This window comes from Rhododendron vialii, chromosome 1a (genome assembly GCF_030253575.1).
Source record: "Rhododendron vialii isolate Sample 1 chromosome 1a, ASM3025357v1".
Classification (NCBI taxonomy): domain Eukaryota; kingdom Viridiplantae; phylum Streptophyta; class Magnoliopsida; order Ericales; family Ericaceae; genus Rhododendron; species Rhododendron vialii.
The window spans coordinates 33711595-33855773 of NC_080557.1; the positions used below are offsets into that span (position 1 = coordinate 33711595).

Genomic DNA, 144179 nt, shown 5'->3' on the forward strand with positions numbered 1-144179 from the left:
GGACCCTCCCAGTTGGCCCCCAGCTTGCCTTTGTTGGCCACCTTGGTGTTGCCGAGCACTTTTCGTAGCACGAGGTCCCCAACACCAAATTCTCGAGGATGAACATGCTTGTTGTAGCTTTTCATCAGCTGTTCTTGGTAAGAAGCAAGATGAACCAAGGCTTTTTCTCTCCTCTCCTCGGCGAGGTCAAGCTCGATTTCAAGAGCCCTGTCATTGCCTCCACTTTCAACCAAAACTATCCTGTTGGTCGGCAGGCCGACCTCCAGAGGTATGACAGCCTCTGTTCCATAGGCCAATGAATAGGGGGTCTCTCCCGTAGACCTCCTAGGCGTTGTTCGATGAGCCCACAGGACCAATGACAACTCGTCTGGCCATTTTCCCTTAGCTTTGTCAAGTCTTTTCTTGATTCCATCAAGGATAGTTTTATTAGACGCCTCTGCTTGCCCATTACTCTGAGGGTAGGCTGGGGTGGAATAAAAATTTCTTATTCCATATTGGGCACAAAAAGCCTTGAATTTCTTCTAGAGTTGGGATCCATTGTCTGTGATCAATGAATAAGGGACCCCAAAACGAGTGATGATGCTTTTCCACACGAACCTTTCTATCATAGGCTCAGTGATTTTGGCCAGTGGTTCTGCCTCAATCCACTTTGTAAAATAGTCAGTTGCAATAAGCAGGAATTTTCGATTCCTAGTTGCTTTGTGCAATGGACCCACGATATCCATCCCCCATTGAGCAAAAGGCCAGGGACTTGTCAAAGGCACCAGATCTTCGGCGGGTGTTCGAATCATTGGTGAGAATTTTTGACACTTCTCACAAATCTTTACATACACTTTTGCATCTTCTTGCATGTGTGGCCACCAGTAGCCTTGAGTAATTGCTCGGTGGGCAATGGATCTCCCTCCAGCATGGCTCCCACATGTTCCCTCGTGGATCTCATGAAGGAACTTCTGTACCATCTCAGGATGTACACATAGCAAATAGGGACCTGTAAAGGATTTCCTATACAACTTTCCCTCTGGGGACAGCCAAAACCTAGCAGATTTGACCCTTATCTTGTGGGCCTCCTTTTTGTCGGAAGGGAGTATCTCGTCTCGTAAGTACTCCATGATTGAGTCCATCCAACTTGGTCCTTGGTTCACGTCCAAGACCAAGTCTATACTCCTCCCAATGCTCGGCTCATTTAGATATTCTACTGCCACCCTTCTTTTGAACTCAGTTGGTACAGCTGCAGCCAACCAAGCTAAGGAATCCGCATGAGCATTCTGTCCTGAACTTATTTGCTCAATATATACCCTCTCAAAGGTATCAAGCAAGTCCTTGGCTGCCTGCACGTAGGCCACCATCTTTTCATTTCGAGTCTCGTACTCGCCGGACAGCTGATTCACAACAAGCTGGGAATCACAATACACCCTGACCCGTTCTGCTTTAAGGGTCTTTGCACTTCTTAATCCAGCCAAGAGTGCTTCATATTCAGCCACATTATTCGACACACTGAATCCAAGCCGAACAGAGAGTTCAATTAGAACTCCTTGAGGAGGAAAGAGGACAATTCCAATTCCAGAACCAGTATTACACGCTGATCCATCAACGAATAACTTCCATTCTTTGGGATCCTGTTCGGCTACGAGTTGATCCTTCAAGGATGATGCCTTAGCTGCCTGTTCCTTTCTCGTAGGAGGCAAGGGAGCAACAGTGGGGGAAAATTCTGCCACAAAATCAGCCAACACCTGGCCTTTAATTGCTGTGCGTGGCTGATACTCGAGATCATACTGACTTAACTCCACGGACCACGTCGAGATCCTTCCCGAAAAATCTGCCTTTCGAAGCAGTGATTTTAATGGATACTCAGTATAAACCACAACCTTATGGCTTTGGAGGTAGTGTGGCATGTAGGGAGGTATTCCCGAGCAGATACATTTAGTTACCAAACACGTGATGTTTGGGAACACGTGGTAAATACGACTGGACTTATCGCCGAGCAGTTCGGTGAACAGCGATATGGACCAGTGATATGAGAAGTCATGGCTATAAATAGACTGTTCGGTTATGATACAGCCGAACAGATGATGTAAAGAACCTAGCACGTGATACGAGTGATCACGGGTTGAAAGCAATGCAATCGATATCCGAATAAATGGTACGTGGGACCATAGTTTGAATATAGACAGGACAGTCATCATGCTAAACAAGTGTTCGGCAATATGGACCAGTGACATGAGAAGTCAATGGTCCAGGAAGGTTGTACGGGCTCAAGGACCAGTTACATGTGAGGTAACTGGTCCAAGCCGTCTGTTCGGCTATGAGATGGCCGAACAAAGATGGAACTCCAATCGAGAGTAGGAGCAGAGAGAATACTCTGGAAGATTCCAGAATAGTCATGTCTCATATAGGGATAAAGATCCCAAGAATATAGGATCTGAGAAAGATACCCAACGAGTATGGGATGTTCGGCTCTTAAAGGAAAAGAATCCTAAAAGGACTCTTTTCCATAAACTGATAAAGGAAACGAGACTCCTTGATATCCTGGGTTTCCTATACGAGTTAGGAATCCTATGGCAATAAGGATGCTTGGACAGCAAGCATCCATAAATCTATAAATATGAGGAAAACCTAGAGGTGAGAGGTACGCAATACGTTGCATTATTATTGCTTTCCTACTGATAATTAGGGCTGAGTTTTCTAGTACGTGATACTAACAAAGGCATCGGAGGGCCTTTGCCACGAGAGGCAAAGGTGCACTCACCCCCTGTCTATTTTGCAGATTAGGGTTCAGACGTCGAGCTAGGGTTCCGGTGAAGAGGCACGAATAAGCCGTTGCAATCCAGTTGATCCGAAGCGTCAATTGTTTTCATCCCCCTACAATTGGCGCCGTCTGTGGGAAACGAAAGAATTCCCTTTTGAAATACGACCATGGTGGAAGTAACTCCAGCAACGCCGCATGAACCAAAAGATGTGTTAGATGAGGGAAGGGACAAATCACCACCTGGGACTCCGAGAAAGCCCCAGGGTGGGCACAGAAGGAACACGAGTAAGGACCGCCCCCTTACCGTGCATCATAACTCCAAAAATAGAAGAGATGGAGAGACGGCTTCGAGATCCACGAGAAGGAGTAAATCCCATCAAAGGGATGAATCGATCGCGCACTCCAGGAATGTGCACCATAGTGACGACGTTCTTGATAGGAAGAGGCAAGAAGTCGAGGAGTATGCTCGTCTGATTAAAAAATGAAAGCATGAGATCAGAGAATTGGAAAGAATTAGGGAGCATCCGGAGGATTCTGGCCTGTCTCGAGGAAATTCTAGAGGCAGTAGGTATGCTATGGTACAATACAGAAAAGATCCTTTACGAGGAAGAAGGAGCAGAAGTCCTGTCATAGGGCGTCATGAAGCTTCTCCACGAAAAAGGGGAAGAAAAAGTAGAAGCCGAACACCAGAGAGAAGGACTTCTTCACGAAAAAGGAGGAGCAGAGACCGGAGTTCTACCCCCGAGGAAGAGGACACGAGAAAGCATCATCGAGACAGGTACGAGAGACCTGATGCTGATTGGGTCAAGACTTCGGCCCACAAGTCAAAGGAGCAAGAGGATGGGACAGCGACTGCACGAGAAGCAGCACGCAAGGCCCTGAGTAATATTGCAGCCTCTCCCTTTACGAAGAGGCTACAAGAAGCAAGGTTGCCGAGCAGAGTGAAGCACGGTGCATTCGTACTTTACGAGACAAATACGGATCCCGTAGCTCACATACAGCATTACCAACAGGCCATGTTTATGCATGAGGGGGATGATTCCATCTTGTGCAAGATGTTTCCCTCCAGTCTTGGCAAGGTGGCTTTATCCTGGTTTCATAAGTTGGCCCCACGATCCATACGAGGATGGAGGCAGTTGGCAGAGGAATTCACTGCTCGGTTCTTAACGAGCAGAAAGGCCCCAAAGACTTTTGAGAGTCTTTCCACCATGAAGCAGGAGGAGAACGAGCAGATCAGGGATTATGCAAAGAAGTACTGGGAAACTTTCAACGAGATTGAAAGTTGCAGTGAAGAGTATGCAATTGCTACGTTCAAAACTGGTTTGCCTGTTCGGGGGGAGCTGCGCCGTTCATTGAATAAACATCCAGTAGCCACCTTGGCTAAATTGATGGAACGGATAGAGCAACACGCCAGAATGGAGGATGACATACTCCGTGAGGATGGCAGGACGGTTGCCGAACAGCAAAAGGCACCTGCCAAAAAGGTGGATAAGCCAGAACCCAAGTCTTACAAAGACAGAAGGGAGTACGGGCAGGCTAAGAAGGAGGCATACAAGGACAAGCAAGCTCCTGACCCCAAGTCCTTCTTTTCTATCACTACGGTTTGGAAAGAGCCAATATACAGGATTCTTTATCGAATAAAGAATCAGCCATATTTTAAATGGCCCCCAAGTCTAGGTGGAGACAAAGATGCAAAACGTGCTACGAATCAGCACTGCAGTTATCACAAAGATTGGGGCCATATGACCGAGGATTGTGAGGTATACAAGAGGCACCTTGATGATTTGGTCTCTCGGGGCTATCTTAAAGAGTTTATCCAGAAGGACCCTAAAGAGAAAGGGAAGGCCATGGAACTGGGTTACGAGCAACACCCTAAAGGCGTGATCCATATGATACATGGGTTGGTTGCACCTTATACAAGGAGTGAGGTGAGGCTGTTGCAAAGACAGGTCAAGCATGATCAGCACGTGATGCGGTTGGGAAACAAGAGAGGGCGAGAGACTAATGCATGCAACGAGAGCATGGCATTCAGTGACGATGATTTGGCGGAGGTCCAAATACCCCACAATGATGCATTGGTCGTAACCCTACGAGTTGGGGAATACGACATCGAAAGAATTCTAGTGGACTCGGGGAGCTGTACAGAGGTGTTGTACTATGATGCATTCAAGAAGCTGGGCCTGGCCCAATCAGACTTAGAAAAATCAACAACACCTCTAATTGGGTTCGGTGCAGGAGCAGTCTGGCCCCTAGGAAAGGTAACTTTACCTGTTCGGGCTGGATCTGTGGTGTTAAGAACAGACTTTTTGGTAGTCGATGTCCCATCTTCCTATAACGCGATTATAGGGAGGACATGGTTGCACAAAATGAGGGCAGTCTCCTCGACATATCACCAGATGGTGAAATTTCCAGGATCAAATGGGATTGAAGTCCTTAAAGGAAACCAGAAGGTGGCACAGCAATGCTTGATTTCCATCATCAAAACAGCCCCGAAGGTCCACCATGTTCACACATTAGAAGTACCAGACCAACCAACCATCGAGGATGTTGGAAGAAGCCCGGCTGAAAAAGTTGTTGAGGGCCTGGAGAAGATTCAGATCAACGAGATTGATCCTGAAAGATATTTTTTGATTGGGGAATCATTACCAGCAAACGAAAAGGCTGAGTCGATAAGATTTCTGAAAGAATATATTGATGTTTTTGCATGGGTACCTGAGGAAATGCCTGGGGTGGATGCAGATGTGATCTGTCACCATTTAAACATTGATCCTCTGTATAAGCCGATCATTCAGAAGAAAAGAAGGGCAGCCGTACAGCATGTAGATGCTGTGATCGAAGAGGTCGATCGTTTATTGGAGGCCAAGGCAATACGTGAAGTCTATTACCCAGAGTGGTTATCCAACACTGTTGTGGTAAAGAAGAAGAATGGGAAGTGGCGTGTCTGTGTGGACTTCACAGACCTGAACAAAGCATGTCCTAAGGACAGTTTTCCTTTGCCTAGGATCGACCAATTGGTTGATGCAACCTCTGGTTACGAGCGAATGAGTTTTCTTGATGCATATCGAGGATATCATCAGATTGCTATGTTTGAACCTGATCAAGAGAAGACTTCGTTCATCACACCACGAGGGTTATACTGTTACAGTGTCATGCCATTTGGGCTGAGGAATGCTGGGGCTACATACCAAAGACTTGCAACCATTATGTTCAAGAAGCTCATCGGGAAGACATTGGAAGTTTACATAGATGAATGATATGGTGGTAAAGAGTCGAGAAAAGGGAGGGCATATTTCTGATCTAAAGGAAGTGTTCGAAATCCTGAGGAAGTATAAACTAAAACTCAACGCCTCGAAGTGTGCGTTTGGAGTTGGTTCAGGAAAATTCCTGGGCCATTTGGTAACTTTGAGAGGGATAGAGGCAAATCACGATCAGATTGATGCCTTACAGAGACTACAGAGTCCCAAAACCACCAAGGAAGTCCAGAGGCTGACTGGAATGGCAGCAGCACTTAACAGATTCATCAGCAGGTCAAGCGACAAATGCAGATCCTTTTTTCAGCTATTGAAAAAGAGGGAGGGATTTGAATGGGGAGCAGAATGTGAGCAAGCTTTCCAGGACCTGAAGAAATACTTGGCCGAGCCCCCACTGTTGTCAACTCCACAGCCTGGTGAGTCTTTAATCCTGTACTTAGCTGTTTCCGAGCATACAGTAAGTGCAGTCTTGTTGAGGGATTTGAGGATCGAGCAAATCCCCATTTATTATGTTAGTAAGACATTATTGGATGCAGAAACGAGATATCTACCTTTAGAAAAACTTGTCCTGGCACTTAGGATAGCAACCAGGAAATTGCCACACTACTTCCAAAGCCATAAGGTTGTGGTTTATACTGAGTATCCATTAAAATCACTGCTTCGAAAGGCAGATTTCTCGGGACGGATCTCGACATGGTCCGTAGAGTTAAGTCAGTATGATCTCGAGTATCAGCCACGTACAGCAATTAAAGGCCAGGTATTGGCTGATTTTGTGGCAGAGTTTTCCCCCACTGTTGCTCCCTTGCCTCCTACGAGAAAGGAACAGGCAGCTAAGACATCATCCTTGAAGGATCAACCCGTAGCCGAACAGGATCCCAAAGAATGGAAGTTATTCGTTGATGGATCAGCGTGCAATACTGGTTCTGGAATTGGAGTTGTCCTCTTTCCTCCTCAAGGAGTTCTCATTGAACTCTCTGTTCGGCTTGGATTCAGTGCATCGAATAATGTGGCTGAATATGAAGCACTCTTGGCTGGGTTAAGAAGTGCGAAGACCCTTAAAGCAGAAAGGGTCAGGGTGTATTGTGATTCCCAGCTTGTTGTGAATCAACTGTCCGGCGAGTACGAGACTCGGAATGAAAAGATGGTAGCCTACGTGCAGGCAGCAAAAGACTTGCTTGATACCTTCGAGAGGGTATATATTGAGCAAATAAGTTCTGGACAGAATGCTCATGCAGATTCTTTAGCTTGGTTGGCTGCAGCAGTACCAACAGAGTTCAAAAGAAGGGTGGCAGTAGAATACCTAAATGAGCCTAGCATTGGGAAGAGTGTAGATTTGGTCTTGGACGTGAACCAAGGACCAAGTTGGATGGACCCAATCATGGAGTTCTTACGAGACGAGATACTCCCTTCTGATAAAAAGGAGGCCCACAAGATAAGGGTCAAATCTGCTAGGTTTTGGCTGTCCCCAGAGGGTAAGTTGTATAGGAAATCCTTTACGGGTCCCTATTTGCTATGCGTACATCCTGAGATGGTACAGAAGTTCCTTCATGAAATCCACGAGGGAACGTGTGGGAGTCATGCTGGAGGCAGATCTATTGCCCACCGAGCAATTACGCAAGGCTATTGGTGGCCACACATGCAAGAAGATGCAAAGGTGTATGTAAAGATTTGTGAGAAGTGTCAAAAGTTCTCACCAATGATTCGAACGCCCACCGAAGATCTGGTGCCATTGACAAGTCCCTGGCCTTTTGCTCAATGGGGAATGGATATCGTGGGTCCATTGCACAAAGCAACTGGGAATCGAAAGTTCCTGCTTGTTTAGAAGCCTATCGATTGGCAGATTTGGATGGTGATCCAATTCCAAGGCCTTGGAATGTTCATAATTTACGAAAGTTCTTTGTTTAGAAGTATTAAATCCTGTTTTGGATTTACACTACGTGATTGTGTGGGAATTACGAATATAATTCCTTTGTTCTAGTTTTGATTATTTTCTAAAGGGTACGAGTAATGCCATCTTGCGTTTTACAGATTATGAACAAAATCACTTCTTTCAACTAACTGTTGTGGTATTTAAATACGAACTACGAGTTTGGTTCTCCTTATTCGTATTGGGGAGCAGGGTATACCTTTTGAGTATGTGAAACTTAAAAGTTTTTATACATTTTTAAGTACGTGGCACTTAACGAATACAAGTACGAGACACTTGTATAGAATCCCAAGTATGTGAAACCTGGGTATACATTTGAATGCAAGTATGAACACACTTGTATGTATTTTCTTAAAATACGTGATACTTAGCAAGTATGAAAATACTTGTGTGTTTTTAACAAATACAAGTACGAAATACTTGTATGGACGTTCAAAGTACGAGATACTTATATGGTGTTATAAGTACGTGATACTTAGGAATCCAATACACTAGTAGTTCTAAGTACGTGATACTTAGAAGTTGTGGTGTGAGTACGTGAAACTCAACGAATGCAAGTACATGACTCTTGTAAACGTTTATTGGTAAGTACGAGAAACTTAAACAAACATTAAGTACGTGAAACTTAAAATTCAGAACAGGCGTGAAAGATTTGCTAAAAGTACGAAATACTTATGCAAACAAATGATACATAAACGGTACGAAATACTTAGATTGAAAATTGCATACGAACAGCTGCATCAAACATGGAAGCCGAGCAAAATATAAAAGTAGTGCCACGAAGGGCCGAATACCTGTATTATCCAGAGCATTACCAAACGAAAGTACTGGTACCACGCAGGGTTTAAAAACTACGGTCACGCAGGACCAGCTCAAACTGTTTTAAAAACAAAAAAGTCTTTTTTCAAAAACTTACCAAAGGTTCAGTCCAGGTTTTGGACATCTGAGTTTGCCCTGACAGGTTCTTCAGTCGTGACATCTCCTACAGTCACATTCTCCTCCAAGTTGATAGGTTCAGGATTTGAATCTCGAACAGGAGACTGGACAGTCTGAGATCCAGAGGGAATATCTTCTTCTATTCCAGTAAAATCTTCAATTTGTTGTTCAACATCATCTTCCAGAGGAACTTCTTGCTCTTGGGAAGCTGCAGCACGGCTGCTCGGTAGTTCATTGTCAATCCAGAGAGGAGAGTCCTCAGCAACGCCAACTTTCGTTAAACACGTTTCCCAGCAAGCAATCCAAATCTGATCTTGGATAGAGGGAATCTGTTCAACATAGTTAGCAGTTGTGGTGTCGAAACCCTTCTGGTACCCTTCTTCATATGCAGCTTTCTTGGCATTGTCGATCTCTGATAGAGCCTGGTTGAGACTCTCTTCGGCAACTTCAAGTTTTTCTTTGGTTTGGTTGAAATCCGCCTTGGATTTGTCTCTTTCTCTTTCAAGACGAGCAACTGTCTGAAGGAGTCGAGTGTTGTCATTCAGCAATCTGATTTGTTCGGCCTCAGCTTCTTGGTACTTTTGCCCTATGGTTACCATTTTTTGAATGAACTGGCAAAAACAGCGAGTGGTAAGTGACAAGTGTAGCAATATATGATATGTGGTATACGAAATATACATAAAGACTTATATGAAAAGGTTGAGTCACATTACCTTAATTCCATTAACGAGCCCAGTAGACACCAGCCGATCAGGTGACGACAGGGACTCCTTTTGCAAATCAACAGGGAGCATTAACCCTTGAGCCAAGGCTAGAGCAGTCTCAGATGAACTAGCACTATCCCCAACATGAACAAGACGGTCTCCTCTAGTAAAAAGAGGAGTCCATGTCTGGGGGAGTACTTGAGCAGTTGGTGACACGGGGAGATGGGTTTCTGTATCAGCCTGTGGAACAGAACCAGCTGGGTCATCAGACCTAGGCCATTTGTCCCGATGTGCGTTAGCAGCATCAATGGAACCCTCCTCTCCCCGAGGAGAAGATGACGATCTTGCTAATCCCCCCCTGTTGCGACGTGATTGTGGGGGCGGGGCGCCAGTTGATGCTACCCTGTTGGTAGCACCACGTCCTCGTGCGGACACAGTAAGTAAAGAGCTCAGATTAAGAGGTTGACGGGTCATTGTACCTGGGTTACAAGGGGATCGAGAATAACCAGAAGAAGAAGACTGGCTGGTATCACGATTTGCAATTAACTGCTCGGGTTGTTGTTGATTAGAGACTGATCCACGAGTAGATCTTCTGAGTCTCAAACGAGGAAGTGGCACGCCTTCTGAAATGGGAACTTCACCAGGTTGGCCAGCAACAGTAACCCCAGTTTGAAGTCTTGAAATACGTTCTTGAGGAGCAGTTGAGGTGGATGCAGCACTGGTACTGGGATGGGCAAGTCTTCTATCAATGACCCCTCTATACGAAGGCTCGTATCCCAGCAGTATATCAGCGTCTCGACCCCGACCAGCTGTTCGGGTACCTGGTTCTCCTGTATATTTTAGTATCCTGTTAATGTCCCCTGCTCGGACGTAGCTCGGCTCACGTCTAGGACGTTTGTTAACGTTTTCAGCTGCAAGTTTCAAATTGAAAAACCAAATTTAGTTCATAAGAAAGCTACGAGAAAGCAGTAAATGAAGAAATTGCAAAAGATAAAAAGCAAGAGCATACGTGGATAACCCCATATGTGGGGGCAATGGAGCCCTATCACTTGGCCATCTTCCCCTAAGGGCTCGAATGCTCCAGTCACATAGAGGAAGTCGATCTCGTGGTCACGAGCAGAATCTGGCAGATTGAGCACGAAGCGCTTTTCTGCCCTTCTAACTTTGAAATAGTAGGTATTATAGTCAGGGTTTAGTACAATACTGTACCACCACTGAATATCCCAAATTCCTAACTGGGTCCCTAGAATCCTATTCAAAGCTATTACACCCATTATCAGCCTAAAGACATTTGTTGATACTTGCATGGGGGTGAGTCGATACCAGTTTAGGATCTGACGGAGTAGTGGGTGAAGAGGAAATCGGACCCCACCTTCGACGATGGCCACGATAGGGATGCACATTCTATCCCAGGAGCCACCATCCTTATCTGCTCCTAAAGGGGCGAGTTCGAGCCCCACATTATCAGGGATATTATACTCAGACCTAAATGCCGCCATGGCAGTTGGGGTTTCACAGAGTTTCCTAAACTTACTGGGTCTAGGAGGGGTATCACGTTCGTCCGCCATGGATATACTCGAAGAAAACGTAAATGAAAGAATGGGCGTGATTGAAACCCTAGAAGTGACCACAATCTGAGAATGAAATCTCAGATGAAAACCTAAGCAGAAGAAATGGAGTTGGAACGAGAGTCTTACAAACGATACCGTGATGAATTCTTGGAGTGCAGTCGAATTTGCAGATGGCGGCAATGGCAGATAGCGGGATGCTTTCGCCTGGTTTTTAGAGAGACTGAAAGTTCGAGTTCTGGGTAAAAGACCAGACGAAGCCCTTTCAGGGGTTTAAGGGTGAGAGACAGAGACGAAACGTCTCCTCTCACACCGTTACAGGAAAAAGTAACGGAAAGCCGAAACCGTTCTGACGCCGTTTCATAGAACGTCAGTTCGAAGTTAATGCTAGGCATACGAAAACGTGCCACGTGGAGTCGTTTACCCCGAAATGGTATAATGACATAGGCGCCAAAAGGCATCAATGAAGTATTGAAATTATGACTGCACGGGATCAAAAGAGTTTGGTCTAGATAGAATTCTGTTTCTAAGCGTCATATATTACACCCGAACAGTGGTAAATACATGAAGCTGGGGAGCAATTGTAGGGAGGTATTCCCGAGCAGATACATTTAGTTACCAAACACGTGATGTTTGGGAACACGTGGTAAATACGACTGGACTTATCGCCGAGCAGTTCGGTGAACAGCGATATGGACCAGTGATATGAGAAGTCATGGCTATAAATAGACTGTTCGGTTATGATACAGCCGAACAGATGATGTAAAGAACCTAGCACGTGATACGAGTGATCACGGGTTGAAAGCAATGCAATCGATATCCGAATAAATGGTACGTGGGACCATAGTTTGAATATAGACAGGACAGTCATCATGCTAAACAAGTGTTCGGCAATATGGACCAGTGACATGAGAAGTCAATGGTCCAGGAAGGTTGTACGGGCTCAAGGACCAGTTACATGTGAGGTAACTGGTCCAAGCCGTCTGTTCGGCTATGAGATGGCCGAACAAAGATGGAACTCCAATCGAGAGTAGGAGTAGAGAGAATACTCTGGAAGATTCCAGAATAGTCATGTCTCATATAGGGATAAAGATCCCAAGAATATAGGATCTGAGAAAGATACCCAACGAGTATGGGATGTTCGGCTCTTAAAGGAAAAGAATCCTAAAAGGACTCTTTTCCATAAACTGATAAAGGAAACGAGACTCCTTGATATCCTGGGTTTCCTATACGAGTTAGGAATCCTATGGCAATAAGGATGCTTGGACAGCAAGCATCCATAAATCTATAAATATGAGGAAAACCTAGAGGTGAGAGGTACGCAATACGTTGCATTATTATTGCTTTCCTACTGATAATTAGGGCTGAGTTTTCTAGTACGTGATACTAACAAAGGCATCGGAGGGCCTTTGCCACGAGAGGCAAAGGTGCACTCACCCCCTGTCTATTTTGCAGATTAGGGTTCAGACGTCGAGCTAGGGTTCCGGTGAAGAGGCACGAATAAGCCGTTGCAATCCAGTTGATCCGAAGCGTCAATTGTTTTCATCCCCCTACATGGCAATTTCCTGGTTGCTGTCCTAAGTGCCAGGACAAGTTTTTCTAAAGGCAGATATCTCGTCTCTGCATCCAACAATGTCTTGCTAACATAATAAATGGGGATTTGCTCGATCCCCAAATCCCTCAACAAGACTGCACTTACTGCATGCTCGGAAACAGCTAAGTACAGAATTAAAGACTCACCAGGCTGTGGAGTTGACAACAGTGGGGGCTCGGCCAGGTATTTCTTCAGGTCCTGAAAAGCGTGCTTACATTCTGCTCCCCATACAAATCCCTCCCTCTTTTTCAATAGCTGAAAAAAGGGTCTGCATTTGTCGCTTAACCTACTGATGAATCTGTTAAGTGCTGCTGCCATTCCAGTCAGCCTCTGGACTTCCTTGGTGGTTTTGGGACTCTGTAGTCTTTGTAAGGCATCAATCTGATCAGGATTTGCCTCTATCCCTCTCAAAGTTACCAAATGGCCCAAGAATTTTCCTGAACCAACTCCAAACGCACACTTCGAGGCGTTGAGTTTTAGTTTATGCTTCCTCAGGATCTCGAACACTTCCTTTAGATCAGAAATATGCCCTCCCTTTTCTTGACTCTTTACCACCATATCATCTATGTAAACTTCCAAAGTCTTCCCGATGAGCTTCTTGAACATAATGTTTGCAAGTCTTTGGTATGTAGCCCCAGCATTCCTCAGCCCAAACGGCATGACACTGTAACAATATAACCCTCGTGGTGTGATGAACGAAGTCTTCTCTTGATCAGGTTCAAACATAGCAATCTGATGATATCCTCGATATGCATCGAGAAAACTCATTCGCTCGTAACCAGAGGTTGCATCAACCAGTTGGTCAATCCTGGGTAAAGGAAAACTGTCCTTAGGACACGCTTTGTTCAGGTCTGTGAAGTCCACGCAGACACGCCACTTACCATTCTTCTTCTTTACCACAACAGTGTTGGATAACCACTCTGGGTAATAGACCTCACGTATTGCCTTGGCTTCCAACAAACGATCGACCTCTTCAATCACAGCATCTACATGCTGCACGGCTGCCCTTCGTTTCTTCTGAATGATCGGCTTATGCAGAGGATCAATGTTTAAATGGTGACAGATCACATCTGCATCCACCCCAGGCATTTCCTCAGGCACCCATGCAAAAACATCCATATAGTCTTTTAGGAACTTTACCGATTCGGCCTTTTCATCTGCTGGCAGTGATTCTCCAATTAAAAAATATCTTTCAGGATCAATCTCGTTGATCTGAATCTTTTCCAAGCCCTCAACCACTTTTTCAGCCGAGCTTCTTCCAACATCCTCGATGGTTGGTTGATCTGGTACTTCTAATGTGTGAACATGGTGGACCTTCGGGGCTGTTTTGATGATGGAAATCAAGCATTGCTGTGCCACCTTCTGGTTTCCTTTAAGGACTTCAATCCCATTTGACCCTGGGAATTTCACCATCTGGTGATAAGTCGAGGAGACTACTCTCATTTTGTGTAACCACGTCCTCCCTATAATCGCGTTATAGGAAGATGGGACATCGACCACCAAAAAGTCTGTTCTCAACACCACTGATCCGGCCCGAACAGGTAACGTTACCTTTCCAAGGGGCCAGACTGCTCCTGCACCGAACCCAATTAGAGGTGTTGTTGATTGTTCTAAGTCTGATTGGGCCAGGCCCAGCTTTTTGAATGCATCATAGTACAATACCTCTGTACAACTCCCCGAGTCCACTAGAATTCTTTCGATGTCGTATTCCCCAACTCGAAAGGTTACGACCAATGCATCATTGTGGGGTATTTGGACCTCCGCCAAATCATCATCACTGAATGCCATGCTCTCATTGCATACATTAGTCTCTCGCCCTCTCTTGTTTCCCAATTGCATCACGTGCTGATCGTGTTTGACCTGTCTTTGCAACAGCCTCACCTCACTTCTCGTATAAGGTGCAGCCAACCCATGTATCATATGGATCACGCCTTTAGGGTGTTGCTCGTAACCTAACTCCATAGCCTTCCCTTTCTCTTTAGGGTCCTCCTGGATAAACTCCTTGAGATAGCCCCGAGAGACCAAATCATCAAGATGCCTCTTGTATACCTCACAATCCTCGGTCATATGGCCCCAATCTTTGTGATAACTGCAGTGCTGATTCGTAGCACGTTTTGCATCTTTGTCTCCGCCTAGACTTGGGGGCCATTTAAAATATGGCTGATTCTTTATTCGATAAAGAATCCTGTATATTGGCTCCTTCCAAACCGTAGTGATAGAAAAGAAGGACTTGGGGTCAGGAGCTTGCTTGTCCTTGTATGGCTCTTTCTTAGCCTGCCCGTACTCCTTTCTGTCTTTGTAAGACTTGGGTTCTGGCTTATCCACTTTTTTGGCAGGTGCCTTCGGCTGTTCGGCAACCGCCCTTCCATCCTCACGGAGTATGTCATCCTCCATTCTGGCGTGTTGCTCTATCCGTTCCATCAATTTAGCCAAGGTGGCTACTGGATGTTTATTCAATGAATGGCGCAGCTCTCCCCGAACAGGCAAACCAGTTTTGAACGTAGCAATTGCATACTCTTCACTGCAACTTTCAATCTCGTTGAAAGTTTCCCAGTATTTCTTTGCATAATCTTTAATTTGTTCGTTCTCCTCCTGTTTCATGGTGGAAAGACTCTCAAATGTCTTTGGGGCCTTTCTGCTTGTCAAGAACCGAGCAGTGAATTCCTCGGCCAACTGTCTCCATCCTTGTATGGATCGTGGGGCCAATTTATGAAACCAGGATAAAGCCACCTTGCCAAGACTGGAGGGAAACATCTTACACAAGATGGAATCATCCCCCTCATGCATAAACATGGCCTGTTGATAATGATGTATGTGAGCTACGGGATCCGTATTTGTCTCGTAAAGTACGAATGCACCGTGCTTCATTCTGCTCGGCAACCTTGCTTCTTGTAGCCTCTTTGTAAAGGGGGAGGCTGCAATATTACTCAGGGCCTTGCATGCTGCTTCTCGTGCAGTCACTGTCCCATCCTCTTGCTCCTTTGACTTGTGGGCCGAAGCCTTGGCCCAGTCAGCATCAGGCCTCTCGTACCTGTCTCGATGATGCTTTCTCATATCCTCTTCATCGGGGGTAGAACTTCGGTCTCTACTCTTCCTTTTTCGTGAAGAAGTCCTTCTCTCTGGTGTTCGGCTTCTACTTTTTCTTCCCCTTTTTCGTGGAGAAGCCTCATGATGCCCTATAACAGGACTTCTGCTCTTGCTTCTGCTCATTCTTCCTCGTGAAGGAGCTTTTCTGTATTGTACCACAGCATACCTACTGCCTCTAGAATTTCTTCGAGACAGTCCAGAATCCTCCGGATGCTCCCTAATTCTTTCCAATTCTCTGATCTCATGCTCTCGTTTTTTAATCAGACGAGCATACTCCTCGACTTCTTGCCTCTTCCTATCAAGAACGTCGTCGCTATGGTGCACACTCCTGGAGTGCGCGATCGATTCATCCCTTTGATGGGATTTACTCATTCTCGTGGATCTCGAAGCCGTCTCTCCATCTCCTCTATTTTTGGAGTTATGATGCACGGTAAGGGGGCGGTCCTTACTCGTGTCCCTCTTGTGCCCACCCTGGGGCTTTCTCGGAGCCCCAGGTGGTGATTTGTCCCTTCCTCCATCTAACACATCTTTTGGTTCATGCGGTGTTGCTGGAGTTACTTCCACCATGGTCGTATTTCAAAAGGGAATTCTTTCGTTTCCCACAGACGGCGCCAATTGTAGGGGGATGAAAACAATTGATGCTTCGGATCAACAGGATTGCAACGGCTTATTCGTGCCTCTTCACCGGAACCCTAGCTCGTCGTCTGAACCCTAATCTGCAAAATAGACAGGGGGTGAATGCACCTTTGCCTCTCGTGGCAAAGGCCCTCCGATGCCTTTGTTAGTATCACGTACTAGAAAACTCAACCCTAATTATCAGTAGGAAAGCAATAATAATGCAATGTATTGCGTACCTTTCACCTCTAGGTTTACCTCATATTTATAGATTTATGGATGCTTGCTGTCCAAGCATCCTTGTTGCCATAGGATTCCTAACTCGTATAGGAGACCCAGGATATCAAGGAGTCTCGTTTCCTTTATCAGTTTATGGAAAAGAGTCCTTTTAGGATTCTTTTCCATTAAGAGCCGATCATCCCATACTTGTTGGGTATCTTTCTCAGATCCTATATTCTTGGAATCTTATTCCTTTATGGAACATGACTATTCTGGAATCTTCCAGAGTATTCCCTCTGCTCCTACTCTCGATTGGAGCTCCATCTTTGTTCGGCCGTCTCATGGCCGAACAGACGGCTTGGACCAGTTACTTCACATGTAACTGGTCCTTGAGCCCATACAACCTTCCTGGACCGTTGACTTCTCATGTCATTGGTCCATATTGCCGAACACTTGTTTAGCACGATGACCGTCCTGTCTATATTCAAACTATGGTCCCACGTACCATTTATTCGGATATCGATTGCATTGCTTTAAACCTGTGATCACTCGTATCACGTGCTAGGTTCTTTACATCATCTGTTCGGCTGTATCATAACCGAACAGCCTGCTTGGACCAATTACTTCACATGTAACTTGGGCCAATGTAATCGGAATGTCTCTAACTGCCGAACAGTCAGTTTATAGCCATAACTTCTCATATCATTGGCCCTTAATTTTGCCGAATAGATTGCATGGATTAATGACTTCCCATATCACTGGTCCATATCGCTGTTCATCGAACTGTCCGGCGGTAAGTCCTGTCATACTTACCACGTGCTCCCGAATATCACGTGTTCGGCAACTAAATGTATCTTCTCGGGAATACCTCCCTACACCTTTGATGTGCTCAATCCCATTAGACCCGGGGAACTTTACCATCTGATGGAAAGTTGAAGAGACTGCCCTCATCTTGTGCAACCATGTTCTCCCTATAATCACGTTATAGGAAGATGGTACATCCACCACTAAGAAGTCGGTTCGTAGCACCACTGTCCCAGCCCGAACAGGCAGAGTTACCTTGCCTAACGGCCAAACTGCTCCTGCTCCAAATCCGACCAATGGAGTTACTGATTGTACCAAATCTTCTTGTGTGAGCCCCAGTTTCTTGAACGCATCATAGTATAGCACTTCGGTGCAACTCCCTGAATCCACCAGGATTCTTTCCATATCATATTCCCCAACTCGTAGGGTTATGACCAAAGTATCATTGTGAGGTACCTGGACTCCTCCCAGATCTTCATCCGTAAAAACTATGCCCTCGTTGCTTGCCCTTTCGTTGCGCCCTCTTTTCTTCCCAACTGCATTACATGTTGGTCATGTTTCACTTGTCTCTGAAGCAATCTCTCCTCATTTCTCGTATAAGGTTCGGCTAATCCATGTATCATATGGATTACCCCTTTTGGATTCTGTTCGTAATCCAATTCCATTGCCTTGTCTTTATCCTTGGAATCTTCTTGGATAAATTCTTTGAGGTAACCTCGTGAGACCAAATCATCAAGATGCCGTTTAAACATCTCACAGTCCTCAGTCATGTGACCCCAATCCTTATGGTAACTGCAGTGCTGATTCGTAGCACGTTTTGCATCTTTATTCCCACCAAGAGTTGGGGGCCATTTGAAATAAGGTTGATTCTTTATTCGATAAAGAATCCTGTAAATGGGCTCTTTCCAAACCGTGTTTATGGAAAAGAATGACTTGGGATCCGGGGCTTGTTTATCTTTGTACTGCTCTTTCTTTGCCTGCCCATAATCTTTTCTTTCACGATAAGTTTTGGGCTCTGGCTTGTCAGCTTTCTTTATAGGTCCCTTTACTTGCTCGGCGGCCAACTTACCATCCTCTCGAAGGATGTCATCCTCGTTCCTGGCGTGCTGCTCAATTCTCTCCATCAATTTTGCCAATGTCTGCACGGGACTCATGTTTAGAGACTTACGCAGTTCCCCCCGAACAGGTAAGCCTGTTTTGAACGTGGCTATTGCGTATTCCTCACTACATCCTTCAATCTTGTTGAAGGTTTCCCAGTACTTCTTTGCATAAGTCCTGATCGGCTCGTCCTCTCCTTGTTTCATAAAAGAAAGACTCTCAAAGGTTTTGGGAGCTTTCCTGCTTGTCAAAAACCGTGCAGTGAATTCCTCGGCCAATTGCACCCATGTTCGGATGGAGCGTGAGCCCAATCTGTGGAACCAGGACAAAGCAACCTTCCCTAAACTCGACGGGAACATTTTGCACATGATTGCATCATCTCCTTCATGCATAAACATCGCTTGCTGGTAATGTTGTATATGGGCCACGGGATCAGCATCTGTCTCGTAGAGGATGAATGTTCTGTGTTTTACCCTGGTCGGCAATCTTGCCTCCTGTAACTTTTTGGCAAAAGGGGAGGATGCTATATTCTGAAGTGCTTTCCGTGCTGCTTCCCGTGCAGTCATGGCTTCATCCTCTGGTCCTTTCTTGGATCTAATTCTTTCCCAATCGGAATCAGGTCTCTCATACCTGTCCCTATGATGTTTCCTACTCCCTTCCTCCTCGGGGGTAGAGCTTCGACCTCTGCTTCTCTTTTTTCTCGGAGATACCCTCCTTCGCTCGGGTGTTCGGATTTTGCTCCTTCCTTTTCGTGGAGAAGCTTTATGTCGCCTTGGGGTCAGACTTCTGCTTCTGCTTCTCCTTCCTCGTGAAGGAGCCTTTTGGTACTGTACCAAAGCATATTCACTGCCTCTAGAATTTCTTCGAGATAGTCCAGAGTCCTCCGGATGTTCCTTGATTCTCTCTAGTTCTCTGATTTCATGTTCTCGTTTTTTGATCAAACGAGCATACTCCTCAATTTCTTGTCTCTTCTTATCAAGAACGTCTTCGCTACGGTATACACTTCTGGAGTGTGCAATCGATTCATCCCCTCGATGGGATTTAGTCCTTCTCGTGGACTTCGATGCCGTCTCTCCATCTCTATTTCTGGAGTTGCCGTGGATAGTAAGGGGGTGGCCCTTACTCGTGGTCCTCTTGTGTCCTCCTTCGGGCTTTCTCGGAGCCCTGGGTGGAGACTTATCCCCTCCTCCAATTAACACATCCTTTGGGTCGTGTGGCGTTGCTGGATCTACTTCCACCATGGTCGTATTTCAAAGGGAACTTTTTCGCTCCCACAGACGGCGCCAATTGTAGGTGGACAAATTCAAGTAGTGCTCTGAACAGCACTGGAATGCAACGGCTTCACGTGCCGCTTGAACGTAACCCTAATTTGTCAATGAAACCCCTGTCTTGCAAAACAGACAAGGAGTGAGTGCACCTTTGCCTCTCGTGGCAAAGGCCCTCCGATGCCTTTGTTAGTATCACGTACTAGCAATCAAACCCTAATTATCAGTAGGAAAGCAAATAGAATGCAGCGTATTGCGTACCTTTTACCTTTAGGTTTACCTCTTATTTATAGATTTGCGTATGCTTGCTGGCCAAGCATCCGTGTTGCCCTAGGATTCCTAACTCGTATAGGAATCCCAGGATATCAAGGATTCTCGTTTCCTTTATCAGTTCATTACCTTAATCCTTGAAGGACTCTTTTCCATAACAAGCCGAACATCCCATACTCGTTGGGTATCTTTCTCAGATCCTATATTCTCGGGATCTTATCCTTTAATGGAATACCAGTGATTCTGGACCCTTCTAGAATGTTCCCTCCAATAGGACTTCTCTCTTTGTTCGGCAATCTCATGGCCGAACAGACGGTCTGGACCAGTTACTTCACGTGTAACTGGTCCTAAGGAAACAATTTGGACCATATCCTTTCTAAGAAGCTCTCCTCCTGTTCGGCTTTCTCTTGCCGAACAAGTTTCTTGAACAATGGCATCTCTTGTAATTTTCCTTGTATTCGGTCCAATAACGCCTCGTGTTACTGCACTGAGAATCGTACAACCTTTCTGGACCATTGACTTCTCATATCACTGGTCCATAATGCGTTGACCTTTTCTTTGACCGTGCTCGGGCTCGTTTTGTACCTGTTCGGGAATACCTCCCTACAAACACACTACTGTTAGAATTTACCAAGAGAGATTTGAGGAATTGGCAAATAGGACCACTAGTTTGACCAAGGAGTTCTTTGTTAGTTGCTTTGTTAGTGGCCTGAGGGATGATATTAAGGTCGGAGTACAGATGTTCCAACCAAAAACCATAACCCAAGCTATGGGGCTGGCTAGGTTGCAGGAGGAGTGCTTTGAGGCTAGTGCTAAACGAACCAGACCCCCCCTCAAGCCTGTTGTCAGTAGTTGGACCCTTATCACCTCCTCAAACCTTATTATCCCTAAACCTGTTTCACCTCTTGGAGTAAGACCTGAACTTAAAGCTTTAACCACTGCTACACCATTGGAATCCAAAGCCTTAAGTAGTTCTTCTCTTGGTAATGCCAGCTTAGAAGGGAAAAGGGCCTTTGCTTCAACTATGATGAGAAGTATGTGAGAGGTCATAAATGTCAAAGAAGGCAGTTGTACTTGATGGTGGGAACAGAAGAGGAAGATCTCTTGGAAGAAGGATCACTAAAACAGGTGGTGGAGGAGCCTACTTTGGAAGAGGAGATGCAAATCTCAATGCATGCTCTGTCAGGAAGTACTTCCTTCAGAACTATGAGGGTGAAAGGAAAACTCAAGGGTCGGTCCATAATAATTCTGATTGATTCAGGGAGCACTCATAACTTTGTGGAACCAGGGGTAGCCAAATGCTCTGGATACATAGTGGAGCCAACCTTAGAATTGCCAGTTATGGTGGCTGATGGCACACAACTCAGTAGTAAAGGGGTGTGCAAGGCTTTCTCATGGGAAATGCAGGGACATGTTTTTGAAACAGAAGTAAGAGTGCTGGCTATTGGTGGTTGTGACATGGTTCTTGGAATCCAGTGGTTGTCAACCATTGGACCAATTCTTTGGGATTTCAAGAATCTCCAGATGCAGTTCCAGTGGCAAGGATAGCTTTTCTTGCTCAAAGGAGACACCCATTTCATAGTGGACCAAGTCACACAGAAGCAAGTGGGCAAAACACTACACCAAACCAACCAAGGGCTACTGGTCCAACTCTACAGCCTTTCAACTGAAACATTTAAAGACCCTCAGGTACACACTAACAATGATGCCACTCTAGATGACTTTATTGATGTATTTGCTGAACCAACAACCCTACCACCCCAAAGGGCCATAGACCATAAAATTCCCCTCAACCCAGGCAGTGAACCTGTACATGTTAAGCCTTACCGATACCAATACATCCAAAAGAACGAAATTGAAAAGATAGTAAAAGAAATGTTGAATTCTGGTGTAATTAGACCAAGTGTGAGCCCTTTCTCATCACCTGTGTTGCTAGTCAAAAAGGACAACTCTTGGAGGTTACGTGTTGATTACAGAGAGTTGAACAAACTAACCATCAAGGACAAGTTCCCAATACCTATCATAGATGAACTGCTAGATGAGTTACATGGAGCCCTAGTTTTTTCAAAGTTGGACTTGAGGGCTGGATATCACCAAATTAGAGTTCACCATGAGAACATTGAAAAGACTGCTTTTAGGACTCATGAAGGCCACTATGAATTTTTGGTAATGCCATTTGGACTCACCAATGCACCCTCCACCTTCCAAAGCCTTATGAACACTATCTTTGAACCTTTCCTAAGAAAATTTGTCATTGTATTCTTTGATGACATACTTGTTTATAGCAAGACTTGGGTAGAGCATGTGGCACACTTGCATATTGTTCTAACAACACTGAGGGATAACCAATTATTTGTTAAGAAATCCAAGTGTGCTTTTGGGCAACATTCTTTGGAGTACTTGGGGCATATCATCTCTGGACAGGGAGTCTCAGCTGATCTAGTGAAGCTAGATGCTATGAGGAAGTGGCCAAGACCTACATCCATCAAGCCATTGAGAGGATTTTTGGGGCTAACTGGTTACTATAGGAGATTTGTGAAAGATTATTGATGAGCACCCAATATTATAGATATCTGGTGCGACTAGTCCCGTTTTATATTGTTTTAACTTACGTTTATTTAGCTTTTATAGTGATATTGCACGTAAGGTGTATTTTTAGTGTTTTCAGGTAAACAGTGCAAATAAGGCGTGTTTTGACACCATGGATGGTCCAAGTGCTTTCAAGTACCCAAAGACCTTGTCGTCTCCTTAAAATTTGTCTCAGTATGGAAAAAATGACTTTCAGAAAAAGTATCGATTCTCGAGATTAAAAATGACGGTAATTGATCCTTGAATTTTTCTAAGAGTAACCACAAAGTTGCAAGATTTTATTTGAGGAGCAAGATCATGTTTTGAGCCATTTTCTCTTGCGAAAAATGTGCAGTTTTCCATTTTACACTAAAAGTGGAGGGTTGACATTTTGATTTAATTGGAATTTTGAAATTCTGGTAATGCCATTGTTTCCAAATAGGGGGTACTTTCTTATTTTCATTAAATAAATTAAAGTAAAGAAAAAGTAAAAGAAATGTTTAAAATGTAGTCTTTACTTAAGTTTAGAGAATGAAAATAAGGCGTTGTGGAGCTGTGGAAGCTACTGGGAGCTGTCTGCTGAGGCTGGCCTGAAGATCTGGAGATAACCTCCCTGTATCAATATAGCCTTATTCTGTATCGATACGAATTAGCTTCGTGGGAAGGCAAGTTATATTGTATCATTATGGCCTTAACCCATATCGATACGGGATCACTACGGGAAAATGACCCTTTTCAACTTAGCAGCATGGTATCAATACTTTGCTTAATCCGTATTGATACCACGAGCCTTCGGCCAGATATTTGCTGCTTTTTAGACCTTCCATTTATGGAATAGTTGCTACTTATAGTATGTTTATAGGATATTTGTTGGGAGAGAATTTGAGTTGTATAAATACCCTTCTCTCTCACTTTAGTTCATAATCTACTTTATGCTCAGGTTAGTTTTCTTTCTAGTCTTTTTGCCATTGTTGTTCTTAGTTTCAAGCTTCAATACTTGTAAGTTTAATTCCTAGTTTGATGTTTTCTCGTTTATTAATGTTGTAGCTACAGACTAGATTCTCCTTAATACCAAGTTTATTTTCGTTTCTATCGGTTAAACATGTTTTCCAATTTTAGCATGCTTTCTAGTCTTTTAGCTATGTGTGAGTAGTTGATAGGGCTTGGCCATGGGGGAATAACACTTTGTGATTTAGGTTAATTTTGCTCTTCTCAACTTAAGACTTGAGGTTTGGTTTGTGAATGAGCGTGGTTCGCCTTTTATGTAACAAAACTTGTCGATGTTAACCTTCGGTGATTATATGCTTGCTTATATGGTTCTGTGAGCTATGTCTCGCCTTGTGTTTGGCAAAAGAACCAAAGAATTTGCTCGCTTTCCAAACCATGCTTCTAGTTCTTGACCTTGATATTTAGTTTGAATGCAAGTTTTGGCGTTGTTAATCTTCGGTGATCATATGCACGCTCACATGGTTCCGGGAGCGATGTCACACCTTGTGTTAAGCTTGTTGTTTAAACTCTATATCAAGTCTAACCATTTTCATAGCTAAATCTTCCGGTTGATAGCCTATGCCGTGCGATTCAACTGTGTTTTTGTTGAGAATTGTTAGATGACTTAAGTTATGGGCGTTAGTAACTCAATTGCCTTGCCGCCTTTAATTCTTAGTTAAAACTCATTTCTAGTCTTTTCCATAAGAGTGTTTCTTCACCTTTCAAAGGAAAACCAAAAATTGGCCGTCTAAATGCCACAAACCCTTACACCTACAATCCGAACAAGCTATATTCAGCTCCTTGTGGATTGACTCGGACTTCCTCGCTATACTATGCAAATCTTTAGTTGTAGTCCGGTTAATAAATAATTGAATTTGACGGCTGTTTGGTAAATTTCAACAACTACTGAATGGGCTCATCAAATTTTGGCGCCGTTGCCAGGGAATTCTTAATATAGCTTATTTGGAGGTTCGACAAACCACTATAAGTACTCCGTTTATTTTTCCTTTGTGTAATTTGAACTCGACTTAGCGGATACCTCTAACCGAGCCACCAATTCAACTTGAGATGTAACGAAGCTAGATTGAGCATCAATTGCTTTTTCTTTTGTTGTGTATATATCGTGGCGGTGGCATAACCCCACGGAACTGTTTTGAGAAAAGAGGTGGCGGCATAGCCTCTTTAGCCTGTTTATTTTATGTCTTATCTATCTAATAGAATGGCGGCGGCAAATTGGGAAACATCCCACAAGACTTTGCGGGATTACCTTTGTCCCAATCAAATTTTCACACCCCCTTGCATAGCCACTCATGACTTCAATGTTTTTAAAAGTCATATGACCATCACTAATTGGTTTAATCTCAAGAACCAAATTCAAACCTTTGTTGAAAGAGAGAATGAGCCATTTTATGCATGTTGGGGAAGATACAAGGACTTGCTCATTGCGGTCCCGCATCATGGCTATGATAATTTTCAAATTGCTAACTATTTTTATAACGGACTTTCTCAAAAGAGTCAACGATTCTTAGACATGATATGCGATGGCAAATTTTTTGAAAAAGAACCCGCTGAAGCCTTAGATTTCTTTGATTGGTTGGCTCAAATTTTACACTCTCGGGTTTATGCTTAACATTGTCAATTGTCTAACTCAAATGTCATAAAAGAGAAAATTGAGTCACATATCTTTGTTGAAAATGTTAGTTTAGATTGTGACAGCTTCTCAGAGTCTGCTTGGAGTGATGAGCCTATTGATGAAACTGAGGTCCAGAGTTCTCCTCTTATGGATCCCTTTCTTTGTGATGATCTGGGGGAGAAATGTCTCACTACTAAGGTTGTCTCTTTTGATCTCTCGTATCTTGATCCTTCCCCTGAAGACTTACTCCTTATTCACGAGATGAACATGCTTGACACATCGGGCGTCTATTATGAAGATCCGTTAGCAAAACCTCTCACCGCTAAGGAAATGGATGCTGAAGTGGATTACTTATATTCTTTGTTGGCTAAACAGGATGCTTATGAACCCTTCTTTGAAGAGTTGGAGCCCATGGAAGCTACAATTGTCCCTTCGAATTCTCCGTGCCTTGATCTTCTCACCGCTAAGGAAATGGATGGCGAGGTAGATTTCTTACACTCTTTGTTAGAAAAACAAGATGCATGTGGGCCTAATCTTGAGAAGTTACCAATCGTAGAACTAATTGATTTTCTTGGTGTTGAGGATATTGACTTGATTTACAATCCTCTTATAGTAGAATTTCTCAGCAATTTGAAAATTGATTTTGTTTGGGCTATAAACTTGGTGGAACTTAAATATTTGACACGAATTTGGCAGTTGCTTTACTCAAAGTATCTATTTTTGTGGCATGGTCGGATTCAATTTTTTAAGCAGAGTGTGGAGTGCAGTGCTATGTTCATTTTATTAGCTCTAGTTGGCATGATAAATGTTCGGAGCCTGCGTTTGGCTGAACGTACATAAACATTTTCTTTTTCTCCCTCTCTTTTCTTTTTTCTTTTTCTCTTTTGATGGTCCGGTATAGCCACCCGTCTCTAGCTCTAAGTTGTTGCATGACTTGCTCTACGGCACTATGAGTTGGATATGGGGAGAAAAGTAGTACCCGTATAATCACGTGACGATTTGGTGGATTTAATTTTACTTGTCAGTTGTTGGGGCCGGATAACACGAGTCGGGCGTTACTAATGTCATTTGCTTCTTAGTAGGTAGTTGGTTCTTAAGTCTTTTGTAGGGTAAGCATGCTACCGCACTAGCCTTGGTGGTTTAGGTCTAAAAGCTAGGGTGAGTGAGGCATTCAGGAGTCCTAAGCATGGGTGCGATTACGTGTCACAGTTGTAAGACCAAGAAAGCCCCGGCGATGACCTTGTGGGACTAGTTATGGTTCCGATGGAGGAGCCGAAAGAGTGAGCCTTGGAAGCAGTTCCAATGACGAAGGGAAGTAATGACAAGAAAGCCTCCAACTTGGTCGAGGTATATGGGGGTTGACATTCCCCCGAAGGTACAATCTTTTGTTCTCTTCTCTCAATACTGTTGTTCTTCATGCTATGAGGGCATAGCATCGTTTAAGTTGGGGGGAGGGATATATATATATGCTATATATATGTTCATGAGACTTGTCTCATTTTTCAGCTTTTGGTAAAATTTTCAAATTTTTTGTGTATGTATGCTATATATATGTTCATGAGACTTGTCTCATTTTTCAGCTTTTGGTAAAATTTTCAAATTTTTTGTGCAATCTTCCCTTGTTAGTAGTAATTTCGCTTGTTAGATACTTTAATTATGCTTAATTGTGTCAGTGGCAAGAGTCGTGTATCCCGTCGAATTTGGTTATAAGTTTGAATCCATGTCACATGCATATACTTGAACATTGATGAACAAGTTTAGCCTAAAAGTCAAGTCAAGTGTTGTGCATCGCTAGAGTAAAGATTCATTTCTTAAGCATCCCATGCTTTTTGTTCTCATTTCTCGCATTTGCGTAAATAATATCTTTTGTTCATACTTGAGTAGTGTATATCTCTCTCTTGTGCATCTTGTTGGAGTTGTTAGCGTACTTAGGAAATGATTCAAGGCATTTTTGTTTGATTAAACCACATAAGAGTCACCTCGTCCTTATTTTGAACCATAGCCCGAGTCTCTTCCATTGTTCAAACCTAGGAAACCGGATGTTCGGAGGGTTGTGTGTCTATAGTTTTCAATGTTTCAAGAAAATTTGGGGGTGGTGTGAATGTGATAGAAGTGGTTAGGATGTAAAAAAGAGAAAAATTGGTACATGATTCTTTATCTCTCCTTTCTCACTACAAAAGCTAAGGCATCAAATTTTTATCTCTCTCTCCAAAGCTCTCAAATTAGCCCCTCAATCTCTTTCACTACAAATCTCAATTCAAATAACCCTATTCCTCAAAGAAAAAAAAAGTGCTATGAAATAGCAAAAATCATATTCGAAAGAGTGTTGAATACTATGAGTAGAGACTTGGTTAGACATATGGGCTAGCATACATTCCAGATGAGGAAGAGTCCGATGGAAAGGGGGAGCTCGAGGCTCAATACTGTGAGGGGCCGGATGAGGATGACGAGTATGTGTGGTGGAGTCGGTGGTAGTAGTTTTTGTAAAACTTATATAGTAGTTGTTCTTTATTTCTTCTTCATGATTTTGTTTGGTGTTTGGCCATTATGTGGTCATGTCTTAGGTAGTTTAGAGCGGTAGTTGCCAAGGGTAGATGAACCATGCTAGTATATGGCCACTACATTTTTGTAGTCCCTTTTTTTTTGTATCCAATGTCGTTATAAGCTAATAAAGTCCTCCGTTGACCTTTTGTACACTAATTAACTCCGTTTGATGCATGATTGATATCTATTACTTTTTAGTATGATTTGTCCCTTGTCGTACATAGTTGTGAATAATTAGCTTTTCTTTCATTCTAAGCACCCTTTTGATAGCATGCCTAGCTTTTTGTCTCTGGCTATTGCATTTACTCGCTAGCGCTTGTTATGGGATGTATCTTATATCTCACGGTGTGAAAAGTCGAATAAGAGTGTATTCTTGTGAGTTTTGGAGTTGAAACTCATTATGGTGCATGCATGCTTGACTACACTAATATGGCATAGTTTGTTCGTCCTAGTTCATGGCATGTTCGTGCGAGGATTGCATATGATCTGATTTGAAGGGGTATTTTGGACTCTTGCCTACTTGTAGTTGTTGAGCATAATTTTTGTATCTTGAATCTTAGGAAGATTGCATAGTTTAGTTACATGCGTTTTGTTTTAGTTTGCTAGGGACTAGCAAAGTTCAAGTTGGGGGGTGTGATGAGCACCCAATATTATAGATATCTGGTGCGATTAGTCCCATTTTATGTTGTTTTAACTTGCGCTTATTTAGCTTTTATAGCGATATTGCACGTAATGTGTATTTTTAGTGTTTTCAGATAAAACCGTGCAAATAAGACGTGTTTTGACGCCATGGATGGTCCAAGTGCTTCCAAGTACCCGAAGACCCTGTCGGCCCCTTAAAATCTGTCTAAGTATGAAAAAAATGACTTTCAGAAAAAGTATCGATTCTCGAGATTAAAAATGGCGGCAATTGATCCTTGAATTTTTCTAAGAGTAACCACAAAGTTGCAAGATTTTATTTGAGGAGCAAGATCATGTTTTGAGCCATTTTCTCTTGCGAAAAATGTGCAGTTTTCCATTTTACACTAAAAGTGGGGGGTTGACATTTTGATTTAATTGAAGTCTTGAAATTTTGGTAATGCCATTGTTTCCAAATGGGGAGTACTTTTTTATTTTCATTAAATAAATTAAAGTAAAGAAAAGGTAAAAGAAAGGTTTAAAATGTAATCTTTACTTAAGTTTAGAGAATGAAAATAAGGCGTTGTGGAGCTGTGGAAGTTGCTGGGAGCTGTCTGCTGAGGCTGGCCTGAAGATCTGGAGATAACCTCCCTGTATCAATACAACCTTATTCTGTATTGATACGAATTAGCTTCATGGGAAGGCAGGTTATATTGTATCGATACGATACGGGATCACTACGGGAAAATGACCCTTTTCAACTTAGCAGCGTGGTATCGATACTTTGCTTAATCCGTATTGATACCACGAGCCTTCGGCCAGATATTTGCTGCTTTTTGGACCTTCCATTTTTGGAATAGTTGCTACTTATAGTATGTTTATAGGATATTTGTTGGGAGAGAAGTTGAGTTGTATAAATACCCTTCTCTCTCACTTTAGTTCATAATCTACTTTATACTCTAGGTTAGTTTTCTTTCTAGTCTTTTTGCCATTGTTGTTCTTAGTTTCAAGCTTCAATACTTGTAAGTTTAATTCCTAGTTTGATGTTTTCTCGTTTATTAATATTGTAGCTACGGACTAGATTCTCCTTAATACCAAGTTTATTTTCGTTTCTATCGGTTAAACATGTTTTCCAATTTTAGCATGCTTTCTAGTCTTTTAGTTATGTGTGAGTAGTTGATAAGGCTTGGCCATGGGGGAATAACACCTTGTGATTTAGGTTAATTTTGCTCTTCTTAACTTAAGACTTGAGGTTTGGTTTGTAAATGTGCGTGGTTCGCCTTTTATGTAACAAAACTTGTCGATATTAATCTCCGATGATCATATGCTTGCTCATATGGTTTTGTGAGCTATGTCTCGCCTCGTGTTTGGCAAAAGAACCAAAGAACTTGCTCTCTTTCCAAACCATGCTTCTAGTTCTTGACCTTGATATTTAATTTGAATGCAAGTCTTGGCGTTGTTAATCTCCGGTGATCATGTGCACGCTCACATGGTTCCGGGAGCGATGCCACGCCTTGTGTTAAGCTTGTTGTTTAAACTCTATATCAAGTCTAACCATTTTCATAGCTAAATTTTCCTGTTGATAGCCTATGCCGTGCGATTCAACCATGTTTTTGTTGAGAATTGTTAGATGACTTCAGTTATGGGCGTTAGTAACTCCATTGCCTTGCCACCTTTAATTCTTAGTTAAAACTCATTTCAAGTCTTTTCCATAAGAGTGTTTCTCCACCTTTCAAAGGAAAACCAAAAGTTGGCCGTCTAAATGCCACAAACCCTTACACCTACAATCCGAACAAGCTATATTCGAGCTCCCTGTGGATCGACTCGGACTTCATCGCTATACTATGCAAATCTTTAGTTGTAATCCGGTTAATAAATAATTGAATTTAACGGCTGTTTGGTAAATTTCAACGACTACTGAATGGGCTCATCAATTATGGGAAAATTTGTGCTCCTCTGGCCAAATTATTGAAAAAAGATGCCTCTGGTTGGAGTGAGGCAATTGAAGAAGCCTTCCAGGCCTTGAAGGAAGCCATGACTAGCACCCCAGTCCTAGCTCTTCCAAACTATAGCAAGACTTTTGTATTGGAGTGTGATGCCTCTGGAGTGGGTATTGGGGCAGTCTTAATGCAGGAGGGGCATCCCATTGCATTTATCAGTAAAGCCTTGGCCCCTAAACACTTGGGGTTATGTACCTATGAGAAATAGTTGTTGGCAGTAGTTTATTCAATGCATAAGTGGAGTCACTACCTGTTGGGTAGGCATTTTGTCATCAAAACAGGCCATTTCAGCCTTAAATACCTACTGGACCAAAAAATCTCCACTCTTATGCAGCAAAAATGGTTAACTAAACTGATGGGATTTGATTATGAAATTATATTCAAGGCGGGGCAGGAGAACAAGGTGGCTGATGCACTTTCAAGACAAGGGGTGGGGCTAGCAGGAGAACTTTCAGCTCTATCAGTGGTACAGAATGATTGGTTGACCGCATTAAAAAGGGGGTGGTAGCAAGATCTTCCTGTTCAAGCTATCATCAGGGATTTAGAAGCTGATCAGAGGTCCCACAAAAGGTATTCCTGGTCACATGAGGTCCTCACTTACAAAGGTAGACTGGTGGTTGGTGAAGATCCACAGCTCAGGTCCCTTATCTTGCAAGAGTTGCACTTTAGTCCAGTGGGGGGGGGGGGGGGGGGGGATTCTGGCCCAGAGAGGACCTATAGGAGGGTCAAAAGATCTTTTTACTGGAAAAATTTAAAAAAAGATGTGCACAAATATGTGGCTGAATGTGACGTCTGCCAACAAAACGAGACTAAGACCTTAGCAACTCCTGGGTTGCTACAGCCCTTACCAATTCCTGAGAGGCTTTGGACGGATATTTCTATGGATTTCATTAAGGGCCTACCTATTTCACAAGGCAAATATGGTATTTTTGTAGTCGTGGATCGTTTGTCCAAATATGCTCACTTTATGGCCCTCTCACACCCCTACACTGCCATGGAAGTGGCTCAAGTCTTCTTAGATTCAGTTTACAAATTACATGGCATGCCAACTTCAATTGTTTTAGATTGAGATGTCATCTTCACAAGTGCTTTTTGGCAAGAGCTGTTTCGATTGCAAGGCACTAGGTTTAACATGAGTACATCTTACCACCCTCAAACAGATGGACAAACAGAGGTGGTGAACATATGTTTAGAGACTTATCTTCGGTGCATGACAGGGGATAGACCCAAGGCTTGGGTACATTGGTTGCCACTGGCTGAATGGTGGTTTAACACCACTTACCACTCGGCCACTCAAATGACTCCTTACCAAGTGGTCTATGGACAAGTGCTCCCTTCTCATATCCACTATATCCCAGGTTCATCCAAGATAGCAGCAGTGGATCAGTGGGGGTATGACAGAGAGGCCACCATCAGAATTCTCAAAGAACATCTCACTCAAGCCCAAAATTGTATGAAGCAACAGGCAGACAAACACAGGACAGAAAGGGTATTCGAGGTGAGGGATTGGGTGTACTTAAGGCTACAACCCTACAAACAAGCTTCCATCCAAACCAAATCCAACCAGAAGTTGTCTCCAAGGTTTTATGGCCCTTACTAAGTCCTTCAAAGGATTGGCAAGGTGGCTTATCGACTGAGTCTCCCAGCTCACTCTAAACTTCACCCTGTTTTCCACATATCCCTCCTCAAGAAAAAGTTAGGTGCTACCAGTGTAGCTTCACCTACCTTGCCACCAATTGGAAAAGATGGCATTGTGGAGCCTCAGCCTGTAGCTCTGCTCGATAGGAGATTAGTTAAGTATAAAAGAGGACCAGCTGCTTAAGTTCTGGAGCAATGGTCAAATTCATTCCCGAAGGATGCCACTTGGGAGTATTATCAAGACTTGCCGGCCAAATTTCCCAATTTCAAGCCTTGTGGACAAGGCTCGAGCCAAGGGGGAGGGAATGATAGCCCACCTACTATGCATGGGCTGGATTTGGGCTAGGAGTTGGCAGGCTGTGGGCCTTGATGGTCCAAATGGGCTGAAGATGATCCAAGTCAGCGGAGGAAGGAGTCCAATTCAAGTGTCCAAGTAATTTTGCTTAAGTTAATTAATTATGTGGTTAATTAGTAAATGAGTCGGTTAAGTAGCTAAGTTGTTGAGTTGGTTTATTTTGGAAGTTTGTTGGAGCATGTGAGAAGTATATGAAGAGAGAGGTGAGATGAGAGAGGTATCAAATTTAGTTGTAATGCAAAGGTAGGGACGGGAGCTCTCTTATTTGTAACCTCTTTTCTTCTTCTTCAATAAAACTCTCTTACCTTCGTCTCCATTTTCTCTGTCAAATTCCATCTTATTAGTCCATATCTATCACCCCTCCCTAGATCTGGACGAGAGCTCCCTTATTTGTAACCTCTTTTCTTCTCCTTCAATAAAACTCTCCTACCTTCGTCTCCATTTTCTCCGTCAAATTCCATCTTATTAGTCCATATCTATCACCCCTCCCTAGATCTGGTTCTGGTTCTGGTTCTGTATGTGGGTTTCTAGAGACTATAGAGAGAGAAAGTAGAGCGGAGGGTAGAATTCCAAATTTCTACATAAAGGGCTCTTCAGAGACAAGAAAATTCAATTTGGGCCCAACTTTCGGGAGGGCACGTAATTTCCGGAAGAGGTAGACATGAAAATAGTACAAACCTCAGGGATTGCCTTGTGATTTTGACGTGTCAACACATAGGATTATCGTCCACGTCACACACCTTCGAAGTTCAACGCGTATATAAAGAGGGCGGCTGCTACGGGGTCCTCTTCTTCGTCAACCTCCCGATTTCTCTCTTAGCTCGCTCGCTCTCTCTCTCTCTCTCTCTCTCTCCAGAAGCCACTCCTCGGTGCACAACAACAGACGACAACGCCTCTGCGTCCACTAACTCAGCCGGCGATTCGAGTTGGAAACCCCCCCTTCAATTCGTCGCCGACTGATCGCCTTCATCCCCGTACACATCTGCTCCATATCCACGAAATCTATTTAGTTCTCTCTATCCGGTAAGAATCCCCCCTCCCCTCTCTCTCCTCTTCGATTCACTCAATTTCGCACACTTAGATGACTAGACGCCAACGATCATATGTACGGTTCTCTACAAAATTGGTTCGCTAGGGTTTTCCAAAATTGGGGATTTGTTGAAGTTCTTTGTGTATATGTACAGTTTAGTTAGGTCATTTCTGTACAGAATGTCAGAGTCCTGACAAGAAAGTTTCAGCCTTTTGGTTGGTGTATTGAAGTGTTAGGTGTAGAGGTTCAATAAATCAGTTATTAGGCTTGGATTTGTTTTGAGTAGTAAGGATGTCGTCGGCCGGTGTTGCGATCTGCCCGTTTCCGATTGAGAATAATGCGCTTTCCCCTGGTAACATACACGACCAGCACATCGTGATATATGTGGCCGTGTCTGGCTCCGGCTCGTTGACTCCTATGCGGGTTTTGGAGTCTGATTCGATTGAGTCCTTGAAGCTTCGGATTCAGAATCATAAAGGGTTTGTTGTTAAGAACCAGAAGCTGGTTTGTGGAGGCAGAGAGCTGGCGCGGAGCGATAGTCTCGTTCGGGAGTATGGGGTGACCGATGGGAATGTTATGCATTTGGTTCTTAAGCTTTCGGACCTGCAAGTCATCAGTGTTAGGACTTGTTGTGGGAAAGAATTCACGGTCCATGTTGAGAGGAGTCGAGACGTAGGGTATGTCAAACGTCAGATTGCTAACAAGAAGAGAGGTTTGGTCGATCTTGACGATCAAGAGGTGGTGTGCAACGGTGAGTGTCTCGAGGATCAGAGGCTCATAACAGATATCTGTAAAAATAAAGATGCGGTGATTCACTTGTTTGTCCGGAAATCCTCGAAAATTAGGGCTAAACCTGTGGAGAGAAATTATGAACTATCCATTGTGGCTCCGCAATCAAATGATAGGAGGGATGATGATGTGCAAACAGAAAGTGGGCGTGGGACCGGTACCGAGAATGGTGTTGTTTTACCTATAAAGCCTCCCGATAGAGGTATATGGTTGGAACCCATGGTTGTCAATCCGAAGATTGAAGTATCTTTGGTCCTCGAGGATTTAGTTAAATCAACAATTGCAGGGTTAGACAGAGGGAATTATCCAGTCAGGTCTTCAGAAGGTATGGGAGGAGCATATTTTATGCTGGACGCTTTGGGAGAAAGGTATGTATCTGTTTTTAAGCCTTTAGATGAGGAGCCTATGGCTGTGAACAACCCTCAGGGGCTGCCCTTTACAGTGGACGGCGAAGGGTTAAAGAAAGGAACCAGAGTTGGGCAAGGTGGATTAAGGGAAGTTGCTGCCTACATTTTGGACCATCCAAAGACCGGTCGCCGCTTTATTTCCGGGAATGACAAGGGATTTTCTGGGGTCCCACCTACAACTATGGTCAAGTGCTTGCATGATGGATTTAATCATCCAGAGGGTTTAAGTGTCAAGATTGGGTCTTTGCAGATGTTCATGGAGAACTATGGAAGTTGTGAGGATATGGGTCCTAATGCTTTCCCAGTTGAGGAAGTACATAAAATCTCTGTGTTGGATATAAGGATGGCTAATGCAGATCGGCATGCTGGGAACATTTTACTGAGCAAAGGTGAAGATGGCCGGACTGTGCTAATTCCAATTGACCATGGGTATTGCTTACCTGAGACTGTAAGTTTTCTTATTCCGCATTTTTATGGTTCTTATATATTGCACTAATAATAGCTTTTTCATTATCATTATGACGTTATTTTTTTAACTTATTTGATTGATTAGTGAATACTTTTGTCAACTATTGCTTTCTTACCTTTTTGCTTTTTATTTCTGAAATCTTGTGATTATAATAAATTTTTACTTCTTTGTTAAAATTGAATTGCACTTAAACTATTCATGGAAACTCAAATCTCATGAATTCTCTTGGAGAATGTGTTTTGAATGGTGACATGGTATGAACTATTTGGTTATTTTGTATGTTTAATGGCTTCAAAATTTATCTACACTAGTTTGAGGAATGAAAGAGAAAGCATTGAATGACAGATATACTGTAATCAAATATTAGACCTACAAGTCGAAGAATTCAGGGCAATACGAATATTAAGGTAAATGCAATTCCCTGAACTAGGAAGAATGAATATGGACCCATGAAGACATGACATGACGCGATGACTCTGAAAGAGTTAAGGGGCAATCTGACCCTCGACAATTAATCTACGTCAGATGGAATCGAGTACGGATACTAGATACACAATGGAGGCTGGGGTCAATGTTGTAGCCGCTTTGCAGACATATCGGCCTTGTATTTGGAAGGCCAGCCCACCCCATTCCAGTGCCATGGAAAAATGGCACTCCAACTTAGTTTGAGCTAGAGCGCAGCAATGACACTTATTTCTATTGAGCTTACAGACTTCAGTCCAACTTCCCAGTGCTTGTGTTAGAGAAAGATGACGTAGGTCTTTCTCGCTTCTTCTAAATGGGGTTTTTGTCGAGCTTTGCCCTTCAAACAAGGTTACTCTCAGTGGTCAACAGACCTGTGGAGTCGGACAGCTGTTACGGTCGCAACCTATCAAACCAACACGCCATCTGTTAAGCCCTAAAAGCAAGATGGTAAGAGTCCAGGAACTAGTGAGGTCAAGCCCTGTCCTTTACCAGTATAGAATACCCCAGTAGGAGGGTAGGGATGATTCTGAGTGGGACCCATGGAACAGAAGTACAGGAGAGGAAAAGACTGAATCTCCAGCACACTTAAAGTCATCAAAGGGGCAGGGGAGTGATGTTCTCTGTCCTTCACGCCATACAAACTCTGATTTCGGCTCCATACGGAATAAATCTTGGGTATGGAGCTGAAAGCAAAGCAAAAGCGTTACAAATCGATAGTCTTTTTTCTTTGTTTTGCTGTTTTTTGTAAGGTGAAATAGCACTCGGAGGTGACAAAGATCATTTCAACTTTTATACTGGAGTGTTATGCGTAGTTATTTGGAAGACTGAGTTGTGATCTTGTGACATAAGCTCCAAGTTTTTAGTTTCTAGTTATTATTTCCTGGCAGAAGCTTCAAATATGGCAGGAAGGAAATTGATTTGATTTTGAGAACATGTAGTTTTATACCTCTTGATAATTTTATGGCTCTATGTCCTCATCTCTGCAGTTTGAAGATTGCACATTCGACTGGCTGTATTGGCCACAAGCTCGCAAGCCTTATGATGCAGAAACTATAGAGTACATAAAATCACTGGATGCGGAGGAAGACATTGCCCTCCTGAAGTTCTATGGGTGGGATCTGCCGCTTGAATGTGCACGTACACTCCGTATCTCCACCATGCTTCTGAAGAAAGGGGCCGAGAGAGGGCTTACTCCATTTGCAATTGGAAGCATCATGTGCCGCGAAACCTTGAAGAAGGAATCTGTGATCGAGGAGATTGTCCAAGAAGCACTGGATTCTGTGCTCCCGGGCACAAGTGAATCTGTTCTCTTGGAATCAGTCTCGGATATCATGGATCGCCGCCTTGATGAGATCACCAAATAAACGTCTATGGAGAAAATTAGGTAAGTGTATGTGTATAGGTACATATGTTTACGTACATATGTATATCTTCTATGTACTTTGCTAGTTGATTGTGGTGTGTTTTTCATTTCTTTTAGCTGTTGCGCAAATGACTTGACATTGAACAGTTATTTTATACCTTTGATTCGTTTGTTAGTCCTTTTTTCTTGGAAAAAATTTGATATGGGACAGAGCAATTAGGAAATGTAATGTGTTTTGTGTATATCTTACAGCTAGTTTTTTTTTTTTTTTTTTTGATCCGCTTACAGCTAGTTCGTGTTCTGTTTTTCTTTTTTCTTTTTTCCTTTGTCTAGATCAAGTGCAGAAAGTTTTTTACTCCAGGTGGTATACTAGGTACGTGCTGGTCCTTAGCAAATGTTGTGTTGTGTTGTGTTCTCTTTTTTTTTTTTTAATGGGAAATATTGTTGTTTTTTGGTACGTTCCTTTAAGACATGGATGAAATGATGTGATTATTGCCACTTCTTTGTTAGATTATTCTGGAAATTGCTTGTGAAATCCCTAGTCTCGGCGTGAGCATTTGATCGAACTGGGTGAGGGGATTAGTTGAGGTGCACGTAAGCTGGTCTAGACAATCCTTGAACGTCGGATATAATAAAAAATAGATTTTTACCTCTAAGTACAGAAAAGTGAAACTTATTTTCCATTAAGGTAGACGGCTAGATCTACATTGTTTGTGTATAAGAAAATCTCTCTCCTGGGTTTTTTTCGTAGTCGTAGCAATACATTCGAATAAACATGGGCTTTTAACAAATAGAGCTGAACTGGGAGATATTCACATGCTTACCAGTAGGGCTGTAAACGAACCGAATCGAGCCGAACCCTATTAAGTTCGGCTTAGGTTCGTTAAGGTATGAGTTCGGTTCGGGTTCGGCTCGAGTTCGATTCGAGCCTGAATAACTCGGCTCGAGTTCGGCTCGTTAAAATTTTTCAAGACTCGGGTTCGGCTCGTTTGGGTTCATTAAGATACTAGTCTGGCTCGAGTTCGGCTCGGGTTCGGCTCGAACTTGATCATCTTGGCTCGAGTTTGGCTCGTTAAACTCAAATGAATCGAGCCGAGCCGAATCTAAGCTCGAATTGAGCTCGTTAAGACTCAGGTTTGATTTGGCTCAACTCATTAAACTCAAGCGAATCTAAACTCTCTCATTGATCGTATAGAATTTGGGAGAAAAATAAGTATTGAATTATATATACAACCTTAAAATTTTTTACATTTACAAATAGACCCCTATTGAATTATTAATTAAATTTAAGTATAGGTTCGCGAACCTAACCGAGCCGAATACCGTTAGGCTCAGGTTCGGTTCATTTACGAAACGAGCCTAGAATTGAGGTTCAGGTTCAGTTCGTTTAGCAGACGAATCGAACTCAAACGAGCTCTTACCGAACCGAGCTTCGAACAGTTCGCGAATGGCTCAGTTCATTTACAGCCCTACTTACCAGGTGTGGAAAAAAGGACCTCATCTGGTGGGTAGTATTGGGCTCTATCTAGTTCCCGTAATCCTTACTTAACCAGAAATTATAGCATAATCCAAGTTATGCCAAACTTATCTTTTACCCTAAATCCTAACCATATGTTAAGTGAACTTATATATTCATATTAATCCCATTTTCTTTTCTATTTTTTTGTCAATTTCCAACCCACGAATGGAGAGCAAATACTTTCTGGAGGTTTTTTTTTTTTCCCCTTATACGAGACATTTGGCAACACAAGTTTCCAAAACCAAAAGCATAAACATTTGCCCAAACGTTTTTCTAAGCCACAGGATTATTTAGGTCTATACGAAAACTTTTTTTTTTTTTTTGAATAAATTTTCTTTTTGAATAAATGGAGATGCCGTCTAAAAAAGTGGTAAACTATTTTTAGAGGTGACAACTGACGAGCTCTAGCACCTCTTTTAGAGGTTAAGAAAAAGACACATAACAAAAGAAAAGGTATAATCAATTTTGTGATTGATGATATCCAAGTAAAAATCAATTCACAACGAATGGATACGAAGCTAGGTGAGACATAATTTAGGATAGACAATAATTGTTGGCTTACGTGGTAGGAGTAGTAATTAAGAAAAATCTAATACCAACAAATTAATACAAATTTTTAGTAGTAAAACAATTGTTCCAAACGTCATACCGAAGTCCAAATTTGACATTAAGGAGGACAAAATTCTATTAATCTTTTTTGCTAAATTTAATATCAAATTTTGTGGTGTTGGTGCCAAATACATAAAATTTATAATTACAAAATTTGATCACCTTCAAAATTTGAATAAAGTTAATTACAAAAGGGAAAGAAAAAGTGATTAGGACAAATTACACTTGGTACGTGGAACAATCCAGTCATATTTCGACAAAATAACTTTGTCTTCAAATCAAAACATGATTTTAGCAATGCAATTTTAGGATCGAAGGCATCGAAGCAAACCATTCTTTGCATAAGGCATCTCTAATCCATCCTTCATTTCTTCAAATATAGAGAAAAAGCAGTTCCAACATATCCTCCATTCCACATATTTCCCTCTATTTCAAGAGATTAATATTAACATGAAGTGTCCCATCACCTCTCCAAAATGGAGGATTGGACTCTTCCATCCTCTATATTTGAAGGGCATAGAGGAAAAAAAGGTGTCTAACTCTTCATTTTGGAGAGTTCATTGATTGAATACTTTGTGACACTATTCATCCTCGTAACGGTGAAATAGAGTTTAAAAGGTGAAATAGAGAATTGAAAAGTAATTTTGAAGGGAAAAAAGTAGACAAAATGGAGGGTGGGTCGAAGATGCTCTAAGTAACCTAACCACTATATATTTACGAGTATTATTCAGTGTTTTTGGAGCACTATTACGTGGTGCTTCAGTATGTGACTCATACACCAATGTGTGGTGAAGACGACTCCTCAAGCACTACATGTATGTCACCCTCTCACCAATATCACACCAATGTGTAGTGGAGAAAACTTCTGGACCACCAAGCAACGATGCTCCGTAACAATAGTACTAATAAATTTCCAATATTTACACATGTAGAAAATCTACCCCACCGCAGAGTCCAATCTCACCGTCCTTTCTCTCTCTAAACTATACTCTCTCTCTTCTAAACTCAAGCGCTGCCACTAAGGTTTGGGAGGGAGACCTCTGCTTCCGCTACCTCCTTCCCCTCCGCCCCCCACTCTTCTTCTCTATCTCTATCTCTCCCTCCCCTCTCTCGCTCTTCTCCTCCAGTCCTCTGTTTTCTGTTTCGCCCCTCAAGTTAGAGGTTCCTCTGTGTGTGTGTGGGGGGGGGGGGGGGGGGGGGGGGGGGGAGGGGGCGAGGTGGACCATGGCCGGAGACTATCGTTTCTCTCTCGACCTCAGGGGTCCCTCTGGGCCTTCCAGATCTGATGGTTTGCGTTCGGCGGTGGAGCTTGGTTTTAGGAGGTGGTGTGGCATGGGGATTGGCTCAATAATGGTGGTGAAGGTGTAGGGGTTGTAGGTTTTTTTTTTTGCTTTTTCTATTCTTCCTCCTCCAGCGGGGTCCGGATGTGTTACCGGTGTGGGTTTCCCCCAAGATCTGGTGGGTTTACAGTTTAGGTCTCTCCCAGATTCGGCGGGTGGTGGATAATAATGGTAGGGTTTGTTTGGTTTTTCCGGACTGATTTTCCAATTTTTTCGGTGGTCGGTTTGGTCTCTGTCCGAACTGGTTTTACTAGATCCCGGCTTGTGTTGCTTGCAAGGAGGTCTGGCTTGTTGTGAGTTGTTTGGTCAACTACCGCACGCCCGGAGTTTCGAAGTGCCAGCAGAAACTCGCACTGGAGCATTGCTTTGCGGCTGTGAGGGATTTGTCATTTACGTTGTGAATGCCAACATTAGCCATTTAAGGGATCGATCTAATGGTTTGAGCTTTGGGTTGCTCATCTATTGATTCTCGGATGGACCCTACGCCGCATCGCGCCGATCTGCTTTGGTAGTAATGTGTCTTTGAACTTGTATGCTCATTTGTAGTTTTGCTCGTTTCCTAGTTTTCAGTAGATTTAAAGGACCGATCTAATGGTTTGAGCTCTGGGTTGCTCATTTATTGATTCTCGGATGGACTCTACGCCGCATCGCGCTTATCTGCTTTGGCAGTAATGCGTCTTTGAGCTTTTATGCCCATTTGTGGTTTTGCTCATTTTCTAATTTTCAGTAGATTTAGCTCTTGCTGATTGTTATGATTATTTCATTTCATGTAAGTTAGGTTTCTTGGAATGAAATTTGAAGTTGATCAAAAATAAAAAATAAAATCTTTCCGTCTTTTTTGGTAATCACTTTTGGACAGTGAAATTAAGAACGATGGGTGGAGCAGTAAATGAGAGCGGCAAGAATAAATTTTTTTGTTACACATGTGGACCAAAAAACTACTGCATGTTAATGGAACCTTTCAGTACCGACGGTACCCATAGGGAAAATGCACCGACGGCCACCGGACGGCCGTCTCCGGTCACCGGACGGCCGATCCGAGCCGTCCAAAAATTTTAAAAAATAAAACCGAGTGGCCTTACGCGAGAATCAATGGCATCCGAGGTGTGTAGGGTACTTGATCCGAGCACCCATTTTTCGTGTATATTTGTATATACGTGTATATACACGAAAAAGGGGTACTCGGATCAAGTACCCTACACACCTCGGATGCCATTGATTCTCGCGTAAGGCCACTCGGTTTTATTTTTTAAAATTTTTGGACGGCTCGGATCGGCCGTCCGGTGACCGGAGACGGCCGTCCGGTGGCCGTCGGTGCATTTTCCCTATGGGTACCGTCGGTACCAATAGGATTTCTGAACCTTTCTTACCTCTCTTGGCTCTGTTTGAAACTCATGGAAAGAAAATGAAAAGAAAAAAAAATTAAATTTTTTTTCCTTCCATTGTTTGGTTAAAAGAAAAAAAGTGAAGAAAATAAAAATTTTAAATGTAATAAATAGTAAAATTTTCCTTTAATTTTTCTCTCATTTTCCTTTCTTTTCATTTTCTTTTCATGGGCCCAAACAGAGAATTCTATCTCTCTTTCCTTTTCCTTACTTTACTCTCTCGGACGATAGTTCACTGTTAGCTCCCTTTCTCTCTCTCTCTCTAGAAATGTACGAGCCTCATTATCGGGTACACAACCACAACAGATCCCGACGAGGCCGAGCCAACGCGGCCTCATGCATACTCGCCACGCTCTTCCTCCTCTTCCTCGCAGCCGCGGCCGCGGCCGTGTCCTTCGTCCTCTTCAAGCCCAAGGATCCCAAGATCGCCGTCACCGCCGTCCAGTTCCCCAAGTTCTCCGTCTCCAGCGGCACCTTCAACCTCACCTTCTTCCAGTTCGTCTCCGTCACCAACCCCAACCGCGACTCCTTCACCCACTACGACAGCTCCCTCCAGCTCGTCTACTCCGGCAGCCAGGTCGGCGTCGTCGCCATCCCCGCCGGGGAGATCGGCGGCGGCCGGACCCAGCGCATGTCGGCCAAGTTCGACGTGGAGGAGTATCCGGTGGCGGCGGAGGGGGGTGGAGGGGGGGTTGAGGCGGTGAGCGAGGGAGGAGGAGGAGGGGGGGCGGCGGGGGGGACGATGGAGATAGAGACTCGGATGAAGTTGGTGGGGAGGGTTAGGGTTATGAAGGTGTTTATGCATAAGGTGGAGAGCAGAGTGAGGTGCAGTGTTGGTATCAGAGTGAGTGATGGTTCTGTTTTAGGATTGCATTGCTAGTGGGTGCTAGTGCTAGTGCTAGTAGCAGTAAATTAATGTAACTACTCCATTATTGCTAGCTAGCAGTAAAAATGGTGGTTTTATTAATTGGTTCAATTACTACAGTACTATTCTGGTTCTGGTGGGGAATTTTGTTGTAGTATCTTCTGGTAAATTAAGTTTTAAGTGTGGTGATTTTGATTAATTGGTCTTGATATTACAGTATTTAGGAAAAACTATTGAAGACCAGCCATTTTCCAATTTCTGTACATTGGTAAATCCGACTATCTCTTCTCATTGTTGTTTTGCTTACATTTATAGAATTTAAATAAATAAATGTCCACTTTGTTTACGAGTTGGAAACGGCAGAAATAATTATTACTCCAAAAGAGATCACGCACGACGCACAAACAACCATAGAGACTTCAAACTCGGAACACACGTTACACATCACTACTTCAAACTTGCAACACATCAGGTAAGGGACCAACACATCAGCCAGTAATTGAGTTGCAAAATACTACTACTATACTATACTATACGAGGGGGCATCTGCACGCCTCGAGCAAGCAACTGCTGGGGACCGAGCCATTCACCACGAGGATGCACCAGCGCGGTGGTATTGTTTGCTTTCTTTACCGCTTGAAACAAACCTTAAACAAAGCAGCAAGACCAAAAAAACCACAACCCCGCAGAAGAAAGTTAGAAAGTAAACATTTCTCCATTTTTAATGTTTTTTCTTGCTCCTTGCCACGGCTTTCAACTTTCAAGCAAGCCAAGTCCGGAGTCCCTAGCCTCCTCTAATGCAGATGAGATTTTCTATATTTACATTCTTCTACGTTTCACTCGACAAATTCTAGATACAAATGCAGCATTTCATTGATCTCTTCATGGGAATTCTTATGCCTATCTCTATCTGAGAGTAGACTTTGTTTTGTTTGTTTTTTTGAACAACAAAACAAACAAAGTGACCTGCTGTGTTCGCTTTCGCTCTAGACCATATCTTTTTTCTCTGCACACCGTCTCCAATAAATTCTCTCCAATTTTACTCCTGTTTCTCTAGCTATCCCCCTGTCCCCACTTATTATTACCAAAACCTCTCCTCAAAACTCAAACCAAACATAGATGAACTCAAAAAATCTTACATAGTAGGTGTTGAATAGTTTAGAAAACGGTAATGGGACGAACTTAGAGCATCCACAGTGGAATAAGCAAAACCAAAAGGTTGCTAAAGTTAGCAATGTTTGCTCAAAAAAGAGCTCACATTGGAATAACCAAACTTAGCAATCTCTTAGCAAATTTTAACCTTTGAATAATCAAAACTAGCAATCTATTGCCAATAACCAAATTTAGTGATCTCCACATTTTTTCAATCAAGTATATCCATCATTTCACAAAAACCTTCTCTCTCTCTCTCTCTCTCTCTCTCTCTCTCTCTCTCTCTCTCTCTCAACAATGTTTTCAAAAAAATATTTTAAAAAACAATTTCAGAAACTATTTTTTTATTTATAAAAACTGGTTTTTCAAATTTTTTTAAAAACTGTTTAAAAAAAACTGTATTTACACAAAACTATTTTTTAACACAATATTTTTTCATAAACTATTTTTAACATCATTTGTTTTTTTTCCTTCCAAAAACAGTTTAATAAACAGTTTTTATTTTCCAAAAACAGATTTTTTTTTAATAAAAACTGTTTTTAACATAAATTATTTTTTCAAAAACTAGTTTTTCAAAAAATATATGGGGAAAAGTTAGGAGGAAACTTAGGGAAGGAAGCAATGGGCCCATTAGTTTTGATTAAGAGCAAAAAATAACCAATGTGAGACATAACATTGCTAACTTTAGCAACTTCGAAATGGATAATCAAAATCTGATGTGACATATTTTGATCACTTTTGCTTATTCCACTATGGATGCTCTTGTACAATTTTAAATGTAACACATATGTGAGAGAGGATTGGTCGGAAGGAGTGTACCTCCTCCTTTTTTTTTTTGGTAAATAGTGTATCTAAACTTATTGAAAAAATACCTGCTCCGATGAAGCCCTTCCCGGTCATTTTTTTTTCTGATTTCTCGCGGGGACCTTTAAAATCACGTTTTGATCACTTTGAGCGGCTCGGATCATCGAAATTCAATCGGGAAGGGGAGTCCCGCACTGTAAGAAAGTGCGGGATCCCTCACCGGAACCGGACTGTGTGTGTATATATATATATATATATATTCTAAGAAAGAAGCATATTTTTATACAGTTAAGCTATGGTACACATGGTATATCGTATGTCTAAATTATGACAATTTGTGATTTTCATTATGACGATTTTTGGTTTTTTAATGCACATTTTTTATGCTAGTTACAACTTCTACTTTGAAATTTACCTGTTGAGTAGGTCATTAGCAGGTTACCCATAGTTAAAAAATATTGTTATTATGTAACCATAATTATTCGTACTAGAAACCATAATACTTGTACCCTAACCAAACATATGTATACAATATCACAAATTAAATAATGCTACCCACAAATGTTATGACAGCACCATAAATTGGCATTATCTTACCACAATGAGTCGTACCAAAAATTCTTTGACACGTATCATATTTCGTTACAAAATCAAAATATGTCGTACCAGAATCAACAATTGTTATATCCAAACAAAATACATGTGTAAAATACCACAAATTTAGTAAAATAACCAAATTTGGTATGACAACACCTAAAATTGTCATTTTCTTACTACAACGTGTCATATCAAAAGAAAACATATTTAAATACTATAAATTATATAACAAACCATAATTGTTATGACAATACCATAATTTGGCATTTTCATGCCCACAACTGTCATAGCAAAGGAAATTGATTAAAATATTCTGCAACAAGACCAAAATACCACAAATTAAGTAATATAACCAAATTTGTTATGACAACACCATAAATTAACGTATTCATACCCACAACGTGTCATATAAAAAAAATTCAATCGGATTGTTCAGTTAACGATAGTTATAATTAGCAAAATACCAAACCACAAATTTAGTAATATAACCAAATTTGTTATGACAACACCATAAATTGACGTTTTCATACCCACAACGTGTCATATGAAAAAAATTCAATCAGAATGTTCAGTTAACGATAGTTATAATCAACAAAATACCAAACCATAAATTCAATAATATAACCAAATTTGTTATGACAAAATCATAAATTAATGTTTTCATACCCACAACGTATCGTATAAAAAAATTCAATCAGAATATTCTAGTTAACGATAGTTATAATCGGCAAAATACCATACCATAACTAAACGTAGTTAGTGAGTATATTTTTAGAATAATCGATCATAACTGTTAGAATATCATGTCATACGATATTCAGCACTGTCACCAAATTAGATATTGACAACTGCGTAATCGAAAAAATTTAATGTAACCAAATACAAGAATGAAGTTGATCGCTTATCATTAGATCCTTAATCAGACAAAAAAATCCTTTTACTATTGAATTCGGGTGCCGATGAAAGGGCTTTCTAAACCCTATCAAGCCAAAAAATTACGTGGATTATTTAATCAACAAATATAACAAAATCAATGGTTTTGATCGTCATTATTGTGTCGCGGTTGCAAGTCAACCGTACATTCAGTTACAACCGTACATTCAGTTACAACAGAGAAATTGGTTTTATATCAAGTATATTGAATGCACAATTCTAAATGTTCTTTTGGTACGACACATTGTGGTAAGAAAATGCCAATTTTTTGTGTTGTCATAACAATTATCGTTATGTTATATAATTTGCAGTATTTTACAAACAAGGGAGATGGAGAGAGAGTCAAGGAAGAGAGAATAACCTATTACCTGCTAAGCCATTTTTTCATTTTATTAATTGATTTAATAAATGGGTGGTCCGGATTATTCACTTTTAAATCCAATGGTTTAAAATTATGGTGTGTATGGTACACCCCCTAATAAGGGATGTGTACCATAGGACTACCCATGAATTGAAAGCTGCAACTTCTAGCCAGTATTTATAATCGAATAGAAATTCTCAACATCTCTAGCAACAAACAACATTAGCAGAAAGTTTAAACTTAAGGGACCAGAGAGAAAGGGATATCTAACGGGTCATTTAACTATAGAGGTTGGGGATGCACACCCCACCATCTGGGTTTTGTTGTTCCTTCCATATTCGCCTTGTAACTCGAAGCTTCAGCTCTTTTCTATCGCCGCCGGAGAAAAATAGAGCCATATTCTGTTGTATAACAAGCCCATTGAGGCTGTCCCTCACCTTCCGGTGACTATCCCTTATGCTTCGCGGGGTTCCCTCCCATACGAGTTTCCGGCCAATTTCCCCAACTTCCAAGCTATAACTATAGTTTTGGGCCTGTTTCATCACCCATGAATCATAGAAATGCCATGTAAACAGGAGCCATCCTGAGCTGAAAAGCTTCAAAATGGAGGCAGAAGTAGTGACCGAAGCAATTGAAGACCTAAAATAGGACCAAATAGCAAACATTGTAGTGGATAGAATAGTTAGTTATTCATGGGTTCGAGCTCTATAACAGTAATTATGCAGCAAACAACAAGAATGCTGGATTTGTGAGCTTGTGTATGGTGACTGAATTAAAGGTCTGGATTTTTTCCTAATATTAAAGGTCTAGTTACCATTGCAGTGTTATGTTCTTTTAGATGGGAGTGCCAAACTATAAAAAAGTTCAAGCAAAAAAACTAAACCAGAAAAAGAAAAACTACAATTCCACGCACAAAAATATAAATAATTATGGTGTGGATGATGTGAATTTAGTTGTATGTTAAAATGTTAAATGGGGTTTGATCCTTGTGGGGGTGCCGATATCACACAAACTTAATGCGTTAGCATATACATATACTATCTATGTAGTTAAACACTTAAAAAGTTAAAATTATTACAACTTTAACAACCAAATCCATTATTTTTGTATTACCATTTATCATTGGAGAAGCAGTGAAGAGTTGAAAAGGATCTATTTCATGCATAGCATAATTTTCAGGATTTATTCAGGTAAACCGCACGGATGGCTATGAAGAGCAAAGTTGACCAATTGCAAAATAAAGCCCATCTCTATTACAAGCCTAATTAAAAATGGATACTTCCTTTAATGGACCATCAATCCATCATAATTACAAAAACATCAATTCTAAACCGAACATTTTGCATATACATACATCGCTGCATATATCAGTTCACTTAAGATGAATGAAATATACTTACAGTTAACATCCATGTGGCGTTCTCTACCTCACGTGGATTAGACTTGACATAACGATGGTTGAAAGTGCAACAGTAGTGCATGCCTACTTGGTGATCATCCCGAAGATGATTAACCAGGTAGGGGATGTCCCCAACAACTGAGCATTCTGATCCAGCATATGGGCAATTGTGTGGTCTAAAGTTACACAAGGCCTCATGATTGAGCTTGCTGTAGTAAGGAAAGATCTTCGGGCATCCAAGAGAGAAATATTTGCAAGGCAGTTCCAAGGGACTCTGCAACTTTTTCTAATGCTAGACACCTTATATCTCCGAGCTCCTGTCTACAAGTGGGGCAGCAGTTGTGTACCCTTACTTTGCAAGTGGAGCAGAGTGCGTGCCCTTTATGACACTGTTCAAATCACAAGTTGTTAGAACGCACCTTAATTCACTTGTTAAGGAAGCAATATGGAAATCTTAATATATACATATAGGTATGTCATGTTACTAGGCAGATAGGGATGCAGGTATAAATCTATCTTATAAGCAGGGAATAAAATTTAACGAAATAGCCAAAACGTTTCTGTTTCCCACGCAACCGACGAAACATCACTGAAATTTCAAATTCCAAAGTTTCCACCACATTGCACCAAACCATGCAATGCTACCAAACATACAAAAAAAAAAAAAAAAGATTCAAAACCTATGGAAAAAAAACAACACTGTCTATTGCATGCATCAGACAGTGTCATAACGGGCACGCACCCAAAAAAAAAACAACACTGTCAAGGGTTATATTGGCTGCACCCCAATATAACCTTAGTTCTATCGCCAAAGTTGTAGACATATCCAAAGCCATAGATGTAGGAGGATGAAAACAATAGATGCTTCGGATCAATTGGATTGCAACGGCTTATTCGTGCATTTTCACCGGAACCCTAATTCGTCGCCGGAATCCTAATCTGCAAAATAGACAGGGGGTGAGTGCACCTTTGCCTCTTGTGGCAAAGGCCCTCCAATGCCAAAGTTAGTATATCGTACTAGCAATCAAACCCTAATTATCAGTAGGAAAGTAATCAGAAAGCAATGTATTGCGTACCTTTTTTCTCTAGGTTTACCTCGTATTTATAGATTTGTGTATGCTTATTGCCCAAGCATCCCCGTTTCCATAGGATTCCCAACTCGTATAGGAAACCCAGGACATCAAGGATTCTCGTTTCCTTTATCACTTTATTAGAAAAGAGTCTTTTTAGGATTCTTTTCCATTACTGGCCAAACATCTCATTCTCGTTGGGTATCTTTCCTAGATCCTATGTTCTCAGGATCTTATTCCCTTACTGAATATCACTATTTCTGTAAACCTTCTAGACGATTTCAGGGCAACCTTTTTCCCTGTTCGGCTATCTTATTGCCGAACAGTCCACATGGACCAATGACCTTACATGCATCTGGTCCTCATTGTTTATATTTAGACAAATGACTTCACATATCTTTTGTCTTTATCAGCCGAACAGACTGCATGGATCAATGACTTCCCATATTATTGGTCCATATCGCCGTTCACCACACTGCCCGGTGATAACTCCAGTCATACTTACCACGTGCTCCCAAACATCACGTGTTCGGCTATGAAATGAATCTGTTCGGGAATACCTCCCTACAATTGCTCCCCAGCTTCATTTATTTACCACTACTCGGGGGTAATATATGAAGCTTAGAAACAAAAATTAGCTAGACCAGACCCTTCTGATCCCGTGCAGTCATAATTTTAATATTCATTTGATGTTTTGGCGCCTTTGCCTTCGTACCATCTCGAGGCAATGACTCCACGTGGCGCATCTCGTACGTTTTACATTTAATGTGAACTGACGCTTTGTCTAAACGACGTCAATACGTCGTTAGTTGAATCCATTTATTCCATTACTTTTTAAGTAACGGTGTGAGACGAGACGTTTCGTCTCCGTCTCTGGCACTTAAACCCCTCAAAAGGGTTTTTTCTTGTTTTTCCATCCAAAGTTTCAAATCCTTCGTTTCTCTCTCTAAAATCAGACGAAAATCATCTATCTCTGATCTGCCATTGCTGTCATCTGCATTTCGATTGCATCTCAGGTAACAACTGCAATAGTCTCGTAAGACTTCTAATTCTCGCCCCTTCTTGCATCTTGTTCTGAGATTTCATCTCTTAGGGTTTTGATTGCACCCAGTTTTCCGATTTGTCCTGCTCACTTCTTTCGTTTCCATGGCGGATGATAGTGAAAACCTTCCAAAACCCAGTAAGTTTAGAAAACTCTGTGAAACCCCAACTGCCATGGCGGCGTTTAGGACTGAGTATAACGTCCCTAAGAACGTGGGGCTCGAACTCGCCCCTTTAGGTGCAGACAGGGATGGCGGTTCATGGGATAGGATGTGTATCCCAATTGTAGCCATTGTCGAAGGCAGAGTTCGTTTTCCCCTACACCCATTACTTGGTCAAATCCTAAACTGGTATCGAATCACGCCAATGCAGGTTTCGACTAATTTCTTTAGGTTAGTGATGGAAGTAGTAGCCCTGAATAGGATTTTGGGGACCCAACTAGGAATTTGGGACATCCAGTGGTGATATAGCATTGTGCTAAACCCCGAATACAACACATATTATTTCAAAGTTAGGAAAGCAGACAAGCGTCTCGTGCTCAATTTGCCAGACTCTGCACGTGACCACGAGGTTGATTTCCTTTATGTAACGGGAGCGTTCGAGCCAATAGGGGAGGACGGCCAGGTGGTGGGTTTGCATTGCCCCCACATATGGGGTTACCCACGTACGCTCCTAATTTCGCTTTGTAATTCTCGTTTACTTTCTTCTCATAGCTTTTCTATATGTCTAATTGTAACTTTGAATTTTGCTCTTGCAGCTGAAAACGCTAACAGGCGTCCTAGACGAGAGCCGAGCTACGTCCGAACAGAGGACATCAATAAAATCTTAAAATACACAGGCGTACCTGGTACCCGAACAGCAGGTCGGGGTCGTGACGCTGATATACTGCTGGGATACGACCCTTCGTACAGAGGGGTTATAGACAGGAGACTCGCCAACCCAAGTACTAGTGTTGCCTCAACTTCGACTGCTCCCCAACCATGGAGTTCGAGATCCCGTGCTGGAGTTACTGTTGCTGGTCTACCTGGTGAAGTTCCCATTTCAGAAGGCGTGCCGCTTCCTTGTTTAAGACTTAGAAGATCTACGCGTGGACCAGTTTCTGAACAACAACAGCCGGAACAGCTGGTTTTAAATCGTGATACCAGCCAATCTTCTTCTTTTGGTTATTCTCCATCCCCTCGTGATCCAGGTACAATGACCCGTCAACCCCTTAACCTGAGCTCTTTACTTACTGTGTCCGCACGAGGTCGAGGTCGGGGGAGGTCAACCGGGCATGCTCCCCCCCCACCTTGCCGAACTAGGGGGTCTTTGACACGATCCTCCACCTCTCCTCGGGAACACGATAGTTCCCAGGAGGCTATAGATGCCAATCGGAACAAACGTCCTAGGAATGAGGAACAGAGTACTTCAGCTGGACATGCTGACATAACTGGCAACCAGCCCCATCTCCAAACTCCCAAACGCTTCCTCAAATATGGGCCCCTCAACTTATAAGGGGAGATCGACCCGTCCATATTGGGGACAGTGCTAGTTCCTCTGAGACTGCACTAGCGCTTGCACAAGGCTTGCTACTACCTGTAGACGTCCAGAAAGAGGCTGCATCCTCTCCAGATCGATTGGTGTCCACTGGTCTCGTCAGTGGAATCAAGGTAATAGGTCTTTCTGTACAAGTTGCACTCGTAGTTGTGTTTCTGGTAGGCTCTTGATTTCTAATAACTACTAGTTTCTTGCCAGTTTGTTCAAAAAATGATGATGCTGGGTCAAAAACTACAAGAGATTGAATCAGAACGCAATAGGCTCTTAAGAGACAACACCAGGCAACTGCAGACAATTTCCAGGCTTGAGAGAGAGAGGGATAAAGCTAAAGCTGAATTTGAAGGGACAAAAAGCAAGCTCGAAACTGCCGAGGGCAACCTCAGCCAGGCTTTATCTGAAATCGATGGTACAAAGAAGATAGCTTTTGAAGAAGGCTACCAAAAAGGTTTTGACACAGCAATAGCAAGTTACGTGGAATAGATGCCGGGAATTCAGGATCAAATTTGGGCATCCTGCTGGGAGGCATGTCTTACTAAATTAGGGGTTGCCGAGGACTCTCCCTTCTGGGTTAACAATGATCTGCCGAGCACTCGTGCTCAAAGCATTCAGGATCAAGCGGAGCATCCTGAAGATAACATTGAGCAACAAATCGAAGAATTTGCCAACGCTGGAGGAAAGACCCCAACACATACCCGTGATGCTACGACGGAATGTTCACCTGTCCAGGACCCAGCTAATGAACCCATAAACTTGGAGGAGAATCCAGTCGAAGATGGTACCGATACTGAGATCAACACTGACGTTCCAGAGGTCCAGAATGTGGACTGATTTGGTAAGTATATGAACTGTTTGAGTTTGGTTACTGGTCCTGCGTGACTGTAAGCATATTTTGGCCCTGTGAGGCACCAGAACTATCAATACTTTGTTAACACAGGTAATCGGCCCTTCGTGGCATAATTATACATTTTGCTCGGCTCCCCTTGTTATTGCATTTGTTCGGATGCAAATTAGTTTAATCTAAGTATTTCGTACTTTGATCATTTTAATCATATGTTTTGCTTGTTTGCATAAGTTTTTCGTACTTTAGCAAATCCTACAAACATGATTTCTTGTACTGAATTTAAGTTTCACGTACTTAAAAACTTTCTCAGTTTCTCGTTTTCTGAATGAACCTGTGCAATCTTGAAATACTCGTATTTGTACTTTCTGCAAGTGTTTAAGCATGCTATCATACTTGAATACCTCTAAGTTTCTCGGATCAATTGGATGAAAACAATAGATGCTTCGGATCAATTAGATTGCAACGGCTTATTCGTGCCTTTTCACCGGAACCCTAATTCGTCGTCGGAACCTTAATCTGCAAAATAGACAGGGGGTGAGTGCACCTTTGCCTCTCGTGGCAAAGGCCCTCCGATGCCAAAGTTAGTATATCGTACTAGCAATCAAACCCTAATTATCAGTAGGAAAGTAATCAAAAAGCAATGTATTGCATACCTTTTTCCTCTAGGTTTACCTCGTATTTATAGATTTGTGTATACTTGTTGCCCAAGCATCCCTATTTCCATAGGATTCCCAACTCATATAGGAAACCCAGGACATCAAGGATTTTCGTTTCCTTTATCACTTTATTAGAAAAGAGTCCTTTTAGGATTCTTTTCCATTACTGGCCGAACATCCCATTCTCGTTGGGTATCTTTCCCAGATCCTATGTTCTCGGGATCTTATGCCCTTACTGAATATCACTATTTTTGGAACCTTCTAGACGATTTCAGGGCAACCTTTTTCCCTGTTCGGCTATCTCATTGCCGAACAGTCCACATGGACCAATGACCTTACATGCATCTGGTCCTCATTGTTTATATTTAGACAAATGACTTCACATATCTTTTGTCTTTATCAGCCGAACAGACTGCATGGATCAATGACTTCCCATATTATTGGTCCATATCGTCGTTCACCACACTGCCCGGTGATAACTCCAGTCATACTTACCACGTGCTCCCAAACACCATGTGTTCGGCTATGAAATGTATCTGTTTGGGAATACCTCCCTACAATAGATATTTGTCCAGTTTAACTCATATATCATTTTTCGATAGGCCCTAGATTTTGTTTCCCAAGAAGATAAGCCCCATGACTATAAATAGTAGGGTTTATTCTCATAATAATGGGTAATAATCACAGTTCGTGCTTGTAGGGGTCCACTTACATAAGAAGGAAGTTTGACCTCTCATCTGATTTTAAGGAAGATGGGTGATGCCCTAGAGGTAGCACAAGAATGACCTTATCACAGGTCCAAAATCAACATTTATTTACATTAATGATCTAAAATCATGAGGAAACCAAGAAAAACAATTTTCTAAACATTTTGTTCTAAAAAAATATTAAAACTAAGGAAGCCAAGTCTGTCCTCCACATGCTAATATGCTGCCAAGTGCCAACTAGTCTCATTTTCAAATAATTTCTCCTAGGAACTTCCTTCCAGCTCCTCATAAACCACTTTCCGTTATGGAAAGCCTTAACAAGTATTTACTGACTCCAAGATCTTAATCCCTAAACAAACTTACCAAAGCTGTATACATTCAAATTTTATCTAGATTTGTTTGACCTGCACTTTGTTTTTAGGTCATACAATCAAAGAGGTCAATTCTGCTATGGATTGGAGAAATTGCTGCACCCCAGGGTCTCAGTACAATCTTTTCCCTAAAATCCTCTTACAAAAGGTATAACCACTTCATTGCCTTTAACATTCAAACAAAGCATGAAAGCACTTATTTGTATTTCCCCTAAGTATGCCAATCCCTCATATAAAATGAAATAAAATCTTGAAATTTGATTCAGTTGGTTGATAAGCACCCAATAATGTATATTTTTGGTGCTTAAGTCCTCTAGTATGTTGTGTTTGTACATATATGTTATCGTTTTTATGCGATATTGCACATAAGGTTTGTTTGAGGATGTTTCAGGTAAAACGTGCTAATAAGGCATGTTTGAGCGCCAAGGGATGTATCGGGGTGCAGCCAAGTGCCCAAGTGCCCGCCGGTACTCATTTCTTTGCTAGCGGAACCTAACGGTACCTCAAGAAGCCCTAGAGGCCACTCGGTGGTCAAGTTGGCGACGATCATGCCAAAGTGTATCAAGCGAGGCAAATGCATCAAGGATGGCCCTTGAGGGTATCCAAGAGACGAAGGCCACATGGCACACCTCCGTCAAGTCCCGTTGATCGAGTATTGAAGTATCGGATGGCCGTCGGGACATCACAAGAGCTCAAAGGCCAAGCTGCCATGTTTTACAGTTTTGCAGACAATGGTATCGGTACCTCAAAAGCATGGTACAAGTACCTTTGTGCTGAAATGGAAGACAGTTGCATTGGTACCAATACCTTATTTTTGTGGTACCGGTACCAATGCCCTTTGACCAGCACTTTTATGCTGAATTTTTCAACCTTCCATATATGAAAAGTTTCTACTTTAGGCATGTTTTTGGGATATTTTGAGGGCCTTTTTGTCCATTGTTAGGCTGATTTTATAAGCCCTGTAAATGGGCTTGTATGCCATTTATGGAAAAGGGGGAGGCCATTTGTTAGTTTCAGGCCAAAAGTTTCTTTCTTACTTTCCTAGGAGCTCCATTGTTGTTCTTAAGCTTTTCAAGTTATTTCCTACCAGAACTCAAGTAAGTTTAAGTGTTTTGATGTTTTCTCATGTGTTAATGTTGTAGCTATGGTATGGATCTTCTCATAAATCAAGTTTATTTCTGTTTTGATCAGTTAATCATGTTTACCTTTCCAAGCATATTTTCTAGTCTTTTGCTACGTGTGAGTAGTTGATTAGGCTTGGCACCGGGGTGATTAATGCTTCATGACTTAAAGTTAATCTTGCTTTTCTCAATCTTAGAACTTGAGGTTTGGTTTGTAAATGTGCGTAGTTCGCCTTTTATGTAACAAAACTTGTCGATGTTAATCTCCGGTGATCATGTGCTTGCACACATGGTTTCGAGAGCTATGTCTCGGCTCGTGTTTGTCAAAAGAACCAAAGAACTTGCTCACTTTCCATACTATGCTTCTAGTTCATGACCTTGATATTTAGTTTGAATTCAAGTCTTGACGTTGTTAATCTCCGGTGATCATGTGCTTGCACACGTGGTTCCGGGAGCGATGTCACACCTTGTGTTTAGCTTGTTAGTCAAACTCTATATCAAGTCTAACCATTTTCACCGCTAAATCTTCTGGTTGATAACCTATGCTGTGTGAATCAATCGAGTTTTCATCGGGAAAAGTTAATTGGCTTAAGTTACAGGTGTTAAGAACTTCTAGGCCTTGCCACTTTAATTCTTAGTCCAAACTCATTTTCTAGTCTTTTTCATAAGGGCATTTCTCACCTTTCAAAGGAAAATTAAAAGTTGGCCGCCTAAACGCCACAATACCTTACTTCGACAATCCGAACAAGCTATATTCGAACTCCTTGTGGATCGACTTGGACTTCTTCGCTACACTATGCAAATCTTTAGTTGTAGTCCGGTTAATAAATAATTGAATTTGATGGCCGTTTGGTAAACTTCAACGACTACGGAATGGGCTCATCAAATTTTGGTGCCGTTGCTGGGGACGTCTTATTATAGCTTATTTGGAGGTTCGACAAACCATTGTAAGTATTCCACTTTTTTTACTTTGCGCAATTCCTACTTAAATCTAGCGGAGACCTCTAATCGATCATCTTATCAAACTTGAGGTGTAACAAAGCAAGATTAAGTATCGATTGCCTTTTCTTTTTGTTGTCCATATAACGTGGTGGTGGCTTAACCCCACGGAACTGTTTTGAGAGAGGTGGTGGCATAGCCTCTCTTGTCTGTTTACTTTATGTGTTATCTATCTAATAGAATGGTGGCGGCAAATGGGGAAATAGTCCCCATGACTATGTGGGAATACTTTTATCCCGATCATGCTTATCCATCTTCTTGCATGGTTGCCCACACCACTCCTACCGTCAATGTATTTAGGATACAAATGCAATTTTCCAATTTGTTGCCCCGCTTCCATGGCATGGATCACGAACACCCTTACAAACATGTTGCGGCTTTCAAGGACAAACTTGGTACCCTTGGTGCCATTGTGAAATCAGAGTCCGCGTGGGTGAAATTCTTTTCTCTCTTTTAAGGGATAGTGCCAAAATTGGCTCAATTCCTTGAACCCTCAATCGCTGTTGACTTGGGTTGATTTGCTAAATGAATTCTACCGAAAGTTCCTTCCCATTTTTTATACGTGGGTTCGCAAGAAACAAATTCAAACCTTTGTTGAAAGAGAGAATGAGTCATTTTATACATGTTGGGGAAGATACAAGAACTAGCTAATTGCGGTCCCGAATCATGGCTTTGAAAACTTCCAAATTGCTAACTATTTTTATAACAGACTTTCTCAAAAGAGTCATGCTTTCATAGACATGTTGTGCGATGGAAAATTGTTTGATAAAGAACTCGCTGAAGCCTTAGATTTCTTTGATCGATTGGCTCAAACTTTGCAATCTAGGGTTTTTGTTAAACATTGTCAAGAGTCCAATTCAAATGCCATGGAAGAGGATATTGAGCCGCCTATCTTTGTTGAAGATATTAGTTTAGATTTTGACAGTTCCTCAGAGTCTGAATGGATTGATGTGCCGGATGTTGAGCCTGATGTCCAGTGTTCTCCCCCTGTGGATCCCTCTCTGTGTGACGATCCAAGGGAGAAATTTCTCATTGTTGAGGAAACGAATGCGGAGGTAGACTTTTTGTATGCTCTGCTGAATGAGCAGGATGGGAAGAATGTGAATAGCCCTAAAAGTTTGTCTCCTTCCTTTGAGGAGATAACATCCGTAGAAATTTTGAACCATCCAATACTTTCGGCTCTAGATGATGCCACCTTTCGTACCTAGTCTCCCCCAGTCCAAGAGCTTTTAAAAGTTGAATTGATTGATTATGTTGGTGTTGATGAATTTGATTTGGTTTACCATCCTTAATTGTAGATTTTGTCAACTCTTTGAAAATCAATCTATTATAGAATGCGCACTTGGTTGAAATTAAATTTCTCAAAAGATTTTCGCACTTGCTTTACTCAAAGTATTTATTTTTGTGGCATGGCCGAATTCAATTTTTAACCAAGATTTTGGAGTGGAGTAATGTGCTCAAGGTTATAGCTCTTAATGGCACAATCAATGTTCGAAATCCACGTTTGGCTGAAGACGTTTGAATTAGGCATTCCAAATTTTTGTTTTCCTTTTTTCTTTTTCTCTTTTGATGGTCCAGTATAGCCACCTGTCTTTAGCTCAAAGTTGTTGTATGACTTGCTCTATGACGCTTTAAGTGAGCAATAGAGAGAAAAGTACTACCCGTGAAATCACGTGACGATTTGGTGGATTTAAGTTTACTTGTCAGTTTTTGAGCCCGAATAACACGAGCCGGGCGGTTCTAATGTCATTTGTCTCTTAGTAGGTAGTTCGAGCTTAAGTCTTTTGCAGGGTGAACGTGCTACCACACCGTCCTCGGTGGATTGGGTCTAAAGTCAGAGTGAATGAGGCATTCAGGAGCCCTAAGTATGGGTGTGATTACGTGTCGCGGTTGTTAGTCCAATAAAGCTTTGACCGTGACCCTGTGTGACTAGTTATGGTTCTGTTGGAAGAGCCGAAGGAGTCGACCTTGAAAGCTGTTTGAATGATGAAAAGAGACAGTGACGCAAAAGCCTCCAACTTGGTCGAGGTATAAGGGGGTTGACATTCCCCCCAGAGGTACAATCTTTTGCTCTTTCCTCTCAATACTGTTGTTCTTCATGCTATGAGAACATAACATCGTTTCAGTCGGGGGGAGGGATATATATATATATATATATATATATATATATATATATATATATATATATATATATATACAGTAATTTTCAGGTCCACTCGCCTGGATTTTCTTATGGTCTGGATTTTCCCTTTCCTGATCGATTTGTGATGATCTGAGCCGCTCAATGTGTTCAGAACGTGATTTTAAGGGTAACTGCGAGAAATCAACAAAAAAAAATGATCGGGAAGGGCTTGATACGAGTAGTTTTACACTGAACCGTTCAATAAAAAACCGTTCCGATCAAGCCCTTCTCGATCATTTTTTTTGCTGATTTCTCGCGGGTACCCTTAAAATCACGTTTTGATCACTTTGAGCGGCTTGGATCATCGAAATTCGATCGGAAAATGCGAGGTCCGGATCGTAAGGCGTCCGGACCTAAAAAGAACTATATATATATATATATATATGTGTGTGTGTGTGTGTGTGTGTGTGTGTGTGTGTGTGTTGTTGAGACTTATCTCTTTTTGTTTTCATTTAAATTTTAAATTTTTTTCTCTTACTTGCAATCCTCTCTTGTTAGTAGTGATTTCACTTGTTAGATACTTTAATTATGCTCAATTGTGTCAATATGGCAAGAGTCATGTATCCCATCGAATTTGATTTTGTGTTTGAATCCATGTCACATGCATATACATGACCATTGATGATCAAGTTGATCCTAAAAGTCAAGTCAAGCGTTGTGCATCGCTAGAGTGGAGATTCACTTTTAAGCATTGCTTTCATTTCCCACATTTGCGTAAATAACACCTTTTGTTCATGCTTGAGTAGTGTATATATCTATCTTGCATCTTGTTGGAGTTGTTGGCGTACTTATGAAATGATTCAAGGTATTTTTGTTTGATTAAACCACATAAGAGTCTCATCGTCCTTGTATTGAACCACAGTTCGAGTCTCTTCCATTGTTTAAACCTAGGTAACTGGATGTTTGGAGAATTGTGTGTTTATAGTTTTGAATGATTCAAGGAGGTTTAGAGTGGTGTGAATATGATAGAAGTGGTTGAGATGCAAAAGGCAAAGAATTGGTACATGATTCTTTATCTCTCCTTTCCCACTACAAAAGCTCAAACCCCAGATTTTCATCTCCCTCTCCAAAGCCCTCGAAATTGGCCGCTCAATCTCTCTCACTATAAATTTCACCTCAAATGACCCAATTCCTCAAAGAAAAATTAAAGAAATGCTATGAAAGAGCAAAATCAAATTCGAAAGAGGGTTGAATCCTAGGATTGGTGTGACCTCTGAGCTAGCTTACATTCCGGATGAGGAAGAGTCCGATGGAAAGGGGGAGCTTGAGGCTCAATGCCGTAAGGAGCCAGATGAGGATGTCGACTACGTGTGGTGGAGTCGATGGTAGTAGTTTTTGTAGGACTTATCTAGTAGTTGTTTTTGATTTCTTCTTCATAATTTTGTTTGGTGTTTGGCTGATATGTGGCCATGCCTTGGATAGTTTAGGGTCGGTAGTGGCCAAGGGTAGATGAACCATGCAAGTATATGGTCACTACATTTTTGTAGTCCCTTTCTCTTTGTATCCAAGGTTGTTATAAGCTAATAAGTCCTCCGTTGATCTTTGGTATGCTAATTAACTCCGTTTGATGCATAATTGATACTTATTACTTTTTGAGTATGATTTGTTCATAGTATTTTAACGCTTGTCAATAATTAGCTTCCTTTCTTTCTTAGCGCTCTTTTGATAGCATGCATGGCTTTTTGTCTCTGGCTGTTGCATTTACTCGCTAGCGCTTGTCATGGGATGTATCTTGTATCTCATTGTGTGAAAAGTCGAATAAGAGCGTATCCTTGTGAGATTTGGAGTCAAAACTCGTTGTGGTGCATGCATGCTTGACTACTCTAATATGGCATAGCTTGTTCGTCCTAGCTCATGGCATGTTTGTGCATGGAATGCATATGATCGTATTTGAAGGGGTGTTTTGGACTCTTGCCTAGTTGTAGTAGTTGAGCATAGTTTTTGTGTCTTGAATTTCGGGAATGTTGCAAAGTTTAGTTTAATACATTTTGTTTTAGTTTGCTAGGGACTAGCAAAGTTCAAGTTGGGGGGGTGTGATAAGCACCCAATAATATATTTTTGGTGCTTAAGTCCTTTAGTATGTTGTGTTTGTACATGTATGTTATCGTTTTTATGCGATATTGCATGTAAGGTTTGTTTGAGGATGTTTCAGGTAAAACGTGCTAATAAGGTGTGTTTGAGCGCCAAGGGATATATCGAGGTGCGGCCAAGTGTCCAAGTGCCCGCCGGTACCCATTTCTTTGCTAGCGGAACCTAACAGTACCTCAAGAAGCCCTGGAGGCCACTCGGTGGTCAAGTTGGCGAGGATTGTGCCAAAGTGTATCAAGTGAGGCAAATGCATCAAGGATGGCCCTTGAGGGTATCCAAGAAACCAAGGCCACATGGCACACCTCCGTCAAGTCCCGTTGATTGAGTATTGAAGTATCGGATGGCCGTCGGGACATCACAAGAGCTCAAAGGCCAAGCTGCCATGTTTTGAAGTTTTGCAGATAATGGTATCGGTACCTCAAAAACATGGTACCGGTACCTTTGTGCTGAAATGGAAGACAGTTGCATTGGTACCAATACCTTATTTTTGTGGTACAGGTACCAATGCCCTTCGATCAGCACTTTTATGCTGAATATTTCAACCTTCCATATATGGAAAGTTTCTACTTTAGGCATGTTTTTGGGATATTTTGAGGGCCTTTTTGTCTATTGTTAGTCTGATTTTATAAGCCCTATAAATAGGCTTGTATGCCATTTATGGAAAAGGGGGAGGCCATTAGTTAGTTTTAGGCCAAAAGTTTCTTTCTTACTTTCCTAGGAACTCCATTGTTGTTCTTAAGCTTTTCAAGTTATTTCCTACATGAACTCAAGTAAGTTTAAGTGTTTTGATGTTTTCTCATGTGTTAATGTTGTAGCTATGGTATGGATCTTCTCATAAATTAAGTTTATTTCTGTTTTTATCGCTTAATCATGTTTACCTTTCCAAGCATATTTTCTAGTCTTTTGCTATGTGTGAGTAGTTGATTAGGCTTGGCACCGGGGTGATTAATGCTTCATGACTTAAGTTAATCTTGCTTTTCTCAATCTTAGAACTTGAGGTTTGGTTTGTAAATGTGCGTAGTTCGCCTTTTATGTAACAAAACTTGTCGATGTTAATCTCCGGTGATCATGTGCTTGCACACATGGTTCCGAGAGCTATGTCTCGGCTCATGTTTACCAAAAGAACCAAAGAACTTGCTCACTTTCCAAACTATGCTTTTAGTTCATGACCTTGATATTTAGTTTGAATTCAAGTCTTGACGTTGTTAATCTCCGATGATCATGTGCTTGCACGCGTGGTTCCGGGAGCGATGTCACGCCTTGTGTTTAGCTTGTTATTTAAACTCTATATCAAGTCTAACCATTTTCACCGCTAAATCTTCCGGTTGATAACCTATGCCGTGTGAATCAATTGAGTTTTCATTGGGAAAAGTTAATTGGCTTAAGTTACAGGTGTTAAGAACTTCTAGGCCTTGCCACTTTAATTCTTAGTCCAAACTCATTTTCTAGTCTTTTTCATAAGGGTATTTCTCACCTTTCAAAGGAAAATTAAAAGTTGGCCACATAAACGCCACAATACCTTACTTCTACAATCTGAACAAGCTATATTCGAACTCCCTGTGGATCGACTTGGACTTCTTCGCTATACTATGCAAATCTTTAGTTGTAGTCCGGTTAATAAATAATTGAATTTGACGGCCGTTTGGTAAACTTCAACGACTATCGAATGGGTTCATCATTGGTTCCTAGTGCCATATCATGCCAATGATGACACATTTTATTTGCACTTAAACTAGGAAAGCTTTCTTCCATAATAGTTTGAAGATTCTTGTAACCAGAAAGGTTTGAAAAAGCAGAAAAAGTATTATTGCCATGATAGCTTTCTGAGCATTTGATTTCAACCACAGTGGGGATCCTGTAGGGCTGGAGTGCCTTACAGGGATTACAGTGTGGTGCACAGTCGTCGATCTCATCAATTAACAGTCCAGATTAAAAATAATATTTTACTGGTAAAAGATTATTTATTAACGATCAAAGTTTAAAAACACATCGCAACTGTTCATTGCCAAGATCGACGACCCATGTGCCGCACTACAATCCTTGTAGGGCAGAGCACCCAATAGGGTTTCCCAGATCAATGCGGCAAATGACATGTGGTTTCTCAGACTTCATTGAATCCATTTTACATTAGTGTAGAGGTCTGTTAACATCATCATTTGCATGTATACAAGAAAATCAAAATAATATTTTTGTACTATCAACTCTCTTCCTTCCTGACTAAGGCTCGCAAACATAGCTTGGACTTTAAGGTTCAAGGGTATTGTTTCTCCTTTACTACATGTTGAATAGAAGCTAACAATCAAATTAAAAGATTAAACAATGATTCCAAAACTTTCCAAGTTAGGAATTATAAAGGGATGACCAGACGAGTAATCAACATTTTAGTTGATTACAATAGAAACAAACAATCCTAAATGCAAGCATAGCGTCCTAAAGAATCGAAACATAATTAACCTTTTGTCTCGTAAAATCTTTGGTCTTCCTACCAAACCATCTATCACATCATAAACATTTTTCCTCAATGTCATTTCTTTCCACAGTTAAACAAGTAATCCCATATCACAGCAAAGGGTTAACTCTAGTCTTCAGATTGGCAAGGAGAAACATATACTAGATTAGCAGATACTGCCTCCAACATAGTACTCTTGTGTATACTGTATGGGCATGCAATCTATTATGTGCCCAAGCATCGTATATCAAGTACTCGGTATTCAGCATTTTGGATTACCCAGTATGGAAAGCAAAATAATTTAGTTACTCATGGATACAACTGAGGGCAGTAGTTTAACTACTTAACATGGAGGACAAAACGAGGGAAAGCATCCATATTGTCAAACGAAAAAGATGGCAAGAACAGAGTCAATAGACTAAAGTGCTGGTTGGTTGTTTTGGGCTTAGAAAGGGGATGGGGGATGGGTATTTGGTATGGAAGTCATCATTTTGCTCCGAAAAAACTTATCCTGCATTCCCATAGTGTTAAAATATGCTCTTTCCTAATTCCTTGACATTTTCCCACATACAATATCCATATCTGAAATACATGATAATAATTTGCAAGAAAACTCAAAACCAAACCTTAAGTTTTGGAAAAGAAACACAAAGATATTTTTTCCCATCCTAAATGCCTAAAGATGCAAATTCCAATATTACACCATACACCTTTAAGTCTGAATGCTCCATTCATACCACCATTTAAGCTCGTTATTTTTGGTCAACCACACAATTACATCCATCAATTCCACTTGATAGTCATAGTACTAGTACTACAAATGAAATCAAGCCAAAATACAAAAGACACCCAACCAACCAACTTCTTCCCAAAATAGGATGCAGCATTTACTAGAAAATGAAAACCCTAAGGCTGCCTTACTTTGAACCAGAATTTCAGAACCTCAAGAAATTATATCACTGAAGATACCCAATTGAGAAAATTACATCCTCAACAACAAACATATCATCGCGGTGGGCCCCCAATGTCCATTCCTTCACGTCAACTACAACAAATTCAGCAATTTCTGATTCAATCAAGACATGAAACCCTAATGTAGGAACTTACTTTAACCCATAATTTCACAACCTCAAGAAATTTAATCACTGAAGATACCCAACTGAGCAAATACATCCTCATTCGCTAACACCAATTATATCATCCCAGTGGGTCCCCAATACCCAATCCTCCACATCAAAATAACAAATTCAGCAACTTATGATCCAAATGAGACAAAAAGAAGACACACCCCACAAATCCTAATCCACAAAAGAACAAACCTGGTGTATCGGAGGGTACATTGAATTGGTACAAACTGGGCATTTGAGAAGCTCATGGACACTTGTCGTCAGATGAATGGCAGAATTGTTGTGAGTCTTGAAGGAAGAAACTGAGGGTGAAGAAGATGATGATGGTAATGGATCTGATCCTCGTCTATAATCTCCGAGGAAGATGTTATGCATTCAATGCTATTGAATTCCATTCGTACAGTATCTTAAACAATACATGGGTCTTTTCGTGTGAATGCACATAGAGTGGTCCGAGGATGTATGCGGGTTTTTGTATGGGATTGATTCATTTGGTTGTAATTGTCACTCAATTTTTATTTTTATTTTTATTTGTTATTTTTTATTTTTATTTTTTATTTTAGAGAGAGAGAGAGAGAGAGAGAGAGAGAGAGAGAGAGAGAGAGAGAGAGAGACTTTGTCCTTTTCTTTATGTCTTTAATCATTTTGCTTGTATGTGTGAGAGAAATAAAAGAAAGATTTGGAGAAGGTAGGCTTTTGGGATCTTTGGCTTTTTCTTGTTTTATTTGCCTTTATTCTTATTTCAAAAAAAAAGCGCATTTGTAAGTTTTGCACCTAACTAACAAGAAAAAAGCCTAAAAATCTTAGCGGAATTCGGCCTGAAATTGAAGAAATTAAATAGGCATCCTATCTAGAAGACTTATTTAGGTGTCCATCCTAGTGGGATTGAATTGTAACGCCCCAAATTTTGGGAACGTTAAATAGACAATTTCATTGAAAAACTAAATAGTGTCTGGCTCATTATTACATCATAATCTTAACAAAAGTACTTTCATTCAACAAAACAAAGGGGAACTAGGGTTCTATCTACTGCTCCGCTTGTTCCTTCATCCTGGCTAGCTCCTCGGCTTCCAAGGTGTAGAGTTCACCATGTTCATCTATATGATCTGACACATTATACCAGTGTCGCCACCAATATAATATGTCAAGGTCACCAAAAGGTAACACTGTGAGCTACAAAAGCTCAATAGAGTAACCTATACCCACTAACCCCTAACTTACGAACAAACGATCATAAATTCAATGATTTCCACATAGTTCATACATATTCAACAAAACAGTTAATAATGACACATCCATATTCATTATCTAAACTAACGTTGGTGTCCATGATTTTCCGAGTTTCTCCTACGCGACTCATCGTAGACCGTGTCACCATTTTCCACATTTCATAACCATATCAACATTTCCAAAATCGTCATTTTACACACCCAACCTCGGTTCCGCCGCGCTGGTCTCTCGAGTATCCTCACAATGGTTCCGCCGCGCCGGGTTCCCATTGGCACACAAAATTTGCATTGACTCCTCTCCGCGGATAACCAAGCTACTCACCCAACCTTGGTTCCGCCGCGCCGGTCTCCCGAGTATCCTCACAATGATTCCGCCGCGCCGGGTTCCCATTGGCACACCCAAACACACACACCACACAATGGGCTAAAATGTCCGGCCACATTGCGGTTTCCAAAACATTTCTCCTTTCCAAAAAAAACTTTTTCATTAATCACACCCTAGGTGTCATGTTTTTAACTTTCTCGATTTCCGTGTCACATTTTCATGCATAGACTCCGCGGTAGGACTTTTCACGGAAGTAAACATAAATCATTCATTGTAATCTTGAAACTAAACTAGCAAGATCATCCAACTCTATGTTACTAATCATGCTCAAATCACCACTTAAAGCATAACGCCACATGTACGGACGCCTTTGGAGTGAAAATCACTTGTGCTTTACAACAAGACAAATAATACAAGCAATTCATGCATACATGCTCATAACCGTCCTAAAGATCAAAATACGAATACTTCTATCAAACGATAAAGTCGTATTTTTCGAAAGTCGTTTTTTCTTTCTTTGTGGGAAGTTCAAAACAACATATGTTTATTAGAGTAAAAGTCGATTATTCCAACATGCTCATACTTCCATAAGTTGTTAACTATCATGCATTTCAAACCTCATAGGTGATAGATAACCTTATATACTTAAAGATAGGGTATAAGAAATTTATACGTTATACTTTCCAACATACGGTTCTATGCTATACGTTGAGTGAGTGGACAAGGGACTCTACCTTTCTTCTTAGCGGTAGTGAAGACTATAGAAAGTAAGTTGACGATCGGGCAGAGTAACTTCCTACGGTGAACTTCCAGTAGCTTCGAAAGAGAAAGGTTTCTCTCCAAACTTCTTCGTGACTAAAACTACTAAACTTTATGGATCGAAAGAGGGGCTTAGGTTGAGTTTCTTGAAGAACACAAGAAGAACTCAAGAACACTCAAGAACAAGGAAGAACAAAGTAAGAACACAAGGATTTTCTAGAGAGAAGTTGGAGGATTGGAAGGTGTGAGTTGAATGGTGAATGGGGGTGCTATTTATAGCAAACTTTGGCTCCCTCTTGTAGAGACCCATATTTATTTATTAAAGTTAATAAATTATAAGTGCATGTTTATTGAGAAAGAAATACGGAATAATAGTGTTTATGTGATTTAGGGAAAATGATAGAATTGGTTGTGGAAGGGGTGTTGGTGTGTTTTGTATATATATGGGTATATATAGGAGGGTGAGGGAGTAGGAGATCATTTTCCCCTCCCTCTTCTCACCGGCTCTCTCTCTCTCTCTCTTGCTCACTCTCACAACTTCATTCAAAAACCTACCAAAATAACCTCCAATCCTTCATCTCCCCGTGTATACTTGTTAGTTTGAGCTCGGAGGAGTTATATTTCGTTCGAATCAAGGTTTTCAAAAAGCTAGGGCTTGTAATTCCTTGGAAATCGTGCTTCAACTTTAAGGTAGGGATTCTACCTCATTATATGTAAAAGACGTGCTTCTATCCTTGAATCCATGCTTGTAGTTGTTATAGTTGTTGATGGCATTGAAACCCAGAAAATCTGCTGTTAATCTGCTCGAAACGCATCTGTATCGATACGGGCTTTTTGCCGTATCGATAGCAGTTCAAAATCATAGCTTCTCATTCTGTTTGCATTCTGCATCGATACAGCCATTTTGGCCGTATCGATACCAGTTGCTAATGGACAGTTTTCACTGCTTTGTTCCAAACTTCATCGTTTTGACCCCCGATCATTTCTAACTTGTTCCAAGCATCACCAAATCACTCTATAACATTGTTAATCATATTTGTTGAGTTCGTTATGTGTCCTTTGCACCCCTTGCCATTGTTCGATAAATTTTGACATCGATTAATTCATGAACTTTGAATTGAATTGGAATCACACGTAATGAGAATGTGATACGCTCGAACACTTGTTGACACAACGAATACATTCGGGACCTATCGATGGGTAGGTGCCTGGCAGGGGATATCGGGGTCCCATGATTAGCCCGGCAGGAGCTAATGCTCATAATGAACATTCAAGGCCCAGCCTTCTATGTGGGCGCTTGGCAGGGGGTATCGGGGTCCCATAATTAGCCTGGCAGGAGCTTTGGCTCATGACACATAACGCGAAGTGATATTGAACACATGGGAAGTTGAGATGATTGAAGGTTGAAGTGTTTACCAGATTTCGTATCGAGTATGCTGGATTGTTGAACCTTGGTCATTGCCCATTGTTGGGTCTCCATTCCGTTCTTACCTTGTGATTATCCTTGCATCTCTCTCTTACACATAATGTTAGTGTAGAATTTCCTACTGGGCTAGTGTAGCTCAAGCCTATTATCATTTTCAGGTACTAACACAGGGCAATAGCATGCATGGTTGAAATGCTTGGAGGTGGAATTATTTTGAAAGTTAACGATTGAGGAGCTACTTAGGCATCGTTGTAAATCTCTTTTGAAGATGTATTTGTAACTTTATTTGTAAATCTTTTGACTATGGAATATTGTAACCCTTAACTCTTGAATATTCAGCACTTGTGTTAATTTGGCCCTCGGAGCCAAAGATGTAATATTTTGAGAATGCTACATTATTTTGGTTATCGTACGGATTATGGCGAGGCTTTATTTATGGAAATCATTTTATATTTATGTAAAAAAAATCGAGGGTGCGACACCTCTCCTCCCCCCATGGCCGGCCTCCTCCCCCTCTCTTTATCCCATGGATTTTGCTCTATTGACTTGTCATTTCAAGCCTTTAATCAAGATCCTAGCCTTCCCTCACTTGTCTTTTCCACTTTAAGCCATAACCTAGGTTATCATGAAGGGTTTTATGGCTTGTCTTGTCCTAGGATGGGCTAACTTGTAAGAAAGAACAAAATGATAAAGGCTAGGTTGTGTTTAAAGAAGCCTAGGATGGGTTGTCATAAAGCAAATAGGCTTAAGGCTACTAGGTAGCTTGTGTAAGTGAACAAAACACATGCACACACTCCACCTCTCCCTCTCCCTCTCGGCCTCTCTTTCTCTCTCTCGGCCATTCTCTCTCTCTCTCTCTCTCTCTCTCTCTCTCTCTCTCTCTCTCTCTAGTACTATGTACAAACATATATTCATATATATACACACACACACACATCTAAGAAAGTAACCCTAGAATAATTAGGCTTAAGGCTATAACTCTAGGTTTGCATACATGACATGACTAAGGTTGCTTCTTTTGGAAGCTAAATGATGGCCATGACCTGTCTAGTTAAAGATATATATACATTGGCAAGTCACATGTCCATTATCCAAGGGATAAAAATTCTCCTAGCATTTATTAACCAATGGTTAAAGAAGTAATGATGGTAGGCATGACATTGAATGACTAGTCATGGTGAAATGATTACTCTAATGGCCTAATGGTCCAATTAGGGTTAGGAGGGGTTCATAAGGCTCAAAGATGGTCAAAAAGGTTCATCTAGGGTTAGGGAAATGTAACTAGGTGAATTGGAAGTCCGGTTCCTCCAACTAATCGGTTGAAAACTAATTCTACTTGCCATGTGGAACTTTTAATCAAGAAATGAAATTTAAGGGACTTAAATCTAATTACGAAAGATTATAGAAATTAAAAAGAAATATTAAAAGTAATATTGAGTAAAAAAAAGAAATAACAAAATTTTTATTCATTAAAATTCCGAGTCGTTACATGAATACTCATTTCGTTGTCCTCAAAATGCATTAAAATTAATGAGCAAAAGGAAAAAAGGGTGATTTTTTGATGGATTCAAAGTTTTATGGCACTCTCCTTTCTAAGAATTTTCTTAGATGTGTTTTTATGGCAATTTTGAATGGCTTGATAGCTGGATTTAAGTGATCGTCAAATAATTTATAGTGCTATATACTAAGCACAAGTAGTTTACATGTCGTTATCTCCATTTTAAAACAAAATTACAATTAAATAAAAAGTAATGCCACATTCCATGCCTCTTCTAAAATATTAGAATTTAAAAGTCAATCGGTAAAGAAATATATTAGATCAAACCTATCGTACCAAAAATGTCTCATATCAATGTTATTGTCGGTGTAGGCATGCAAATGATTTATTTTAATTTGATTCATCAAGATATATGTACGGATATTAACTTTTTTAGGTTTTGATAAAATTAGAAAAAATTTAAATACGGAGTACGTATTTTAGGGGTTATTATTTGTCAAAGACTTCAATGATTACTTAATTGTGCCTGTTTGTATTCTATATATGGGTAATTTACTCTGGAGTCTTGACCCCCAAAATATACATCTGTCATTTTCTTATAAGAACAGAAAATTAATAGGTTGTAGTTTGCATGTTAGTACATTAAGATTACCAATTAAACATTATAGAAAAATTAGAGAGACACTTCTCGAAGGGTAACAGAAAAGTCTTGAGATGAAAAGTCAAACATTAATTTTGATCTCTGAAAAATGTAAAGCCAATTGGACCCTGCAACGACTATCATAAAAGGAGGCAAATCAAATAAATTAATTATCTAATTTTGGGCGGTTTTAATGCCAAGATAATCTTACCCTTTATTACAGTGTTTTAATTGTTTTTACATATTTTTATTGCAAAAAAACATAGGACGGTTAAAGTGAATAGGAGAAGTATCAGTGGATTAATGAAGTCAGAAAAGCAGACGGAGCAGTTGAGAGGTTGAAGGCGTCATTGGTGGCCAAATGATGACACTGGAACGAAACTAAAGATATAAATCTTTTTTTTTTTTTCGAGAAAAGTAAACGTACTATCATATATTGAAATAAGAACAAATGCCCAACAGAAATACAACTGAACCAACAAAGAAAAACAACAAAAAAATAAACAAAAGCCGCAAAAAAACCAGCAACAATAGTAAAAAATCATCAAGTCCACTCAAGACTGGGTTTTGTGTAGGTAGATCCACTCTAGGCAGAAACACTGGTTCCGTCACAGCCGCCGCTCATGCCGCTGTCCCTATGTCGCTGTTGAACTTGAACGCCGCCTTCTTCTACCAAAATCGATGGAATCTACCACAAATTGGTGGTGGTCAACCCAAAAATGTAGGGAAAGGGAAGATCGAGCATGATCTCAACCGGTCAACCCAAATCCACAACAGGGAACTACAAATCAGTCGAAATGAAGTATATTAAACAGTCCATAATTTATTATTATTATTTTTTGCTTTTTGATAATATTTCTTTACTTCTGACTGTTTAAAAACTCCCCCCCTGAATATTCAGCAACATTTAGAGAGTACTTTTGTCAAAGAATTTGCATGATAAAAGCCAATTGGGGATGGTGCTGTGCAATGGTGTGAGTAGCACCGTGCTGTGCACCTCCGAGCCGTCGGATCGTGCATCCGACGGCTCGGATCTCATCTCGGCAATGAACGGCTCTCGAAAGTTAGTTGCCGAGATGAGATCCGAGCCGTCGGATGCACTATCCGACGGCTCGGAAGTGCGCAATACGGTGCAGTGAACCTCACTGCACAACACCAACTCGAAGTATGATAAAAGCCACGGTGCTCGCATTTTATGGGTTTATTTTTTTTCCTTTTCTTATAATAATAGGCATAGAATGCAAGGAGATAAGCTGGTACTTTTTATTTTTATTATTTCTATTTGCAAAAATGGTGTATGGCTTCGAGCTTTTTGCGAAGAAAATTTCAAATGTTTTGGTTACAAACAGTGCACATTACCTACAAGCTAAATCTTGTAAGATAATTGCGCCAAAGAAAGAATTGGAATTTTATTATTTCTCTTTATTTTCATCCAAAATTCTCATTGCAAATTATTAAAATATTCAGCCAGCAAGGAGAGATGGGCTTTCTCTCTGGTTTGCATATGCCAATACTTTGCAGCATGTGGAAGAAGGAAGTTCACACGTGTTCATATACATAAATAAAAAAAAAAAATATATATATATATATATATATATATATATATATATATATATATATAGAGGAATTTTCAAGTGAGGGATCCCTCATTTTGTTAAAATGAGGGACTTTCATTTCCCGATCAAATTTTGAAAATCCGAACCGTTCAATGTGTGCAGAACGTAATTTTAAGGGTCCCTGCGAGAAATCAGCAAAAAAAAAGACCGGGAAGGGCGTCACCCGAGCAGTTTTTTTTGAACCGTTCAATGAAAACTGCTCGGATGAAGCCCTTCCCGGTCATTTTTTTTGCTGATTTCTCACGGGGACCCTTAAAATCACGTTCTGATCACTTTGAGCGGCTCGGATCATCGAAATTCAATCGGGAAGGAGAGTCCCTCATATATATATATATATATGAGTTAGGTTCCGGTGAGGGATCCCTCATTTTAATAAAATGAGGGACTCTCCTTCCCGATTGAATTTCGATGATCCGAGCCGCTCAAAGTGATCAGAACGTGATTTTAAGAGTCCCCGTGAGAAATCAGCAAAAAAAATGACCGGGAAGGGCTTCATCCGAGCAGTTTTCATTAAACGGTTCAAAAAAAACTGCTCGGATGACGCCCTTCCCGGTCATTTTGTTTGCTGATTTCTCGCGAGGACCCTTAAAATTACGTTCTGCATACATTGAACGGTTCGGATTTTCAAATTTTGATCGGGAAATGAAAGTCCCTCATTTTGTTAAAATGAGGGATCCCTCACTTGAAAATTCCTCTATATATATATATGTATATGTATATCTTTGTATATTTGAGTAATGCTTTGAATATTTGTTTTGTGTCACCATTTTCTATCACTGGAAAAGTGAATCCTAGAAAGCTGTGACAATTCCTCCAAAAACAAGAACAAAAAAGAAAGCTGCGAAAAAAAAAAAAAAACCATATGTAGCGAAATAAATATGTCAACCTTGGGCTGTATTTGGATCAAGAATTCCGAAATCCTTGATCTAAATACATCTCACAACGGGTATATCCTTCAACTTTTTCATTCCATTTTCACTTTTCCCACCCAAAACCGTGATCTAAATACTATGATAGGATTATCATCTAGCAGCCTCTAAAATGCCATGGGGAGTAATGATTCTGCCTTGTAGTGTGGTAAAGGATCAGGTGCATATCTAGAATTATACTGAAAGAAAAAGAATAAAAGAAGAGTTGTTGGGATGATTATGGCATAAAAGATGACTTGGGTTAAAAGCTAAATTCACTGCCAAAAGGGGCCACTAGTGCTTCAACTGAGAGGATTCTAAAACCATTATTATTATTATTATTATTATTATTATTAAAAGCACTACTTTATTTTACTTAGAAAGGATGTAAAAATGAACATAGAAGAGTATTTATCGGGTCTTGAGGCTTTCATTTCGATATACATTTTCCTACGTTAAGTGATCACATCCTCTTTTTTTATAACTGCACTTTTTTTTTTGTCTTCTAGTGATGTGAATTTACGATGTTATTCCAAATGTGAAAGAGTAAACAAATAAAAAGGTTAATTTTGTAAATTTACGACACAAGAGAACAAAAAGGAAGTATGGTTATAAAAAAAAATTTGTGTGAAAATCACTATCCTGTTCCGACACCCTCTCTTTTTTCTCAAACTCCTTGTACAAACTGATGTGAAGTGCAATAATGGATCCATAGAGTTCGAAGTTGCAAAACTTCTGTGATGCTCCCAAGTGGTATGGGAGCATCATACTCCCATTGAATTACAACCATTGGATTGAAAATAGATAAACCTCAACCCTTGGATTGAAACCAAAAACTAAAACATGGGTGGTTTTGTTGAAAATGAGGTGGTTTTGACCAAAAAAACGAAGAATTACTTACCACAGAACAGGCAATTTATACCATTTACTAAGGCAACACTTACCATTGTATAAGGTAACACTTACCACACAAACAGGCAACGCTTACTACAACCGGTTGGTCAGGTAACAAGTTGCCATTAAGTAAAAAAAAAAGGTATCTGATTTTTTGGCGGGAAAATTTGCAGATTTTAGGAATTTAAATATTAGAAGAATTATCTAAAAAATATAAAAAAATTTATTTTAATTGGTTATGAAAATATAAAAATTTGAAAAATATTTTCCATAATTTTCAACTGACATTATAAATGTATTTAATTGATTAATTTTTAAATAATCCTTTATTATAGATATTAGAAGGTATCTGAGTTAAATAACTTAGTTTTAAATATTATGGAAAAAACAAGATATTTATTAATATTTTGATAGCTTACAAATATAGTTAATATATATTATAAAATGACGCCACAAGTTGATTGTTACAACAACATTGTACGATAAATATATTTTTGTTTAATAGTGATTGAATAATTTTGTAGAATTCTCTAGTATTTAATGAAATTAGGCCATTCAAATTCATTAATATAGTTTATAGTGATCAATATGATATATTTCACAAATCTAACAACTAATAGTGTTGATACTAATATATTTGGCAGCAATCAATCAACGAGAATTGATTCATTTGTAATTGATTTATCTGATTATATGTTCAGCCAATTGGCAGATGTGGTAGTTAACAATGATGTTGAATGATAGTGATTAGTGAAAATTAATATAATTGTCTAAAGTAGGTTGACTAATTTGTTTAACTGCTTAACCACAGATTTATCTATTTCAATCCTTCAAGTTACACAATTAGCAAATTTGAAAAATGGTTATTTGATGGTTAACATTGATCACTTAACAAATGAAGGAGTAATAGTCCTTGAGATTAACATTGATCACTTTGCTAATGTAAGAATAACCACTAGTGAACTAGTAAATTGAAATATCTCATTTATTTGATCCTTTTATAAAAGTAATTTTATTAATATGACTGCTTTTATTTAATTTATCATAAAAGTAATACAATATATCCAAATAAAATTTAATGTGGTAGGTAATAAGACATTAATGGGTAATAAGACATTAATGGTGATATACATTAATGTATACCTACCCGTCATTAATGTTATACTTACTATAGAATAAAGATTACTTACCAAAGAATATGGCTAGAGATACCACAAAAACTGAATTTTTACGACGGACTAATATTCATTGATAAAACTTACCATGTGATTGACAATACTTACCATGAAATAAGGGAACAACGACTATATACTTAGACCAGTTTTACCACACAAACTTATTCACGGTTTGTCAATTGCCCTGTTTACCTACCACCAATTATGACATTAATGGTACTAGGTTTCTCCACACCTACCTTAAACCCTGCAAACTTATCCACTCTAACTCCTCTAGCTCCCATTCATCTTTCCTCTTGTCCAAAAAGCTCACATTCATCTCTTCTCTTGTCCAAAAAAATGAAGATTTAAGAAGAACCTCCATAACAAGTTGAAGAAGCTCACCAAGTAAGTTTTCTTGAAGAATAAACTGAAATTAGTTGTGATGATTACCTCATACCAACTTACCAAATGATCATAAGTTGAAAAATCTCGAATAAGAGTTTCACAATAATCTAATGAAGCTATTTTTACGTTTTTTATGGTTATACTTACCATTTACTATGGCTTTTTATACCTCTTTTTATTGTATTTTTACTACGGATGAAAACCATATTTAGAAAATATCAGGAGAATAAGTTCTCTATATTCCTGGTAAGTATATCTAGAATTTAGTAAAAAACCATTTTGTTATGGTAATTATGATCATGGAAATGGTAGGTAATCTCCATAGGTAACAATTTTGCTTGCCATACCGTTGGTAATATAGTATTTGTGGTTAACATATGTATGTTAGTTTTTACCATTGTAGAGAACAAGAAAATGTGGCAATTGTAAAGAATCTGGTCACATAAGAACCAAATGCCCCAAATTAGTGCATGGAGATAATCTAGGAGACATGAATGAGGATGAAGACACATATGAATCAGATGTGAGCGTTATTCACCAACAATCATTTACCGGGCGAGACTCGTCGATATATCATTCATCCTTTATGCACACTGATTACACAATCAATAGTTGTGAATCCAGTGTCAACCCTAATTTGGTCTCTTACTATCTAGTTAGTTGATAGACTATTATTTATTTGTCTATTTACTAATTTGGTAAGCCTCTTACTATCTAGTTAGAACTTATCTGTAGTCATGGTAAGACAGTGAGTACGATTATTGAAATGGTAACAATGCCCAGATTTTAGCAAGCATACCCTATTTATATGGTAAGTATTGCTTTGGCAATGAGAAGAATGCCCAGATTTATGTAAGTTATTGAGATGGTAAGAATCTCCATATTTTAGTTAGGATACTCTGTATAAATGGTAAGTAATGCTATGAAAATGAGAAGTACGCCCAGATTTTTGTAAGTACTGTTATTGATATTGTAAGAATTCTCAGATTTTAGTAAGTACACCCTGTATAAATGGTAAGTAATGCTATGAAAGAGTGATAAAGCGGGAAGGAAAAATATGGTGGGACTTGGGAGCAATAGCAGCATGTAAGGATGCAGTAGCTATACTTAGTACGGGTGACAACACATAGCCCACCTGAAAACCAAAATTACTTTTTTAGAGATGGCATCTAGTTCGGCCTCCATTACTGATTAATGTGACTAGGAAAAACTTTAACTTCAGGCAAGAGCGTACTAGAAAAGATTAAGCAAATAAAATGAAGAGGAAAACTTTGAGCAAGAAACTCAAATCCTGGTCAATTAAACTTGAGAAGGGTCTTTTAAAAGCCCATGACCAATGTACAAGAAGAACAAAGAAATTTACAGAAGTTTCTCAAAAGAAAATAAGTGAACTAAAGCACTCTATTGAAACTTTCAAAACTTTAGTAGAACTCGTTATTGTTACCTGCCAAGTTCTCTTTTCTTCTACAAAGACAACTCGTCTGAATTCCCAGATTTTTGTAAGTACTGTTATTGAAATGGTAAGAATTCCCAGATTTTAGTAAGCACAGCTTGTATAAATGGTAAGTAATGCAATGGAAATGAGAAGAGCGCCCAAATTTTTTTAAGTACTGTTATTGAAATGATAAGAATTCCCAGATTTTAGTAAGCACACCCTGTATAAATGGTAAGTAATGCTATGAAAATGAGAAGCATGCCCAGATTTTTTGTAATTACGGTTATTGAGAGCATAACAATCTATTCATGGCACACCAAACAATCTGGTACAAAAGTGACATGGGTAGCAGACATAACCGAATACATAGCTTAAACCAAACCATAGCAGCCAACAACAGTTCAATAGCAAACAGCAGTCATAATAGAACAGAAGGCAGCCGTAGGAGCAAAGCAGCAAGCAGCACAACACCTGGACAGCAACAGCAGTTCAATAGCAAAACAGCCATCCAACAGATTACCCAACACCTGCAGCAGAAGAAATAGCAGCAGCAACAGAAAACTGTCCAAAATAGATCACCATTACAACGAGCTGTTACCATTACAATAGCAGCAAACAATAGAATGATCTAAATTGAAGGCAGTATTTGCCATATCAAGTTTACAACAAAAGCCACAAAGGCACCTCACATTCATCAAGTTTACAACATGATTGAAATCAAGTTTACAACAAAAGCCACAAAGGCGCCGTGGTATCAAATTATCCTTCTAGTGTTGCGGTATTTTTCTTGAGCCTTTCGGATGACTTCATTCCTGATTACGTTCTCCCCACAAAGGATCAAGTCCAAAATCAAGTTGTTCCTACCCTCTTCAGAAGTGAATCTCAACTACATTTAACAAAATAACCAAATATTAGAAATAATGAGTGGTCCAAACGAATTGTAACTTGTGGCCATTAAAGATACTCAAAGTCTCAAAAAGACATACAAGAAATATATCCATCCATTACAAGGATGCTTTGGAACAGCATTACGGTCTTCTTTTTTATACTTTTAGTATGAATCTAGTTAGTTGGCAGATCTACACACACCAAATGCAGAGAATGGCATTAATTTGCAGACTAAATAAATGATCAGTCGGGGTTGTGTTCGTTTGCAAACCTCTGTATCTGAACATTGACCGGTAGAAGGAAACAAAATGAGCATTCAAAGTGCGAAACGAAAATTCTATGTGTTCTGTGTCATCTGTTTGTACAGTTTAGGAGTTCAGGTACCATTTAAGTGTTAACATACAGTGGCCAGTGTCCGGTAATTTACAAATTATAAGGGACTGATTTTGATATACCGATATTTAAGTTACCTCTCTAAGCAGATGCTATGGGGCTCTATCCGAACTGGTTTTTTTCTTTTTGAACGGCCTATCCGAACTGTTTTTTCTGTGTTTTCAGCACTCAGAGTCATAACCTTTGTGTCTAATGTACTTACTAGTTAGTACTTTTAGTGCTTGCAACCTATTAATCATAAATTTTGGAGGAGAATGAATGTTCAGTTCCGTTCTTGTTTTATTTATTTATTTATTGGCTTATTTGTTTTGTTTGTTAGGATCACACAGACCCGAAGGGAATGAGCAACCAAAAATGCCCTTCAATCATGTACACCGTAACTTAATTCGTTACAGGAATGAGCCAAATGGAAGCCTGTGTTAATGCGACCATGTCAATCAATTCCACATCAGGACCAGCACAGTTGAATACAGACTCACAAGCCCTAAATTCCTTATGGTTGGCGACTGGCCCCAAATTCTAGTTTTCCAAACTAGTGGCCACTCCTGTGCTGTAACCGAATGGATTTCTTGACTCCTATAGCCACAAACCACAAAATGCTAGGGCTCTCTGTGATGTGTATAGGGCTGGGTACGTGCATGTATACGTATAGGGGTGTCTCTGTGTGTGTGTGTGTGTGTGTGTGAGAGAGAGAGAGAGAGAGAGAGAGAGAGAGAGAGAGAGAGATACCTCGCAGAGTTGGGGGAGATCGCAAGAGAGAGAGAGAGGGCTTTCGTCGTTTGCTCAGTGGGCTGTGGAGGTGCAGAGGTTTCCGTCGACTGGAGAGAGAGGCAGGAGGCAACCGACTCCGATTTCGTCGTCTGCATTAGGGAGCCGCGGACTCCCGCGGAGGTGGATGCGCGAGAGGGGCGTCAGGAGCGGAGGGGAGAGAGAGGGCAAAATAATTAGGGATTTCAAAAAAAATTCACGTACATAAAACTGGTGATAGAAGGTAACTGGGAGAAAGAGGGAGAGAAGGACTTCTCTGGCTGGGATTAAAAGTATTTGATCCAACGGTTCAGACAAAATGGGAGTATGGTGCTCCCAAACCGCTTGGGAGCACCACAGCCGGACGCTCGAAGTTGACCAGTGGAATGAAACTACAAGAACTCAACTGTCGCATCAATTTATCACTTAAGTTTTTTTTTTTTTTGATCCGATTTATCACTTAAGTTAGCGAGCAAAGTTTATTTGTAAATCATTTTTTGGTAGCTCAAGTATCCGGACCAGTTTACCTCAAATAATCATTGAGACTAATCCCACCATCCACTTATTTGTACAACATTGCTCGAGTTCACAAATGCAGCACAACCATGTAGTAGTCAGCCACAACACTATTCAAATAGATACTGCTAAGTGCTAACTAGAGAGAGAGAGAGAGAGAAGACATTCACACATATCCTGTCCATATATCTAAGCGATATATGTGAACAGTGACTACTGTCAGACCATCTAGTCTCATTTCATGACTAGAAAATGACAATTCTGATGCTTGGGCTGTTCATCAGCAGGCTAAATCACATGCTATATATAAGATTCATTGAGGTCAAAAGAACTCCACAAAATTAGATTAGTTAAAAGCCTAAAACAGGCAGCACTAAGCCACAAATGACCAAGCAACCAACCTAAAGTAACAGGTCTGCCGTCTAAGCTAGTCTGCAAACATAACAGGCCACTAACATAACTAACAGTCTGTATGACTACCAAATAACCAACCTCCGGTTACATCAACCCAACTTCTTGTTTTTTCAACCCCTTGGGCTTGAGAAGAGAGATAAACAAGCGTACAGATCCAACAAGTTATAGTGCAAAACTACTCTAAATATGTTGCTGTAAGAACATTGACAGCAGTTTCGATAAAGAAACCATCTACGTATTTCCAATTCCATCAACATACTCTCACACTAGATGGGGTAGTTTAGATATGGTGAACACACTTCGATTTCTGGGTTTTTATTAATCTTACAGATAGACATGAACTTGTCCTCGCAGATTATCCATGGCTTTACCACTTCAAATACTAATGCTAGGGATCCATTGACGAGATTAAGGTTCTTTATAGGGACATATGGCTCGTAAACCTTGACGTTACCTATGAGGCTATGATACATTATCTAGTAACTGGGCCCGAATAGGATTTGGAAGAATTATTGGTTGCTCTCTGAAGAGTAAGTTTGATTTACTCCATAATACGACCCAAAGCTAAAAAGAACTGCAAGCTAACACTTCATTTCATTTCAGCATGAACATCTAAAATAAAGCAGTTATCCTCCCAACTCTCATAATTTGGAAGTTCTAGCTTAAGTATAGCACAAAATGCAAACTAACTAAGGCACCAACCTTTCTGCCATTCAAGTTGGGATTTCGACCCCACTCTATTCCATAATCATCTCTCTGGACCAATCCCCACTTTTCCCTCCAGTTTTGCGTACAAGCCTTACATCTGTAATCTGAATATCCTTTGAAGCAGCCTTGCACATATCATATACTGTCAGACCCGCAACAGTCACCGCTGTCATTGCTTCCATTTCCACACCAGTTTTCCCGGTTGAAGCAGCTTCCCCTTCTATATCAAGACTATAATCCATTGAATTCAATTTCAGATCAACACGAACGTGAGTCAAGTTGATGTAGTGGCATAGTGGGATGAGGTTGCTTGTGTGCTTTGCTCCACTTATTCCTGCAATTTTTGCCACACTCAGAACATCCCCCTTTGCCATCTGGTTGGCTGAGATCAAATCAAACACTTTTTGGCCCAGTATAACTTTACAACTGGCAATGGCTACTCTCTTGCTAATTTCTTTTGAAGAGATATCCACCATTTGGACTTCACCAGCGTCGCCGATGTGGGTCAAGCTAAATTCATTATCCGCTACTTTTGGAGATACAGATTGAGAATCTTGAAAATTAAACTGGTCGCTGCTAGAGCTGGCGAGAGTAGTTGAAGGAGGTTCACCAAATACAGATTCCATCTCCTGCATCCAAGGAGGTTGAATGCATCCATAGCTATTGATTGAGGGACAAGAATACAAATAATGTCTAATGCAGGGTGACATGATTAAATTGACCAGAATCTTCTCGACATGAGTCTAGATTTAAATTATGCTGGATTTGGTTTTTCTCTAGTCACCCAGACTGTGAGGAACATGTCACCAATATTAGCAAGATCCCCTTTATTGATCAGAGTTGTTAACAAAGAAAATGAGAGCATTTTTCTTCACAATAATAGAGAGTAAACAAACGAGCCACAACTAGCATGCAAGTGAAGTAAGCAAAGAGACTACAACTGGATTTGACCCTCAACCCTATACTCAAATCAAACGTATCATCAGTTTTTTCCCTTAAATTTGTTTTCTTTTGACAGCTCCCTTTGTACACAAGCCTTACTGTTGCATTGGGCCGTGGACTGTCCACATTATACAAAGCAATGAATGCACCACTAATTTAACAAAAACTTTCCCAGTAACTGGACGTCCAACGATGCAGTGTGCTGTTACCAGTAATAATGCAACAAAAGGAAGCGGACCCTCCAACACTTAGATTTAACTGCCATCCAAGAGCTACTCAAGCTCCACAATCGGTGAAGGATGAGCTAAACAAGCTGCGAATGTCGGTATAACTAAACCTTTTTAGCTACAGCTAAATTTTGGCCATAGCCTCTCTCTCTCTCTCACACACACACACACACACACACACACACACACACACAAAACCGCACGTACATCATGGAACACTTGAAATTTTTTGTGAAGAGAACTGAAGAAATAGCATTTGGAGCATTGGAGCAATATCACTTAAAAGGAACAATTAGACACTGCTCATTGCAACAAATTTAGTTTTAGCCAGACATTTTGTAGGAGAAGCCCACACCCATTGCATCTATTCGGAACCCTATGAGCTATATGAATGTTGAGTTGGAAATTTTTTCTTCTTTTCGCGATATAGGATTTTCTTTCAAAAAGCTCAACATAACAATAATAGTTAACAATATAATCAACCCATAGTATTCATAGAGAAACCATTAGGAAATCATGTTGGGGTGGTCAAAGCACTTGAAACAGCGCTAGGAACGATACATCCCTTCTGCACCGGACTGGTGTTCTTTCCCTATGATACAACTTTCAAGGCTGCGTTCGTGCAACAAAGCAAATCTCACAAACCTATAATTGCCAACACTCTAAATCATTGTAGCCTTGTAACATTTACAACTGTGTCTGTTTCATGCTTTAAGTCTTATCTATCACACAGTCAATCCCAAGCTCGTAGAAATGAGGAGGGTTGTATGCTTATAAACCACAACCAACATGTTAAAAAACCCATGAGATCCTTGTGACATGAAGCATTATAAGATCAACAAGTAGGAAAACGTGAAACTAAAAACTGTATAGAGAAAGAGGATGAGGAGAAGCTCCATCAGTGTCTCCATTCGAATGCATGCATAAACCATTTAAATAGGTCTTAAAAGGAAAAAGGAGAATGGGTGGTGATGGGCCCAGAGTGCCCTCATGATTTGGTTACACAATGCCATTCCCTGGCCCCTGCGACCGCTCTAAAAACAGACTTGCAGGTATGAAGTCGAATGTCATAAAAGACTTACTTGAAACTGTTCCTAACCCCAATTGGTTTTAGGAGAGATGGTGGAAAAGATGTCCGACAAGTGGTATTAAAGCCAGAAAGTCATGAGTTCGAGTTGCGGGAGCGTCATCGTGAGGGAGGGATTGTTGGGCCCATAGTGTCCCCAGATTTGGTTACACAATGCCACTCCCTGCGGCTGCTCTACAAATAGACTTGCAGGTGCGAAGTCGAATGCCATAAAAGACTCAATTGGAATCCTTCCTAACACCAATTGGTTTTAGGAGAGATGGTGGAAAAACAGTCCGACAGGTGGACATTCTGCTAATAATTGATTCATGCGTACTCCTTTCTAAATGCAAGCCTCAATTGCAACTGATGAGAAATAGAATTAGCCCGTGGCTAGCCACTGAATACAATGCAGAGCACTGGATTTCCCTCCAACTACAACAACGTATCTCTAATCATAACAAGTAAATAAGAAATAACACATACTAAAATTATTACATACAAAAAAGATGTTGTATCTATAGCACTGCTCTTGCTACTCAATCAGTGGACATATCTAACAGTGCAAACAACAAATGAAGCATCAACTACATCCCCGTGAACCAAATCCTCTAGTGATGTACTTACAACACCATTGTGTCTTAACTCTTATTCAGCTCTTACTTGCAAAACCCATTACCCATTCGAATAATTTTTGTGCCAAGATGAGGAAAAACAATGTATGTAGGATACCTTATTGAGCTCCGCGATTGCACTAGTAAATTCATGGCTGCTTTTACTGCTTAAGAACCTCCTTGACAGAGGCAATGCCAGGGCCACTTGACGAAGAAACATAACTGGCAGAGCTCAGACTGGGTTGGAAAAAAAAACAAGTCAGACCCACCTAAGTTGATATGAGAAACAATTCGGCAAAGGGTATAATAAGTTCATATGAAAACCAATTTTCGAAGAGGCATATCTACAAACACGTAAGGCTCGTTAGAGAGTTCAACACACAGAGAGAGAGAGAGAGAGAGAGAGAGTGCTAGCAAAGGGAAGTTCGAAAGTACAGGTTGGAATGGAGATTTGAAGCTCAAGGCAGTTGCCAACCTTATTGAAATGGTCTTGCTCAGTTGACCTCCAAAATCCGATTAGTTGTAAACAATATTCATTTGCGGCTCTTTTTCCTTTCTTTTTTTTTTTCCCGTTTCTAAACTCCTACTCCTTTTATGAGATTTCCAACAAATTAGATACATTAGTCTATTCATAAAACAGAAATAGTTAGGACTCCGCATGGTCTAGATTGGATTGAATTCCTATGAATCCAATCCTAATCCGCGAGTCACGATTTTTTGAAAATGAAATCCGTGTCCAGACCAAAAGTCTCGCGTTTCGGTTCCAATCCGAATCTTGAGTCACAGTTCGATCCCAATTTTGTGCACATATTACATCTTTCAAGTACTTCATCAACCAAGTACTACATGATTCTACACTCAAAAAATGTAAAAGATGATTATAATAAGCACTTAGCAAGTATTCCAAATTCTAAAACACATTACATCATATACTAGAGCATAAACTACAGTAAATACATACGCATCCACTATCCAATAACGGAGACTCAATAAGAGTTGCGAGCTTGGCAGCTTGGGAGTCGGAGAGAGAACAACCAAATTTAATGAAAATAAATAAACATACGTATATACTCATGCATATATAAGCTATTGTATGATAGTACAAGTGAATGCCCGTGCCTGAAGGCACGACGCAACACATTTTGAAGACAACTAAAGCTATAGGTCGAACAATGAGCAAAGGGAGGACATGTTGAAAAAAATAGGTAGGAACAAGATAAAATACGATATATATGTGCAGGTCAAATCAAGGTGCAAAAAATATTCAAGCAGGTAAAAAATATCCCAAATCCTTAAATCACCCAACACACGTAATAAAACCGAATATATATTTGTAAAACTTAACCTAACAAATAAAAATTCCTTCCGAAATTTCCAATCTATTAACAAAGCTCTTATCATGACGACCCCATTGTTCATTTGCCGGTCCTCGACATTCCTACATAAATAAGATTAAGAATTATTAAATTCATCACAGAATATGGACTGGTTTATGTACAATCTAGGAATGACAATGAAGAAAAAGGACAACTTATCACTCCTACAATCTTTGTAATCGTTTGTTACTTTTGGAAAGGTGTCAATACTCTTCTGACCAATCAACTTTTAAACCGAAAGTCACCACAGAGGCACCATGGTCAAGACTCCTAGTTGTTGGAGCAGGAATAATGAACACGTATGAGCTCCCATAATATTTAGAAATATAGTCTTTAAGCATTTGCACCCCTTTATCCTAGCAAAACACTAAGCAAATAAATGGACGTGAACGCACAAAAAACTAATGAAAATCCCAGCCACTATTGTTGTTACTACATTAGCTCCGAGAAATTGAACAGAAACCCATTAAACTTTATGAAAATAAAAGGAATTGCAAGTTGCAACAATAATAGGGTGCAATGACCAATTTATAAAGTTGAGTTTAGTTCAAGTAAACATTTTAGTTCCACTATATTGTAGTGGGATTTAGGCAACAAAATCCCCGTGCTTATAGGAATTTTAAATTGAAGATTGCTAAGTGTTCTTCCTCTCCCCGACCAAAATCTATCCTGTTGAGAAGTAATTTTCATTAGAATCATTACCATTCCAACCAATGTACACATTATGTTCAAGAGCACGTTGATACCTAAAAGGGACAACAAAAGGCATGAAGAGAGTGTAATACATAGGAACGAATATACTACCAAATACCAAATATGGTTTCACCTCCAAACAATACATCAGTTCCTGAACAACTAACTATGGACCCTCAAACCAATCAAAGTCACATTTGTTCCATCTTAAAAAGTGAGAAAAGTTTGAGATCAGAGCTTGTTGCTCCCATTTTTTTTTTTTACCGTCAATTGTCTCAATGTGGCCTTATTACACTTGCATCCCGAACTTCTAAATTCTAGCACATTCGACATCCGAACTCATTCTCCATTTTATATCATAACTCATGCCTTCATAAAACATAAAGAATTATGGAAATAAAATACGGGTCTCTACAGATCTTGCTAATATTGAGTGACATGTTCCTCAACAGTCTGGGTGACTAGAGAAAAACCAAATCCAGCATAATTTAAATCTAGACTCATGTCGAGAAGATTCTGGTCAATTTAATCATGTCACCCTACATTAGACATTATTTGTATTCTTGTCCCTCAATCAATAGCTATGGATGCATTTCATATACTTTAGCTTACATCTCCAAAATGTTTCAGGCATGATATACTTCAAATGAGTTTAATGTTGACTACTCATTAGGATAAGTCAACTTTTCTTGTGCTACTAAAATCTGCAAGAACATTAAGAGTACTCCATAAATCACCAAGAAAACAGTCACTACATGCATCGCAATAATAAAGAACACCTGCCATTTGACCATAAAAAAATCAAATGGCAGGTATATCCACGGGTTTGCAAAAAAAACAATAGCCCAAGTATATCCACTAGTTTGGAATCTTTAGGCACGGGCAGTGGTCCACACCTTGCTAAAGATGCTGAAAGCCAGTTATGATGTAATGTGTTTTAGAATTTGGAATACTTGCTAAGTGCTTATTATAATCATCTTTTACATTTTTTGAGTGTAGAATCATGTAGTACTTGGTTGATGAAGTACTTGAAAGATGTAATATGTGCACAAAATTGGGATCGAACCGTGACTCAAGATTCGGATTGGAATCGAACCGTGACTCAAACTTAAAGCATGAAACAGACACAGTTGTAAATGTTACAAGGCTACAAGGATTTTGAGTGTTAGGCAATTATAGGTTTGTGAGATTTGCTTTGCTGCACGGACGCAGCCTTGAAAGTTGTATCATAGGGAAAGAACACCAGTCCCGTGCAGAAGGGATGTATCGTTCCTAGCGCGGTTTCAAGTGCTTTGACCACCCCAACATGATTTCCTAATGGTTTCTCTATGAATACTATGGGTTGATTATATTGTTAACTATTATTGTTATGTTGAGCTTTCTGAAAGAAAATCCTATATCGCGAAAAGAAGAAAAATTTTCCAACTCAACATTCATATAGCTCATAGGGTTCCGAATAGATGCAATGGGTGTGGGCTCCTCCTACAAAATGTCTGGCTAAAACTAAATTTGTTGCAATGAGCAGTGTCTAATTGTTGCTTTTAAGTGATATTGCTCCAATGCTCCAAATGCTATTTCTTTCAGTTCTCTTCACAAAAAATTTCAAGTGTTCCATGATGTACGTGCGGTTTTTTGTGTGTGTGTGTGTGTGTGAGAGAGAGAGAGAGAGGCTATGGCCAAAATTTAGCTGTAGCTAAAAAGGTTTAGTTATACCGACATTCGCAGCTTGTTTAGCTCATCCTTCACCGACTGTGGAGCTTGAGTAGCTCTTGGATGGCAGTTAAATCTAAGTGTTGGAGGGACCGCTTCCTTTTGTTGCATTATTACTGGTAACAGCACACTGCATCGTTGGACGTCCAGTTACTGGGAAAGTTTTTGTTAAATTAGTGGTGCATTCATTGCTTTGTATAATGTGGACAGTCCACGGCCCAATGCAACAGTAAGGCTTGTGTACAAAGGGAGCTGTCAAAAGAAAACAAATTTAAGGGAAAAAACTGATGATACGTTTGATTTGAGTATAGGGTTGAGGGTCAAATCCAGTTGTAGTCTCTTTGCTTACTTCACTTGCATGCTAGTTGTGGCTCGTTTGTTTACTCTCTATTATTGTGAAGAAAAATGCTCTCATTTTCTTTGTTAACAGCTCTGATCAATAAAGGGGATCTTGTCACGCCCTCGATTTTCAACTAAAATAATAATATATTTTCTACTAACACAAGTCTTTTTCTCAACTATATTTACCATTAAATGTCAAGCCAATCCAAACAAAGAATCAAAGTCTCTTCTTCTTCTTCTCTCTAAATTTTTTTTTTTTTACATAAAGTCTCCCAAACGCATTCCATTAAAAGGGCTTCACAATAATCAAAGAGAGGAGTTTATACCTAGCTTTACATATGTTCTAACCAAAAGATACAACCTTCAATTGTGAGTAAAGTACACAACATGAATTAGACTAGATGATAAAACACATCCTTAATGATTCCAATGAAGCTCTCAAGGGACGTCTCAATGTGCACTCCATGCAATCCAAGCTAAGTGTCATGGCGAGTACCTGAAAGGATAGGGTGAGCTACACTAGCTCGTAGAGATATCCATACCTAAATTATATGCAGAAATGAAGACCGATCCCAAGGAAAAACATTTTTCAAAAGCATATTTGTTTTGTCAAAAAGTGAAACTCAAAATACCATACTCACGCTGGAAAATGTTTAACTCCATTTATCCAATATTGACGTTCCCACCCACACACGCACATCTTTTACTCAACCGATATTAGGACAACGAGCTCCAATGACTTGGGAAGTCGATGAGAAGGAAAATAAGCTAGTATCGACATCTTAGACGATATAAGTTACCAACTCAAACTGACATTTCAATCTTAGTATGATGCTAAATAATAACAAGATTCTCCGTTTTCACTATGTCACATGTTTCAATTTCATTTCCGGGCATTAAGGACCCCGTGCGTCCCATATTCGTTCTGGCATCACACCTTTCGGAGGATCCGTGGCTTTCTTGTGCACTTCCGGGCATTAGGGACCCACGTGCGTCCACTGAAATCCTTCCATTCAATTCCGGGCTTTTAGGACCCCCGTGCGTCCACTGAAATCCTTTCCTTCAATTCCGGGCTTTTGGGACCCCCGTGCGTCCACTGAAATCCTTTCATCAAATTCCGGGCTTTTGGGACCCCCGTGCGTCCACTGAAATCCTTTCATCAAATTCCGGGCTTTTCGGACCCCCGTGCGTCCACTGAAATCCTTTCCTTCAATTCCGGGCTTTTGGGACCCCCGTGCGTCCACTGAAATCCTTTCATCAAATTCCGGGCTTTTCGGACCCCCGTGCGTCCACTGAAATCCTTTCATTATTGTTCAATTAGTGTCACATATTCTCATTGAGCAAGCAATCTCTTTATCCACCATTTCTCAAATCCCCACTCATAGCAAAGCATATCTCTCACACCAATACTTAGATTTAGTTACACGTAAATAATCTCATCTTCATCATTTCAATAAAGAAAGCATAAAAACCCACATCCTTCACATAGTAAATCAACCCTTCTTTTCAAATCTCATTTTACCACCTAATGGACCACCTTTGGTGACATCTCCATTAATAGTCTAATTTGCAAATACTTATAAAGATCCTCATCTATGTAGTACCCATCAATGCTCAGTAACCAAGCACTCATGCCAAGTGATTCACCAAATCCTGTTTAACTCACTGCAAGTATCCCGCAAGCCCAAATACTCAAACTCAAAGAAAGACATCAAATAATTTACACATCGCGTCAAACATTCTACAACTTAATTTATCATCGGTCGTATCATCCATCTAATCCATTTTCTATTGCAATCGTTTATAAGTATTTAACCCTTATGCCCACTAATTCTCATATCCCAATAATTAATCTAGATCAACTCATCATATTCCCACATATCCAATAGGTGAAATTAATCATTCACATCTAAAGTTCTTACCATATCCGATCAAATAACATAAATTTAAGAACGACATTTAAAACACTGAAAAGTAGACTTCTTTTTCTTCGATCCGAAGGTCATACATCAAAAACAAAGTTCGGGTAACCTTACTAGGGCCTTGCGATTATAGCTCAACATAATAGTGAAACTGGTGCAAAGGCAGAATTTGGGTCAACTTTGGATGCAAAACTATTATCGCTCGGACCTACCCATGAAGCATGGAATGTATCGTTGGAAAGCTCTATGTGTCTAGTTTCTAACAAAACAAACGGTGTGTTGTTTCCAGTCCCGAGCTAGGAGTTATGGCCATTTTATCAAAGTCCGCTGGTGCTGTCAGATTCTACGCGGGAACAAGTAAAATTGATTGAAAAATCATAACTCTTTCATCTTAAACCCAAAAATATTGAAACCAATGCCAAAAGTTGCACCACTACAAGCCCTACAGTCAATAAAAATTCCAGGTTCAGAAACGAGAGGAGGTTAACCCAACAATCAAAAGTAAAACCGATTCGCAACCATTTTCGCACCTGTCAACCAACCCTGCTTTAGAAATTTACCAAAAATCGTATACTTTACCAAATTACTTGATTCCAATGCCAATCTCTTCTTAACTTAAATATGCAGCTCCTGTAAAAGACCCAAAGCCACCCAAAATGTTCATCATGCCCAGAAAGTTAAAAGAAGACAGCCACGCACAGATTCGCACATCCAGCAAACAGCCAGTATTCAAAAATCCTTAACTAATTGTGTGATTATCGGTTTTGCATGATCTTGGTACCGAAATCTTCGTATTGAAACGCACTTTAACAGTTATGAAGACACCAAAAATTGATTCCTAGCAGAAGAGCCCCAAAATGACAGATTACCAGAACCCTCGAAATTTTCAGCATTCACTAGATTTATTCAAGACTCAAAATAGATGATCAAACTTAATCCTTGCACATCAAACCAACACTTAACACATATAAAGAAGGCAGGAGATCTCTACCTCGAAGGTTAGAAGCAAGCCTGAACATGGAGGAAACCTCAAAGTGCTCCGATCATGATTCTTCTTCGATCGATAGGAAGATCTCGTCGCGTAGAACAACTTTAGTACTTGGGATTTTTCCGAAATCTCATTCTAAGGCGATGAAATCGAAGAGAGAAGTTTGGAGGAGAGGTGAGAAAGAGAGAGAGTCGGCCGGGAGAGTAGAGAGAGAGAAACGTGTGTGTCTGGCCCGGAAAAGAAAAGAAATATAGGTGGGGGAAAATTATCCCCTACACACACCTTCACTTATACACCCATGCATATTACACTTGCATCCCGAACTTCTAAATTCTAGCACATTCGACATCCGAACTCATTCTCCATTTTATATCACAACTCATGCCTTCATAAAACATAAAGAATTATGGAAATAAAATATGGGTCTCTACAGATCTTGCTAATATTGGGTGACATGTTCCTCACAGTCTGGGTGACTAGAGAAAAATCAAATCCAGCATAATTTAAATCTAGACTTATGTCGAGAAGATTCTGGTCAATTTAATCATGTCACCCTGCATTAGACATTATTTGTATTCTTGTCCCTCAATCAATAGCTATGGATGCATTTCATATACTTTAGCTTACACCTCCAAAATGTTTCAAGCATGATATACTTCAAATGAGTTTAATGTTGACTACTCATTAGGATAAGTCAACTTTTCTTGTGCTACTAAAATCTGCAAGAACATTAAGAGTACTCCATAAATCACCAAGAAAACAGTCATTATATGCATCGAAATAATAAAGAATACCTGCCATTTGACCATAAAAAAATCAAATGGCAGGTATATCCACAGGTTTGCAAAAAAAACAATAGCCCAAGTATATCCACTGGTTTGGAATCTTTAGGCACGGGCAGTGGTCCACACCTTGCTAAAGATGCTTAAAGCCAGTTATAATGCCGCATTCTTCAAGCCGGGCATGCGCTAGTTATTTAAATGACATAGCATATTATTCAAACTCATAAAGACAAAGCCAATTCCCTATCTTCATACTATCTAAATGTTGCCAACTCTCTATCTTCATATTGCAATTTAATGGAAAGAAATCATATCCTGTGAAACCCAATAACCTTCTCCCATCTTAAAACAGGGCCAATTGATGTTTTAGTTTTCGTGTAGTAGTCAAACTACAAAATGCTGAAGGCCATGTAAGAAAACAATTCAGTCTTAACATACAATCTAATCACTTATACGATTCCAAAATCCTCAGCAAGACATGGGCACAAAACAATATGAAATTTTGAATTCAACTAACTATGACTTCAAACAGAGTCGTCATACTTACATTAGGAGGTGTTTCTCTAGCAAATCCTCCAAAGCTAGATAGCCAAATCTGTTTATTCCATTCCACCAAAGCCATGATCAACAAAACAACCATCCTAATGCAGAATGCTAATTAATTCATGGCCTTATATGGCATCCATTATATAGGGCATTGCTATGACAAAAATGAAACATTTTAGTGGGCGGCTAAGAGAAACTATAATAAACATAAACATGAAAATTTCCTGTCCAAACCCATCATTCTTTGCATCATATTCATACTCATGTAGTTCCTACCAAACAAACCAAATTCTAGATAACAATTCTGCAAGACTGTAGTTTCTATTCACATGTGCGCTTAATACACATACGAATATCATACTTCACTAAGGGATTGATATAAAAAATAACTTCACTGAGGGAAACTTTCATCGAACAGTTGGAATGCTTTAAAAATTCAGAGAAAGTACGTATAAACCAAAAGGACTTTAGTGAATGCGCACCTTAGAGAGAGTAGTTACCTGATAATATTACAGAGGCGAACCCAAATTTAGCCAACTCTTCTCACAATTTGTAATCAGAATAGAACCATAGAGGTATTTGAGAACTGCAATCAAAACTTTGAAAACTCTTTTCGATTTCAGAAATTTCTTACCCGGTAATGGTTGCTAGTAATGGTTCCAGTGGTGACTTGTCGCGCCGGTCGGTGGTGCTAGCGGTATCCAATCAGGCTCGACAGAGAGGAGTTCCGACGGCTTGCGATGGTGCGGTGGGTCGGAGGGAGAGAGAGGGGAGGGAGGGAGCCATGGTGCGGTGGGTCGATCGGAGAGAGAGAGAGAGAGAGAAGACCGAGGGTGAGTGAGGAACGATGAACGAATAATGGTGCAGCCAGGGCTTCTTACAAAAATGCCATTTATGATACCCTCGGATGGATTAAGTATTTACAAAAATGCCAAACAAAAATGCCATTTATGATAACCCTCGGATGGATTAAGTATTTACAAAAATGCCATAGTAGAATGAAGAGTAGAGATTTATGTAGATATGAGAATAAATCTAGAGCGTTGGTTGTCTTTTGAATTCAAACACAGCTTTGCTTTATTATATAGATGTATAATAATATAGAAATAGGTGTAAAATTATAATTATTTACTATGTGTTACCTATATATATTATTATTATTTTTTATTTCTTAAATATCTCACGGTCCAGTACAGATCATCCATGGTTTTCAAATGAAAATCTAATCCAAATTCGTATCTCATGGTTTTTTAATTTTCAATTCGAATCCATGTTCGGACCATTAATCCACGGACAAAATCCAAAAAGAACAGATTGGTTCGGTCCGAACCAATTTCACGGTTCACCAATTTTTTTTGTGTAGCCCTAGAAATAGTGAACTTTTTGGGGATGGAGATAGAATTGGTCTCAATTGGAGTTGAATCGGAGGGTTTGTTTGGGACTAGGGAAAGAAAACGAAAATTATTTTTACCTTTTTGGTTTGAGAGGGAACTTTTTTTCGTTTTAATAACTAAGGTGTCTCGACTGAGCCAGCCTTTGTGCATTCTAAGGGCCCAATTTCATTGCATACTTTGTGGAAAGCCCAATTAAAGCCGAAACAAAGCTCCATTGAATTCGCCCAAGAGGAGTTGATAACGCCTAAGAAGTTTTAAACCCAAAATCTTGAAAAAACGTAACAAAATAAAGAATTAAAGTTTTCTCCACACTTTTTTCAAAGTCGTCTTCTTATTTGGATTAACTCCCTTTGTCTACAGTTAGTCTTTAAACTTAATCTTTTCATAAAAAGCGTGTAATTTTTAAATAAATTTAAAATATATTTTTGTGCATTATTTTAAGTAAAAATTTAAAATTACTTTTGGCATATTTTTAAATGTCTTTTCATCAAATTAAAGATCTTAGTTAGTTGTTTAAATTGCAATGACAAAATTTCAAAAAATTTGTACCAAAATACTATTCTTTTTTTTGTCAATCGGAAGACCAAATCAGTTTATTGATATCTGTCATACGGTATCTACAGATAATCTAATTACAAAGCAAGCCATACAAAGGAAACTGATGACCAACTAAAACAGAGAAAGCCAAAATACTACTCCGTATAATTGTTTATTTGGAAAGTACATGTCTTTTGTAGTTCAATAACTTTTAGGAACAGAGGGAGAAGTAGATTCCATGATTTTTTTTACGTGTGGATATAATATTATCACGAACAAGCCCCAAAGTATTGATTTGGTAGTTGTTTTAGTATATTCGAAGGAAGTTGTAATTAAATCTTTGTTCATTAGTTTTTAGTACTTTAGTAAGAGTCATCATTTAGCCCTCTGCTCGGCCCACTGGACTTTTGCCCACCAAATAGGTGGGTTAGCCCAACCCAAATTGTTCATGATTGGGCTGAGCCTAAGGATTTTTGCTATGGCCCGCCCACAAATCCACTTGATAGACTGAATAATCTCTTATTTTGTAATTTGTGATTTTTATATTGGTAATGTATTTATTAATATTGTTGCCTCTAGGAACTTTGCACACTTAGTAGCTCAAGCATTATTTCTTCTACACTAGTAACATCATTCTCTCTTTTAAATTTCACGTTTCTTTTTTTTTTTTCATGGAAAACCAAACTAGTTCATTAATATAGGCCATACGGCATCTACAGATAGATAACCAAATATAGAACAAAACCATACAACCGAAACTGATAACCAACCAAAAGCATAGATACAGAAGAAACAACCAGGCCCTAAAACGAGAGAAAAGCTAAAGTGGAACTCTGAAGCAGGAACTGTAACCCAAACCATCACCGCACTCTTGATCGGCATCGTGGAAGCTCGAGTCCAGACATCAAGCACCTCAAAATGGCGGATCTCTGTATCTAAGACAGCAGCGAAACCTATGGAAATCAGTAGAAAAGGAAAACAAAAAACCCCAACCTGCCGAAATCTCCATCCATCGCAGCACCGCCACCATAGCACCCCCACAGCCACCGAAGCACCACCCAAACAACAATCACCGCACCACCCACCAAAGCGACAGCCCCTACTGCCGCCATATCCAGACCCATCACTCCTTATCCTCTCCAAGCGCCACCAACAACCCAGCACAATTGCACCATCCACCACCCGAAACGGCGAAAGTGCCATTAGGCAAGAGACCGACTTCCTCCAACAAGGTAGACCGACGGTCCACTACGGGATCCAGAAGGCCGGCGGAACAGGGGCACGGAGGGCACGAGCACCAACTCCGGTGAGGCCCACTTGGACGTTAAGCCCAAAAGCACAAAAAACCGGACACACCCAGCAGTGTATCCGGCGGGATCTCACTAGAGAAGTGGGGGAGGGGGAGGGGGGGGGGGGGGAGGTTAGAAGTAAGGAGGGAGGGGGGAAGCGATAGCCCGTGGAGGAGAGGAGTGCCGGCTAGGGAAGGGGAGAAGAAAAATGAAGAGAGAGAAAGGCCCCGCCCCCCACACACACACACACAAAAAGAGCAAACAACAGCGGCGCTAGGGTTTCTCTAGTAAAAGTTTAGAGAGAGAAAGAAGAGAGAAGGGAGAGCGTTCAAAGAAAGAGTTTCGTTCTCTTTCCTATTGGTTCGAAAGTGCTACTTTTGTTTGATTTTTTAATGTTAGTATATTAACAAGGTTATTATGATAAAAAATTTTTATAGTAATAAAAAGGGAAAACCTCATACTCACAGTGGAGAGGACTTTCATTAATTTGTCGTGCAAGTGTGGAAATGATCTTACTAGTATTTATTTGTTTTTCCCAATTTCTAGTCATTTGATAGACTAATTATTTCATTAATTGCCTTTGCCCCTTGCACACAAACAAATTGGTGGTGACTAAATATCAGATAAAATGGCCAAGACTCAGGGAAAAAAGATATATATATATATATATATATATATATATATATATATATATATATATTATAAAACAGAGCTGTTTTTGTCTACTCATACAAATAAAAGCAAGTCTCTAGCTGTCGGATCGCAATTTCAATCGGTTACAACTGTTGGATTAAATCATTGATTCCAACTTGTTAACAAGTCTCACGTCTATCTACCCGTTGCTGTGTAATCCAACCTGTTTTTAATAGGTTATAGTCGACATTTCTGTCTTCCTCTCTCCCTCCATAGTTACGGTCTTTAAATCTCTCTCTCTCTCTCTCTCTCTCTCTCTCTCTCTCTCCCACTCCTCGATGCTCAACGAGACACTTAGTTGCCACCAACTCATCCGACGTATCGGGTTGGAGCCCCCCCTCAATTCGTCGCCGATCGATCGCCTCAATCTCTATACACATCTTCTCCATATCCACGAAAAAATCCATTTGATTCTCTTTTTCCGATAAGAACCCCCCATCCTCAATTTTGCACTAGACTAGGGTTTTACTAAATTGCTGTTTAATCTTCAAAACAAAGAAAAAACAGAAGGAAAAAAATACGATTTATAGGCTTGGTGTTTAAATTATTGTTTAATCCACGACAAAGTTTGGTGTATTGAAGTTTCAACCTTTGATTGCTGTATTGATGTGTTAGTTCTAGAGGTTCTATAAAACGATTATCAGGCTTGTTGTATATGAGTTCTTCATATCATGGCATGTGCATAGCCAATTTCTATAGCTTGGTAGTATATGGGTTCTTAATTTCTGAATCTTGACAAAAAACTTTTAGTTCTTCATGTCATGGCCTCTTGGTGTATTCATTAAAAGTTTTGATGTAGATTTTACTCTTTTTTGTCGGAAAGGCTGAAGCAATGGCTAAGGAAAATACAAAAGGGAATAGTCGCAGATAAGGGGAAAAAAAAGATAACCATTGCAGGGAAGGGAAAAGAAAATTCATGTCCAATGGTATTTGATAAATAGAAAAACCCAAAAAGAAACATGTTCCATGAGAGAGAGAGAGAGAGAGAGAGAGAGAGAGAGAGAGAGAGAGAGAGAGAGGGGCAATGATCAATTTGCTCCAGTTGTTTCCAAAAACACGTCGCATCGTGCCTTTAGACTGTGTTTAAAATGCGTTGCGCCGTGTCTTCAAACACGGGCATCCACTAGCTTTTATATTATAAAATAGAGTAGTTTCATGTTAACTTTGTAGTCGTCGGATCGAATGAATATTTTCTAATGTATAAACCTACAATAATGTAAACATTACTAGCATTAAAGAGGATTTCCTTTTAAGTTTTACACGTTTCCCTCATATGGGAGAAACTAAACATATCCCCCTTTCTTTTCCAATTGATTTTGATTTAATTTGTTCCCTTTTCCTAAACCTAATTCAGTATTAATTTTATATCCTATATGACTTCCTAAATATGTTTAAGTTCAAATTTTATTGGCCAAACAAATGCCATAATTGATTCCATGATTGGGCATCTACATTATAGAGTACATAATAAGGAAATTTCAATTTAGACTTCCTAAAAAAGTTTAAGTTCAAATTTTATTGGCCAAAGAAATGCCTTAATTAATTGATTCCATGATTTGGGCATCTATAATAATTGATTTCAAATTGACCAAAGTATTTACTCAGAGCATTCCTCTCTCATTTACCCGTTCGTGTTTACCAATGTTGGCTATTCCACATTGGATCCGTAGACCGCCACTCCGAATGAACAACTACTGTGCTATCTATAGCATCTTCGACTTATTCTTTGAATCTCATGTTCGATCGATCTCTTTATTTATCTCACTGTTTGTTCTAATTTTGAGTTTTGTTTCTTTTTCTTTTTAGCTTCAATGGTGGGAAAGCTTTTTCATTGTAAGCGTTTATTGTTCAATTAAAGGAGGGTTGATAACTCTAATGAAAATGTTATATCATTACCATTTTTTTTCCCCAAATTCTTTCTACGTTAGAAGCAGGCAAGTTTCACGACCTCTCTCTACATTGATTTACCTTTGGCGGAGTGCACAGCTTTAGCGGCGGCGTTATCCGTGAGGTTTATTCTCGATTATCTAACTCCCTCACTGATTCCCTCTCTGTGATGGCGTTGTGGACACTTAAATTTTAGCATGACTTAATCGCCGTTCGATCAATTGGGATAAATTATCTTAATTAATTAAAGTCAAGATTGGTCAAAGCACTCGAATAAATATTGGACCCGACGAATTTCTACGGCTCAATCCATTTGAGATAGAGTGAAGACCAAAGTAAATTGGGCTAACTTAATTAGCCTAACGGATTAAAGAGTTAGGCTAGCTTGATTGGCCAAATGGGTTAAGGTATACAAGCCCAAAAGTGCAGGCCCACTTCAAACAAATCCTAAAAAAAATAGAGTCAAATAATAAATATATTATTTCTCTTTTAAATTAAAATCATTACCTAAAAAGAAGTATAAAATCTTCTTACATAGGAAATGAAATGGGATAAAGATCCAATCAAATCAAGTCAATCAATCAAATCAATCAAGCCAATCAAATCAAATCAAACCAATCAAAGATCTTATTATAAGATCTTGCCATACTTAACTCTTCTATCCTTGAGCCTATAAATAGAGGCTCATATGAGAGAGAGAACACTTTTTTTGCTTGGCATTCTTCAGAGCTCTCAAGCACTCTTCAAGAACTCAAGCATTCTTCAACATCCTGCAGAGAATCATCAAACACCAAAAACCGTGTCGATTTCTTTGCAAGTCCACCACATCAAATCGTTCAGCAACTCAAATCACTTAACAAACCAAAACTCTTGCAGATTTTAAGGATGAAACTCCAAAGTTCAAGTCATCTTCAAACTTTGTTCTTTGGTTCATTCAACTTGAAGATTCAAAGAAAGTTACTGTTTGGGTGATTCAACAATAAGCATTCAAGTCGTTAAAACGCCAGTAATTCTGGAGATTGAATCAGAGGATTTTGTTTTTTTCTTATTTAAAGAGTATTTATTTGAGAATTGTACCCCTTTCAATAAAACACTAGCAAGAATGCCATCGTTGCCAAGAATAGCAATAGCACTTCTACTGGCCCTGTGATGCATAGCAAAGCTAAGGCAACTGTTGTCATTGCAAATCAAGGAGCTAAGCCAAAAGTTAACCCATCAAAGGTGCCACCTGGCAAGCGCCGAAGTGTTGCCACACTTGCAGCAAAGAAGGAAGAAGAGGGCTGCGAAAAGCTTCCATCCAATTCTGAAAGTTCTATGTCTGCAAAGCTCGCCTTTCCCAACTCATTCAGTTTCTGATGCAGATTCTAGTACGGGTTTGCATTCAGGATCCTCTCCTTCTTCTCCGAAGCGCTCAGAGTCGCCAATTCGTTCAGACGCGTCTTACTCCATGGCTATGCAGGCAATGACCACTGACGCTACAACGGTGGAGGAGCAACTAACTACTATGGCACGCGCCATTGAAAAGCTCACCAAGACTGTGGAAGATAAAGACCTCCAGATTGCATCACTTATGAACAAGTTAGAGGCTCAGAACATGGAAGGAACTAGCCATGATGCTTCACATCCACCAGGTTTCACACCAAAAAGAGTCATAATTGCCGACCAATCTGGAAAGCTCATGATGGGTGACCAAACTGGAAAACTCAAGCAAACGGACGATGGGAATCATGTTTTGTCATCAAATCAAGGAGATAGTCGTAAGGTCAATCGCATAAGGGCAGTTGAAAGTGCTCAACCAACTTCTATCGCTTCGTTATTTGTCCAACAACTCCAAGATATGATTGCAAGCACAATCAGAGCACAGTACGGAGGGCCTCCACAAAGTGCATTTACGTATTCAAAACCTTACACAAAGCGCATTGACTGCTTTAGGATCCCTATTGGTTATCAACCGCCTAAGTTTCAACAATTTGACAAGAAAGGAAACCCAAAGCAACACGTTGCCCACTTCGTCGAAACATGCAACAATGCTGGGATGGAGGGAGATCTACTTGACATTTCGTTCATTCGCTCAAGGGAAATGCTTTTGAATGGTACACGGACTTAGAGCCAGAATCGATTGAAAGTCGGGAACAGATGGAGCGAGAGTTCTTGAATCGTTTCTATAGCACTTGTCACATTGTAAGTATGACGGAGTTAACCAACACTAAGCAGTGGAAGGATGAACCTGTGGTTGACTACATCAACCGTTGGCGTGTTGTAAACCTGGACTGTAGAGATCGACTCTCCTAACTCTCGGCCATGTGCATGAAGGGTATGCATTGGGGTCTCATTTACATTCTTCAAGGGGTAAAGCCGCGGACTTTTGAAGAGTTGGCTACACGTGCACACGACATGGAAATCAACATAGCAACTCACGGCGGAAACAATCCTCCCATTTTGGGAAATCCAAATGACAAGAAGGATGTGAATAAAGGAGACAAGTCCTCCAAGAACACCACCAAAGATGCGATGGTGGTAAATACGACCCCAGTAAAGATCACAGTAAAGGACAATAAAAAGGAGGTCAAAAAAGAATACCGCCCTGTAGAGAAAGACAAACGTCTTGACTCTAAAGGAATTACAAGAAAAGAAGTACCCATTCCCTGACTCTGATGTGCCTGGCATGCTAGAAGACTTACTTGAAAAGAAAGTCATTCAACTACCTGAGTGCAAATGTCCCGAGGAAATAGGTCGCGTGAATGACCCAAAGTATTGTCAATATCATCGGATTGTAAGCCACCCTACTGAAAAGTGCTTCGTGTTGAAGGAACTGCTTATTGATCTAGCAAGCAAGAATAAAATCCTTCTAGACCTTGACGAAGCTGCGGAATCCAACCATACCACCACCATTGTTGTGGGGTCGCAAGATTCTCCAACTTCTGATTCTAAAGCAAAGGGAGAGCACGTAACAACATCGACAGAAGGGGCAATTGCGAGAACTCTCCAATTTGGCTCACTTGAACCTGTGAAGTTCAAGTCCTAAGCCAAGAAATATCAACTTTTTCTTGCATAGACAAAAATCCGAGTGCAGAAATTGATGAAGGATGGATTGTCGTGACACGAAAGAAGTCATGCAAAAACAAGCCCAAAGTTAAATCAATCTGTCCCACAAAAACCTAAAGAAAGAGGAGTCACCACCAATATTCAAAGAGAAAGGGGGGAAGGAAGATGAAGGCCAAGAAAGAGGTGTTAGAAGTTTGCAAACTTGTAGAGCAAAATCCTCTTGCCCCAATCACTTTACGAGATTTCTTTCCAAATGGCTACTTCAAGGAGGATGAAGTTGAAGCTATCTACATGGTTTCGACAAGTGAAGAAATTGATGGCGACGTCGAACAAGTCCACGCGCTAAAAGCAACCATGAACAAAGAAGAGGCTGACCTCTTTACAACTTTGAACGAAGCACCTCCACGGTTTAGTCTTCGCGAAGCATTGCAACTCTCCCAATCAGCCAGGCTCGCACTCATTTAAGTTTTAGAAGACCCCATGGAGTACGAGTCTATCATCAATAAAGTTGGTACCATGGAGAACACCACTACTTGTGCTTCTTGTTGTGCGACGATCACGTTCACCGATGAAGACTTGCAATTAGGTTCAAAATTGCACAATCGACCATTGTTTGTGTCGGGGTACATCAAAGAACAAAAGATGGGTCGTATTCTTATCGATGGAGGCTTTGCAGTAAATATCAAACCAAAGTTCATCATGAAGAAACTTGGAATCCCAGTTGGCCCGTAGTCGTTTAGTCATTCAAGGCTTCAACCAAGGAGGGCAGTGCACAATCAGAATGATTCGTCTGAACCTCACCATCAATGAGCTTGTAGCAAGTACACTATTTTATGTCATCGATGTGAAAACCTTTTACAATATGCTATTGGGGAAACCTTGGGTTCATGGAAATGGAGTAGTTGTGTCCACACTCCATCAATGCTTTAAATTCTATCAAGACGGGATAAAAACTGTAGTAGCAGACGACAAGCCATTCACCGAAGCTGATTCTCACTTTGCAGATGCAAAGTTTTACATTGAGTCCGTTGCCATTCTTGAGGTCATCCCGGCTGAAATTCCTTCTATGAGACAAGGAAGTTCAAAGAAAGAGAAGCAAGCCACAACAACGCATTCATAAGAAAATGCAAGAAATTGTGAAGAACCACCAAGAATTGAGTCTTCATGAGAAAGATCTTCATCTTTTGAAACGCAAGTTGCGGAAAAGAGCTTCAGATACATTCCAAAGTCTCGATGAAAGGAAGGACAATCACCGTTTGAAGAGGTCATCGCCACTATAGGGAATCCAGCAAAATGCTCTCAAACTTTATGCAAGGAAGATCTTCGAATGCTAAAGGGAGACCTAACAACACCTCTTCCGACCTTGGGACATCCTAGCTCAACCAAACCCCCATTGAAAGGGTTTGTTAAGTCTACACAAAGTCCTTTTCAACATTCCCCTCTTCTCGAGAAGAGAACTGACGGTTTTGATCCAAAGGCTTACAAGCTCTTGGCTAACTCAGGTTATGACTTCAACAATCCTACGCCACTTGGAGAGTTGAGTCCTGAACTCACTGGTGAAAAGGTTCATGGCCTTAGTAAAGCACAAGAGGAATTAAGGCGACAAGGATATAGAGTTAGCCCTCCAAAGATTGGTCTTGGGTTCACACCACCGAAACCCATCAGCATATCCACCAAAGGAAAAGGCAAAAAAGCAAATGCGCAGCATGTCACAGTGGAAGAAGTGAAAGGAGATGACAATGAACAAGCTACTCCTCGAGTCTCTGTCTTCGATCGCATTGAAGCTCCCATACCTTGGACCTCAGTCTTCAACAGACTTGGTGTTACAAAAGAGCCGTGCGAGGGGGCAACGTTGCGGCCAAAAAAGTTAATCTTTTCTCAACTTGGGAATAGAAACGCATCGTTGAGAGAGGACAATTCCGAGAGAAAGGGAAAAAGTGTCGAGTTAGATTTTGCTCAAGAAGATGAGAAGACTCGAAGCTCTATTCCTTCTCATATGAAGCGGATAACATCATTCAAAGTCAATGCAGAAGGTCCACTCAAAGTTAAACGATGCACCATCGTACTAACTGGGCAGCCTAAGGGTCACGAAAGAGCTGAAAAAGAAAAAGAGATGGAGTACACTACATCTTACCACATAACGGTTGAGGAACACTCGAGCTCGGATTCTGAAGGTGACAATTTTCCCAAAGCTCCTCCCGAACTGGAAGATAGAGGGCAACCAACAATTGACGACCTCAAAGAACTCAACCTTGGAACTCCCGACGAGCCTCGACCAATCTTTGTGAGTGCACTTCTAAGCCCAGAAGAGGAAAAAACATACTTCAACTTGTTGTTTAAGTATAGAGATGTCTTTGCTTGGACTTATAAAGAAATGCCAGGACTAACCCTAGAGTAGCTGTTCACCACTTAGGGATTAGACACGGTGCCCGTCTTGTAAAGCAAGCTTGTCGGTATATTCGACCTGAGCGGATCCCCGTTATTGAAGAAGAGGTCAACAAACGAATCGAAGCTGGGTTCATACGTGAAGTAAAGTACCCCCGGTGGATTTCAAGCATGGTCCCAGAAGTGAAGAAAAATGGAAAGATTCGGATATGTGTAGACTTTCGAAATTTGAATGATGCATGCCCCAAAGACGACTTTCCTCTTCCTATCATGGAGTTGGTGATAAATGCGACTACCGGCCACGAGGCATTGTCTTTTATGGATGGATGCTCTGGATACAACCAAATAAGGATGGCACCCAAAGATGAAGAAGCAACAGCCTTTCGCACCACGAAAGGAATTTTTTGTTATAAAGTAATGCCTTTCAGTCTCAAGAATGCTAGTGCCACTTATCAACGCGCCATGCAAAAGATTTTTGATGATATGCTCCACAAGATCGTGGAGTGTTACGTGGACGACTTGGTTGTAAGACTAAACAAAAAGAGGATCACCTGCAAGACCTTCGGGCAGTTTTCAATCGATTGAGGAAGTACGACTTGAAATGAATCCTCTCAAATGTGCCTTCGGGGTTACATCTGGAAAATTTCTTGGTTTCATTGTCCGACATTGAGGTCGATCAATCCAAAATTGATGCCATACAAAAGATGCCAACGCCGAAAAACATAAAGGAACTCTGGAAATTGCAAGGCCATTTGACGTACATCCGTCGATTCATTTCAAACTTAGCGGGACGTTGCCAACCTTTTAGTTGTCTGATGAAAAAAGATGCACCTTTCATTTGGGATCTGTCAAAATGCCTTTGAAAGTATCAAAACGTACTTGCTCAATGCTCCAATTTTCGGGGCTCCTATTTTCGAAAAACCACTAATACTTTACATAACTGCCCAAGAGGAGTCATTGGGGGCAATGCTTGTGCAAAATGATGAAGAGAACAAAGAACGAGCACTCTACTATCTGAGTCGAAGATTGACTGAAAATGAGCTCAATTATTCACCTGTTGAAAAGATGTGTTTGGCACTTGTCTTCTCCTCGCAAAAGTTAAGGCATTATTTTCAAGCACACACAATTCATCTCGTGGCCAAAGCAGACCCGGTCAAGTACGTCATGTCCAAACCTATCCTCTCAGGACGCTTAGTAAGATGGTCTCTCCTCTTTAATGAATTTGAGATCGTATATGTCCCACAGAAAGCACTAAAAGGGCAAGCATTAGCAAATTTCTTGGCGGATTATCCTATTCCAGCTGATTGGGAAATATTCGAAGAGTTCCCTGATGAAGATATGCTATTTATTGAGGTTCTTCAGCCCTGGACGATGTTCTTTGACGGGGCTGCTAGATTGGAAGGGGCTGGAGCTGGCGTCATATTTGTCTCTTCACAAAAACAAGTCCTACCTTACGCATTCATACGTAGAGAAAAATGTTCAAACAATGTCACTGAGTATCAAGCTTTGATTCTTGGTCTCCAAATAGCTACTGAAATGAAGATTATAGATCTTAAGATCTTCGGAGACTCCAAGCTAATAATTAACCAACTATGCGGCGACTATGAAGTGAAAAAAGATGACTTAGTCCCATATTTTCAATATGCAAGTCACTTGTTGAAAAATCTTGAAGGAGTGACGCTTGAGCATGTGCCACGAGAGGAGAATCGCATGGCAGATGCACTAGCTAACCTAGCAACAACCTTGGCATTGCAAGAAGGTGAAAATGTCAACGTCCATGTGTGTGAACAATGAATATTACCACAGTTGTTGGACTACCGCCTCGAAGAAGCAAATGCAATCATAGTCGTGCCCATTGAAGACAACGATTGGAGACAACCCTTGATTAATTACCTCCAACGCGGAAAGCTTCCAAATGACCATCGACATAGGGCAGAGATAAGACGACGAGCTCCTCGATTCATCTTTTTCAAAGATACTTTATTTTGTCGATCATTCGAAGGTGTCTTTCTCCGCTGTCTTGGGAAAGAAGAATCCCAACAAGCAATGGAAGAATCCCACTCTGGGATCTATGGGGCACAACAATCTAGTCCAAAACTTCACTTTCGAGTAAAAAGGATGGGATACTACTGGCCTACTATGGTCAAGGATTGTCTGAATTACGCGAAAAGATGCCAAGCCTACCAATTCCATGCAAACTTTATCCATCAGCCACCAGAACCATTGCACCCTACAGTTGCCTTGTGGCCATTTAATGCATGGGGGTTAGATGAAGTTGGACCACTTACCAAGTCTTCCGTTGGCCACTTGTACATTCTGGCTGCAACGGACTACTTCTCAAAATGGGCTGAAGCTATTTTGGTCAAGGAAGTCAAGAAGGAAACCATTGTTGATTTCATCATGTCAAATATCATCTTTCAGTATGGAGTGCCATGTCACATCATCACTGACAATGGAACACCCTTCGTCAATAAGTTAATGGATAAGCTTTGCGACAAGTTTGACTTCGTGCAAAGAACCTCCTCAATGTATAATGCACCGGCTAATGGGCTCGCAGAAGCATTTAACAAAACATTGAGCAACCTCTTGAAGAAAGTGTTGTAAAGTTTAGGTGAGATTGGCATGAAAGGATTGAAGAAGCTCTTTGGGCATACCGAACAATGTATAAAACCCCTACTCAAGCGACCCCATACTCTCTTGTGTACGGTGTTGAAGCTGTTCTTCCATTAGAGTGACAAATTCCATCACTAAGGATAGCCCTCCAAGAAGGCTTGACTAATGAAGAAAATGCAAAACTCCGCCTCGCTGAGTTAGAAGCACTAGACGAGAAGAGATTGGAAGCGCAACAACAATTGGAATTCTACCAAGCTCGAATCTCTAAAGCTTTCAACAAAAAGGTTAAGCCTCGGTCCTTTAAATTTGGAGACTTAGTGCTTACACTGTGAAGACCCATCATCACTAATTGTTGAACCCGCAACAAATTCTTGTCAAGATGGGATGGTCCATATATGGTGGTGGAAGTCTACAACAGCGGAGCGTACAAGATAGCTGATGAACAAGGTTTCAGAATTAGGCCAATCAACGGAAAGTTCTTGAAGCGCTACTATCCCTAAAACCTCCTACTCCTAATCGCATGAGCATAAACTACATGCTGCTGCTGGCCCGCATGAGCTAAAACTGTGTACAGCCCAAAAAAAAAAAAAAGATTCATCATATTTGAACTATGTTTTGGCTTGATCCCTTCCAAGGGTACATAGGCAACTTGAGAATTTTTCTTGAGTACAGTCAATCCAAAAAAAAAAAATGTTATGTTACCTTTGAACTACGTTTTGACTTGATCCCTTCCAAGGGTACATAGGCAACTTGAGAATTTTTCTCGAGTACAGTCAATCCAAAAAAAATAAAAAATCTTGTTACTCCTGGTCTGCAAAAGAATGAACTGTGAACAACTAAAAGTATGAGAATAGCTTTTATTTAAATAATAAAGTGATCATCTTATACTAAGCATCATAAAACGCAAGACATGATTTACAGTGAAAATGAAACACTCATCCAGCAGACTAAACAAGCCTAAAGGAAAGCAAAATAAGAACTAAGGTAGCCATGCCAACTGGATCTCATCTTGCTCGGACTTCAGAAGTTGCTCCAGATTATTAGTCACTTCCATATCATTCTTCTCGATCACCTCAGCTGCCTCTAGAGTAGCTCATTTTGCTTGCAAATTTGCAATAACATGCTGATCCTGAGCTCTCTGCATCAATCCCATCAATTGATTCCTTGAGCTTATTTGCCTGCAAATCTAACAGCTCTAGCTCCTTCATCAGTTTAACTCTCTTCGAACCAATGCCATCTAATTCAAAGCTGAGTACTTGAGCGCGTTGCATTTTTTGGCCATCGAGAGCCGAAGCATTGGTAAGACGTTGGTCTACATCTGCCAGTCATTGCACCTGCACCTCTAAGGTCATCCCACTAGCAAAATCGGATCTCATCAAAATATAGTTGCCAGCATTCTGTATGTGCTTCTCTATCTGGATTCGGAGCGGAGAATAATCCACTTGTAATTTCGAAAACTCATCATAAATCTTTTGCAACTTTGGCCTCAAGTATGCTAGCTTCTCAAGAGGGGTCTTGTGTAAGACACTCTTAATGTTGTTATCTAAAATCAAACAAGCGGCACGACGAGCATCAACAATAGTACTTCCAGTATCAAATGCAGTAACGGTCGATGGTGCAGCTGGACCTAACTTAGGAGGATTTGATGAAGGCGGAAGATGGATTGCCCCAAATGCCTGATTTTGTCGTTGTCGTAGTGCCAAATCAAAGGAAGATGGGCCGCGAACTGATTTTCCGCTCATAGACTGCTCATCAAGGAGAATAAAGTTTTCGTCCTTAGAGTTATGTATAATATCACCTTCCAGCAACTAAAAAAAAAAAAGAAAATTATTGGTGTTTGGAGATATAACATGCAAATATTGGTTGGAATGAAATAAATAAATAAATAAATTTCCTTACCTCAACTTGATTGGCCTGAATTGGTTGAGTGCTACTTGGAACACCTTCAAGGAGTTTGTCCACATCATTAAATGAAACATTGACCCTTTCAGCAGCGCCACAACCAGATTTCTTCGTAAGGTGGCGCCAATTGCGATCCTCACAACTGCTCCTTTCATCGGTTGTTTTGTTAAGAGGAACAACACTTCTAACCAGGTCATGGTTCCCACCTTTCACTCGTGTGGTGCAAAGGTCAATACGTGGCTTAGCAGTAGCAAATTTCTTGGCCTTAACCACTTGTTGCTTGGGAGAGGCAGGAAGCTTACCCCTCACGGAGTGCTCAGCCGAGCTTCGAAAATAATCTCCATAAATATGAGACCACCATTCTAGATATGCCTTGGTAATGGGAATGGTTCGACGGTCAGCACGGTTCGGCAACCTCAATTCGCTCTGGGACTTTTCACGAACAAGGGACTCGAAATGCTTGACAATATTCTTCAAGCTGCAAATACGAAGGTTGACGTTAAGTCTCTCTGGTACATCGTGAGTAAAGCCAAATTGTCGGCTGAATCTATGAGGCTGTATGGTTCGATGACTTTAGTGGAACCACTCCGCAACGTCAGATATCCAGATCAAATGCTGATGAGGTATTTTATCTCCCAATCACTGAGCTGGCCGTTGTCAACCAATTCTTTGCTTTTGCCCTCTTGTTGTGCAAAGCGATCCATAACCAAATCATCACACTTTCGGAGTAGGTCGAGCGCTTCAACCTCATCAAGCTGCTTAGCCACCCTTTCGCCACCATATCTAATAATCTTTGGTTTTTGAGGCGATGGCTGGGAGCCGCTGCTAAAATGGGTGCCAAAATACTCTCCTAACCATGCATAAACATAATGGACAGGACAGCATCACACTTCCCAAGATTAGAAGATTTAGCAATATCATTTAATCCTCTATAAATACTCGCCAGTACGGGGACGGCAAGGCAAAATCTTGTACCACGAGCCATCATGGCGGCAACTTTGAAAACCCCAGGTCTGATCAATTCGCAACTCCCAACAGGCAAAACAAATTTGCATAACCAACAAGCAAGAAAAGCTGCCAGATGGGCAAGTCCTTTTGTGTCTCTTTGACCCCCAAAATGGTGAAAACCTCTTCCTGCTTGGGTGTTCGCACTTGAGCTTCACCAATGGTACCAGAAGGATTGTTAACATTGGCAGGTCGCTGGGTCTTGTTCCGAGAAGTCTTCTTCGATGACTTGGAATAGGAAATCTTCCCTTTGAACCAAAATTTCACCCAGGCATCCATCTTCACTTCACCTTTCTTCGAGTCTGTAAGAAGACGATGGTACGCAAGGAAAAGGTAGCGACAGTTCACCGGGAGATAGTACGTATTATCCTTATCAACGCCGATTAACTCATCTACGCGTGGAACAGACTCATCATAAATTAAACCAGAAATTGGAAGCCCGCCAAGTGCTTACAAGTCCCAAAGAGAAATGGACATCTCTCCCACAGCAGTATGTAGAGTGTTGGTGGATGGACTCCATAATTCGCAGAAATGTCGCATGACACTTTTGAGTCGATCGTATGAAAACAAAGAAGCGTATATGGCCTCATAAATCTTCGCTTTCTTCAACATCTGCTCATGACGACTCAATATGTCTTCTAGCCACTCCCAATACCCTTCACAATACGAAGGGTCGACGATCGCTTTAAAAGTGTTTCCCCAAACTACTTCTTCGGTCTAGGTCCTATGGCCAAGGAGGGAGAACGTAGTAGGTTGGTCTGTCTCTTCATCATGATGAGCAGACTGCAAAAGCAATGCTTGAGAATCAGACTTGCTTCCAATAACCTTGCAATTAGTCTCGATAGCCCATTGTGGAGGATGAAGCACATCACCTATAGGCTCATACTGTAGAGCCCATGCACCAAGAAAAGTGGGATGAACAGTCAAAGTGGTCCCATTCTCAGCTTTATTAGTAGGGTCATTAAGAATAGTCATGGAACCTTCTTGGAAACTCTTGAAGCAAGCCATGCCTACAATGCACAATAGGGTACAAAAAGGAAAAGAGACTAAAGAAACTTACAAGAAAAAGCTCATGTTATAAGAAAGATACAATTAGCCTACGGTCACAGGATGTGCTGAGGCGCTCGGATAACTAGGCAAAAGCTAGCCCACCGGGCGCACTCTCCATGATGGTAAACATCCAACCCTCTCCAATTGGGGTGGAGAAGTGTCTAGATAACTAGTCAATGACTAGCCCACTAGGCGCATCCTCTGAACCGCAAGGTAAAAAAAATCACCTTTGTTCCATGGGTGTGGTGAAATGTCTAGATAACTAGTCAAGGACTAGCCCACTAGGCGCATTTTCCGCTAAGTCAAACTAACCACCTACGGTTTGTGGGTACGAAGAATTGTCTAGATAACTAGTCGAGGACTAGCCCACTAGGCGCATCCTTCGCTAAGTCAAACTAACCACTTATGGTTTCTGGGTGTGGAGAAGTGTCTAGATAACTAGTCAAGGACTAGCCCACTAGGCGCATTCTCCGTGAAGTCAAACTAACCACCTATGGTCTGTGGGTGTGGAGAAGTGTCTAGATAACTAGTCGAAGACTAGCCCACTAGGCGCATTCTCCGTGAAGTCAAAACTATCCACCTATGGTTCAAATGGTAGGAAAAGTGCTTAGATAACCGGCCAATGACTAGCCCACTATGCGCATTTTCCACTACGGTCAAAGTGTTACGTATGCCAAAGAATTATGGAAAGCGAAGCGATTGAAGACAAATTCTCCAAATTTTGCAAACTTTGCTAAAAGTAATATACCTCGTTATTCTGTAGTGGGGCAGCAAGCAAGGAATGTAGAAATGGCTTCGTGAACTGCTCTATTTACAAAAAAAACAAAAAGAAAAGAAAAAGAAAAGGGGGGCTTCTGGTCAATTTTGAAATACAATGCTTGAAGTCCGAATGATGATAAGAAGACAAGGGTTCGTGTCAATATGGAAGGCTTCCCTGCATAAGTGAAGGTGACCCCACAAATTGGAATTCAATCCTCAATATATACATACAAAAAAATAAAGAAAAAAAGATAAAGACAAACATGCACAATTACTATACAGAATTGCCTTTTTCTAACCTGAGTATATAGTACATGTGTTTGAAGGGGAGCCAATACGTGTGTGCTACAGGCGAGAAACAAAACCAATGAGAATAAGGAAGAGCCTCACCTTTAAGGCACAAGACTCGAATCCTCTAACTTCTCTATAGGCTTCTGGACAATAACAGGGGAGACAATAACAGAGGAAAACATGTGATTGAGAAAAAATGGTGAGTTCCTGTAACGATCCGGATTTTTGCCTTATTTTTTTTATAATACAAATTTATAATGTTAAATTCTTAATTCAATAACTAATTAGATTTATTTATTAATCATACATTATTATGTGTATAATTGATATTATTTTCACACTTATATAGGATATATATTTATACTTTAGATATACAAGTATCCACACTTATCTCTTATCCTATCTAACCAAAATTCTATCAAAACCAATCTTCCACTCCCCTTCAAACTCTCTTTAAACTATATCTCTCTCTCCTTTCGCATTTCACCACCTCCATACTTATCCCAAAATCCCCACTTCTCTCTCACAATACAACACTCCTAGTCCACTACATAAACAGAAACAAGAAAAGAGGGATCACACCCTTTCAATTTTCGTCCATATCACGTCCCTCTGTTCACGGCCTGTTTCTTCCTAGTTGCGGTCGTTTTTAGGCCTAAGTTTCTTCACGAATGTTGTAGAAGGCGTCGAGAGCTTTGATTTAAACCCAAGAATCACCCAAAACAGTCAAGGATTGATAGAGTTATCGCTGTCCAAAGATCAGTGAAATTTTCGGATTTCTGTTTCCAGACAGCAAACAGGACTTATGAAAACCCCCACTTTTCTCCTAGTTCGAATGGTTTTCGGGCTTTGACTCCTTCACAAAAGTTGTACAGCGTTTCAAGATCTTCGCGTTAGACACAAGAATCATCCAAAACGGCAGAGGTTTAGTCAAGTTATTCCAGTCCAAAGTTGCTGCTAGAATACCGATCTTTCGCCGCCAAACGGAAACCCACCGGAGTCCACCAAATCGTTTTGTCCGAATTAAAGGTATTATAATCCTTCTCCTACCTCTCCCTAAGTATATTAATGTACTAAGAGGTTAGTTTTTATTAATAGAATCGAAAAGATTCGAAATTGAAATTGAACGAACGAAACCCAGATTTTTTCGAGAAGACACTGCTCTGTTATTAACCGTGATTGCTAATCACGTTTTTGGAACTGTTCACCAGTTGGAAGTTTTAAAACAAATGGCACAACAATTACAGTTATCCCCCTGGACTTCTTGAATTTATAATTTTGGCCCCAAGAGATGTGTTTGGGTGGTTTTAACTTACGTGTTATATAAGAACGATAATGAAAATAATTGAGTTGCCTTGGTTTAGTGTTAATTGAATATGATTCTTATAATAAATAAATAGAATGATGAAGGATTACTAGTTAAATTATTTGTTTGATAAAATTTCTCATTTATTTAATAAATTAAGGGCATTGGCCCAATCATAAAACTCTACGTGCTTTACTTACTCGCACAGTACCAATTGCTATGTTTGCTTTCCCATTAAAATATATCATGTTTACTGATTATGTTATTATGGATTCATGATTGTTGTATTGTTGGGTCAGACTTTGATTCGTTTGGTGATTTCAATGAGAAATTATGTAGACGTTGTTATGGTTAATGAAAAAGGAAAAAATAGATGAAAGTTGTGGGCTTAGCAGGACCTCAGGGGTAGCCTAGCCGGACCTCAGGTATTGAGGGTAGCCTGGCAGGACCTTGAGGGTAGCCTGAAAGACCCGGTGTAGCTAGGGTGGCCAAGCAAGACCTCAGTGGTAGCCTGGCAGGACCTCAGGTATTGAGGGTAGCCTAGCAGGACCTTGAGGGTGGCTAAGCAGGACCTCAGGGGTAGCCTGACAGGACCTCAGGTATTGAGGGTAGCCTAGCAGGACCTTGAGGGCAGTCTGATGGACCAAGAATTGTGTAGATAGTCTACTAATACCCCGTGATATTGAAGGTAGCAGAACGTTTGAAATATGTTCAACGAAATTTTGAGTTTGAAAAAGTGATGGATAATATGGTGCAGGAATGATTATGAAATGTGAGATTCAAAAGAAATTAATTTAAAGGCTTGCTAATGGATTTATTTATTTAATGCTTGTCGTTCTATTATGAAATTTTCATATGAATTGTGATAAAGCTGCTTAGCTGTAAAGTAAGGGGTTGGTAAGGTTAGACTTATTCTACTGAGTGAATTATCACTCACGGATACGTTTCTATCCTGGTAAATCGGTTGCTTCAGCGATCAATTTGCTAGAATGTGCAGGATTCAATGGTGGAGCAGTTTGACGCAAGAGGAATACTAAGGGCAGAGACCGAGTATGCTTGGGATCTGTATCAAGACTAGAGTCGCTTTGAAGTTATTTCAATAAAATGCTAGATTTTATTAAGGCTAAATAAGTTTTTTTTTTTTTGAAGAATAATAATTTATGTTGCCGATATTTGTTTAAAATATCGGGGCATTACAGTTCCTTCGTACCCCAAAGCACTTATTTATATGCAGCTGGTGGAGCTCGTAAGAAAGGAAATCCGATTTTTTTTTTCTTTTACCTTGTAAGCAAGGAAAGAAAGAAATAAAGAAAGCTTGAGATTTGATTGTTTTGCTCAAAGGAAAGAAGTATATTGGGACTTCAACTCAACACAATTCCTACCCTTTTTGAGACTTATTTTGCTAAAGTAAATCTCTCACGGTGATAATTTTACCAAGGCTTGCATAAAGAAACGAAAAGGGAAAGAAGCAAATATGTGTCTTTGGCTGAAAGTAATTAGCCAAGAAAAGATACATTAAAGATTGACTATTCTTGCTTTGGAAATCAAGGAGAATATGCACAGGTCTGTTAGGAAAGGAGGTTTTTTTGAAGAACCTTTCTATCCTATAAGGTCAAGCAGTACAGTGACGGAAAGGAAATTTCCATAACCACGATCGGCTGCTCGAAGGGAAATTGGAAAAAAAAAAAAAGAAGTATGTCCACTATTTCTAAGTCCAACACACCCAAGTCAAAAAATAAAATAAAAATTGAAGCTATATTGACGGCTAGTTGGTTTTGGGCACAAATCATTAAAAAAAAAAATTGATTGGGCCACGGTCTTGTTCAAGGGTCATAGCAAATCAAAGTTCACTCTCCTAGACCATAAAAACCAAACACTTCAACTTGTCATGAGGCATTGCCAAAAAAAAAAAAGGTCTACAAGCTGTTCAAGTGTTACAACTGCGAGGTCAAGCAAGTGCCTTAAGTTACAAGGACACCAAAGAACTTCAAGTCTCACACTCAATACTAGCAAGCAAGCATCCGCCCGAATCTTCAAGTGGGGGAAATTCGTAGACACTAAAATTTCGGCATGACTTAATCGCCGTCCAATCAATTGGGATAAATTGTCTTAATTAATTAAAGTCAAGATTGGTCAAAGCACTCGAATAAATATTGGACCCGACGAATTTGTACGGCTCAATCCATTTGAGATACAATGAAAACCAAAGTAAATTGAGCTAACTTAATTAGCCTAACGGATTACAGAGTTGGGCTAGCTTGATTGGCCAAATGGGTTAAGGTATACAAGCTCAAAAGTGCAGGCCCACTTCAAACAAATCCTAAAAAAAATAGAGTCAAATAATAAATATATTATTTCTCTTTTAAATTAAAATCATTACCTAAAAAGAAGTATAAAATCTTCTTACATAGGAAATGAAATGGGATAAAGATCCAATCAAATCAAGTCAATCAATCAAGCCAATCAAATCAAATCAAACCAATCAAAGATCTTATTATAAGATCTTGCCATACTTAACTCTTCTATCCTTGAGCCTATAAATAGAGGCTCATATGAGAGAGATAACACTTTTTTTTGCTTGGCATTCTTCAGTGCTCTCAAGCACTCTTCAAGAACTTAGGCATTCTTCAACATCCTGTGGAGAATCATCAAACACCAAAAACCGTGTCGATTTCTTTGCAAGTCCACCACATCAAATCGTTCAGCAACTCAAATCACTCAACAAACCAAAACTCTTGGAGATTTTAAGGATCAAACTCCAAAGTTCAAGTCATCTTCAAACTTTGTTCTTCGGTTCATTCAACTTGAAGATTCAAAGAAAGTTACTGTTCGGGCGATTCAACAATAAGCATTCAAGCCATTAAAATGCCAATAATTCCGGAGATCGAATCAGAAGATTTTGTTCTTTTCTTATTTAAAGAGCATTTATTAGAGAATTGTACCCCTTTCAATTCAAAATCAATAAAAAGTATTATTTTGTGCATCTTTTTCGTCTTCTTTATTGCAGGATTCAAATTTGTGTTTTACAGTGTTGTCCATGAGATTTGTGCCTGAAGTCTCTAATAAAAGTAAGGTTTGGTACTTCATTTAAATTGTGCTTAGAATGAGTTGCGTCGTCCCTTCATGCATGGGCATCCACTAGTATCTTCTATATAATATGGGAGAGTGGTTTACATTTTGGACCGTTGGATGGTACATATTTTCCACCGTTTGATTGCCTTTGTCCCTTTCTTTCTTTTTTTTGTCTAATATTCCGGAAATTAGTCACTAATTTCAAATTTAAAATATCCTAATCCTATAACTAATGAAGTTATCCTAATCCTATAAATAACCAAAATTTGAAATGAATCAATCATTCTGTAAATTTGAGATTAATTATGGTAATCTCTATAACTAATTAAGTTATCCTAAATCCTTTCTTTTTTGCTGTAATTAGCCACCATTTATTTTTTGCTAATAATGTACTAATATTCCGGAAATTTCACACTAATATTTCGGAAATTTGATACTCGGTGTAAATTTAACCATTATCTTTATTATTAGGAAAGACCAAAGACTCTCTCTCTCTCAGTTAAACCAGTTCAGACGCCGCCTGGGGGGGGGGGGGGGGGGGGCACCCCCATTCCCTCCTCCCCCGGGCCTCCTCTGCTTCTAATTCTTTCCCTCTCCTTCTCAGATCAAGCTGTCTTGTTGCTCTCCTCTCCCGATTTAGCTTCTGCCTTACTCCCTTCTTTTCTCGTTGGACGGCCGCTAGTTTTTTCCTCTTGGGGTAACCGGTTTGGCTTAAGGGCGAGGTTGTTCAGTGAGGGAGATGGTGGTGAGGCCTGTGAGGTCACCCACTGCGTTCTACTCTTGGGTAGTCATGGTTTGGGCTTAACAGCAAGCGGCGGCTTAACAACAAGCTTTTGGATCTAGATCGTGGTTGCTGCGTGGGCATTTGAGTGTGGCGCCGGCTTGCGGCGTACGGCGGCAATTGGTACCTTCATTGTCGTTTCCTCAGGTCGGTTGTGGGAGCCAATTTGGTGGTGTCTCGGCGGTCAATGTTGGGGTTTCAGCTGCGCTTGGGGTTCTTGTCGGCATGGGTTGTGGGCTGGCGTTGAATGGGCTTTCGATCCTGGGTGGGTTTCCCGGTAGAGTGTGGTGGTTCCTGGGAGTTTGGTCGGCGGTTTGGCTATAGTGGGGTGCGGCAGCTCTGATCTGTTCTGGTTTGGGTTTGGGTTAGGGTTTTGGTCCTCCTCTCCCGTCCCCTTTTTGTGGGCTTCCCGGTGGCTGTGTTGTCGGCGACTGCGGGTCGTCCGAGGTGTGCTACTCGGTGGCTGTGTTCCCGACAGCCGCGGGTTGGTGCTGGTGGAGGAAGAGGTGTTCTAGGTTTCCTTATATGGCGGATAGGTGGTTTCTTTAGGTGGCGGAGGTTTTGAGATCCGGTGGTGGTGGCGGGGGTTGGTGGTTGGCCGGTCATTGACTATGTTTTTAGGGTTAGGGTTTTTTTGGGCCTTGCCACATGTTTGGGCTTGGCCCTTGGCTGTTTTGATCTTTATTGTTTGATCTGGGCTTGTTGAGGCCTTTAGGTTATTTTGGGCTTTGCCCACTGGGTGTTTGTGTTTTGTCCCAACAGATGTTCTTCCAACTTTTTGTTGGATTCCCCTTCCCCTTTCCCCAACTTGATGTACCATTTGTCAAGTTTCTCAATAAAATTTTGTTGCCTATCAAAAAAAAAAAAAATTTTTGTACTCGGTAAGGCTGATTATGGTAACATAATACTCAGTGGTAAATTTGATAATAGGTTTTTCACGTCCTCCAACTTCTGAACGACCATTACCTATAGTGCGGTAAATTCAATTTTTTTAGTTCTCATGCAAGTTCAATTTCTTTTATCATATTGGGTTTCTTTTGCCAAAAACAACTTCCTAAACAACCATTACGATAGTGATGTAAGTTCGATTTTTTGAGTTCTCATGCAACTTTGATTTTCATATTGGATTTCTTTTGCCGAAAATTGGAAGAAAAAATATGAGTATGAGAGAATAGTTTGTTTTTGTTTTTTTGACAACCTTTCATGGGTCTTTTACGTTAATCCTAACTTTGTTGTTTATTCTACCATCTTCTTACTTTCTATTATTTTATTGCAGGAAAGTTTAGGAAAAATATAATTAGAGAATTGTTGCATTGAGCTTAAATTCAAGGTACTACTATTTTTTTAATTTTTTTGGATTGGAGGGTTTGCTTCTTTTTTTTTTTTTTTTGATAAGCAACAAATTTTTATTAGAACTCGACAAAGAGTACTTCGAGGTAACCAAACTCTAGATTCAATAGAACCTTGAATCCAAGAAAAGGAAAAGAAGAAAAAATGCATTCAACAAGGGATTAAAATAAGCCAAATAGGATCAGCACTGCCCAAGATTTGTGCAAATACTTCTAATTTTAAAGAGTGACAGGATATTCATACCTAAACAAGCACGGGATTTTTTTATGACACAAAACAAGCACGAAATTTGATTTTGGCCTTTTCTGATCAAATGAACCCACTGAAAAGGGAAATTTTATTGCACATTTTTTATTGATTAGGTTGCCTTTAAAGGTGTAACGACCCTAATTTTTGCCCTAATTTTTTTTCAAATAAAGATTTATATTTTATTAAATAATTAAACTGACTATCATCTGTCAATATTTTTTAACCCATATGTTATAATGACCCAAAATTTTAATAAGTTAAATTATAATTTTATACAAAAAAAAATTCTTTATTAAGATAGTTAACTAATTATAAATCGTACTCTATAGTAGTTTAAATCGAATTGTTTAAAATTCCATATGTATTTGTACGCCTTAGTGTTCCACATGCACCTTAGTATTTTTTTTTTGCTCCCCCTCTCCCTTTCTACCGTTACACTCTCTCTCTCTCCCTCTCTTTTTTCTTCCTCCCCAAGCCAACCATCCCCCAGCACCCTTATCTCTTAAACACCTTATCCTTTACCATTAATACTTTCACACTTACCATGAATTAATCTTGTACCCCACCCCACACTTCCTTCTCCCACACCCTCCTATAAATACCACCTCATCACATTACCACTACCGACAGTAGAAGAGAAAGGAAATTTGTCCCTGGTGGAAGTCTAGAGAGAGAAAACGAAGTGGGTCTAGGTCCGGCACCCATCCGAACCCCAATTCGATTTATGCCTCTCCTAACCCGTGCCTGGGCATCACCGAACCAATCACCAAAGTCAGCCCGGTGCTCCGTTTCTCCGTCGTCATCTTTATTTTATAGAAATCATTTTGGAACCCGTTTCTCGCTTTTCGACCGGACCCAAGGTAGAACAACCCTCTCCAACTTCTCCCTAAGTGTATGCACTCTGTATATATGAGGATTTTAACAAGTTTCAATGGCTAAAATCAAACCCAAGGATCGAAATCGCATAATCCGACGTTTTCCCCTGTTTTTTGAAAACCCACTGTTCCTGGTCGTAATGTTTTTGAAAACATTAACACTAAAAATACAGTTAACCCCCTTAGGCTATTGAATGTATTGTTTTGACCCAAAATTTAATGATACATTATTTATAAATTGCAGTTTTAACCCCAAGATAGTTAACTGTATAGTTTCGACCCCATTGTTATACTATCTCTAATATGATAATCTAATTTCATAGAGTAACTAATAGAAGCCTAGACTTATTTTTTTTTAATAAAATTTTTATTAGACAAAATTTCTTGTATCAAATTTGACTTATTGACCATACGAGACTAAGGGCAACGGCCCGTTCATAAAAAGTTACGTGATTGCCTCGCTTGTTATTTGTTTCAATTATTATTTTGATTATTTGTATATTGTTCTAATTCTTGATTTATATGCTAGATTGGACCCTAGGTTCATGGGTTGGTTTCGAATAGCTTTCACATAGACAATGCTAAGTTAATGGAAAAATGGTAAAGTGTTGGAGTTGTGAGATTGTGGATTATGATTTGAGCCATGGCTATGGCAAGGGTCACCAGATGGGCCCTGTATCTAAATGGGTTACCTGCGGGGCCCGGTGATGTTATTGTGGCGACTCTAACTTATGGTACGCCATGGGAAGTTCCAATGGGTAATCGTGCCCTTGTAGAACAAGCAAGGGGGGATTGTCCCATGACATGGTCATAGTCAGTGTTTTAAGTATTGTGGCGACCCTTACTTATGGTACGCCATGGAAAGTTCTAAAGGGTAATCGTGCTCCTTGCTATGGTCTTAAATGAATTCATGCTAAGTACATAATTTAAGTGTACTCATTTAGGACCTCGAGTGCAGGACAAGCAAGGAAGGATGTCATGGTTGAGATCTTAGATCACACATCAGGCTAATGGATAGTAATAAATCAGTTTATGTGTAAATCTCTACTTTACTCTTTCATATCGATATTATCTGCTTGCTAGCTGTAAAGTAAGAGGGATAGTTGGGTTGTATTATTCTACTGGGTGATTTATCACTCACGGATATGTCTATATCCTGGTAAATCGGTTGCTTCGACGATCAATTTGCCATAGGGTGTAGGATTCAATGGAGGAGCAGTCGGAAATAGAAGGAATACCAGAAGCAGAGATCGAGTATGCTTGGGATATGTATCGAGACTAGAGTCGCTCTAGAGTTATTTCAATAAAATTTTATTATTTAATGCCTCCAATATTTATTTAAAAAATCAGGGCGTTACAAATGGTATCAAAGCATAGGTTCAACACTCGGCTTTGGGTAGATTGGGTAAACTACATTCTAAGAGCGTAAATTCGAATAGCTAAACGTTTACGGTATCTATTACTTCTCTAAATCACGAGATATCCTACCTAAGTATATCATATAAATATTTATTTACCTGTTGCAACTCAGACTCCTAGGTGTTATGAAATCAAAGTTGACTCCAATCAGAAGGAAGCAATAGAGGAACCGTTCCTTTTATAATTGGTTGACCGATCAAACGAGATGAAGAATCCCAGTACAAAGAAGGCAAAGAGACAAACCTCAACAATGAAGAAAAAAATACTATCGAAGGAGGCAACTCAGTAAATAGAGTACATGTCGAAGAGGAATTTTCTTTCTCTAAGTTGATAACGGTCGAAAATAGGTCAAATAGGGTAGGATCAGTGTGAGAAATGTTGTTGCACGCACTCCCTTTTGAGAACCAGATATTTATAAACCCTTAAGACTCTGAACCTAACCTCGTGGAGCAGTCGTTACAAGATCGGCACAAAAGGTCAACGACGTCATCATTTTGTCGATCCCATTAGCAAGAATAATACATGTAGCCCTAATGCCAACGACAACGTTGCCGACGATTCTGTGAATTTCGAGATCAATGTCAACTCAAACCCCAACGCAATACGGAGTATCAACTAGGTTGTGCAACTCATACAAGCAATTACCGCCACGACTACACCTACACTCAAACCTCAAGTTCCGTACGCCTCTTGTCCCTAAAGATAGATAGATTATAGTAGAAGGAGTCTTAGGCCTACGTTTAGCTTATGATTCTTAGGTCACAAAAAGAATTGACTTTGACGTCAATGGTCGGCTACTAGCCCATCGCGCTATTGTCAATTGTGATAAAAGAAGCGGAAAAAAAAAATTCATTTTTCGCAAATGAGGTCTCACTCATTTAAGGGGGGTAGACAAGACCTTTCTACGTCCAACGCGTATAACTCAAGGTAGCATGATAAGTTCTCTGGATGGTTAGCAAGCCTCGAGTTGGAAGAAACATATCGTATGGAGTTTGGCCTTCCTCACATTGTCTGCAAATACAAAGACGTGTTTCTTAAGGAATTGTCAGGACTTCCGCCACCAAAAGAAATAGATTTCACCATCGAGTTACAACCCGGTACGATCCCAATTTCCATGGCCCATATCGGATGGCTCCAGCAGAACTACAAGAGTTGAAAACACAGCTGCAAGAACTTTTAGGGAAAATGTTTTATTTGACCCAATACCTCACCTAAGGAGCCCCTACCCTATTTGTTAAGAAGAAAGAGGGGACGCTCCAACTTTGTATCGACTACCGCCAACTCAACAAAGTCACAATCAAGAATCGATACCCTCTACCGAGAATAGACGACTTGTTCGACCAATTGAGAAGGTTGACTTGTTTCTCGAAGATTAATCTAAGATTCGGATACCACCAATTGCGAATCAAAAATTGTGACATATCTAAGATAGCATTCCGCACGTGTTAACGAACACTTTGAGTTCGTAGTCAAGCCTTTCGGACTAACCAAAGCCCCGCCATTTTATATGCTTGATGAACAAGATTTTTCACGTCACACTTGGACAAGTTTGCGGTAGTATTCATTGATGACATTCTTGTGTGCTCACCAATGGAGAAAGAACACGAAGACCACTTGAGAATTGTCTTACAAGTACTCTAAGACAATTATTTGTATGCAAAGGCCAGCAAATAATTCTGAATGAAAGAAGTCAAATTCTTAGGACATGTAGTGTCAAAGAGAGGAATCTCAACTAATAACAACAAGGTAGAAGCGGTCATGGACTGTAAAAGACCCTTAACAGTGTTCAAGATAAGAAGTTTCTTAGGATTAGCTAGCTACTACATGATGTTCATTCAAGATTTCTCCATTTGGGGTAAGCCATTGACTCGACTGACCCAAAAGGGAGTTAAGTTTGAATGGAACGAAGCATGTGAGAAATCATTCCAAGAACTTAAGACAAGATTAAGCAGCAACCCTATATTAATCATTTCCGAATGAAACAAATATACAGTGTACTGCGACGCATCCAAAGATAGATTAGAAGCTGTACTCATGCAAAATGGAAAGATTGTTGCTTGTGGATCCCAACAATTGAGGCCGCATGAAAGGAACTATCCAACTCACGATTGGAGTTGACAGTAGTAATGTTCACCCAAAAGTCTTGGCGGCATTATCTATACGGAGAGCAGTTCGAAGAAAGGCAAACGAGGTCGCTGATGCACTGAGTCGCAAGAACCGAGGACAAGTGGCTAGTTTAGCTATAAGAGAATGGAAGATGATGGAAGCCATCAGTAAATTCAAGCTACAGGCAACCACAGAAGGTACAGGCGCTTGTCTCCTTGCCTTGGTCGTAACCCCTGCCTTACACCAAGAAATTCTTCTGGCTCAAACTTTTGACCAGGAATGTGATTTCATCAGCTATCAACTATCAACTGGAAGAGCAATAGCTGGACGGGCAATCCACGTAGATATGAGCCTTTGCTTCTAGGAAAGAAATTTTGTGCCAGACATCGGTACCCTTCGGAAAATAGTACTTGAGGAGTTTCATCATTTCAATTTCGCCGTCCACCTAAGGAGCACCAAGGTGTACCAAGATCTCCGCCGACAATACTGATGGGGCAAAATCAAAAAGACGTGGCCGAATATGTTTCGACATGTCTCACCTACCAAACAGTAAAAATAGAACATCAGAAACCCAGTGGGACCTTACAACCATTACCTATACCGGATGACAATAAGAACTCATCACCATAGACTTTGTGACAGGACTGCCTAGGTCTCCACAATCGAACATTGCCATTTGGGTGATAATCGATCGTTTAACTAAATCCACCCACTTTGTACCAATAGGGATGACGAATTCAATGGACACTCTCAGCCGACTCTAAATTCGAGAAATCGTGCGGTTGCACAGTGTACCCGTATCCATTGTATGTGATCGAGATTCACGATTCACGTCGACCTTTTGGAATAGCTTGCAGAAAGCATTAGGAATCGATCTTTGTCTCAGCACCGCATTCTACCCACAAATGGACGGACAATTCGAAAGAATGATCCAAATCTTAGAAGATATGCTCCGTGCCTGCGTTATGGACTTTAAGGGAAGCTGGAAATAACACTTGCCTCTAGTAGAGTTTTCCTACAACAACAACTATCAATTCAACATAGAGAGGACACCATACGAAGCTTTGTATGAGCAACCCTATCGATTGCAGATTTGTTGGACAAAGTTGGGAGAAGTAAGTGTAATGACCCGAATCTCGGACCAATATTTTTTCCGAATAAAATTAAATATTTTATTGAAGTATTTTGTTGTAATTATAATTGATTTTGTTAATTGATAGATCTAAACCTATACTTTCTAGGAAACCCCAGCCTACTTCATAATCCTAAAAATCTAGAATAAGATTTGATTGGATTTTATTAAGATTAGGATAGGATTAGATTAGATAGGATTGGATTGGATAAGATTAGATTGGATATGATTAGGATAAGATTTGATTGATTTTATTAGATATTGTATAGATTTTGTTGGATATTATTAGATTATATTAGATAATTCTAGTAGATATGGTGAGATTTTGTGAAAGATAATGTTAGATATGGTTCGATTTTGTAAAAGATAATGTTAGATATGGTTAGATTTTGTGAAGGATAATGTTAGATATGGATAGATCTCATTAGATGATTCTAGACCTTGTAGATTACTAGTATAAATAGGCCTTCCTACTACCTTCAATACCACACACACACCACACACCACCAAGTAAAATAGAGAAAGGAAAGAGATGATAGAATGGGAGAAAGAGAAGAGGGAAAAAGCTTGAAAGTTTATAAATAGTTAGTGATGTTTTGAAGGGTGGATATTGGTATAGAAAAATATTTTTAAGGCATTGATTCGTGGACAAAACGGCCGGTCATATTTGAGGTAATCCGAGGAGTATACGATATGCTTCCTACTTCCGGAATCCTTTCTTCACTTTCAATTTTGTACTCCTTTTGATTATCTCGTGATATTTGTTCACTCATGTGGAATATTGTTGGAAAGTGGAATAATTGGTATCGAATATGATGTTGTTGGCTGAGTACTATAGAATTGTTTAGTACAGGGATCGAGTGAACTCATGCACCAATAGCCTATTCAATAGCCAGAATGGGTCGAGGATGACTCGGTGAGGAAGGTATTGGGGGAGTGTCACTGGTCATGTACTGAGGAGGACATGGTATGAGGTCCCTGTGATTGTTGCTTCGACTTGATGGTTGATTATCGTTTATTGATTCCACTTATGAGCTTTGTTATTTTGTTGTATCGTATACTTCCTGGATAATTTCTTTTTCAGGTGTGGAGCCAGATTAGTGGAAATTGAATTGGAGCATATAAGGATTAATTTGGAGAGGTCTTGGAAGAGTTGATAATTTTGGAGCATGTAGAAGATTATTTAGAAGGCGGCTTAAGATTATTGTGGTGATGTAATTTATCTATGGAGGAAATAGGGCCTAGAAGTGTTTGAAATAAAATGTATTTTGGAGTTTATTTTTAGAAAATAGCGGGGCGTTACAGTAAGCCTATTAGGACCAGAGTTAGTTTGAGAGACAAAAAAAAAAAGGGGGGGGGCGGGGGGGGGGTCAAGATCAGTTGCTAACGACTTTTGGTTGTGCAGTCAACAAAAGAGCTATGCCAACAAAAAGTATCAGACCACAGACTCTTAGAACGGGAAAAGGTCGAACTTAACGAAGACATCACTTTCGAAGAACAACCAGTAGCGATTCAGGACTATATTGAGAAGTGCATTCGAGGGAAAATCATTTAACTTGTCCGAATCTTTTGGTGACATCGAGGAATTGAGGAATCAACTTGGGAACGACAAGATATTATGCACACCAACTACCCTCGTCTGTTTCCACCATAACTTACACCCTAATTTCAAGGACGAAATTTTGTTAAGGGAGGTAGGTTGTAACGACCCTAATTTTTGCCCTAATTTTTTTTTCAAATAAAGATTTATATTTTATTAAATAATTAAACTGACTAGTATCTGTCAATATTTTTTAACCCATATGTTATAATGACCCAAAATTTTAATAAGTTAAATTATAATTTTATACAAAAAAAAAATTCTTTATTAAGATAGTTAACTAATTATAAATCGTACTCTATATTAGTTTAAATCGAATTGTTTAAAATTCCATATGTATATGTATGCCTTAGTGTTCCACATGCACCTTAGTATTTTTTTTTCCCAAAAAAAATTTTTCAGCTCCCCCTCTCCTTTTTTGCCGTTACTCTCTCGCTCCCTCTCTCTTTCCTTCCTCCCCAAGTCAACCATCCCCCTGCACCCTTATCTCTTCTACACCTTATCCTTTACCATTAATACTTTCACACTTACCATGAATTAATCTTGCACCCCACACTTCCTTCTCCCACACCCTCCTATAAATACCACCTCATCACATTACCACTGCCAATAGTAGAAGAGAAGGAAATGAGAATGGAAATTTGTCCATGGTGGAAGTCTAGAGAGAGAAAACGAAGTGGGTCTAGGTCCGGCACCCATCCGAACCCCAATTCGAGTTATGCCTCTTCTAACCCGTGCCTGGGCATCACCGAACCAATCACCAAAGTCAGCCCGGTGTCCCATTTCTCCGTCTTCATCTTTGTTTTACCGAAACCTTTTCGGAACTCGTTTCTCGCTTTCGACTGAACCCAAGGTAGAACAACCCTCTCTTACTTCTCCCTAAGTGTATGCACTCTATACATGAGGATTTTAACAAGTTTGAATGACGAAAATTGAACCCACGGATCAAAATCGTGTAATCCGACGTTTTCCCCTGTTTTTTGAAAACCCATTGTTGCTGGTCGTAATGTTTTTGAAAAAATTAACACTAAAAATACAGTTAACCCCCTTAGGCTATTGAATGTATTGTTTTCACCCAAAATTTAATGATACGTTATTTACAAATTGCAATTTTAACCCCAAGATAGTTAACTGTACAGTTTTGACCCCATTGTTATACTATCTCAAATATGATAATCTAATTTCATAGAGTAACTAATACAAGCTTAGACTTATTTTTTTTAATAAAATTTTTATTAGATAAAATTTCTTGTATCAAATTTGACTTATCGGCCATACGAGACTAAGGGCAAGGGCCCATTCATAAAAAGTTACGTGATTGTCTCGCTTGTTATTTGTTTCAATTATTATTTTGATTATTTGTATATTGTTCCGATTCTTGATTTATATGCTAGATTGGACCCTAGGTTCATGGGTTGGTTTCAAATAGCTTTCACATAGACGATGCTAAGTTAATGGAAAAATGGTAAAGTGTTGGAGTTATGAGATTGTGGATTATGATTTGGGCCATGGCTATGGCAAGGGTCACCAAATGGGCCCTGTATCTAAATGGGTTACCTGCGGGGCCCGGTGATGTTATTGTGGCGACTCTAACTTATGATACGCCATGGGAAGTTCTAAAGGGTAATCGTGCCCTTGTAGAACAAGCAAGGGGGGATTGTCCCATGACATGGTCATAGTTAGTGTTTTAAGTATTGTGGCGACCCTTACTTATGGTATGCCATGGGAAGTTCTAAAGGGTAATCATGCCCTTTGCTATGGTCTTAAATGAATTCATGCTAAGTACATAATTTAGGTGTACTCATTTAGGACCCCGAGTGCAGGACAAATAAGGGGGGATTGTCCCATGACACAGTCATAGTTAGTGGATATGGGAGGAAGGATCTCGCAGTTGAAATCTTAGATCACACATCAGGCTAATGGATAGTAATAAATCAGTTTATGTGTAAAATCTTTGCTTTACTCTTTCGTATCGATATTGTCTACTTGCTAGCTATAAAGTAAGAGGGGTAGTTGGGTTGGATTATTCTACTGGGTAATTTATTACTCACGGATACGTCTGTATCCTGGTAAATCAGTTGCTTCGGCAATCAATTTGCCATAGGGTGCAAGATTCAATGGAGGAGCAATCGGAAACAGGAGAAATACCAGAAGCAGAGATCGAGTATGCTTGGGATATGTATCGAGACTAGAGTCGCTCTGGAGTTATTTCAATAAAATTTTATTATTTAATGCCTCCAATATTTATTTGAAAAATCGGGGCATTACAAAAGGGGAGTTCATTCCTAAATTTTCTTGCACATTTTTTATTTATTCCCACTCCTCTCTTTTATTTCACAATTTGAAAAGTCTAATCGTATGGATAAAGAGATGATTTTGGCCTTTTCTAATCATAGAGTACCATTAATTCACAAGCCTAATTGTGTAATCAGTAGTATAGATACTTTTGTAAAAAAAAAAAAAAGAAGATATTTTTTGCACAAATTTTGAGATCTCAATTAGTTCTTTAAATTATTGTAGTATTTTTTTAAAAATGTACACGGGACATAGGGAGTAAAACTTTGTATGTATAGGCCACGTAATGCTACCATGTCTCTCACAGAATAACAAGGGATGCCTATGAAATTAATCCTCACTTTGTTGTTTTCTTCTTTCTTTCTAATATTTTATTACAGGAAAGATAAGCAAAAATATATTTAGAGAAATTTGGCGTTGAGCTTAAATTCGAGGTACTACTAATGTTTTTTTTTAAATCTGAAACTACTACTAATGTTCAGGAATACTATTTTGCTACAGTTATATGCCTACACATTGGCACCAGCATGGATTATTTTAATGTGCAAGTTAATCGTGCTTTTGTCAAATCTTTTTTCCTCCATGAAACAATGACCTTTTTATTTTAATATTTTCCATTATATAGATGTCATGAAGTGTTCTTTTGAAAGCTATAACTCTTTCACATTTCAATACTGAAAGGGGCAACTATAAGGAGGTATTCCCGAGCACATACATTTTGTTGCCGAACACGTGATGTTTGGGAGCACGTGGTGAATACAACTAGACTTATCTCCAGGCAGTATGAAGAACAGCGATATGGAACAAACGACATGTGAAGTCCCTGGTCCATGCAGTCTGTTCGGCTAAATAAAGGCCAATGACATGACAAGTCATTAGGTGTAAACTATCTGTTCGGCAGATAGGAGACATTTTGATTACGTTTGGACCAAGTTACATGTGAAATCCCTGGTCCAGGTAGTCTGTTCGGCCATGAGACAGCCGAACAAAGAAGGAGCTCCAATCGAGAGTAGGAGCAGAGGGAATACTCTAGAAGATTCCAGAGTAGTCATGTCCCATAAAGGGATAAAGATCCCAAGAATATAGGATCTGAGAAAGATACCCAACGAGTATGGGATGTTCGGCTCTTAAAGGAAAAGAATCCTAAAAGGACTTTTTTCCATAAACTGATAAAGGAAACGAGACTCCTTGATATCCGGGGTTTTCCTATACGAGTTAGGAATCCTATGGCAACAAGGATGCTTGGGTAACAAGCATACGAAAATATATAAATATGAGGTAAACCTAGAGGCAAAAGGTACGCAATACTTTGCATTCTTGCTTTCCTACTGATAATTAGGGTTTAATTGCTAGTACGTGATACTAACAAAGGCATCGGAGGGCCTTTGCCACGAGAGGCAGAGGTGCGCTCACCCCCTGTCTATTTTGCAGATTAGGGTTCCGACGACGAATTAGGGTTCCGGTGAAGAGGCACAAACAAGCCGTTGCAATCTAGTTGATCAGAAGGCATCGATTGTTTTCATCCCCCTACAATTGGCGCCGTCTGTGGGAAAAGAACGAGTTCCCTTTTGAAAAATAAGAATGATGGAAGAAGATCCAGCTACACCATTTAGTCCAAAGGACCAGTTAGGTGGGGGAAGAGATAAATCCCCACCGGGCGCGCCGAGAAAGCCTACTGGTAGACATGACAGAGGTAGCTCCAAAGAGAAAGGAGACAAAACTGCTACTGGCTCCACGAGAAGGAGTAGGTCTCATCAAAGAGAAGAGTCAGCTACCCGTTCAAAGAACATACACGATGATGACGATGTCCTTGATAAAAAGAGAAGAGAAATCGAGGAGTATGCACGTTTAATTAGAAAACGTGAGTACGAGATACGGGAGCTACAGCAGGTACGAGAGCACCCAGAAGATTCTGGACTCTCTCGAAGGAATTCCCAGAGAGACGGACGGGCTCTGGTGGTCCATAAGCAGATTCATTCACGTAGAAGAAGGAGCAAAAGTCCTGTTACAGGGCGTCATGAGGCTTCCCCACGAAAAAGGGGAAGAAGAAGTAAAAGCCGAACACCAGAGAGAAGGACTTCTTCACGAAAAAGGAGGAGCAGAGACCGAAGTTCTACCCCCGAGGAAGAGGATACGAGAAAGCATCATCGAGGCAGGTACGAGAGACCTGATGCTGATTGGGTCAAGGCTTCGGCCCACAAGTCAAAGGAGCAAGAGGATGGGACAGTGACTGCACGAGAAGCAGCACGCAAGGCCCTGAGTAATATTGCAGCCTCCCCCTTTACAAAGAGGCTACAAGAAGCAAGGTTGCCGAGCAGAGTGAAGCACAGTGCATTCGTACTTTACGAGACAAATACGGATCCCGTGGCTCACATACAACATTACCAACAGGACATGTTTATGCATGATGGGGATGATTCTATCTTGTGCAAGATGTTTCCCTCCAGTCTTGGCAAGGTGGCTTTATCCTGGTTTCATAAGTTGGCCCCACGATCCATACGAGGATGGAGGCAGCTGGCAGAGGAATTCACTGCTCGGTTCTTAACGAGCAGAAAAGCCCCAAAGACTTTTGAGAGTCTTTCCACCATGAAACAGGAGGAGAACGAGCAGATCAGGGAATATACAAAGAAGTACTGGGAAACTTTCAACGAGATTGAAAGTTGCAGTGAAGAGTATGCGATTGCAACGTTCAAGACTGGTTTGCCTGTTCGGGGAGAGCTGCGCCGTTCATTAAATAAACATCCGGTAGCCACCTTGGCTAAATTGATGGAACGGATAGAGCAACACGCCAGAATGGAGGATGACATACTCCGTGAAGATGGCAGGACGGTTGCTGAATAGCCGAAGGCACCTGCCAAAAAAGTGGATAAGCCAGAGCCTAAGACTTACAAAGACAGAAGGGAGTACGGGCAGGCTAAGAAAGAGCCATACAAGGACAAGCAAGCTCCTGACCCCAAGTCCTTCTTTTCTATCACTACGGTTTGGAAGGAACCAATTTACAGGATTCTTTATCGAATAAAGAATCAGCCATATTTTAAATGGCCCCCAAGTCTGGGCGGAGACAAAGATGCAAAACGTGCTACGAATCAGCACTGCAGCTATCACAAAGATTGGGGCCATATGACCGAGGACTGTGAGATATACAAAAGGCACCTTGATGATTTGGTCTCTTGGGGCTATCTCAAGGAGTTTATCCAGGAGGACCCTAAAGAGAAAGGGAAGGCTATGGAGCTGGGTTACGAGCAAAACCCTAAAGGCATGATCCCTATGATACATGGGTTGGCTGCACCTTATACGAGGAGTGAGGTGAGGCTGTTGCAAAGACAGGTCAAACACGATCAGCACGTGATGCGATTGGGAAACAAGAGAGGGCGAGAGACTGATATATGCAATGAGAGCTTGGCATTTAGTGATGATGACTTGGGGGAGGTCCAAATACCCCACAACGATGCATTGGTCGTAACCCTACGAGTTAGGGAGTATGACATCGAGAGAATTCTAGTGGACTCGGGGAGTTGTACAGAGGTATTGTACTATGATGCATTTAAGAAGCTAGGCCTGGCTCAATCAGACTTAGAACAGTCAACAACACCTCTTATTGGGTTCGGTGCAGGAGCAGTCTGGCCCCTAGGAAAGGTAACGTTACCTGTTCGGGCTGGATCAGTGGTGTTGAGAACAGACTTTCTGGTGGTCGATGTCCCATCTTCCTATAACGTGATTATAGGGAAGACGTGGTTGCATAAGATGAGGGCAGTCTCCTCGACTTATCACCAGATGGTGAAATTCCCAGGTTCAAATGGGATTGAAGTCCTTAAAGGCAATCAGAAAGTGGCTCAACAGTGTTTGATCTCCATCATCAAAACAGCCCCAAAGGTCCACCATGTTCATACGTTGGAAGCACCAGATCAACCAACTATCGAGGATGTTGGAAGAAGCCTGGATGAAAAAGTGGTTGAAGGATTGGAGAAGATTCAGATCAACAAGACTGATCCTGAAAGATATTTTTTAGTTGGGGAATCACTACAAGCAAACGAAAAGGCTGAGTCGATAAAATTTCTAAAGGAGTATATTGATGTTTTTGCATGGGTGCCAGACGAAATGCCCGGGGTGGATGCAGATGTGATCTGTCACCATTTAAACATTGACCCTCAACACAAGCCGATCATTCAGAAAAAACGAAGGGCAGTCGTGCAGCATGTAGATGCAGTGATTGAGGAGGTCGATCGTTTACTGGAGGCCAAGGCAATACGTGAAGTCTATTACCCAGAGTGGTTATCCAACACTGTTGTGGTAAAGAAGAAGAATGGGAAGTGGCGTGTCTGTGTGGACTTCACAGACCTGAACAAAGCGTGTCCTAAGGACAGTTTTCCTTTGCCCAGGATTGACCAATTGGTTGATGCAACCTCTGGTTACGAGCGAATGAGTTTTCTCGATGCATATCGAGGATATCATCAGATTGCTATGTTTGAACCTGATCAAGAGAAGACTTCGTTCATCACACCACGAGGGTTATACTGTTACAGTGTCATGCCGTTTGGGCTGAGGAATACTGGGGCTACATACCAAAGACTTGCAACCATTATGTTTAGGAACCTCATCGGGAAGACTTTGGAAGTCTACATAGATGATATGGTGGTAAAGAGTCGAGAAAAAGGAGGGCATATTTCTCACCTAAAAGAAGTGTTCGAAATCCTTAGGAAGTATAAACTAAAACTCAACGCCTCGAAGTGTGCGTTTGGAGTTGGTTCAGGAAAATTCCTGGGCCATTTGGTAACTATGAGAGGGATAGAGGCAAATCTCGATCAGATTGATGCCTTACAGAGACTACAGAGTCTCAAAACTACCAAGGAAGTCCAGAGGCTGACTGGAATGGCAGCGGCACTTAACAGATTCATCAGCAGGTCAAGCGACAAATGCAGACCCTTTTTTCAGCTATTGAAAAAGAGGGAGGGATTTGAATGGGGAGCAGAATGTGAGCAAGCTTTCCAGGACCTGAAAAAGTACCTGGCCGAGCCCCCACTGTTGTCAACTCCACAGCCTGGTGAGTCTTTAATTCTGTACTTAGCTGTTTCCGAGCATGCAGTAAGTGCAGTTCTGTTGAGGGATTTGGGGATTGAGCAAATCCCTATTTATTATGTTAGCAAGACATTGTTGGATGCAGAGACGAGATATCTGCCTTTAGAAAAACTTGTCCTGGCACTTAGGACAGCCACAAGGAAATTGCCACATTACTTCCAAGGCCATAAGGTTGTGGTTTATACTGAGTTTCCATTAAAATCGTTGTTACGAAAGGCAGACTTTTCGGGAAGGATCTCGACATGGTCCGTGGAGTTAAGCCAGTACGATCTCGAATATCTGCCACGCACAGCAATCAAAGGCCAAGTGTTGGCGGATTTTGTGGCAGAATTTTCACCCACTGTGGCTCCCCTACCTCCTACGAGAAAGGAACAGGTGACTGAGACCTCATCCATGAAGGATCAACCTGCAGCCGAACAAGACCCTAGGGAGTGGAAGCTATTCGTTGACGGATCAGCATGTAATACTGGTTCTAGAATTGGGGTTGTCCTTTTTCCTCCTCAAGGAGTTCTGATTGAACTATCTGTTCGGCTTGGATTCAGTGCATCGAATAATGTGGCTGAATATGAGGCACTCTTGGCTGGATTAAGAAGTGCAAAGACCCTTAAAGCAGAACGGGTCAGGGTGTATTGTGATTCCCAGCTTGTTGTAAATCAGCTATCCGGTGAGTACGAGACTCGAAATGAAAAGATGGTGGCCAACGTGCAGGCAGCCAAGGACTTGCTTGATACCTTCGAGAGGGTATATATTGAGCAAATAAGTTCAGGACAGAATGCTCATGCAGATTCCTTAGCTTGGTTGGCTGCAGCTGTACCAACTGAGTTCAAAAGAAGGGTGGCAGTAGAATATCTAAATGAGCCGAGCATTGGGAGGAGTGTAGACTTGGTCTTGGACGTGAACCAAGGACCAAGTTGGATGGACCCAATTATGGAGTTCTTACGAGACGAGATACTCCCTTCTGACAAAAAGGAGGCCCATAAGATAAGGGTCAAATCAGCTAGGTTTTGGCTGTCCCCAGAGGGAAAATTGTAGAGGAAATCCTTTACAGGCCCATATTTACTATGTGTACATCCTGAGATGGTACAAAAGTTCCTTCATGAAATCCACGAGGGAACATGTGGGAGCCATGCTAGGGGCAGATCTATAGCCCACCGAGCAATTACTCAAGGCTACTGGTGGCCACACATGCAAGAAGATGCAAAGGTGTATGTGAAGATTTGTGAGAAGTGTCAAAAATTCTCACCAATGATTCGAACACCCGCCGAAGATCTGGTACCTTTGACCAGTCCCTGGCCTTTTGCTCAATGGGGGATGGATATCGTGGGTCCATTGCACAAAGCAACTGGGAATCGAAAATTCCTGCTTGTAGCAACTGATTATTTTACAAAGTGGATTGAGGCTGAACCACTGGCCAAAATCACTGAGCCTATGATAGAAAGGTTCGTGTGGAAAAGCATCATCACTCGCTTTGGGGTCTCTTATTCATTGATCACAGACAATGGATCCCAATTTCAGAAGAAATTCAAGGCTTTTTGTGCCCAATATGGAATAAGAAATTATTATTCCACCCCAGCCTACCCTCAGAGTAATGGGCAAGCAGAGGCGTCTAATAAAACTATCCTTGATGGAATCAAGAAAAGACTGGACAAAGCAAAGGGTAAGTGGCCTGACGAGTTACCATTGGTTCTGTGGGCTCACTGAACAACGCCTAGGAGGTCTACGGGAGAGACCCCCTATTCATTGGCCTATGGAACAGAGGCTGTCATACCTTTGGAAGCAGGTCTGCCGACCAACAGGACCGTTTTGGTTGAAAGTGGAGGCAATGACAGGGCTCTTGAAATCGAGCTTGACCTCGCCGAGGAGAGGAGAGAAAAAGCCTTGGTTCATCTTGCTTCTTACCAAGAACAGCTGATGAAAAGCTACAACAAGCATGTTCATCCTCGAGAATTTGGTGTTGGGGATCTCGTGCTACGAAAAGTGCTCGGCAACACCAAGGTGGCCAACGAAGGCAAGCTGGGGGCCAACTGGGAGGGCCCGTATAGAGTAACTGAGATTGTAGGCATAGGAGCCTATCGATTGGCAGATTTGGATGGTGATCCAATTCCAAGGCCTTGGAATGTTCATAATCTACGAAAGTTCTTTGTTTAGAAGTATTAAAATCTGTCTTAGATTTGCACTACGTGATTGTGTGGGAATTACGAATATAATTCCCTTGTTCTAGTTTTGATTATTTTAGTTGCAAGGGGTACGAATAATACCCTCTTGAGTTTTGCAGATTATGAATACAATCGCTTCTTAGTATAACTGTTGTGGTATTTGTTTTTAATATGAACTGCGAGTTTAGTTTCCCTCATTCGTATTGGGGAGCAGGGTATACAGTTCAGTACGTGAAACTGAAACACAAGTATGAAACACTTATAAGATTTTCAACACTTTAAGTACGTGATACTTAGGCGTTTTTTGTGTGAATACGTCCAATACACGAGTAAGTTCTAAGTACGTGATACTTAGAAGTTGTTATGAGAGTACGTGAAAGTTAACAAATGCAAGTACGAGACTCTTGTAAACGTTTATTGGCATGGCTTGAAACCATAACGAGTATATGTTAGCCACATCTATTCAAGTACAAGAAACTTAAGAACGTTAAGTATGTGAAACTTATAAATATCTGTTCCTAAGTATGTGAAACTTAAACGAACACCTATATGATTATATGAACCTTACAAGTGTTTGTACGAAAATACTTGAAAGCTTTGAAAATGAATACAAGTATGAATACACTTGTATGTACAAAACTTAAACACAGTACGAGACACTGGGAAACAAATGTTTCTAAGTACGTGAAACTTAGATTCAGTACACAGAGGTCATGTTTATAAGATCTGTAGGATCTGCTAGAGTACGAAATACTTATGCAAACAACGAGTACGAAGTACTTACGATTAAACTATTTGCATCCGAACAAATGCAAACAAAAACATAAAGTTATGCCACGAAGGGCCGAATACCTGTGTTAAACAAAGTATTTGATTATACTGATGCCTCGCAGAGCCAAAATATGCTTATGGTCACGCAGGACCAGCAACAGTTTATATACTTACCAGCTTAGTCCACATTCTGGACCTCAGGAGTGTTAGTGTTGATGTCAGTATCAGCACCATCTTCAACTACATTCTCTTCCAAGTTAATGGGCTCAATGGGTACATCCCGAGCAGGAGCTTCAGTAGGGTCCACATCCATGGGGATATCTTCCTCAGCATTGGTAAATTCTTCAATTTGCTGTTCAAAGTCTTCCTCTGGATGTCCTGCTGGCTCTGGAATGTCTTCGATGTTCTGAACACGGGTGCTAGGCAACTCGTTGTCAACCCAGAAGGGTGAATCCTCAGCAACCCTAGTTTTGTTAGACAGGTTTCCCAGCTGGCAATCTAGACCTGGTCCTGTATAGCTGGCATCTGTTCCACGTAACTAGCAGTTGTGGCATCATAGCCCTTCTGGTAGCCGTCTTCATATGATGCTTTCTTGGTGCTGTCAATTTCAGATAAAGCCTGGTTTAAGCTCTCTTCGGCAATTTGCAGCTTGCCCTTAGCACCGTTAAAATCCGCCTTGGCTTTGTCTCTTTCTCCTTCAAGACGAGCAACTGTCCGAAGAAGTCGAGTGTTGTCATTTAGCAATCTGATTTGTTCGGCCTCAGCTTCTTGGTACTTTTGCCCCAGGGTTACCATTTTTTGAATGAACTGACAAAAACACCGAGTGGTAAGTGACAAGTGTAGCAGTATATGATATGTGGTATACGAAATGTACATAAAGACTTATATGAAAAGATTGAGTCACATTACCTTAATTCCATTAACGAGACCAGTAGACACCAGCCGATCAGGAGAAGACAAGGACTCTTTTTGCAAATCAACAGGGAGCATTAACCCTTGAGCCAAGGCTAGAGCAGTCTCAGATGAACTGGCACTATCTCCGACATGTACAGGACGGTCTCCTCTAATAAGAGGAGGAGTCCATGTCTGGGGAAGGATTTGAGCAGTTGGTGAATTAGGATGCTGAGTTTCAGTATCTGCTTGAGAAGCAGTACCATCACGATCATCTACCCTTAGGCGTTTGTCTCTACGAAGGTCAGCAGCCTCTGTAGTGGCGTCCACTTCTCGAGGAGAAGATGATGACCGTACAGACCCCCCCCCCCCCCTATTACGACGAGATCGTGGGGGAGGGGCCCCAGTTGAGGCCACCCGCCCAGTCCCACGTCCCCGAGAAGAGACGGTGACGAGGGAGCTGAGATTTAGGGGCTGGCGTGTCATAATGCTTGAGATAGGAGGAGATGGAGAATAACCTGAAGACGAGGATTGGCTAGTCACACAGATCGGAGCTGGCTGTTCGGGTAATGGTAGAGAGGAGGCTTGACTTCGTGAGGATCTTCGAACTCTCACTCGTGGTAATGGAATTCCTTCAGAGATTGGGATTTCACCCAATTGACCAGCTACAGTTACTCCTGCGTTAGCTCTTGTGCTCCTAGGCTGAGGAGCAGTTGATGTAGAGGCAGCACTGGTGCTAGGATGAGCAAGCCGCCTGTCGATGACACCTCTGTACGCAGGATCATATCCCAGAAGTACGTCAGCGTCACGACCCCGACCAGCTGTTCGGGTACCAGGCACGCCTTTATATTTTAGGACTTTGTTAATGTCCTCTGTTCGGATGTTGCTTGGTGTACGTCTGGGACGATGATTAACGTTTTCAGCTGCAAAATTCAAATTGAAAAACCAAATTTAGTTCATGAGAAAGCTACGAGAAAACAGTAAATGAAGAAAATCAAGAGCATACGTGGATAGCCCCATATGTGGGGGCAATGGAGCCCCAGCACTTGGCCATCTTCCCCTAAAGGCTCGAATGCTCCAGTCACATAGAGGAAGTCGATCTCATGGTCACGAGCAGAATCTGGCAGATTGAGCACGAAGCGCTTCTCTGCCCTCCTAACTTTGAAGTAGTAAGTATTGTACTCAGGATTTAGTACTATACTATACCACCACTAGATGTCCCAGATTCCTAAATTGGTCTCTAGAATCCCATTTAGGGCTATAGTCCCCATTATCAGTCTAAAAACGTTCGTAGAAACTTGCATGGGTGTAAGACGGTACCAGCTCAAAATCTGGCGAAGTAATGGATGAAGGGGGAAACGGACCCCGCCTTCGACAATGGACACGATTGGGATACACATTCTATCCCACGATCCAGCATCCCTATCCGCTCCTAATGGGGCGAGTTCAAGCCCTACGTTTTCAGGAATATTGTATTTTTCTCTAAATGCTGCCATGGCAGCAAGGGTATCACAAAGCTTCCTAAACTTACTGGGTCTAGGAGGGTTGTCATCCACCATGAGTATATTCAGAAAAGGAGAAACAATGGAAATGGGTACGAATTGAAACCCTAGAAACGACCCACGAATCTGAGAATGAGATCTCAGATGGAAATCTAAGCAGATGAAATGAAGTGAGAACGAGAAATCTTACAAGAGTACTGTGACGATTCCCTGGGTTGCAATCAAGTTTGCAGACGGCGGCGATGGCGGAAGGCTTAGAGAGAGAAGAAACTGAAAGTTCAAGTTATATTGAGGGTAAAAAACCCAGAACAGCGCCCTTTCAAGGGTTTAAAAGTAAGAGATGGAGATGAAACGTCTCCTCTCATGCCGTTACAGGTTAAAGTGATGGAAAGCAGAAACCATTCTGACGCCGTTTCATAGAACGTCAGTTCGAAATTAATGCAAGGCATACGAAACGTGCCACGTGGAGTCATTTACCCCAAAATGGTATAAAGACAGAGGCGCCAAAAGGCATCAATGACATATTGAAATTATGACTGCACGGGATCAGAAGAGTCTGGTCTAAATAAAATTCTGTTTCTAAGCATCATATATTGCCCCCGAACAGTGGTAAATAGATGAAGCTGGGGAGCAATTGTAGGGAGGTATTCCCGAGCACATACATTTTGTTGCCGAACACGTGATGTTTGGGAGCACGTGGTGAATACAACTAGACTTATCTCCGGGCAGTACGAAGAACAGGGATATGGAACAAACGACATGTGAAGTCCCTGGTCCATGCAGTCTGTTCGGCTAAATAAAGGCCAATGACATGACAAGTCATTAGGTGTAAACTATCTGTTCGGCAGATAGGAGACATTTTGATTACGTTTGGACCAAGTTACATGTGAAATCCCTGGTCCAGGTAGTCTGTTCGGCCATGAGACAGCCGAACAAAGAAGGAGCTCCAATCGAGAGTAGGAGCAGAGGGAATACTCTAGAAGATTCCAGAGTAGTCATGTCCCATAAAGGGATAAAGATCCCAAGTATATAGGATCTGAGAAAGATACCCAACGAGTATGGGATGTTCGGCTCTTAAAGGAAAAGAATCCTAAAAGGACTTTTTTCCATAAACTGATAAAGGAAACGAGACTCCTTGATATCCGGGGTTTTCCTATACGAGTTAGGAATCCTATGGCAACAAGGATGCTTGGGTAACAAGCATACGAAAATATATAAATATGAGGTAAACCTAGAGGCAAAAGGTACGCAATACTTTGCATTCTTGCTTTCCTACTGATAATTAGGGTTTAATTGCTAGTACGTGATACTAACAAAGGCATCGGAGGGCCTTTGCCACGAGAGGCAGAGGTGCGCTCACCCCCTGTCTATTTTGCAGATTAGGGTTCCGACGACGAATTAGGGTTCCGGTGAAGAGGCACAAACAAGCCGTTGCAATCTAGTTGATCAGAAGGCATCGATTGTTTTCATCCCCCTACAGCAACCCATGAATTTGTTGGCAGGTAGCCAAGGAAGTTGGAGGAAAGGAACCAATCCGACAAGTGGTAATTTTGGGATGTAGCGGTAGATTCAGGTGGAGTAAAATTGTGGGAGAAATTTTTATGTAGTTGGTTGCTTCCAAGACTACAAGAATTAAAGTGAGTGGTTCCATTTATCTGTATAGGTATTCTATTGTTTTCTTTTGGTATACCCCCAATGCATGGTTCTCTCTCTATCTCCTCTTTTGTTTATTCTATTTTTTTTTACAGTTGAGCAAAAAGGGTTCGATTTTTTTGGGTTAAATGGACGGAGATTGCCCGATCTATTTTTTAAATTTGTAATCTAAACAGTTTAATTTAGTCGATATTGTACCAGCTGCTAACAGTGAGCCGCAAATTTGTTAAATAAAATGTATTGTGACTGCTTGTTTAAAAACACATGCAAATATTCACTAGGTTAAAATAATTAATACTTTAAATTATTTGTCCCAATTATTTGTGCCACACAATACACTGGTTTCTAAGCCCAAAATAATTAAGTTACGGAGAATTTTCTTTCGGTTTACCCCAACACACAGGTATTGAGTCTGTCATGATTTCTTTCTATTTTTCTGTTATTCTTAATTAAATGTCTTAGTTGAGTAATTTGAATTTTCTTTTCGAGTAAGTATCTTCTTCTTTGATGCGTCCAGAGTTGCAAGATGAGCATTGAGAATGAAATTAATATGCTTCCAGTGATTAATTGTGTTGAGATGCATGCAGATAATCAAATAGTAGTTATAGAGCATAATATGGAAATCGACCAACTAATTGGTAAGCATTCTTTCTACAAGCATTCTTTCCAGGACAAGAATATATGTGTATACCATATAAATTGCGATTTTTATCCTGCTGACGTGAAAATATAAATACTATTAAAAAATACTGCAATATTTTCAGATGAAGATTTTAATGTGTAGCGGACCGAACGCAATCGCCCACAGCCGGTCGTCACTACCGTATCTGAGTTGGGGCTCGGCTACTGGCCGAGACTCATCCATAGGGGAAAATTCTTATTCAGAGCTCTGGCGACGCATGTGGTTCAGGCTCGGCCACCGTCAGTGGAGAACACTTGTCAGCATGTTCCTCACACATGCCACCCATCGGGCTCGGCCGCGTACCAGGTTTGGCCAGGAACAGGGCTCGGTCGGGTACGCTGCTCGGCCACCCGCTGGGTCACGTGGCCCTTCGCGTGACAAAAACGGTTATGCTAGAAGATAATGATAAGCGCACATGGAAGGTGTCAGCACATGCCAAAACGGTTATCGGATCTATTCCGTGAAGTCACAATGACGCCATCTGGCTCGTGCAAGGCACGTGACGATACTTGAAGAGCAAGTTGGGGAGATTCTATAAATACTAAAGGATGACCACTTTGGAAGGTACACACTACGCTACCTCAAAACCCTAACTTCTCACTTGATTCTCTGCATATTCTCATCCTCTCGCCGGAGGGCCTTGCCGGGCAATCCCGGCCAGGTCTTAGTCGTGCGTTCACTGTGCAGGACCGGGTGAGAAGACCAGAATACCCACGAGCCAACGGAGGAGGGTTGCAGGTCGACGAATCACGGGCCACACATAATGTGTGCCCCACATCTGAAAGAGTTAGCTTGCATGAGAATGCAAGCGAAGAGCAAAATATTGAGATTAACCAATACAAAAAAGAAGAAGAAGTAGTGTTTGAAAATATATTCATTTTAACCTGAATTTTAAAAGATATATATATTTCAAGACAATAAAATTAATCAAACCCAAATTGCTTTGCACATAGGTGTGAAAAATAATCTGCAGCTGCGCCCTGAAATAGTTCAGTCACAAGGGGATGCTCAAAGATAAAGTGGAATGTCAAATTTAAATGGTAGCTCATCAAATGATAAGTATTGTATATTTTGTTATTGCAGTTTTGTTCTTTCATATTTTGCAAATGTCGCTTTGTTCATCTCCATATTTTGTTAAATGTTGATGGTGTGTAAGTGATATAATTGTCCTTTATCCCCATTTTGCTGACTTTCATCCAAATGGAATTACATAGATAGTCAAAGCTCGATTGATAAGAATGGTAGAAGTGTTTAATTAGCTTTTACCCCATGCAACACTGATATTGGTTTTACTTGATGACCAAGTAATATAACATCCTTTTAAAGGCGAGTAATGATAAGTGATATCTTAATGTGTTTAAATTTTTATTATAATGTGTGTAATTTAAAAAAAAATGGACTGCTATACGGTGATGCTATGGAGGCAAGTCTAGGGCCCGAAGAAGTATACTATTTTAGGGAGCATCTTTACGAGGGTAGGGTCTACCTTTTTAAAGGACTCAGTATTGTACCAGCTAATGAGAAGTTCAATCTGGTACCGTACCACTGCAAAATGTGTTTTACTGATGATACAAGAGTAGAACATGTATATATCACATGTGATAGAACACCCCTTCATTAGGCTTACAATATAAGATTACAAGATATCCATCATTTTGCCAACAATTATGTGCAATTGATAGGTACGTTGTTCCATGGCTATATTACTTACATAGTACACCTAGAATTCTGAGCAAATAAAAGTCAAACAATTTTTAATTCCAATAAGTTAATTTTTTTTTCTTGGCTATATGTGTTATTCTTCAAATGTGGTTGGGTTGGTTGTCACTGTCACTGAACATCAAAGAACTAGAAATGAGGAATCTATGGTGAGAAATGTGGTGTTGCTTGATAAAAGGTACTATAAAGCATTTGTGCGTGTAAAATCTATAACAACAATTTGAATTTAATCTCTATTCTCTATTGACAAATTGATAACAGTATGACGTTTGTTCGACTTAATTTGTGGAATGAATTTGCAATGAGAGATGGATGCGTCTGCTTGAAACTCTGCACCAAAATATTGTTTTGTTTGCTATGGGGTTGAAGGTCGATGATTTTCATGGTAATACTTCTCTGAACCCGTGTGATTTTTTTTAATAATAATATAAAAACTTGATTAATAATTTTGAAACTTTAACTTCTAGGTCCATACCTTAGCACTTGCAAGAAGAGCAAACTATACGTTAACTACTCAATTTGTACAGACTGGATTCTTGAATGGTAAGTTGGATATTAAGCGAATCAATTTGTATGTTTTTTAGTCTTTCACTATATGGAGATTAGTATTTTTTGTTCGATTAATTGTTTAAAAAAATCATGCTTATCTAGATTTGCAGAAGACGAAAATGCACAAAAGTCAGTAGCATGGAACCGCACACATGGATTTTCACTCCCATAGGCATTAAAAATTTCAAATGCCAGGAGAATTCGAATAAACCAATTTGTGTGTCGGGCTAATGTAAGATTTTTCCCTACATGATTTCATGGTTAGTATTTTGGCATCATTATATACCTACACTTGGAATTTTATCATAGGTAAATTATTATTGCATTATTGATTGCATTGAAAAAATAAATATTGAACACCTATGGATTGATTTATGCAATACAAGCTATAACCAAGTTGAAGATCAGTGCAGTAGTTTTATGTGTAATCATTGCAGACGCGAAGATGTGCAGACTGTAACCAGGTAATCATTTTTATAATGAGTACTACAACTTATATGTAACACATCTAAAACAGTTGAAATTCGCATTTATTGTTGGTATAATGTAAAGATGGTCATGAAAGACTCCACTGGCTCTGTGGAACTCTTGGTAAAGGATACGAAGGCAGAATTCATCTTACAATGTGTCCCCTCATATCTAAAGAAATTAATATTAAAGGTAAATACTAAAAAGCTGTATATAAATCACACTGTATAAAATTAAAATAATATAGTAATACCTCTTTATTTGTGATGTTCTGTCAGGATAATGGGGTGCAAATGCTCAAAGACTATATTTCTCAATCTTATGAATGCCCATATGTGTTTATTATTCCTACTCCAAAATTTGGATGCCTTGACCATTGTGCCCCTGTGGTGACTTCTGTATTAAAAGTTGATTAGTCAGAAGAGTGTTGGCACATTTTCAAAGGTAAATAAATGATTAAAATCATTGCCAGTTCATATTTATTTACAGATGAATTTAATAATTCTTAATCTTATTTATGCAGGAAAGGAGAGGACTGGCAAAGAGACAATGAGGTCATCGTGATAAGAGCTTTGTTAAGACATTGGAAATTTCATAATGACATTTTATTTGTTAGGTTAAGTTTTACAAAAATATATTTGGTTTGACAGTAGTTAATTTTAATTACGTGTGTTGGGTGATTTATGGATTTTGGAAATTTGTGTAAAACTTGAATATTATTTGCACCTCGATTTGTCCTGCACATATACCGAAGTTTAGTTTGTTCCTAACCATTTTTTTCAACATGTCCTCTTTTTGCTCTTTTTTCGACCAGTAGCTTTAGTTGTCTTCAAAATGTGTTGCACCATGGCATTCGCTAGTGTGTGTGTGTGTGTGTGTGTGTGTGTGTGTGTATATATATAGCTCGCCTGACCTTTGGCCCCCCAACTTGCCGATTGGGGTAGCCCATGTACTAGGCATCAGCTTTAAGCTTTGAGACATAGCCTAACCCATCAAAAATAAAAGCCCACTTGGCCCAACTAGTGGCAGGCTTGGGTAGTAGCTTGCGGGTTGGGCTGGTCGGCCCGATGAAGACCCTTAGTTTTTAGCAAATCCGGCCTATATATAATATTTGTAGGTAGACAAAAAAAAAAAGAAAAGGAAATGACAGGCCGGTCCCATTTTTTTGTTGGGGTTCCGTGTCAACCCTTTTTTGTCATGCTATTCCATCCTGCCCCTTTTTAAAAATGATTTTACTATTTTGTCCTTTTGAAGAATTTTTATTTTGCCTTTTTATAGAATTTTAGGAGGTGTGAATTTGGAGGTGTGAATTCTTGGAGATATGAATTCTTGATGTGTGAATTCTTTCGGAGTATGAATTTTTGGTGTGAACTCTTGGGGATGTGAATTCTTTCAGGGTGTGAATTTTTTGGGATGTGAATTCTTGGGTGTGTGAATTCATGAATTCACACCCCTTTGCAGAATACAGAATTCACACAGCACAATTCACACTCCTAAATTTACCATAGGAAAAAAAGCGAGGAACCTAAACCAAAAAGACACTATCGGATATGCTCTTCAAGAGCAAAAAAATCAAAGAATACATACACCCTATACATATACAATCATTTTTTTTTTATCAACAACAAATTTCATTCTAAGAAGCCTAACGAAACTTACATGAAATAATCATAACAGTCGGTAAGAGCTAAATCTATTCAAAACTGAGAAATGAGCAAAACCACAAATGGGCATACAAGCTCAAAGATGCATTACTACAAAAGCAGACCAGCACGATGCGGCGTAGGGTCCATCCTAGAATTGGTAGATGAGCAACCTAGAGCTCAAACTATTATAACGGTCCTTTAAATGGCTAATGTTGGCATTCACGGCATAAGGGACGAACCCCTCACAGCTGCAAAGGGATGCTTCAGTGCGAGTTTCTGCTGGCACTTCGAAACTTTAGGCGTGGTAGTTGACCAGACAACCCACAACAAGCCAGACCTCCTTGCAAGCACACAAGCCGGGATCTAGTAAAACCAGTCCGGACAAAGACCAAACCACCAAAACTCAATCAACAACTGCAGCACCAAAAGAAGCCGGAACCAGACGACAGACACTGACAACAACCGACCACATCACAACACCACTACCGAAAAATGAGATCTAGCAGCCACCACACACAAAAATTTATTACCCACCACCAACACCCATTGGATTTGGGGAGACCAGACTGGGACAAAAATCCGGACGGAGGACCTCGTCGGAGAAGAAGAGGCACAAAAACGGTCTAAAAATAGACTAATTACCTCCTAATCCTCCATAAACCCTAATTATTACCTACCAACTGAAAACAAAAAGAGCATGGCTGCCTCTGAATCACCACGAACCATATCCGATCTCGCTACGGAAGACACCACGACACACAAG

The 144179-nt window shown here is 40.4% G+C and overlaps 4 protein-coding genes, 2 long non-coding RNA genes and 1 pseudogene across 13 annotated transcripts; 4 read left to right on the forward strand and 3 right to left on the reverse strand.

Moving 5' to 3' along the window:
- Positions 1 to 33182: 33182 nt before the first annotated feature.
- On the forward strand, positions 33183 to 37192 carry LOC131307043 (phosphatidylinositol 4-kinase gamma 4-like). The gene is made up of 2 exons (XM_058333463.1): positions 33183 to 35101; positions 36574 to 37192. The coding sequence occupies exons 1-2, from the start codon at positions 33749 to 33751 to the stop codon at positions 36949 to 36951; spliced, it is 1731 nt and encodes a 576-aa protein (XP_058189446.1). The 5' UTR covers positions 33183 to 33748; the 3' UTR covers positions 36952 to 37192.
- A 4879-nt stretch (positions 37193 to 42071) lies between these two features.
- LOC131330906 (uncharacterized) lies at positions 42072 to 43582 on the forward strand. Its single transcript, XM_058364664.1, has 4 exons — positions 42072 to 42657; positions 42743 to 42804; positions 42886 to 42936; positions 43523 to 43582. The coding sequence occupies exons 1-4, from the start codon at positions 42072 to 42074 to the stop codon at positions 43580 to 43582; spliced, it is 759 nt and encodes a 252-aa protein (XP_058220647.1).
- A 3088-nt stretch (positions 43583 to 46670) lies between these two features.
- On the reverse strand, positions 46671 to 64612 carry LOC131307052 (E3 ubiquitin-protein ligase SINAT5-like; annotated as a pseudogene).
- A 12344-nt stretch (positions 64613 to 76956) lies between these two features.
- On the reverse strand, positions 76957 to 83522 carry LOC131307058 (cyclic pyranopterin monophosphate synthase, mitochondrial-like). 8 transcript variants are annotated; one of them, XM_058333486.1, is made up of 3 exons: positions 83028 to 83302; positions 80055 to 80689; positions 76957 to 77280 (listed from the first exon to the last, which is right to left on the reverse strand). In XM_058333486.1, the coding sequence occupies exons 1-2, from the start codon at positions 83127 to 83129 to the stop codon at positions 80090 to 80092; spliced, it is 702 nt and encodes a 233-aa protein (XP_058189469.1). In that variant the 5' UTR covers positions 83130 to 83302; the 3' UTR covers positions 76957 to 77280; positions 80055 to 80089. The 8 variants fall into 8 exon arrangements, with proteins under 8 accessions (XP_058189469.1, XP_058189479.1, XP_058189486.1 ...); XM_058333496.1 differs by lacking the exon at positions 76957 to 77280 and adding an exon at positions 83385 to 83522 and having other exon boundaries at positions 79918 to 80689; positions 83028 to 83146; XM_058333503.1 differs by lacking the exon at positions 76957 to 77280 and adding an exon at positions 83385 to 83522 and having other exon boundaries at positions 79918 to 80720; positions 83028 to 83146.
- Positions 83523 to 91269: 7747 nt separating this feature from the next.
- Positions 91270 to 91819, reverse strand: LOC131307102 (uncharacterized). The gene is made up of 2 exons (XR_009194007.1): positions 91769 to 91819; positions 91270 to 91363 (listed from the first exon to the last, which is right to left on the reverse strand). It is a non-coding gene; the product is annotated as an uncharacterized LOC131307102 (long non-coding RNA).
- An 11504-nt stretch (positions 91820 to 103323) lies between these two features.
- On the forward strand, positions 103324 to 105611 carry LOC131330914 (uncharacterized). Its single transcript, XM_058364673.1, has 4 exons — positions 103324 to 104244; positions 104305 to 105098; positions 105251 to 105406; positions 105491 to 105611. Exons 1-4 carry the CDS (start codon positions 103324 to 103326, stop codon positions 105609 to 105611), a joined length of 1992 nt encoding a protein of 663 aa, XP_058220656.1.
- A 36198-nt stretch (positions 105612 to 141809) lies between these two features.
- Positions 141810 to 142536, forward strand: LOC131307109 (uncharacterized). Its single transcript, XR_009194008.1, has 3 exons — positions 141810 to 141962; positions 142049 to 142214; positions 142294 to 142536. It is a non-coding gene; the product is annotated as an uncharacterized LOC131307109 (long non-coding RNA).
- Positions 142537 to 144179: the final 1643 nt, after the last annotated feature.

Coding starts and splice junctions, on each gene's coding strand:
- LOC131307058 (XM_058333477.1), bottom strand. CDS start 80,925: ATGCTCTCATTTTCTTTGTTAACAACTCTGATCAATAAAGGGGATCTT. Junction 80,804..80,844: donor ACATGTTCCTCACAGTCTGG/GTGACTAGAGAA, acceptor ATTTAAATCTAG/ACTCATGTCGAGAAGATTCT.
- LOC131307043 (XM_058333463.1), top strand. CDS start 33,749: ATGTCGTCGGCCGGTGTTGCGATCTGCCCGTTTCCGATTGAGAATAAT. Junction 35,102..36,573: donor GGTATTGCTTACCTGAGACT/GTAAGTTTTCTT, acceptor TCATCTCTGCAG/TTTGAAGATTGCACATTCGA.
- LOC131330906 (XM_058364664.1), top strand. CDS start 42,072: ATGTACGAGCCTCATTATCGGGTACACAACCACAACAGATCCCGACGA. Junction 42,658..42,742: donor TGGTATCAGAGTGAGTGATG/GTTCTGTTTTAG, acceptor CATTATTGCTAG/CTAGCAGTAAAAATGGTGGT. Junction 42,805..42,885: donor ACAGTACTATTCTGGTTCTG/GTGGGGAATTTT, acceptor TTGATATTACAG/TATTTAGGAAAAACTATTGA.
- LOC131330914 (XM_058364673.1), top strand. CDS start 103,324: ATGCACCTTTCATTTGGGATCTGTCAAAATGCCTTTGAAAGTATCAAA. Junction 104,245..104,304: donor CTAACCTAGCAACAACCTTG/GCATTGCAAGAA, acceptor ATATTACCACAG/TTGTTGGACTACCGCCTCGA. Junction 105,099..105,250: donor AACCTCTTGAAGAAAGTGTT/GTAAAGTTTAGG, acceptor TCCATCACTAAG/GATAGCCCTCCAAGAAGGCT.